A 144,179-nucleotide genomic window follows, 5' to 3' on the forward strand; every position below is an offset into this window, starting at 1 on the left:
CAACTGGTACAGGAGGAGAGAGGACCCTGCCCGCGACATATGCCAGTTCATACTCCGCTTTGGCGCTACTATTGCTGCATAGTGATAAGACACCAAGATTTTCATAGATTGCAATCTATAGTATGAAGTTAAAGAGGTAGAAAAAATCAAAAGTGACTATAGTAAGATTTTATTTGTATTATTTTTACACATTCTATATTTTTATAAGCATTTTTTTCTCCATACTCAACAGTGAGATGCAACTTAGAAAAATTATTTGAAGTTCTCATTTACTCTCTGTCATTCATCTTCCATTTTATATCCAACCTAATAAAAGAGCATTTGATATATCAGAATGTCATCCAATGATTTCATGTGAGAAAACACCAAGTACAACAATTATATTTAAGAAAAACAAAAATATTGTTCTGTTTAGCCACCCAACAGATGGATGCAAAAAGGTCTTACAAAGTATAAATCAGTACATTTATACCAAAATTGATGCATAGTAGGTAATCTCACAAAAACTTTAAGGGTTTTTCATCTCATTTATGAAAAATCCAAATCAGAGGGCCCATTTAATGAAAAATAGGAGATCCTTATGCCATATCTAAACAAAGACTGAATGGAGAGGTGACCCGCAAATTTTCAGGACAATACCAACATTGGTAACGGAAAGAGCTGAGCAAGTCAACCAGCTTGCTTGGCATATCTCATGCATAAAAATATTAAGGGCTGTTAAGGATCTACCAACTGTAGTGTACAGTTTTGGAACTGGGCATCATTTTAAGGTGTAAATGGCCTAAAACTTCAGAGCAGAAAAAAAAACTCAGCTCTGTCTCATACTTATATACTGTTTGGGGGAAATTAGTCTCTCTATCATACTTAGCAATTAAGGAGTTGTCTCTTAAAGACAACCCCTGTATATAGGCATTTCAAGGTATAAAAGCATTAAAAAAGGATGAGTCTTTTGCTCTGTACCTCCCTTTATAAGTTAAAACAGAAAGCAGCACACTAAAAGCCCTCATACACATGAAAGTTAGACGAATCCACCAATTTCAATAGGCACGGCTGATTTGTATGGATCTCTCTTACTCTCCCAGGCAGATGATGTGGGGGGAGAAGGATCCCACCAGTAGAACTTCAACAACTGATACAGCTCCTCCTCTTCCAGAGGAGTTCAGCTACAACGTTTTCCTTTCTGTGAGTGGAAAACACATGAATGCTCAACTGAGCAGAGCACTTATGTGTATAGGGTAGTCACGAGCATCATCTGCAGCCATTTGCCAGAGTGCTGTTAGCTAGACCTGTGACTCTAGACTCAGAAATCTGGGATGTCTTTTAAATAAGCTCATCATATTTTTGTGTAATAAAGATATGTTATATTGCTGTTATATTGCTAAAACTGTGTCAAAAGCTGGCCAATGATCCCAAACATACTTCAAGAAGCACCCAGAGTTCTGAAGTGACCAGCTTTGAGTTTGGATTTAAATCCCATTGAACACCTGTGACGAGATCTTAAAATTGCTGTTGAATGAAGACACCCTTAAACTATGGAGCAGATTGAAAAAGAACAGTGGTCCAAAATTCCATTTTAGAGGTGTAAAAAGCTAGTTGAATGGTTATAGGAAACAACTGATTGCAGTCATTTATGCCAAAGGGTATGTGTGACGCTTGTCACAACTCTCGAACAGGCCGTGACACAGAGAAGTAAAGGGGATGGGAGAACTACAATACCCAGATAGATTAGCGAAATTAGGATTATTTAGTCTAGAATAAAGACGACTGAGGGGCGATCTAATAACCATGTATAAGTATATAAGGGGACAATACAAATATCTCGCCGAGGATCTGTTTATACCAAGGAAGATGACGGGCACAAGGGGGCATTCTTTGCGTCTGGAGGAGAGAAGGTTTTTCCACCAACATAGAAGAGGATTCTTTACTGTTAGGGCAGTGAGAATCTGGAATTGCTTGCCTGAGGAGGTGGTGATGGCGAACTCAGTCGAGGGGTTCAAGAGAGGCCTGGATGTCTTCCTGGAGCAGAACAATATTGTATCATACAATTAGGTTCTGTAGAAGGACGTAGATCTGAGGATTTATTATGATGGAATATAGGCTGAACTGGATGGACAAATGTCTTTTTTCGGCCTTACTAACTATGTTACTATGTTACTATGTAGATGTTCCAGAGTCAGTACCAAGAGATCATGTAGTAAACTAAGGGAAAAGATGAAGGCATGTCAGGTCACAGTCCAGGGTCAGAATACCAGAGAGATAGCAGATATACAAAGGGACAATAACAAACTGGAAGTCAGAACACGGTCCAACGGTCAGGCAGCAGTAGATCTGAACTCACAGCACAGGAATAAGGCAAATACACAGTAGAGAACACAAGTGGAAGTGATCTGGACCAGATAGCTCACCTAAATAGCAGGGCAATCACTAAGAACAGGGAGCACCTAAAGATATCTCTGCACTTCCCAGTCTCAGATAGTTCAACTGAGCTGTCAATCAAAGCACTGACAGCTCAGCACACCCCAGCACAGGATAGGATAACAGAGTTGACACTCTGAATGGGGAAATTGTGATAGTGTGCAACCAAATATTAAGTTGAGGGTACCAACAATTTTGTCTGGCCCATATTTGGGGTTTTGTGTGAAATTACCGTATGTCCAAATTGCCTTTTTTTCTCTTTGTTCTTTTTTGTGTTGTTCCAATACATACTAAGTAAATAAGCATGTGTATAACAAAACAGGTGTAAATGCAATAATTTTCTGGGAGAAATACTTCATTTTCTGGAACAATTTCAAGAGTGCCAACACTTTATGCCATGATCTCATGTACATGGTCTAATACAGGATATCATATGAAAGCCGATATAATGGAAACAGATTATTCAAAATACATAGGGGCTATACAGAATTGTTTTAGTGTTAATTTATAATTTCTATAATTATGACAAAATTAAATTAGAATTATAAATAATTCTGAGAATTAGAAGAAAAAGGAATCATGTCTTTAAAGATGACTCTATAAATAGGTGGGTGAGATTAATGCAGGAAAACAGTTCACTGGGTAAAGAGGATATCCGGCATTGTAATTAATGAGACCAACTTCAGCAAAGGGTACTAAGTAGGGATAAGGTGAAATTTCCCTAAGGAGTACGAGGGAAGAATGGACATGCACAGTAAATGAATTGTAAACCAGCAGAGTGTTAAGTACGAGCGATAGAGAAAAGAGAACAATATAGAAAAGTGAAAATACACATGGGTGAAATACTAGCGAAAGACTAAATGGAATGAATAAATAATGAAAAGGCAGGATTGAAGAAATAAAGAATTACAGAAATAAATAAAGAGAGGTTGATATAGAATGGTTGCTCTAGAGCGGAATGGGAGAAAAACTGAGAAAGATGGGAAAAGAAAGAGAAAGAAATAGATGGAAGGATAGAAAAGAGGAAAAAAAGAATGAAGGACAGGGAAGGAATGGAAGAGGAAAAAGTGAAGAGAGGAAGAAAGGAGGAGAAAAAAAGGGGACAGAAGAAAGAGGGAAAGGTACGGTTTAAGGAGCATAATGAAGGGAAATGTATGAAAGTCAGCAAGGGCAGGGTTAAATCCTAGCACTAGAGTTACCATTTTAGGAGCACATGGCTAGCTAGGACTAGAACCAGGCCATGTGATTGTAAGCAGGTAGTCTGAATACAGCAGCGGATACACCAGGCAGGGATCAACAATTAACTGCTGCTTTATTTGCTTAACAGGGTTAATACAGGAAAGATTATTATAGCAAGTAAATCACATAAGCAAAGCATTCAAAATACTATTCTCATTCAATTATATACAAAGATGCATTAGTTAATGCACAACATGAACTATGTCTTCAATGTAAGTTCAGAATTTATGGTCAACTCCTGTCTGGTATGGAGGTGACAAGCACTGTATTGGCTGCAACAGTCACTAAGGCTCCTCTGCGACTATCCGGCCCCTGACAAGGGCCGCTGCTCCATGTCACTAACCGCACGTTTTCCTGACAAAGTCTATCAGCTTTCTCTGGGCATCTCTAGTGTCAGCCAGACTCCGCCTGGCCTGCAGTCCTCTCTCTGCCATGCCCAGTACAATAAGTCTCTGCTGAAAGTTATGGCTCATCTCACACATTGCCTCCGATCACAGCCCAGGCGTGGGTTTCTAGCTGGATGTCCTCAGGACCTCTTTGGTAATTTACCGCCGATGAATGTCTCCTTGGTCCCTATAAATGGGGGCTGGTCCTTGACTGTTGACCAGTGTTGTCTGAGTTGGGAGCCTAGACCTGCGTTGATGGGTGAAGTCTGGACCTTGAATGGCATAGCTCTGGTCTTCAGTGCTTGACCGTCGTGGTCTGAGTCTGAGCTTTGCTGGTACACACGGCTGAGCCAAATGCTGGCACTGCAGCAGGAGCAACTGTCCCTTTCCTTGGTGCCAAATCTTCTCTCCTTTTGGCACGCTGGTGTTTTGTGTTCAAGGCTTGCTTCATCACCATCACCTGGCTCATTCCATTGCTCCTGCAACTTTTCTCCTTTAGATTAGTTCTGCAGGTTATTGTTCAGGGCTGGAAGCCGCACGGCATGGCAGTGTTTTATCCCCTGTGCTCTGTTCTCCTTCGTGTTCACTGTAGGAAGTCAGCTGGGTAAGCTGAGCAGAGTGAATTGTGATGTAGCTGCAGAGAGAAGCCATAATCTCTCTGAGAGGAGTCTGCACAGGCCGTGTGCACCAAACTGCAAGTATGAAGGTAGAGAACCTCGAGTCTCTGACTTTACTATGAACTGTCTCCTCACCCACCCCATGAGGCATGGGACAGAAATGTAAGGTATACAAGACACAAAGACAAAATAGGGATCACAGAAAGCCCCTATCTTACAAAACTAACTAACAATAGGGAGGAAAATGGGAGGAATAAACTAAATGGGAACAGGAACCAGGAGATAAACTCCTCTCCAACCACTTAGCTTTAGCACATAGCACAGGAAGACGAATCTTTCACCAGCAGGGACAAGAAGGTCTAGCCAGTTTTTACTGGAAGAAGTAGGGTCATTAACCTCTTCAGCATACGAGGAAACTAAATGCATTTAATATGGGACACAAATCACACCATCACTAAAGAAGACCTGCGATTCATTACCCGATGTGACCGTGTAACTCCAGGTCTTACAGGGGGACATAACACTATTGTGGCAGACTGGTTGCTATGGACAATGCTGGGACTAGCACAGTCGTGTCTGAGTCACCAGTGAATGTGAGCCCATTGAGCCTTACTTGATGCCTGGGTAAGACCCCATTATTGCTTTGACTTCATTGAAAACGTACCGTGATTTTTCTTATTACGTATGTGCTAGAAAATGCTGTTTTCATTTAGCGAGCTGTGAAACTTTTATGGAGTTCAATAAACCTCACACTGCTTTGACACAAGAATCCTATGTGAACTCTAGTGCCTACCTGAGAACGTGCATCCTGACAGAAAATAACAGAAGAAAATTAAGACGGAGAGGAAAAGTAAGGACATGAGATAATTGGTGAAGTCTATGTAGGATACCACCAGGGTATTCTCTGAGGGGATCTGAAAAAAAGGGGGAAACAGAATTAGTGATGCAATAAACCATGAATCCCTGTTGATAAAGCATGCATTTCAATAGGTATATGTAAACTCAAAGTCATTGACACAGCTCAGGGCGCAAAAAACAAGCCCTCATACAGCACCTCCAATCAAAAATTGAAAACCTTACAGGTCTCATAAAATGGTGGCACAAGTAAAATTTATTTTATTTATACATTTCCCAAATTTTTTTCCGCTACTTAAATTAAACAAAATATGGATGTTTGGTATCAGTAATTGCACTGACTTGTAGACTCATATTGCCAGGTCATTTTTCCTGTATGTTGAATAGAGTAGATAAAAAAACAAAAACATTGTAGAATTGACTTTTTTTTTACAATTTTGTCGCATGTGGAAATTTTTGCCTGTTTCTGATATATTACATGATAAAATGAATGCATTCAAAAGTACAACTTGTTTGCCACAAAAAATCAAGTCTTCATATGGCTATATCAATGAAATAAATAAAAAAGTTATGGCTCTTGGAAGTAGTGGAAAAAATGAAAACACAAACATGGAAAATACATGTATGGAGCGTGCTCTGAAACTGTGCCTAATCCATAGAAAGCAGATGCTTGCTGTAAAACATAAGCAGCATTTGTCCGCTACAGCAATGATCAGCATTGGCTGTGATCGCTACTGTTTAACTATTTAAATGCTTGTGTAGAAAAACAGTAAAAGAAAAATCATCCCCTTTTTTCCCAGATTCAAAATAAAGATATAGAATAATTTGCTGACTTTAATACACACTTTTTCCCTAAAAATGTGGGAGAATAATCAGGGTGCATCTCATAGTCCGAATGTAGCTTACTGGGGAAGCAGCATTGGAGAATGGTCACAGGAGACAGGATGTCTGCAGCAGGTAGTCAGCGGCAGCAGGAGTGGGGGATGCTGCGAGCCCTGGGTTGGAAGGAGGGTGTATCCCGGAAGTGGACTTCATGAAAATGTCAGCAGCGCAGGCAGGTGCAGAATCCTCACTCTACTTATTGCTATCCCAGAGGCGGGTTTCAGGAAAAAATCTCAATGACGAGCCTCAATCTGCGCATTTGCGGCCTTTGGCGTCCATTTTCCTGAAGCCCACCAGCAGGAGAGCAATATGTAGAGTGGTGACTCCACTCCTGCCTGCACCACTGACATTTTCATGAAACCCACTGCTGGGAGATCCCCTCCTACCAGCCCAGGCTGCGCAACATCGCCCCACTCCTGCAGCAGCTGGCTATAGTCCAGTGCGTCTTATAGACTGCAAAATATGGTAAATAGATAATAATGACAAACATATATGGTATCACTGTTTTCATAAATGTCCATCCAAGCAAAATATATAACCATCGTATAAAGTAGCAATCTGTAGCATTATAGCATGCAAACATGAAGTATATGAAATATCAATTGCATTACTGTTCTGAAAAATTAGAAAAATTGAGGCTGAGGGCTAAAGTGCAGTCAGAGAGCCTAAGTATTCAAACATCAAAAGGCTGACCAGCACATCCAAACAAAAATCAGATGGGTACAGGTGTTTACTAAGAGTAGCCATCTCCATATATAACCAACAAATAAAGTAGCACTCTGTAGTGCAATAGCATGCAAACATTAAATATATGAAATTTTAATTGCATTACTGCTCTAGAAAATTAGACAAAATTGAGAATACTTAGCGCATAAATTGGCCAATTCAATGTTTACCTGGCAGCCACAATAAGGCGATTCTCGTTGCTGGGAACCTGCCTTTGTGAATCCTCTCTTCGGCTAAAGATTACATTTATATGGGAAGGTAGGATCCGTCTGTATTTATTCAAAATATATAGTTATTTAAACCTTATGTAGAATGCTGAAAATAAAGATAATTCAAATTGTTAGATATGTGATTGTTTTAGTCACCATAATTCCCCAAAAATGATATAAAAAGTGATTGGTATGCCATATGCACCTCAAAATGGTATGAAAACTACAGCTTTGCCCACAAAAAAAAACAATCCCTAACACAGCTACATTTATGAAAAAATGAAAAGTTCTGGGAATGAAAAAATGATGACACAAAAAAAATGTTTTTATATACATTTCAACACTTTTTCACAACTAAAACATAAGAATAAAGTATACAATCTTGATATCACCATAATTGTACTGAACTGGAGAATCATATTATCAGATCATTTTTAATGCAAAATGAATGCAGAAGAACCAAAAGTAAAGAAACCACGGTGGAATTGCAGTGTTACAATTTCACACATTTGGAATTTTTTCCCATTTTCAATAGATGATATAGTAAAATCGTTGATGTAGTTGAAATCTACAACTTATCCTACAAAAAAAAGCCCCCACATAGCTTTATCAACAGAAAAATAAAACAGTTGGAGAAGAAAAAGAAGAAAGCAGAAATACAGAAGATCATCATATCAGGAAGGGGTTCAGGTGACACTCATGAACTACTGGCTGAGTCCTTCACTAAGACTTAGGTCTAAAGGGGTAAGGTTTTTCCTTATGGAGAGTGACATACCAGCTCTGGCTTGTCAAGGTAAGGAGGCTTTTTCGCCATGCAATGCTCCTCGGGGAAATTTAATATGCAAATTGCCTCTTCAGAAAAAAAGAGGACTTGAACTCAGTCCAGAGCCTCTCACCTAGCCAAATCAGTTCTCCTGCTTCGCACTGATGAGGGCCAACAGCCCGAAAAATCGTGCCTGCGAATTGAGATACTGATTTGGCTTTTATCCTAAGTCATATTGCAAGATTCGTTAAAGGGTTGATTGTGACTTGTAGGATCGCTACTTCCAACAGGTGGCGCTATAGAGTTCAAGTCCTCTTTTTCTCTGAAGAGGCAATTTGCATCACTAAGACTTGTAAGTGATAGCAAGTCAAGCAGTATCAATCAGGGCAGTCTGGTGCTTGACAGAACAGTACAGAACGCAGGCAGAGCTCTGAATTGGACTGCTTACCTTGTATTGCATCTTCCTCATCACCTGAAAGTATTCAAGTGGTACAAACACTAGTTAGAAGCTTTAAGGAATACAATTATTAATGCTTCATTAATCAGTCCTAGAACTAAACTGAAACAACTTCTGAAAAAGGTTGAGAAATGTTTGACTGAAGTATTGTTACTAGTAATTGAACCCAATAATTAGTACATCAATGAGTAACTCATTGTATATTTTTGCTCTGCATTCAGCATTGTCCATGGTCATAAGATAAGGATAGTTTTGAGCCTATTCCAAGGCTTTCATCTTGCTTTTTCACAAAACAAACATATCCTTAGTTCATGTCCCCCATGAGCCAAAAGACTCTATCAACACTACAGTAGTTAAACTTTATCACAAATGTTCTTGTATACAAAACTCATCGTTATTTTCTTCTCACTTGAGCTAAACAGTTTGGATTTGAGGAGTATGGAATACTAGAACATTAAACATTAGTAAGGAATGTTAATTGAATGCAGGGCATATAACTGTAGGCTAATAATCCAGATACAGTGTCATTCTGAAGACTATAAAATATTGTGTAACATAAAACTTTTTTTAATCGCTTTTCAGGGTCAATATACTTCCAAGTAACCCACCTACAAAGTAATGGGAACAGAGAGAAATACTGGAACATTTGCCATTTTTCATTAAAACGATGGTGATAAAGTACAATACAAAGGCAAAAGCAGATCACATTACTAAATGAAATGGTTCTGCCAACTAAAGTTGAAGCCTACATTAGAAACAAATGTCCTATGTTTTCATAATATTCTCTACAAAAGGCCATAACTAACATTTTGTAAAATATTTTCTGCATCTCATTAAAAAGTCTTTTTATATACTGTATGCAACACTTAAAAAAGTATGTCGCAGGTATAAATTGTGTCTTCAGTGTAGCTTGAAAATATAAGTGATTTAGAGGCAAATTATTCTTAAATGGTGAAGATTTTCTGGTTGTATGTAAGTTAATCGTCATCACTTCATCAATTAAATATTATTGAACTTTCTAATGCAATCTTGATTGAGAAACTTAATGCAGTGGTGTACTGCTAACAGAGGCAGACTATGCATCCACTTTTGGTCCTGTGAGTGTTAAGCAGCATCTTCCCCTTATTCCCCTCCTGGCATTTCAATTTCAACAGTATCTTCATCCTCTGGATTCAGATTCAGTTGAATGCCATGGTGTAAAAGGGTGCTGTCAGCTGTCTGTTTCATCATTATGTGTGTGGGTGTGAGACTTAAGGTACCGTCACAGATAACGATATCGTTAACGATATCGTTGCTTTTTGTGACATAGCAACGATATCGTTAACGAAATCGTTATGTGTGACAGCGACCAACGATCAGGCCCCTGCTGGGAGATCGCTGGTCGCTGGGGAAAGTCCAGCACTTTATTTTGTCGCTGGATCTCCCGCTGACATCGCTGAATCGGCGTGTGTGACGCCGATTCAGCGATGTCTTCACTGGTAACCAGCGTAAATATCGGGTTACTAAGTGCAGGGCCGCGCTTAGTAACCCGATGTTTACCCTGGTTACCAGCGTAAACGTAAAAAAACAAACACTACATACTTACATTCCCGGTGTCTGGTCATGTCCCTCGCCGTCAGCTTCCCGCACTGACTGGTGAGTGCCGGCCAGCCGTAAAGCACAGCACAGCGGTGATGTCACCGCTGTACTTTACGGCCGGCGCTCAGTCAGTGCGGGAAGCTGAAAGCGAGGGACATGACCAGACACCGGGAATGTAAGTATGTAGTGTTTGTTTTTTTACATTTACAACGGTAACCAGGGTAAACATCGGGTTACTAAGCGCGGCCCTGCGATCGTTGGTCGCTGGAGAGCTGTGTGACAGCTCTCCAGCGACCAAACCGCAACGCTGCAGCGATCGACATCATTGTCGGTATCGCTGCAGCGTCGCTAAGTGTGACGGTACCTTTAGCACAATAGGGATGATGACGGCACTAGATTACACTTGCTAAACAAAGTCCCATGTACTACACATAGTGGAGCATTTCATCAGGAAAACAGAGACAGGTGAGTCATTTTTATGTTGTCAGTACTTATTGGGGGAACTGCTGGTGCACTATATTGTTTGTGGGGCTGTGGCAGCCATGATACTGTGTCGGAGAGTCATCATATTGTGTTTGGGGGACTGTGGAGAACTTTGGGGGATAAGGCTGTGGGAAACATCATTCTGTGGGTAGGATGACTAAGGGGAAATCATACTGCATGGGATCTCATAATGTGTGAAGGATCTACGAAGACCTCGTAATGTGTGTTGGGGTATGTGGAGCCATCATACTGTGTGTGAGTGCTGTGGGAGCCATACTAAGGTTTGGGGGGCATTATATTTTGTTGTAGCTCATTGTGGGGATATCTTACTGCATTTGGGGGTCATTGTGGCAGGATATTTTGTTTGGGGCACTATGGGAAAATCATACTTTGCTAAAGGCACTTTGTGGTCATCATACTGAGCATGTCACTTAATGTGTACTGTGAGGGTACCATACAGTGTGAGGAGAGGGAAATTTTGTGAACATCATAATACATGGGTTCAGATCTTAGTGGGTGAGTAGACATTATACCACAATATATGTCCCTCACTCTGTGATTGAATTTGTTCACCATAATTAAGTAATCTGCATTCTATCAGTGAATAAGAGCATTCTTGCTTATATTCTGATCCTTGAGCAGACCTGCTCTTGCTCTCATCTTTGCGCTTACAGTTAGGGCTCCTTCTCACTTGCGAGCAACTCGGATGAGTCTTGCATGATTTAAACCCGGCTCTGCACCCGGCACTCAGATCAGAGCGTGTGGCCGCATAGGAATACATGCAGCTGCACACTCCGCTCCTCTGTGCCGGCAGCCGGGGTATTGCCGTGCGAGACTCGGATGAGAAGGAGCCCTTAGTCTTAGAGACTTGTATTTAGTCTAGGCAACTATCTGCAATTTCCAAAATTCAAATATAATAAGCTATCAAGAGCTTAGTGTATCTACTGCTCATATTCAATTTCCCTAATCTCAAATATCAGACTTAAACAAAAGCCCCATGCAGTATGGTCTGACAAATTTGTTATAAGGACACCTTGGAAAATTTGGTACAACTTGGAGCGTCTGTGAATGACAAACAAAAATCTACACCAGCTATGAATTGTGTTTCTATTGTAATTTACTAGTGATGAGCGAATGTGCTCGTTACTAGGGTTTTTCAAGCATGCTCGGGTGGTCTCCGAGTATTTTGGGCGTGCTCGTAAATTATGTTTGAGTCCCCGCAGCTGCATGATTTTTGGCTACTAGACAGCCTGAATACATGTGGGGATTCCCTAACAAACAGGCAATCCCTGCATGTGTTCAGGATGCCTAACAACCGCAAATCATGCAGCTGCTGGGACAGAAACATAATTTACGAGCACGCCCAAAATACTCGGAGACCACCCGAGCATGCTCGGAAAACTCGAGTAACGAGCACACCCGCTCATCACTATAAGGCCGGGATCACACACAGCGAGATACAGCCGAGTCTTGCAGGTTAAAAATAAGCTCTGGCACCAGCACTCCAGAGCGGAGCGTGCAGCTGCACAGCAATACATGGAGCTTCACGCTCCGCTCCTGAGTGCCGATGCCAGAGCTTGTTTTTAACCTGCGAGACTCGGCTGTATCTCACTGTAGTGTGACTCCGGCCTAATTGACACAAATTTATGAAATAAATAATGACACATCTACCAGACCATGGTTCATCACATTGCTTTTACTAAATTTTTAATTTACATCTGTTAGCCAGCATAAGTACATGTGGGGGTTGCCTGGTTGCAAGGGAATCCTCAAATATAATCAAGCTGGCTAAAAGATGTAAATCATTCAGCTGCGGCGCTGAAAACTAAATCTCCGATCACTTACAAATACTCGGAGGACACCCGAGCATGCTTGGGAAATCTCGAGTACCGAGTATATTCGCTCATCACTAATAAAAATCTTTACTAGATTTGTATGAGTATACTGCTCCTGAATATGAAGAATGTGGGTATAAAAATGTAAGAAAAAAATAACAAAAAATTAATATTGAAAAACACCTTTATAAATAATTCCTTATACTGATGAATAGCAAGTTATAAAAATATGACCACACCTGAGCTAAAACAAATGTCCTGCAACAGGTTAAAAGTTGATTCACATTCTACTTTTTACACAAACTTGTAAAAATTAAATCAAACTTACAAAAGTCCAATTAAAGTATAAAATAAAACAATGAAACATGACAACATAGAAAAATAATTTAGGAAATCCACAAGTCATGTTGTTTTGTGATTTTCCAGAACAAAACTTTATTGTAGAACACAATATACAGGACCTTTGTAGAGGTCTAAAATCACAAAACCTGTTGAAGTGTAATTTATTAAACACTATAAAATCTAAAAAAAAACATCTGAACCATTCAAAAGCTGTTAATCGTGTCATAAGGTGTTCTGCTTGAGAGTAAATCATTATGTCATCCATAGTTACCACTTGGTATTTAAGTGAAATTGTCACGTTCTGAGGTATTAAATCCTTATATATTTTGAGAAAGAAATATAATTGTTTCTAGTAAATTTTGTAAAAACATTGAGGAATTTGAGGTTAAAACTGAAAATGTATTTAACAGTTAAAAATACATTATGTTTCATGCATAATGTTACAATTAGTTTATTCTTATGAAATGCTACGTAAAATAAAAGCTGAAAAATACCCAATAAATATCTAGAAGGAACATGTTAGGCACTTGCAATCTAAAAACTATTCTTCATGTGCAATGTTTTAGCTTCATGTGTAATAGCCTACCAGGCTATTGCATAACTTTTTTTCTTGCAGTATTCTAATGTACTATTGTCAGAATGACAGTCTCTTAACTTCCATTAGACCAATTGAGCCCTATGTACATGTTTGGCGTGTACAACAGGAATATTTGTGGTGTATACACTGAACAGAAACATATAATGGTGTGAACAAGCCCTTATGCTGGGTTCAGAGTACATTGTAATCTCTAAAGGTACCGTCACATTAAGCGACGCTGCAGCGATATAGGCAACGATGCCGATCGCTGCAGCGTCGCTGTTTCGTCGCTGTGTGGTCGCTGGAGAGCTGTCACACAGACAGCTCTCCAGCGACCAACGATGCCGAAGTCCCCGGGTAACCAGGGTAAACATCGGGTTGCTAAGCGCAGGGCCGCGCTTAGTAACCCGATGTTTACCCTGGTTACCATTGTAAATGTAAAAAAACAAACACTACATACTTACATTCTGGTGTCTGTCCCCCGGCGTCCACTTCCCTGCACTGTGTCAGCGCCGGCCGGCCGTAAAGCAGAGCGGTGACGTCACCGCTGTGCTTTACGGCCGGCCGGCGCTCACAGTCAGTGCGGGAAGCTGACGGCGAGGGGACAGACACCGGAATGTAAGTATGTAGTGTTTGGTTTTTTTTACATTTACAATGGTAACCAGGGTAAACATCCGGTTACTAAGCGCGGCCCTGCGCTTAGTAACCCGATGTTTACCCTGGTTACAAGTGAAGACATCGCTGAATCGGCATCACGCACGCCGATTCAGCGATGTCAGTGGTTGATCCAGCGACAAAATAAAGTTCTCGCCTTTCAGCTCCGACCAGCGATCTCACAGCAGAATCCTGATCGCTGCTGCGTGTCAAACACAACGAGATCGCTATCCAGGACGCTGCAACGTCACGGATCGCTAGCGATATCGTTCTAAAGTCGCTCAGTGTGAAGGCACCTTTATTCTTTATCTTTAACACATACTTTAAGGTATACAATGCTCTCCAGGTACCGAGAGACAATTTGTACTATACAGTTGTGGCCAAAAGTATTGACACCCCTGCAATTCTGTCAGATAATACTCAGTTTCTTCCTGAAAATGATTGCAAACACAAATTCTTTGTTATTATTATCTTCATTTAATTTGTCTTAAATGAAAAAACACAAAAAGAATTGTCCTAAAGCCAAATTGGATATAATTCCACACCAAACATAAAAAAGGGGGTGGACAAAAGTATTGGCACTGTTTGAAAAATCATGTGATGCTTCTCTAATTTGTGTAATTAACAGCACCTGTCACTTACCTGTGGCACCTAACAGGTGTTGGCAATAACTAAATCACACTTGCAGCCAGTTGACATGGATTAAAGTTGACTCAATCTCTGTCCTGTGTCCTTGTGTGTACCACATTGAGCATGGAGAAAAGAAAGAAGACCAAAGAACTGTCTGAGGACTTGAGAAACCAAATTGTGAGGAAGCATGACCAAATTGTGAGGAAGCATGAGCAATCTCAAGGCTACAAGTCCATCTCCAAAGACCTGAATGTTCCTGTGTTCTACTCTGTGAAGTTTAAAGCCCATGGCACTGTGGCTAACCTCCCTAGATGTGGACTGTGGACGGAAAAGAAAAATTGACAAAGATTTCAATGCAAGATTGTGCGGATGTTGGATAAAGAACCTCAACTAACATCCAAACAAGTTCAAGCTGCCCTGCAGTTTGAGGGTACAACAGTGTCAACCCGTACTCTCCGTTGTCGTCTGAATGAAAAGGGACTGCATGGTAGGAGACCCAGGAAGACCCCATTTCTTACCCCGAGAAATAAAAAAGCCAGGCTGGAGTTTGCCAAAACTTACCTGAAAAAGCCTAAAACGTTTTGGAAGAATGTTCTCTGGTCAGATGAGACAAAAGTAGAGCTTTTTGGGCAAAGGCATCAACATAGAGTTTACAGGAGAAAAAAAGAGGCTTTCAAAGAAAAGAGCACGGTCCCTACAGTCAAACATGGCGGAGGTTCCCTGATGTTTTGGGGTTGCTTTTCTGCCTATGGCACTGACTGCTTGACCGTGTGCATGGCATTATGAAGTCTGAAGACTACCAACAAATTTTGCAGCTTAATGTAGGGCCCAGTGTGAGAAAGCTGGGTGTCCCTCAGAGGTCATGGGTCTTCCAGCAGGACAATGACCCAAAATACTCTTCACAAAGCAATAGAAAATGGTTTGAGAGAAAGCACTGGAGACTTCTAAGGTGGCCAGCAATGAGTCCAGACCTGAATCCCATAGAACACCTGTTGAGATATCTAAAAATGGCAGTTTGGAGAAGGCATCCTTCAAATATCAGGGACCTGGAGCAGTTTGCCAAAGAAGAATGGTCTAAAATTCCAGCAGAGCATTGTAAGAAACTCATTGATGGTTACCGGAAGCGGTTGGTTGCAGTTATTTTGGCTAAAGGTTGTGCAACCAAGTATTAGGCTGAGGGTGCCAATACTTTTGTCTGGCCCATTTTTGGAGTTTTGTGTGAAATGATCAATGTTTTGCTTTTTGCTTCATTCTCTTTTGTGTTTTTCATTTAAGACAAATTAAATGAAGATAATAATACCAAAGAATTTGTGATTGCAATCATTTTCAGGAAGAAAGTGAGTATTATCTGACAGAATTGCAGGGGTGTAAATACTTTTGGCCACAACTGTAATTATCACATTCACCACAATACAGAGTCTAACAGTAAGCCGATGGGATCTTTCAGATGGAGATACCTACTAATCTCCATGGATTCCGGTTCAGCCATTCTGAGAGGATATTTTAAAGGTGTTTTGAGATGTGACGCTTGGTAATCAAGCATTTTTTACTTAGACCATTCTTTAAAACACACATTTACTTGAGTGGCAAGAGTAATCAAGTCACCAAGAGTGGAAAGCAAATTTTTACAAGGGAGTTTATCTTTGATCTGACTGGATAAGCCTGCAAAGAACACAGCCAGGAGAGCATCACTATTCCATGTCAATTCAACAGCCTGGGTGGGCATAATGTCCCACACAACTAGTCCCTTGTTTGAGAAGCAGAATGAAATCAGAGATGAAGTGGACGTGATATGGTTCATCTGATGCTTTTTCAGAAGGCAGACAGTAACGATGGCAGGGAATGAATCATAGGGTCATCCTACTCCCACAATGGTACAGCCCACGCCAAGGCATCCCCATACAACAAAGAAAACATGAAGTCCACTTTGGACCAGTCAGAAAAATTGCTCTGAGAGATAACTGAAAATGTACAGTAAATTGATTTACAAAGCCCCAGAAGGCCTTAACCTCTTTATCAAACTAGGCAGGAGTTTGCAGAAGTGGAGAAGTTCTTCAAGCAGAATGCCCCAGGTAAGTATTAGGCTGTGGCTGGCGTCGAGAAGCTGGTGGTGAATATGCAGGAGTCCGAGACAGTGCATCCAGAGGTGCTGAGAGATCCTGGTCAGACTGGAAAAGCTGCCGTTGACTTATAGAAAGTGGAATCCAGCAGGGAAGAATACAAGTGCAAACACAAAAACTACAGATGGTGAAGCACACCAAATATTGGACTAGAGTCTCAATCCCAAGACACAAGTGTGTGTCTAAAAGGGCCTTAAATAGGTCTAGGGACATGATGTAATTGATCCATGCCAGGCAACTTGCAAATACAATGTGGAGCACAACTGAAGGCAGCGGACCCAGAGGAAGAAAGCAATGTCCGGAATCTCCTGAGCAGGTGTGTAACACACACATTACGTCACACTTGGCTTACAATTCAGAAGAGGCGCCAAGGATGTCGACAGGTAGGAGTGGATCTGGAGGGCTCAGGACCTGGGTCCACAGTCTTCGAACAAGCTACTGGACCAGAGTCCTGGAAATTATTTTGGTCAACTCTACATATAGCCCTTTGGATCACTGGATTATCAGAAGGGGTTAAAAATAATAAAAGATTATACTCACCTGTCCTCAGCTCATCTATCACCCGTCTAGTCGTAGCTGCCTGCCCATTCCCCTGGTTACTCTAAATCAATCTTCAGATTGTTCTTCAGCCCAGGACCGGACTGGCCATCTGGCAATTCTGGCAAATGCCAGAAGGGCCTGTTTGGTCGTGGGCTGCCTTGCCTGCTATGTTGTTAACAGAATCGGTGTTCTCAAGACTCCCATACTGTTAAGAGTTGTGACGGAGCACAAGTAGCTGACTCTGTCACTTACCCCACCAGGCCGAGAGTATCATTAGAAATATTGGTCTTGTAGAAAATCTTCCTTTCCTCCATCCAAGATAATATTAGTAATATGTCCCATCTGGTTCATGGGGACGGGGAGAACATGGGCCTGTGTGATTTCAAATGCCAGGGCTGAATTTCATCCCCAGTCCGTACCTGCTTCAGCCTCTCACTGGTGTGGACTATGGTCCCTTGGGGTGTGAAGCATGTAGTTGGCATAAGTGATGTGCATTGTGCCCTACATGTGGCAATGAATGTAATTGAGTACATGAGGCCTAGTCCACACTATCACTGAACACATGAGCACTTTGAGATTGTGAATAAAGACCAATCCGAACTCTAATCTGAGATGTACGGAAGACCTTTGAGGATCAGGTGAAGGACATGCCAAGGACAGGTGAGTATATACTTGTGCTATTTTTAACTACTTTTGTGGCCCTCCTTTCATTTTGTTTGGTGGTCTGCACTGACCACAGAGCATAATAAATGTTTTGGACCAATTTTTCTTTGGACTGAAATTAATCTGCTAGTTGATTTGAGGAAATTTGCTAGAAAAGAGATTTGTCTTTCTCTAATTAGTAGCAAAACTAATTTATAGCTTTTTTCTCATTTACTTGAGAAGGCTACAGTCATCTTGATTCCTCTGTACTGAGCACCAAGAAAACAGTCTAGCTAAAGAAAGAAATATTGGCTTCCTGTTTGAAGTTGCCGTTATCCAATGATACATACTTGCCCCAAAATACCAGTGACTACTCATTTTACATATTAAAACCTACAAGAGAAAAAAGTAAACGAAAACCCTGATGTAACTAAGTAAAAAAGCAAAAGTGCATTTGAATAACACAGAGTTTTTAGTAATACTGTTTTTTGATTAAAAAAAATAGCACAAAAGCAATCCCACCTCGTCACGGTAACTCTGATCGGGACAGTCCTACACTGTCTAATATTAAAACCTTACATTGTGTCAATGTTGACCTCAGTGTGAATAAGGGCCCAGTCCTTTTGTCCGCCCTTATTCACAATATTAGACAGTGTAGGACTGTCCCGATCAGAGTTACCGTGACGAGGTGAGATGGCTTTTGTGCTATTTTTTTATCAAAAAACAGTATTACGAAAAACTCTGTGTTATTTAAATGCACTTTTGCTTTTTTACTTACCGTATATACTCGAGTATAAGCCGACCCGAGTATAAGCCGACCCCCCTAATTTTGCCACAAAAAACTGGGAAAACTTATTGACTTGAGTATAAGCCTAGGGTGGAAATGCAGCATTTACCGGTGAATTTCAAAAATAAAAATACCGTATATACTCGAGTATAAGCCGAGATTTTCAGCCCAAATTTTTGGGCTGAAAGTGCCCCTCTCGGCTTATACTCGAGTCAAGGTGGGTGGCAGGGTCGGCGGGGGAGGGGGTGAAGGCGCTGAGGCATACTTACCTGCTTCCAGCGATCCTGGCGCTCCCTCTGCCGTCCCACGGTCTTCGGTGCTGCAGCTCTTCCCCTGTTCAGCGGTCACGTGGGACCGCTCATTAGAGAAATGAATAAGCGGCTCCACCTCCCATAGGGGTGGAGCCACATATTAATTTCTCTAATCAGCGGTAACGGTGACCGCTGATAGAGGAAGAAGCTGCGGCACCGAAGACCAGCTGTGCGGGAGAAGGAGCCGGACACCGGGACCAGGTAAGCATCGCATATTTACCTGTCCCCATTCCAGCCGCCAGGCGTCGCTCCATCTTCCCGGCGTCGCTCCATCTTCCCGGCGTCGCTACATCTTCCCAGCGTCGCTCCATATTCCCGGCGTCGCTCCATCTTCCCGGCGTCTCTCTGCTCTGACTGTGCAGGTCAGAGGGCGCGATGACGCATATAGTGTGCGCGGCGCCCTCTGCCTGATTAGTCAGAGCGGAGAGACGCCGGGACCGGACGCTGGGAGCTGCAAGCAAGAAAGGTGAGTATGAATTTTTTTTTTTATTGCAGCAGCAGCAGCGGCACAGATTTATGTGGAGCATCTATGGGGAAATATGAACGGTGCAGAGCACTATATGGCACAGCTATGGGGAAAAATGAACGGTGCAGAGCACTATATGGCAGAGCTATGGGGCAATATGAATGGCGCAGAGCACTATATGGCACAGCTATGGGGCAATAATGAACGGGGCAGGCACTATATGGCACAGCTATGGGGAAATATGAACGGCGCAGAGCACTATGTGGCACAGCTATGGGGCAATATGAACGGTGCAGAGCACTATATGGCAGAGCTATGGGGCAATATGAACGGTGCAGAGCACTATATGGCACAGCTATGGGGAAATATGAACGGTGCAGAGCACTATATGGCAGAGCTATGGGGCAATATGAACGGTGCAGAGCACTATATGGCACAGCTATGGGGAAATATGAACGGCGCAGAGCACTATATGGCACAGCTATGGGGCAATATGAACGGTGCAGAGCACTATGTGCACAGCTATGGGGCAATATGAACGGTGCAGAGCACTATATGGCAGAGCTATGGGGAAATATAAACGGTGCAGAGCACTATATGGCAGAGCTATGGGGAAATATGAACGGTGCAGAGCACTATATGGCACAGCTATGGGGCAATAATGAACATGCAGAGCACTATATGGCACAGCTATGGGGCAAGAATGATCTATTTTTATTTTTGAAATTCTCCGGTAAATGCTGCATTTCCACCCTAGGCTTATACTCGAGTCAATAAGTTTTCCCAGTTTTTTGTGGCAAAATTAGGGGGGTAGGCTTATACTCGGGTCGGCTTATACTCGAGTATATACGGTAGATCATTCTTGCCCCATAGCTGTGCCATATAGTGCTCTGCATGTTCATTATTTCCCCATAACTGTGCCATATAGTGCTCTGCACCATTCATATTTCCCAATAGCTCTGCCATATAGTGCTCTGCACCGTTCATATTTCCCCATAGCTCTGCCATATAGTGCTCTGCACCGTTCATATTGCCCCATAGCTCTGCCATATAGTGCTGAGCACCGTTCATATTTCCCCATAGCTGTGCCATATAGTGCTCTGCACCGTTCATATTTCCCCATAGCTCTGCCACATAGTGCTCTGCACCGTTCATATTGCCCCATAGCTCTGCCATATAGTGCTCTGCACCGTTAATATTTCCCCATAGTTGTGCCATATAGTGCTCTGCACCATTCATATTTCCCCATAGCTCTGCCACATAGTGCTCTGCACCGTTCATATTTCCCCATAGCTGTGCCATATAGTGCTCTGCACCGTTCATATTTCCCCACAGCTCTGCCACATAGTGCTCTGCACCGTTCATATTTCCCCATAGCTCTGCCACATAGTGCTCTGCACCGTTCATATTGCCCCATAGCTGTGCCCCATATAGTGCTCTGCACCGTTCATATTTCCCCATAGCTGTGCCCCATATAGTGCTCTACACCGTTCATATTTCCCCATAGCTCTGCCCCATATAGTGCTCTGCACCGTTCATTATTGCCCCATAGCTGTGCCCCATATAGTGCTCTGCACCGTTCATATTTCCCCATAGCTCTGCCCCATATAGTGCTCTGCACCGTTCATATTTCCCCATAGATGCTCCACATAAATCTCTGCCATTGCTGCTGCTGCTGCTGCAATAAGAAAAAAATGCCATACTCACTTTTCTTGCTTGCAGCTCCCAGCGTCCGTTCCCGGCATCTCTCCGCTCTGACTGATCAGGTCAAAGGGCGCCGCGCACACTATATGCGTCATCGCGCCCTCTGACCTGCACAGTCAGTGCAGATAGACGCTGGGAAGATGGAGCGGCACCGGGAAGATGGAGCGGCGCCCGGCGGCTGGAACGGGGACAGGTAAATATGACATACTTACCTGCTCCCGGCGTCCGGCTCCTTCTCCCGGACAGCTGTCTTCGGTGCCGCAGCTTCTTCCTTTATCAGCGGTCACCGTTATCGCTGATTAGAGAAATGAATATGTGGCTCCACCCCTATGGGAGGTGGAGCCGCTTATTCATTTCTCTAATGAGCGGTCCCACGTGACGGCTGAACAGTGGAAGAGCTGCAGCACCGAAGACCGTGGGACGGCAGGGGGAGTGCCAGGATCGCTGGAAGCAGGTAAGTATACCTCAGCGCCCTCACCCCCTCACCCGCCGACCCTGCCACCCACCTTGACTCAAGTATAAACCGAGAGGGGCACTTTCAGCCCAAAAATTTGGGCTGAAAATCTCGGCTTATACTCGAGTATATACGGTAGTTACATCAGGGTTTTCATTTACTTTTTTCTCTTGTAGGTTTTAATGTTTTGTGGCCAATAAACATGCGTTTAACCTCTGCATGTGTACCAACTCAAGTTAAGCTTAGTTTTGTGCTTTTTTTTCTCTGTATTGTTGCATTCTGGGCAAGCCGGGGTGTGGCCTCCCTGTTTCTGAGCTCGAAACTATTTAAGGCTTCTCCAGTCTAGTGTTTCACTGGTTGGGCCCAGTCCTTTTGTCTGCCCTTATTCACACTGAGGTCTACATTGACACAATGTAAGGTTTTAAGATTAGACAGTGTAGGACTGTCCCAATCAGAGTTACCGTGACGAGGTGGGATGGCTTTTGTGCTATTTTTTTTTATCAAAAAACAGTATTACGAAAAACTCTGTGTTATTTAAATGCACTTTTGCTTTTTTACTTAGTTACATCAGGGTTTTCGTTTACTTTTTTCTCTTGTAGGTTTTAATGTTTTGCGGCCAATTAACATGCGTTTAACCTCTGCATGTGTACCAACTCAAGTTAAGCTCAGTTTTGTGCTTTTTTTTTCATTATACATATTGCCGCGTAATGTTACAAAAATAAAGTTATGGAAAGATCATTCATTTAAATGAATATTTTGGCCAACATCTTTGAAAATCATGGAGATGGATCTGTTCTACATTTCGTCAATCAGCTCTCTGTGTCAAAAGCTCTTTTTACTAATTGGTGAAAATATTAAATTCCAAACATAACTTTCACCTCAAGTCTTAGTTAAACCATTGTCCAAACTCAACTTATATAACCTTGCATCTGTACAATTTTCAATATCTGGGTTTTACAGAAAATGATTTATTCTGTAGTATGTGAAGAGAAATTCAAACTTTCTTCTGAAAGATGGTGTGGAAAGACAGGAGAGAGATGCAAGGTGAGTATAATTTTTGTTAACTCCTATTTTTAGCATTTTCTGTGGTCTGGATAGGTCCTATTGCAGTGTTCCCCAAATCCGGTCATCAAGAGAAACCAACAAGTAATATTTTCAGGATTTCCTTAGTGCAGGGTCCTCTTCCCTCTGTACCAGTCTGCCATTGCTAGTTTGTTTACTGTAAGTGATATTTGTATTTTGAAGTAACCCCGTCTCATGTACAGCACCATGGAATTAATGGTGCTATATAAATAAATAATAATATTGCCCAGTTGATGGAATTCTTGCCTGTCCAGGTGATGCAATTATCACCTGCGCAATACTAAAGAAATCTTAAAACATGACCTGTTGGTGACTCTTGAGGACTGGAGTTGGGGAACACTGCCCTATAGCATAAATCAAATTTTGTGACCAAACCCGAGTGAATTGCAGAATTTGAATTTCTGCAGATTCTTTTATTTATTTTATTACTTTGTATGACTCCATGTCAAATCACTAACATACAGAGATATGGTAGAAAGCTTATTCACCTTCACTACAGCCTCACAGCAGCATAGGACATAAAGCTCACTTACTGAAACTCCAACTTAAGAGCAATGCGGATATCCTGTAGAAGCAAAACATACCGGTATTCCTCCTAGAGCAGGGGATCAAACACTGCAGCACTTTAGTTGATGTGAAACTGTCATGCCGGGAGTTGTAGTTCCACAACATATGGACAGCAGCAAGTTACTGAGGCCTGCTCTATTGAAAGTATGTGAGCTACAGGTTAAAAACCTAGCCCTTAATTTATTTTCTGCAAATTATTGAAGTCACTTTTCTTTTTTTATCTTAAGGTTTTTACTAATTTTTTTGAGCCAAATTCTTCAAAATGACACACACGATTCATGAATTTGGCAGAAAACAAAAAATACTATTTACTTGTGTCTTGTAGTAGGGTTTCTGATTTTTTTTAATTTGAAACATTTTAAAACAAATATGTAACTTTTCAGATTTGCCACTATTGATGCCAAAAAGTTGCACAATCTTTAAAAAGTCACGTTTCTCTTAAAATGCGTCAAATTAAAAAAATACATTAGAAACCTTACTCCAAGCAAGGACTGGAATGAGATGCGCAAAAAATATGTGACATTTAGTAGAATTCGCCTGTCATGAAATATCAGGCTAACCAAACTTGTCATCGAAAAGTAAAAAAAAGGTTTAAAAAGAAAACCAGCTTAAAAAATGGTGCAATCATATAAAGCAAAAATACTAAAGTGACTAAGAAAAGGGCAAATTACTCTAGAAAACTGGATAAAGAACAATGATGAATCAAGACCCTAGACTTTAGTGTATAGGGTAATCACTATTTAGCCAAATAGTGAGATGACTTAGTAATCATTTTAGTGAAAATCATACAATTTGCTTCTGACATATATACAATTTAATACTACATTTAATTCTTGCATTCAATAAAGCAGGGAATAAATCAGAAAAGAAGGGCAAAGGACAAAAATTTGGCGCACCCTCCAATACACAGCTTAAGCTTAGGCTATTTGAGTAGCAGTGATGTGAAAGCTCATATGCAATTTGCATACAGCCACATGCCAACCAGCTGCTTTTCCTAATTTTCACAATGTTTAGAGAGAAACTACAGTCCCTGCTTCATTGAAAGATGAAGAAAAGCCAGTTGGCAAGTCACTATCAGTATGAAAATTGCATATGAGTGGTCATGTTATGACCACTGGAACCGGGCAAGCAGTTGAATCCTGGCAGTAAGTATTTTACATGCTGTTAGGATTTGGCATGCTATAGTACTTAATTTTATAATTAATGCTAAAGTGGAATTAATTTATGCCACGCACTTCGATCATGGACCCAATGCACCATGGTTCAGGCTTAACTTTGGAGGAGTGTTGCTGTATCAGAAGGCTGGGGAACAAGCAGTGTTTGGAAAGACGGATACAACAGTTTCCTCTCATGCGCCACTTCTCTGGACCTTTCATGAAACCTGAGGTCGATCCGGGTTGTCAGGGAAATCAAGTCATCTAGGGTATCAGGGATGTCTCAACTAGCCAGTTCATCCTTAATCCTTCTGGACAATCCCCAGAAGGCGACTACCAGAGCCTCATCATTCCAGCCTAATTCGGAAGACAGGGTGTGGCATACAGACAGACATTGGCCTACAGACAGACTACTCTGATGTTGTCTAAGATGGGAAGATGCAGCAGAATACACACAACCTAGCTTATCGAAGAACTTTCAGAAGGCCAGCAGGAAGGCCTGCAGATCCGAGGTCACAGGATCACCTCTCTCCCACAAGGGCTTGAGCCACACTAGAACCTCTCCTGCTAGGTGGGGCATCAGGAATCCAACGTGGCCGTGATCTAGACAGGACAGACTAAGAAAATGAGAAATAATAATAATTTTATTTCTATAGCGCCAACATATTCTGCAGCCCTTTTATTTTAGAGGGGACGTGTACAGACAATAAAATACATTACAGCATAACAATAATCACATAAATCAACAAATACCAAGAGGAATGAGAGCCCTGCTTGCAAGCTTACAATCTATGAGGAAATAGGGGAGACACGAAAGGTGAATGGTAACAATTGCTTTCATTGTTCTGACCAGCCATAATGTAAGAAATTGGGTGTTCATGTAATGCTATATGAACCGGTTATCAGCTAGAATATGTAACAGTACAGACACATAGGGCTATAAATGCATACAGCATGTGAGAACAGGAAACAATTAACCTGGCTATGGTGAAAATTTTGAATGGGCAACACAGGGATAGTTAAATAAATGTGTTGAGGCAGTAGGGCACACTTAAAACTGTGGTATTGGGGATTAATTGAATTATCCTGGGTAGTGCATTCCAAAGAATTGTCGCAGCATGTGAGACGTCTTGGAGACGGGAGTGGGAGGTTCTTATTATTAAGGATGTTAACCTCAGGTCATTAGCAGAATAGAGGGCGCGGGTAGGGTGGTAGACTGAGAGAAGGGAGGTGATGTAGGATGGGTAGCTATTCCCTGTATTGATTATACCATCTGAACATGCATAGTGTATATCAAAAGAACCCATAGACAGGTTGTATTAGACACTGGATTATTGCCCCCATATTTGATGACCTCTTTACTACCAATCTATATCAAGTAACATTTGAATGTAGCCGTACCAGTTTTATATTAATGTCTCTTTCGAACTTCTAAAATGGGATAAAATCCTTGTTTGTTTGCACTTTGCTATTATAGTCCTGACCTACACTCCGGCCTCTCTTTTCACCCATGTATTTAATCACATTTTACCCAGATCATATTTACTCATGTACATTTTTTGTAATTTTTGGATTGTTATTATTTTATGTACAGTATATCAATAAACTTTTATAGTTTTTGGCATATTTTGACTCATTTTTCGGCTTGTTTGGCATATTGGGGGGAGTCACCAATTGTATGGGTATATCAATAATACAGTACTAGTATCTTTGTATAAAAAGAAAATGAATCCAACTTTAGCCTGATCAGAGGGAAACTTATGCTAACATTTCATAGTGCAGAGTGCACTGATTTAGGAAACCACACCACTGCATGGGGTCCCCGTCGTAACATGTCGGAGTAGACAGACGAGGACCAGCTCCAGATGCATAAGTTGCAGGCTGAACACTCACTGCTGAGGTTGCTATAACTTGGGCTGGAACAGTTGAAGCATCTGTTGTCAGGGCATCCAATGGGTATTTACAGTCCAAGATAGGACAGCATTTTCTACTGATCTCTCTGATGGATCAACTCTTGGTACAACTCCGAGGGCAGAGGGGGTCTTGGGATCAGTGAAATCCATGTCCTGTACAAACTGTCACACACATGGATTGTGGACCCACTGCACCACAGTCCAGCCTTATCTTTGGATGGGTGTGGATAAGCAGTCTGTTCACCACTACAGGTGTCCTCTCTCAGGTAAAGTCTCTTCACAGGTGTTCTGGGCTTGATCGCCCCCTGCTGTCTCTTGGGCCCAAAAGGGTGAGGGTTGAGATCCAGTCCCTGACTGGCGTCGTCTTGGTCTTGACTAGTGCAGGACTGGAATTCAGGCATTGACTAGCATCGTCAATCCGGGTATTGTTTTTTCATCCAATCATTATTTTGTCAGCACTGACATCATGTACTTGGGGAGACTCATTCACTGAATTTTTATACCATGTATGCCCTGTAAGAAGTGGCACTCCATCCTGTTGGTGACAAGAACATTAATCCCTTCACAACATATATTTATGTTATATGTCGTGTTCCTGACTTTGATGCGGGCTCATTCACTTAGCCCACAGCTTTCCCCCAAATGATGCCTGACTTAATCAATCATCATGTGACTTTAATGGCCGTGGATGGAGTGGTGCTCTGCCTATTGCGGTTAACCAGTTAAATCCCACTGTCAATCACAGACAGCTGGATTCAACATGCACATCATTCATGGCCAGAGTCCATAGGAGATCGTGATTCCTGCTATTTATATAGCAGAGCTGAAGCACTGCTATGCATAGCACAAGTCATCAGACGATTGCAGCTTCATGTCTCCTAAGGGAACTATTAAATAAAATAAAGAGTAAAGATTTTTTTTAAAAATATGAAAAAAATAACAACACAAATGTTGAAATCACCCCCATTTTGCCCCATTGAAAATAAAACAATTAAAAAAATAAAAAATATGCGTATTTGGCAATGCTGCATTCAGAAATGTCCAATCTATCAAAATGTAAAATCAATTAATTCGATAGGGAAACAGTATAGTGAGAAACAAATTGCACAAATTCCACTGCAAAATTGCAATAAAACGCAATAAGAAGTGATCAAAACATTGTATCTACCACAAAATGGTATCAGTAAAGACGTAAGCTCAGGGCACAAAATATGAGCCTTCACCCAGCCCAATAGCTCAAAAAATGAAAAAGTTTCTGGTCTCGGAAAATGGCAACAAAAGCAAAATTATTTTTCATTAAAAAAAACTTATACATGCTTGGTATCTGCGTATTCGCTGACCTGGAGTATCATATTATCACTCTGGGTGCGAGAGGACTCCCAGATTGAAGTGCAACACGAGGGGAACACCAAGGAAAATGTACAAGGAAACCTTGGCGATAGGGTGAAGGGAGAGGGGTCACCTCCTAACATGAACCTGAGTCTGATCATTGCAGTCCCTATCATCCTTAGATGGGTCGTCCCCCTGTGCGCAATCACATGCCTAAGCCCTCACTGGCCATGAACTTACCCTATCTAGTGCGTAGTCCAGCGAGACACTAATCCCACTACTACAAAATGACAGCAAAAGGAAGGTAAGCCAAACAGTGCTAAAAGACACAATAAATATCACTCCCGAGCTTCCCCAACAGGAAACTTCACTGCTGCAACAGGAGAAAACAGCACAGCTTATCCAGAGACAGGACCCTTCAAAAAGATCAGTATAGATGATCTATAACCAGTAAGGAATAAAGCTAGCAGTGGGTTTGTATAGTGGATGGGAGTGGTCACTACGTTCTGCAGTTGAGTACTCAAGCTCCAAGTTCACAGCCAGAAGAGAAAGGGTCCTTTACCCTTTCAGCACCAAATAAAAGTAAATCCACTCCAATTCAAGGTAAATGACAACTGGATATAAAAGATGACCTGTGATCTATTAAACATTGTAACTTTCTGATCCAAGATACTTCAGTAGTCATATCAGGACATGACACACCCGTGAGAGTACACCCCCTTCTACGAGGGGCCACTGGCCTCTCAGGACTGTGTTTATCTGGATGAGCTGAATGGAAGGAACATACTTACCTACAGTGAATAACTTCCGATGCAGGTACACACAACCTTTCTAACCATAACTCCTCCAGTGCATCAAGTATTGGAGAGCTCCTCTCATCTTCATATCATGACGTCCTCTTCTTTGCTTCCTGTCGCGGCTCCTGTGCAGGCATTCTTAATTTGCCCTGTTGAGGGCAGAGCAAAGTACTGCTGTGTGCAGGCACCGGGCCTCTCTGACCTTTCCCGGCGCCTGCGCACTGCAGTACTTTGCTTTGCTCTGCCCTCAACAGTATGGCCTCAAAGTATGCCTGTGTAGGAGCCATGACAGGAAGCTTTTTTCCCCTACTTGTGCTGGGCTCCACTGCACAGTCAGATAAAACTCACTTAGCTTATCACAAACAAACATGATTTTTTTCTTTTTAGCTCATGACCAGATAATTACCTTGCACAGGCTATTTGTCGGGCGCAGCACCGGCTTAATGATTTACTGGCACACTAATCTCTTTGAACGGGGAAGAAATCACTAAGGCACAATGGTACTAGGGATCGTACAGGGTGATAGGATATATCTGCTTGTAGCTTCCTAGTTTCTCCTGATCTTTTACGGGAACTTCATTGAAATTTTAACCCACGAGAAGGACAGAAGGAATTCTCCTTGGTTTAGTCCAAGTGAGGATATAATGATTATTTCTCCATTGTTTTAAAAAATCACATCACAGTTTATATAAAAGAAAAAATAAATCCAAAAGGAGAATTTTATAGTTATATTTTTATCTTTATTAATTCTACATTTTAATACATTTTTTAATAAACATATGCAGGCATAGAAGGGTGTCAGCCGAATTTGTTCACCAGGAATAATTCCTCTGGTGGCGAAATTGGAAGTGAAGGGAGTAGAAAGGGGATAGTTGGATCCATCAAATCAGTTCGTGTCCCGGGATCTCGCACACATTTTTTTATTTTTTATTTTTTATACCTTCCACCTTGGAATCTGAAAAAGAGGTGCAATTTAAGTATATTGTTCATCGATTATAATTATAATAGTAATGATTTACATATATGTTAAAAACAACTTGTTTCTATGTAATACGGCTTTATTTGAACTTTGACATTGCCTGTCACATGCCAGAAGACTGCTTGGCGCCGTTATTTGAATTCAGAATGTATATAAGCGGGGCAATAGTAGCATGTGTCATATCTTTGTGTGGAAACTTCCTGAAGAAGAAGCCTTTGAGCTTCGAAACGCGTTGAATAAACCACCCGAACACCCTAACAGTATATCTGGATCTATTATTTGTCGCAGCAGCGCGGATGTAATCCACATTTCATTTATTATAAAGGAAGCAAAGAAGAGGATATCATCGTATGAAGATGGGAGGCGCTGGACCCGGACTGCGACGCCCATCGGACCGGATCGCACCAGACCGCCCCTGGGTGAGTATAATCTAACTTGTTTTGCTTCTCTTTACATCAGGGGCTTATATACAGCATTAGAGAATGCTGTAGATAAGCCCTTGATAGCGGTGGCCTTAGCTTATAGGCGAAAAATGGGGTGACAGATTCCCTTTAAACGTTGCAACCTTCTGATTCCAGGTCCTCCAGGAGTCACATCAGGACATGACACACCTGTGACACATATTGCCAGGTGAGTTTTACCATATTGTTAACAGGTAAATAAAAATAAATAAATAAATAAAATTCTGCAATTGCACTTTTTTTGCAATTTCATCACACTTGCAATTTGTTTCCTGGTTTCCAGTACACTATATTTTCTCATCCCGCAAAATACAAACCTTCATATGGTTATAGGGGAAATATCACACGCACTAGCCCCTGCAAGTTGTAGATGATGAGCGTGTGGGTAAAGAGCAAGCTGGAAGGTGAGCAATATGGGGAAAAAACAAGGCAAGCTAGATGTAAAAGTTATAATAGACATAGTTAGGGCTAATAGGCAAAGGAGATGTATTAAGTAACTCCTGAGCTTTTCTAGATTAACAAACACACTATGGTTTATATGACACTTACTGGAATTGTCATGCATCAACACCAAAGTGCTGAAACACAAATCACCTTCCTGAACAGGTCAAATTTACAAATTCTGACTAGTATAATTTTATGTGGTAATAATAACTCGGGAATGCATTAATGAATCCCAATAACTCTGAGATCGATTTTAGTGACACTTTGTACTTTATGCTAGTGGTAAATTTAGGTCAAAATTTTTTGCGTTTATTTGTGAAAATATCAGAATGTTGTTGCACATTTTGAAAATTAGATTTTTTTTTCTTGCTTTCCGGTCACAGTATATGGTAAATTGAATGGTATTGTTCAAAAGTACAACTTGTCCTACAAAAAAACAAACCCTCATATGGCTATATGGCCAGAAAAATAAAAAAGTTATGGCTCTTGGAGGGGAGGAGAAATAAAAGCGGAAAAATGAAAAAAAAAAAAAAAAGGCTGGTAGTGAAGGGGTTAAATAAAACATATTACTGTTGTAACTACTTTGAACACGTCCACTTTCTATTTAGAACAAATACTGTAAGTAACATTTTTTAGCAAGTATTGTTAGTTACTAAGTTTCTTATGTCCTTCAAATGCAAGTCCTTGAAATGAATGCACCATGCACTGTAGACAATGTACCGTGCTTTGTCATAAGCTTATATAAACTAGCTGAAAGTTGGTTGTAACAAATGTCAAACAAACTCAGAAGCAAAGCTTTTATAAAGATTGTTACATATTTCTGTAACAAAAAGGACTGCCATTGTTTTACATACACACTGTATGCCTTCCAGTAGCTTTTATGAACAGTATGCATTACGTTCTATTATTCAAATTACGGTATCTTTTCTGTACATCACAACATCAATATCTTTTATCGTGTGGCATTTATGAACAATAAGTGTCTGCTCCTAGTAATCTCATCAGAGCATTGATAATGAATTCTTAGTCTAGTGAAAATTAAAGTTTTATGTCTAAAGTCATGTCTAGAATTAGTAAAAGAGAAGCGGTCATCAGGATTTTGCTAAGTAAACTACAGGCATTGTCATGTTGGCGCTGTTACACTGATAAAATGATACCTGGGTTGAAGAAATCCGTCTACTGGTTCTTGTTTATTCTGTATTTGCAGTTTTGGGTTAATGAGATGCTCTTGCTCAGGAATCGGCCTGTGGACGCGTCTTTTTTTGGTGCTCTGGCTTCATCATCATCATCCTCCTGGGCTTAAATGAGAGGGCAATCAATCTTCAGTGACCTGTCTCCTATTTTAAATACTGCGGCTGCGCTTTTAATATTGTGGTGGTCAAAAAATATTAGCTTCAACAAAATGGCACCGGCGGCGGCACATGCACAGTAGCATCTGACAAGCGATGATCTCAATCTGCGCATGCGCGTGTGGGAGCGTTGCTATGTTCAGTTGTGACGATTTTTCTCTCCTAGTGTGCGCTCCCGCCCTGGTCCTCGGAACACAGTGGGCAACACCATTTCATTGAAGAAAATTTTTTTTAAGACCACAATATTAAATGCCTAGGAGGGCTTGGAAGGGAAGGAGTGATGTTTTGGCATGCAGACGTTGATAGAAGAATCATCTGCAGGCATAATGTTGCGTTTGGAGAGACCCTGACGTGACTAAACAATGGATATCCCCCCACAGGTGACCTCATTTTGGAAACTGAACCCGTCAAGGAAATTATCTAGATGTGTGGTGAGCATCTTGAACCCACATGTGCTTCCCAGAATCTTACAAGGTTGAACTGTAAAAATGAAAACACTTTTTTCCCCATAAAAATGTTTTTTTTTACCCAAATTATTTAATTTCCACATGGATAGAAAGACAAAATGGTCCCCAAAATGTATTTTTCAATTACACCTGAGTTTGCTGATACCCTATATGTGGGTGAAAAGTACTGATTGGGCACATGGCGGGGCTCAGAAAGGAAGAAGTGACGGTTTTGGAATGTAGTTTTTGATAGAAGGGTCTGCGGGTGTCGTGTCACGTTTAGAGAGCTCCTGGTGTGCCTACACAGTGGAAACACCCCATTATTGACTCTATATTGAAATTGATCTCGTGTTTTCCTGAAATGTGAATTTTCTAGTGCATCGGCATACATAAGTTGTGTGGAGTGTGTCACACTGGCATGTCTGAGTTCTGTAGAGTGCATCAGGTTGGCATATGTAAGTTGTGTAAGTCAGAAATAAATTTAGAGTAGTCAATAGATGGGTGGTACAGTTTAAAGCATTCTTTTATACACAGGCCAGGTTTGTCAGGGCAGGTTTTGCATTGATAACTGGTATCCTTTCTTATCCCATTTCGGTAGCACACTCGGCACTTTTTTGCGACCCTCCTTTTTTTGAGGGTTGAGTGACCTCACGTGGCAAATAAATTATATGGCCCACTGACACTTGACGCACTACTGAGTTTCGGGCTGCTAAGTTTGGATGACAGTAACCACCTCCTGTCAAAATAGTGTTGAAAAAGGACAAGTGTAAATTCCAAACAGCACTCAGAACTAAGAAATAGAAGAAAACATGTCCTCCTATAGGGTTTTGCGGAAGTATACTACAATACTGATGCTAGAAGAAAAACTCAATTGTGGGAGGGGGTCATTAATTTCACCAAAGTAGCAATGTACTTGTGAAATAGATAATCCAAAATGCCACCACACGTATAATAATACTGATGCATATGCGTGTAGTTGTACACAAAAGCTACAACTGCTACCTTGGGGATAGGTAGCTAAAAAAGCTGGGTTCACTGATCCTGCTGAGGTCAGAAAAGCTGAGTGCACTTTGTCCAAAGCCGCGGTGTACTCATACAATGCATGTACCAGACTGACACCACATGTGTGTTAATGCTGCTAATGCATATAGTAAAACATAGAGGTTCAAACTATTACCATGGATTTTGGAGCCGGGCAGTTAGAAAAGCTGGGTGCACTGATCTTGCTGTCGTTAGGAAAGCTGGGTGCGCTATATCCAGCCTGTGTCATGGAAGTACGGCGCTGTTTGTCTATGGTAGGCATGGAGGTGTGTGGATCGCCCCCAGACACAAGGCCACAGGTCACTCGGTACCGGTCCTTTCTGTCTCAGTTCTGGGGTTGTCACGGTGGCTGGACCCGGTCCGTGACCCTGCTAAGGGGCGTCCAATAAAAGGTGATAGGAGTCTGTCAAGGTTTCATGACGCCACCTGTGGTGTTCGGTCAGGATGACCGATGCTGCTTGGGGCCCGCTGGGGTGATGGAATGGCAGCTAGATGGTATACCTTCCCACAGGTGAAGTACTGTATGTCCCCAGGGCTTCCCAGTGATGTAGATGGCGATGGTGTGAGGTGCAGACAATAACGGGGACACAAGGTTGCAGTCTCTTTACCTCTTTACTGAAGACTTCAGGATCCGCAATCCAGAGCACAGTTAACAGGGCTGTCTGAGACCGGCCGGTCCGATGGCACATCCAGAGTTCCTTTTGCAGGTGGAAATCATCACCTACCAATAGCGCCTGTGTGTTGTAGTGCTACCCTGCTGAGCATTCGGTATAGTCCTCACAACTTCTGTTCTAGTTCATTCGTTCATTCTTTCTAGTTCTTTCTCTTTCTTTCTATTTCGTTCCAGATGTTACTAGTTTCTCGTCCCCCAGGTATGTTATGGCTAGGACGCACCCGTATGACGGGAAGGCTCGGAGCTCTTCCGGGACCCTAGAGACGCCCCTCTCCACGCGTTGTCCCCTATGTCTTCGTAGGAAATTTAAGGTAGACAGCCAACCTATAATTAACTGTCCTGCGGAGTTTGAAGTAAGGCATAGAGTCAGTTACTTCCTCAGTGTTCCGGCCACCGGCTACGCGCCTCAGTAGGTCGTTCTCGGGGCACGACTCCCACTGGTTCTCCTTTGTGCTTGATCTCGTTTCTCACTATTCCACAATATCCTTCGCTTCGTGTCTTCTTTCTTAGGATACCACCGCAAGGTAGTGCAAGCACAGTTCCGTAACGTTCTGTTCTGTTCGCTAGGTACCTGCCAGGTTCCCACGCCTGACAGGCACCCCCCTGAATCTTCTCCCTGCAACACCCCCTGCCACGAGATGTTGCCTGAATCCAACCCAGTCAGCTTCTGACTAACTTCCTATCCAACCCCTAGTTTTACCAGTGTGAGGAGTGGCCCAATAAATAAAGCCTTTTTCTCCCCCTAGTGGCCGGAGTGTGAAGTGTTATGTGTGCTGGTACCTGGTCAGTAGAATTCCTTCAGTGCCATCAGACGTACCATCACTCCCCTTAGCAACAGAGTGTCATACTGCAACGACCAGATCTCTGGGGCGCTGCGCTGCACTCCACCCCCCCGGTTAAATCCAGTACTCCTGGACTGGGAAGAAGAACAACAATACATGTCAGCAAAAGACATACAAAATTTTGGAATGCTTGAAACAAGTAAATATATCAAGGCTTCCCTTTATGGGAGGTGAGGACACTTGAACGTTACAAACAAAAAAAAAGTTAAATATTTTTAAATAACATTCTGACTATAAATAACTTCTGGTACCCTTCCGGGTATTCTACTAAGTGCAAATTCTGAACAATAATTTAACTTTTCCTTTAAGGGCGTATAAGCTGAACCCACTAAAGGCCTACTATAAAGTACTATAAGACAAACTCAACTTTTTCTTTTCTTTCTAGCTTCACCAATGCAGGACCGCCTAGCTCCTTGGCTGGGCCTACTGTCATTGTCTTTCTTTCAGCAACCAACTATCATTCTACGGTTCTCAGGAGGACTCTCTCTCTAACCCCTACGGGTTTAAGTAGAAAAAGGGGAAGGAAAGCAGAGAGTTAACTATGTACATTTGTCAGGTTTCCGAGGTTTATTTCTTTGATGTTGGTGGTTGTGACAACTCCACCGGCAGCAGTGGGCGAGGCCATCCTGCCGGGTACCCACGGACACTAGGTGTGGTCACAGGAGATCTCGGGCTCCAGTCAGGGGTCTGTGTGGCAATTGTTCTGAACCTCGCAGCGGCCGAGGTGCCAACCACTCCTGAGGTTGAGCTTTCTGCCACCATCGTAGTGGTAGTGTCCACGGTACAAGTAGTGAAGTAGTGGTTCTCACGATGGTGCATGTGGGGGTCACTACCGTAGTCTTAGTGATGGTCATGGTCCGGTCACAAGGGGGCACCCTCGCCACGGGGGACGGCTTCTCCGACGCTTTGTCTGTCGATGTCATGGGGACTGGCCGCTTGTGTACATTCAGGGCGAACCACCCCCTTTCCCCAAAGTGTCGTGTGTAGGTTACCTCGTCCCCCGGGTAGACATCCTGGTCCGGGTGGCCCTCTCTGAGATGGGACTCCACATCCCTCCGGTTAACGAAAACCTCGGAATACAGGTCCGGCTCCTTGATGAAGCCCCATCCCCCACGGAGCTTGAAATCCACAACGTGGCCCTGCCTGCGCGGGGCCTGGTGGGTGGTGCGGTCCTTGCGGGCCCGGTCCTTGACCGCGAGGTCCCGCCGGTAGTGGGCTTCTCGCCCGGCCTGGTATTTCTTCTCCTGTTCCTCCCACTGCCGTTCCAGCTGGGCCTGGTACGCTTCCCAGCTGAGGGCCTCCACCATCTCCCCTTCCTGTGCCTTCGCCCCGGGGAACCCCATGAAGTCAGATCCCGGGTTCACCCAGCGACACACTGTGCGCTCCACGTAGACCTCGCCTGGCATGGTGATCAGCAAGATCGGGGCCTTTAGGAAGTGTTCCATGCCCGTAGCCCGGTTCCAGAGCGGGAGGCGCTGGAGCCTATGGGTGCCAAGGAGAGGGGGCGCTGCGATGGGGCCTACTAACAGGTCCTCTGCCTGCGGAACGGGGTTGGCAGACTCACCGGTCGATGCGACTTCCTCCATTGCAGCTGGCTCCGGTGATGGCAAAGGATCCGGAGTCGAGAGTTCCTCCGCCGGTGCCTCCTGGCCCGAGGCCTTGGCCTCCAGCCGCCACTGGAGAAGCTGTTCCATGAGATCCTCCATCTCACCCTGCAGGAGACCGGTCCCAGTTGTGGAGGTTTGGTTGCTGTGCTCATCCGGGTAGCTGGGGGAGCCCTCTGCTTCAACCCCTCAGTCTGGGTCTGAGCGACTGGCCATGGCGTCCTCCACATGGGTCGCTTCCTGGTCTCTTTCCCGCTCTCTCCTTCGTGGGCGGTTCCATTTCCTTTGTCTCTGTCCTCCATTGAGAATCAGGAGGCGGATCTCAGCCGCTGACGGACACGTCCTCAAGGTGCAGAAATATTTAGATTGGGCGGTCATTGTCGTTTGCGCTCTGCAGTTTGTTCACACCCACTTTCACGCCCTTCTTCTTCTCCTGCGCTCTTCGTGGCGCTGTAATGGCGGCAGTTTTGGCGGGAATCTTGCGGCAATCAGCAATACACAGTCCTTGCAATAAATCACAGTTCATGCACAATTCAATCACAGTTCCAAGGCACACATGACCTGATTCTTCAGGCTTAAGTACAATCCTGTTCATGACGCCAAGTTGGATCGTCCCCAGACACAGGGCCACAGGTTACTCGGTACCGGTCCTTTCTGTCTCAGTTCTGGGGTTGTCACGGTGGCTGGACCCGGTCCGTGACCCTGCTAAGAGGCGTCCAATAAAAGGTGATAGGAGTCTGTCAAGGTTTCGTGATGCCACCTGTGGTGTTCGGTCAGGATGACCGATGCTGCTTGGGGCCCGCTGGGGTGATGGAATGGCAGCTAGATGGTATACCTTCCCACAGGTGAAGTATGTCCCCAGGGCTTCCCAGTGATATAGATGGCGATGGTGTGAGGTGCAGACAATAACGAGGACACAAGGTTGAGGTCTCTTTACCTCTTTACTGAAGACTTCAGGATCCGCAATCCAGAGCACAGTTAACAGGGCTGTCTGAGACCGGCCGGTCCGATGGCACATCCAGAGTTCCCTTTGCAGGTGTAAATCGTCGCCTACCAATAGCGCCTGTGTGTTGTAGTGCTACCCTGCTGAGCATACGGTATAGTCCTCACAACTTCTGTTCTAGTTCATTTGTTCGTTCTTTCTAGTTCTTTCTCTTTCTTTCTATTTCGTTCCAGATGTTACTAGTTTCTCGTCCCCCAGGTATGTTATGGCTAGGACGCACCCGTATGACGGGAAGGCTCGGAGCTCTTCCGGGACCCTAGAGACGCCCCTCTCCACGCGTTGCCCCCTATGTCTTCGTAGGAAATTTAAGGTAGACAGCCAACCTATAATTAACTGTCCTGCGGAGTTTGAAGTAAGGCATAGAGTCAGTTACTTCCTCGGTGTTCCGGCCACCAGCTACGCGCCTCAGTAGGATGTTGCCGTTCTCGGGGCACGACTCCTACTGGTTCTCCTTTGTGCTTGATCTTGTTTCTCACTATTCCACAATATCCTTCGCTTCGTGTCTCTTTCTTAGGATACCGCCGCAAGGTAGGGCAGGCGCGGTTCCGTAACGTTCTGTTATGTTCGCTAGGTACCTGCCAGGTTCCCACGCCTGACAGGCACCCCCCTGAATCTTCTCCCTGCAACACCCCCTGCCACGAGATGTTGCCTGAATCCAACCCAGTCAGCTTCTGACTAACTTCCTATCCAACCCCTAGTTTTACCAGTGTGAGGAGTGGCCCAATAAATAAAGCCTTTTTCTCCCCCTAGTGGCCGGAGTGTGAAGTGTAATGTGTGCTGGTGATACCTGGTCAGTAGAATTCCTTCAGTGCCATCAGACGTACCATCACTCCCCTTAGCGGCAGAGTGTCATACTGCAACGACCAGATCTCTGGGGCGCTCCATGTGCGTCCGTGTCGGCATTGAGACGCACACGGCGCCGATGAGAGGGTCAAACAAACCCCATGAACTTCCTCCAGGCCGCAAGGCTTCTACAGCATTGCCGCGTGTGCCTGGCGGCTTCTGGCGGCTGGTCTCCGCGCGCCGACACATCGGACTCCTCTCATCGGTGCCATGTGCGCAATGACATCATGGAAGACAAGCTGGCACTGCAGAGACCAGAGCAGCGGAGGAACGAGGAGGATAGGTGAGTATTGTATTTTATTGTTTTTTAGAATACTGTATGATGATAAAACTGTATTGAGGACCATGGGGGATATATTATACTGTATAGACCATGAGGGATGCTTTATACAGTATGGACCATGTGGAGATTCATTATACTGTATGAACCATGGGGGAATGCATTATGCTGTATGGACCATGTGGGCATGCATTACACTGTGAGGACCAGAGGGATGCATTATACTGTATGGACCATGTGGGGATGCATTATACTGTATGGACCATGTGGGGATGCATTATGCTGTATGGGCCTTGTGGGGAGGCATCATGCTGTGAGGATCAGGGAGATGCCTTATACTGTATGGATCATGGGGGATGCATTATGCTATATGGGACATGGGGTGCTTTACTTTATTCTATGGGACATGGGGTGCATTAAGCTGTATGGAGGACTATGTGGGGCTAATAATATATTTGGAGGCTTAAGTGTGAGCCTTTAAACTGTATGCAAGCTATTATACAGTGTGAAAGTTTGTGCATGGTCCATCATACTGTGTGGGGACAATATACAGTCTGGAGAGGTGTGGGGCCATTATACTACATGGAGGGCTGTTTGGGGGTCACAGTTGAGGGATCATACTGTGTTGCGGTCACCATACTTTTTGGGAAAGCTGCGAAGTGGGTTACAGTAGGGTCATCATACTGTGCGTGTAGAGGGTACTGTGGAGGAACTGACTATGGGGGTATCTTAGTGTTTGTAGGGCACTTTTGATGACATCATACTTTACAAGTGCAATGAAGGGGAAGTCTAGGGTTTCAGTAGGAGGAAAATTAGAAGGCACACAGTACCACAGTACCACACAGTAGGTGCAGTAATAGGGACACATACGGCAGCAGCAGCCATGGGCGTATCCAGGATCAAAACTAGGAAACTAGGGGGGGAAGCTATAGTCATTCAGATTGTAAAATTTTAGAATGAAAAAGGTGAATGAAACAAAAATTTTAAGAAAATTATATGTAATTATAGCAGTTCACTTTCTTTCTGTGCTTTTTACTCACCTTGCTCGCCGGGTTCCCACGGTGATTGCTCCTCATTCCGGCACCATAGGATCTGGCACAGGATCTTAAACAGCACCATGTGACTGGGTAACTTCACCAGTCACATGGTGCTTCCGGGTCCTAGAGCCCGTTCTCGCTGCAGCCTAGGCGGGGGATCAGAAGACATTGGTGATCACTGGGGAGCGCTGCGAGGTAAGTATAAAGCGCAGGAAGAGAAATAATAACTTTTTTTGCTTATAGGCAGGGGTGAACCTAGCCACACTGCTGCCTGAGGCAAACTTCAAAACGTCACCCCCCACAAACACATATACAGCCTCCCCATAGGGCTCACATCTCATGTACGGTCCCCCCATACATTACATGAGTGATAACTATTGTACATCCTACTATAGGTCATACATCAGACAGTATAGTCCTCCATACAGCATTCTGGGCACCGCATAGCACTTTATACAGAATAACATGTCTCATATATTGTTCCATACAGAATAATGAGCCCCATATATTGCTCCATACAATATAATGAGCCCCATATATTGTTCCATACAGTATTATGGGCACCACATAGTCCTCAATACAGTATTGTGGGCACTGCATAGCGCTCCATACAGAATAACATGCCCCATATATTGCTACATACAGTATAATGAGCCCCATATATTGCTCCACACAGTATTTTGGGTACCATATAGTGCTCCATACAGTATAATGAGCCCTATGTATTGCTGCATACAGAATAATAAGCCACATATATTGCTCCATACAGTATTATGGGCACCACATAGCGCTCCATACAGAATAACATGCCCCATATATTGCTCCATACAGAATAATGATTCCCATATATTGCTCCATGCAGTATAATGTGCCCAATATAATACTCCATAAAGTAGAATGAGTCCCAAACCAGTATTCACATCATCACCAGCCCCAGCCCACTGAGCCCAGCACCTGTATATACATCATCACCAGCCCCAGCCCACTGAACCCAGCACCACCTTTATATATCAATACACTTGGCCTGGGACAACTCATAAAGTCTCATGGTTTCAAGTACCACCTTAATGCTGATGACACTCAGATCTACCTTCTGGCCCAGACGTCATCTCGCTGCTGTCCAGAATCCCAGAGTGTTTATCAGCTATATCTTCCTTCTTCTCCTCTCACTTCCTCAAACTAAATGTGGACAAATCTGAACTCATCATCTTCCCTCCATCCCATAGATCTTCCTTACCTGACCTATCTATCGCAATTAAAGACATCATGCTTTCCCCCGTAACGGAAATCCGCTGCCTCGGAGTAACCTTTGACTCTGCCCTGTCCTTCAAACCGCACATCCAAGCTCTGTCCACCTCCTGTCACTTCCAGCTCAAAAATATCCCCAGAATCCATCCATTCCTCAACCATCAACCAACTAAAATGCTTGTGCATGCCCTCATCATCTCCCGCCTTGACTACTGCAACATTCTTTTCTGTGGCCTCCCTGGTAACACCCTTGCACCACTCCAGTCCATCCTTAACTCTGCTGCCAGACTAATTCATCTCTCTCCTCGTTATTTCTCAGCTTCCCCCCTCTGCAAATCTCTTCACTGGCTCCCATTCCCTCAGCGTATCCAGTTCAAATTACTAATACTGACCTAAAAAAATATTTAGCATTGAGAGTCCTCAGTGGTTGATACCTTTTAATGGCTAACTGAAAAGATGGTAACAAATTGCAAGCTTTCGAGACTACATACGTCTCTTCATCAGGCAAAGACTAAAACAAATTCTGAAGAATCACATATTTATGTGTGGCACCCCTAGGGGTATTTGCCACAAAAACAGTTACTGACACTAAATACAAATACTAAAATAGCAAGACTGCACTACCACCTCCGGCCAGAAGGGGGAGCTCCAGAGACTCCCCTTGATCCATTCTGGTCTGAGAGAAGAACTGGCAGTTGGGCTAAGGAGCTGAAAGTGAGAGGTCATACAGCTGAATTTCTAACAGCCCTATGACGGTTTCCAGGCCCAAATCACCGGCCTGAGGAGAAAAGGGACGGAGAAAAAGGACATTGTGAGAACCGGGTAGCATTAATCACTACCCAGAACAGGCGCAAAGACGGATACCGGATCCGTGGCTGTATTATAATACAGCAACCGGAAAAACGTGAGGTGATATCAGCTTCACTAGGGCCGGACGCAGCAACAGACACAGAGTTCAGCGGTACTCCTGGAGGGGGTAAGCCGATAAAAGGACTCGGGTTGCCCGTCGAACCAGGATCCGGAGGGGACAGATTGGGCCGGCAGCCAGTTCACATACAGCAGCAGGGCCACACAGAAACTGCGTACAATAAGAGGCGAAGACCCCGGCAGGGTCAAAGTAACTCAGAGTTCCCATACAGACTCCGGTGACAGGACTGGTTGTAAATCCCTTTATGTTGAAGTAAACTGGTTAAACGTTTCAGTGCCTCAGACTTTCATTTGGACAATAGCTATCTATCCAGGATCAGGATCATCACCGCTGAGAGAACCTGCTGCTGATCAAGTAAGTGCCTGTTCCCTCATGATACCCCTTACACTGTGCATTGCCTGAGGCCACAGCACCGGGTCAAGCCACCCGTGACATCTCCCTCAAGAGACAGACCCCATTGGTCCGGTGCTGGGTACCCCGGTCTCCTGGGCGTCACAATTGGCGTCACGAACAGGATTCAGCCAGCCCGTATACCGGGTATTGTGTGCCGTGATTGGAGCCCAAAACTGTGAAAACTTGGTTGAAAAATCTTGAAAATTGACTTTATTAAAGAAAATTCCATTTCCCATTAAAACTATTGAAAGTGACTTTTCCCCATTGGTTATGGCCGCCATCACCTCATAACCGTTAGGCACGAGACTGTTAATTGAGCTACGCCATTACCTGAGCCCCAGTCTGACTGAAAAACTTCAAAATCCGTCATTACAGAGCGCGTGGCGGGCGGGAGCAGCAGGGGGCGTGTCATTGTGGGCGGCACCAAGCTGAGCGCTCTGACGTCAGAGCAAGGGGAAAACCAATCCTGCTGCACAGCGGAACGAATCTACACTATCCCGACGGAAGCGGAGGCCCGGAAGGGTCCTGATTAACTAAGGGGGCACAGTATGTCGCAGCACGAAGACGCCGCAGCACCCGGCGACGCTAATGCAGCTGAAAGACAGAGTGTCGATAGAGAGTCCTGTAGCGCAGCGGTGCAAGGAGTGGCACCCATCATGCCGATGCTGATGCCATATACCCCGGGTGGCCCGTGGCTTCCAATGTATGAAGGTGAGCCTAATACCCTTGACGATTTCAGAGAAAAGATGCTGGCCCATTTTAACATGTTCCCCGTGGGTGAAGTTCAGCGTGGTAGTCTCCTGATGATGCAGTTAAGTGGCCATGCTAAGCGAGAAGTCACAGCATGGGCAGCTGATCTAAAAGGCACTGTTGAACGCATATTTGCTGGATTAAAAGCTACATTTGAAACCACTGCCGGCAGCAAAGCTAAAGTACGATTCTTTAATTGCAAACAAAAAGCTAATGAGGGCGTGAGAGACTTTGCCTTAAACCTGCAGGAAGCCCTTAAATCACTTACACTGGCTGAACCCATTTTTAACACCGGAGCGGATAAACTGCTAAGAGATCAATTTATTGAGGGACTCTACACCCCTTCTCACCGGGGGCATGTGAGTATGCTTGTTTTTAAGAACCCTGAATTGACATTTGCCCAATTAAAGGAGAGCGCTATACGTCTCCAGCTGGCAGAGGCACCTCGGGATCAGGATCCTTTGCAACCCATGGCAGAGGCACCTCAACAACAGGGAGTGCAAGTGACATCAGCTATGTCCGGGGCCATTGCTAAGCCCCTGGGGCCCAGTACTAATGAGGCTCTTCAACAAAAGCTTGACTCTTTAACTGATGTTGTTGCTTCAATGGCTAAAACCATGCAGGAGATGAGAGGACCCAAGATGGAGTTGGCAAACCGTAGAGAGGATGTTCCATGGATGAGAACCCGGAAATACATGGAGAGGACGACCCCGCGACCGCTACCAACCGGATGGACAGCCCATTTGCCGTCGTTGCCAGCAGCCAGGCCACTTTGCACGAGATTGTGATTCAAACGGGAATCCCCTGGGAATGCGGGCCGCTTCACAGGAATGAACACTCAAGGCCCAACACCCTGGCACGACAGGTACATCGGAGGATGACCCATTATCCCTATCGTGCTGGACGGAATTCCCCTCAACGCTTTGCTGGACACAGGTTCCCAGATTTCATCTATACCGTATATCCTTTATAAGAGGTACTGGGCTGATGCAGATATTGATAAAGGGCCCTCTGATGTTGAACTAGATATATGGGCCAGTAATGGTAAGTTGGTACCGAAACTAGGATTTAGGGAGATGACCATAAAGATTGGTAAAGTAGAATTGAAGAAACAGGGTATAATTGTTGTTGATGTTGACCGGCGGAACTGTGAACCAACTGTATTGATAGGAATGAATGTGTTAGAGAACTGCTTTGCCGAAGTTATTTCTGTCTTACAGCAAATTGCTGAAACTGCCCAATCCTACCAGCAGAGAGTTCTCCGGAGGGAAATAAAAGTATTGATGTTAAGGCAACAGGTAGAAGTTGCAGGTGGAGAAATCGGCAGTGTGAGGGTAAGTGATCCAACGTCTATTGTAATCCCACCAAAAACAGAAATGCTGGTATGGTGTAGAGCAGCCATTGGTACTAAGGGACGAGATTATCAAGCCTTAATAGAACCAGTGTACACCGACAGCAGGCCCACTATACTCACAGCACGAGGGGTAGTCGAGGTACACCGGGGACGAGTGCCGGTACGACTTTTGAACTGTGGAGAGGAAGAGGTCACTTTGCCAAGGTATGCTACAGTGGCAAAGCTATATACTGTTGACAACAATGCCATCACAACCATTGAGCCCTTAGAACCAACCTGTCAGGTGGAAGTCAACGGCTCAGATGGAGAATTGGAGGATTGGTGCCAACAGCTACACGTGGGCATAAATTCAACACCTACCCATCAAAAACAAGGGGTGTATAGGCTAGTGACAGAATATGAACAAGTCTTCAGTAAACACCCATTGGACTTCGGACGGATAGAAGGGGTAGAACACACAATCCCCACCGGTGACCATCCCCCAATAAAAGAAAGATATAGACCCATACCGCCCACTCACTATCAATGTGCAAAAGATATGCTGAGGGAGATGAAACAGGCCGGGGTAATAAGAGACAGCTGTAGCCCCTGGGCGGCCCCTCTAGTGATTGTCAAAAAAAAGGACGGAACCATGAGAATGTGCGTAGACTACCGGCGGATTAATAACATCACCCATAAAGACGCCTACCCCTTGCCTAGGATAGAAGAGTCCTTGACTGCTTTGAAATCTGCTAATTATTATTCCACCTTAGACTTAACAAGCGGGTATTGGCAAGTCTCTGTGGCTGAGAAAGATAAGGAAAAGACGGCATTCACCACACCAATGGGTCTATGTGAATTTAATCGCATGCCATTCGGACTCTGCAACGCATCCGGTACCTTCCAGTGGCTGATGGAATGCTGCCTCGGACACAAGAACTTCGAGACCGTCCTCCTGTACCTAGATGATGTGATTGTCTACTCAAAGACTTACGAACAACACTTAAAAGACCTGGCAGAAGTGTTCGAAGCCTTATCCAGGTATGGCATGAAAATCAAGCCATCCAAATGTCACCTTCTCAAGCCAAAGGTACAGTACCTGGGACACATCGTGAGTTCGGAGAGAGTAGCACCGGATCCCGAGAAAATAAGCGCCATAAGGGATTGGCCAAGACCTACCAATGCAAAAGAAGTGAGGCAATTCCTGGGATTGGTGGGTTACTATCGCAGATTTATAAAAGGATTTACCAAGTTGGCAGCACCCTTGCAAGACACCTTGGTAGGGCAGACGAAAAAACCTTCAAATCGAAACCCTCCTTTTCAGTGGAACAACGAAAGGGAAGACTCCTTTGAACAACTAAAGAAGGCACTAACCGGAGAAGAGGTTCTGGCATACCCAGATTACCATCAACCTTTCATCCTCTACACCGATGCCAGTAATGTGGGACTAGGAGCGGTGCTGTCACAAAAGCAAGAAGGTCGGGAGAAAGTCATCGCCTTTGCAAGTAGAAAGCTCCGGCCAACTGAAAGAAATTCAGAAAATTACAGCTCCTTCAAATTGGAACTACTGGCAGTAGTTTGGGCTGTGACTGAACGTTTCAAACACTATCTGGCCGCTGCAGAATTTATTGTCTATACTGACAACAATCCGTTGACCCATCTGGACACAGCCAAATTAGGTGCGTTAGAACAGCGATGGATAGCCCGGTTATCTAATTACAACTTCATAATCAAGTATCGAGCAGGTCGCAAGAATGGAAATGCCGATGCCCTATCCCGGATGCCACACTTGAGAGATGTAGAAGAAGAAACGGGGGAGCTTGAAGAAATTGAACTACCAGCCTTCCATCATCCCAAGGCAAAACATCATCAGTCAAGTACCTATCAGAAACAACAAGAGGTGAATTTTAATCCGTTAGCACACCATAGATGGGCTGACACCCAAGACAGCAATCCGGCTGTGAAGTTGGTGAAGGAACTGCTGACTGAGCAAAGTGCATATCCCAATGAAGATGCCCCAGAAGAGACGCATCAACTCTGGAAAGAGAGAGACAAAATGTTCCTGTATCAAGGGAAGCTCTGTAGAAGGTACACCAATCCGAAAACACATGAATTGGTTTGGCAGATTATCGTGCCTAAACAAGATGTGAAGATGGTCCTCGAAGCTTACCATAATGGTGCTGGTCACTTCGGTTGGAAAAAGTTAGAAGTACTTCTAAGAGAAAGATTTTATTGGGTCGGGATGAGAAAATCAATCGAACAGTGGTGCAGAAACTGTGGCCCGTGCAACCTCAGAAGAAACGATCAAAAGAACCAAAGAGCACCACTGCAGCCCATTATCACCAAACAACCACTTGAACTTGTAGCCATAGACCACGTGAAGTTGACACCAAGCCGGTCCGGCTATGTCTATGCCTTGACCATCGTGGACCATTATTCACGCTTCTTGGTAGTAGTATCCGTAAAAGATCTGACAGCAAAAACAGAAGCCAAAGCGTTCCAAACGTACTTTTGTAGACCCCATGGATATCCGGAACAGGTTCTCACCGACCAAGGTACAGCCTTTGAATCAGAGATCTTCAGAGAATTCTGTAATATGTATGGTTGCAAAAAGATCCGGACGACGGCCTATCATCCACAAACAAACGGCTTATGCGAGAAGATGAACCATATTGTAATAGACCTACTAAAGACTTTACCTGAGACCGAAAGGAATCAATGGCCAGAGAAATTGCCTGACTTGGTGGATCTGTATAATCATGTCCCGGTGAGCTCCACCAACTGCACCCCAGCTTACCTTATGCGTGCAAGACCCGGCCAATTACCAATCGATCTAGAAATGGGAATTCTGAAACCAGACGCAGAAGTTCAAGACTCCAAATGGGATATCATACGGCAAAAGCAGTATCGCCAAGTGCAAGAGAGTGTGGAAAGAAGCCTTCAGCAAACTAGAGAAAGCCAAGAGCGAACTTTCAACCAGAATGCTCTAGCGACCCCATTAAGACCGGGTGACCAAGTGCTCAAGAGAAATCGTCGAACCAATAAACTAGACAATCAGTGGGAAGCTGTACCCTACACAGTTTTACCAACAAGAATGGATAATCCTAAAATGTGTCTCATTAGCAAAAACGGAGGCTTAACATCTGTACTAGTGTCAAGAGACAATCTTAAATTATGTCCGGAAGCATTGAAAGAGCCAGAAGTTGTCCAGCCAGAACCAGAAGTTATTCAACCCATGCAGGTCCAACCAGTAAAGGAAAAAGAAGAGGAAATGTATCACACCTGTATAGGAGACTTTCCCAAAACCCTACTAACATACCATGGTGCAGTAGTGGTTCCCATGGTGGCCTTTTACCCAACACCGAACCCAATACCAGAAGTCCCAAGACAGGAAGAGGCTGACCCCGTACTACGGGAGGTTCCAGGCCAGGAAGAACAGATTCCTGATCAGAGTAATCCAATTCATGGTGGACTTGCCAACTCCATAGTCGTGGAATTATCTTTAGCAGAGCGGGCAGATACTACATCCGCAGCAGACAGTAGTACACCACATGAAGAGACACCGCTATTACGTAGATCACAGCGTAGTACCCAGGGTCAATTACCGGCCAGGTATGCGGATTACCAACTATAAAACTATAGTAATTGTTATCATTCTGCAACGTTTAAGCCCAGTACCTACAGAGACTTGTCTGTATGAACTTATTGCATATTCTTGAACTTTTTATCAGCCCGGAGGCAAATCAAAGCTCAGGAAAGACTGCTTTTTGAACTTTGCTTTTTGCTCTTTTTGAACTTTCTTTAGACTCTATATTGGTAACTCCGTTGGAAAAATGGAACTAAATTCTTGGACACAAAGTGCAGTGCCTTTCCTAGTACCTTCAAGGATAGAGCTGTATTAATGGACGCTATTTGAAGTGACTTTTTACAGAACTCTATTTTTGTTTCCTTGAGTGGTTTTTGTAACTTTTCATTTTTAAGACTCTGTACATATTAATTGTTATTTCAAAATGTTATCGTCCCACAGTCCCGGAGTACTGTTCTTAACTAAGGGGGAATGCGGCATCCCTAGGGGTATTTGCCACAAAAACAGTTACTGACACTAAATACAAATACTAAAATAGCAAGACTGCACTACCACCTCCGGCCAGAAGGGGGAGCTCCAGAGACTCCCCTTGATCCATTCTGGTCTGAGAGAAGAACTGGCAGTTGGGCTAAGGAGCTGAAAGTGAGAGGTCATACAGCTGAATTTCTAACAGCCCTATGACGGTTTCCAGGCCCAAATCACCGGCCTGAGGAGAAAAGGGACGGAGAAAAAGGACATTGTGAGAACCGGGTAGCATTAATCACTACCCAGAACAGGCGCAAAGACGGATACCGGATCCGTGGCTGTATTCATTATATATAATACAGCAACCGGAAAAACGTGAGGTGATATCAGCTTCACTAGGGCCGGACGCAGCAACAGACACAGAGTTCAGCGGTACTCCTGGAGGGGGTAAGCCGATAAAAAGACTCGGGTTGCCCGTCGAACCAGGACCCGGAGGGGACAGATTGGGCCGGCAGCCAGTTCACATACAGCAGCAGGGCCACACAGAAACTGCGTACAATAAGAGGCGAAGACCCCGGCAGGGTCAAAGTAACTCAGAGTTCCCATACAGACTCCGGTGACAGGACTGGTTGTAAATCCCTTTATGTTGAAGTAAACTGGTTAAACGTTTCAGTGCCTCAGACTTTCATTTGGACAATAGCTATCTATCCAGGATCAGGATCATCACCGCTGAGAGAACCTGCTGCTGATCAAGTAAGTGCCTGTTCCCTCATGATACCCCTTACACTGTGCATTGCCTGAGGCCACAGCACCGGGTCAAGCCACCCGTGACATCTCCCTCAAGAGACAGACCCCATTGGTCCGGTGCTGGGTACCCCGGTCTCCTGGGCGTCACATATGCACAACATAGTATAGAAAAAAAAAAGGGGGAAAAAAACCATGGATAAGCCAGGTGACATGAAGCAGAATTACCATGGGTGATAAACAGTTAAGTCCATAAATATTGGGCCAATTCCCCTTTTTTTTTCTATACTATGTTGTGCATAAATATGTGATTCTTCAGAATTTGTTTTAGTCTTTGCCTGATGAAGAAACGTATGTAGTCTCGAAAGCTTGCAATTTGTTACCATCTTTTCAGTTAACCATTAAAAGGTATCAACCACTGAGGACTCTCAATTCTAAATATGTTTCTATCCATTGGCTAACACGGTACCAAGATATATTTCTTTCCTGTATCATAATACTGACCTACAAAGCCATCCATAACCTGTCTCCTCCATATATCTCTGAACTAATCTCCCAATATCTTCCCTCACGTAATCTCCGCTCCTCCCAAGACCTCCTTCTCTCCTCCACACTTATTCGCTCCTCATCCAACCACCTCCTAGACTTCTCCTGAATATCCCCCATCCTCTGGAATTCTTTGCCCCAACACGTCCGACTATCAACCACATTCGGATCCTTCAGACGGAACCTGAAAACCCATCTCTTCAGGAAAGCCTACAGCCTGCACTGACCCCGCTGCCTTCTCATCACTACCAGAGATACTGCCTCACCAACACCGGAGCTCCTGCAACCCTCAACCTACTGTCTCCTTCCCCATAATCCTGTAGAATGTAAGCCCGCAAGGGCAGGGTCCTCGCCCCTCTGTATCAGTCCGTCATTGTTAGTTTTCTTACTGTAAGTGATATCTGTAACTTGTATGTAACCCCTTCTCATGTGCAGCACCATGGAATCAATGGTGCTATATACTGTAAATAAATAATAATATATCTTCACCAGCCCCAGCTCACTGAGCCCAGCACCACCTGTATATACATCAGCCCAGCCACAGCCAGCCCCCAGCCCCAGTATATACATCAGCCCAAGCCCCCAGCACCTGTATATACATCATACCATCCAGCCCCTGTATGTACATCAGCCCAGCCACATCCAGCCCCCAGCCACTGTATATACATACATCAGCCCAGCCACATCCAGCCCCCAGCCACTGTATATACATACATCAGCCCAGCCACAGCCAGTCCCCAGGCCCTGTATATACATCAGCCCAGCCAGCCCCCAGCCCCTGTATATACATGAGGCCAGCCACAGCCAGCCCCAGGCCCCTGTGTATACATCAGCCCAGCCACATCCAGCCCCCAGCCACTGTATATACATACATCAGCACAGCCACAGCCAACCCCCAGAACCTGTATATAAATCAACCCAGTCACAGCCAGCCCCAGCCCCTGTATATACATCAGCCCAGTCACAGCCAGCTCCAAGCCCCTGTGTATACATCAGCCCAAGCCCTCAGCCCCTGTATATACATCAGACCAGCCAGCCCCCAGCCACTGCATATACATCAGCCCAGCCAGCTCCTGTATATACATCAGCCCAGCCACAGCCAGCCCCAAGCCCCTGTGTATACATCAGCCCAAGCCCCCAGTACCTGTATATACATCAGACCAGCCAGCCCCCAGCCCCTGTGTATACATCAGCCAAGCCACAGCCAGCCCCAAGCCTTTGTGTATACATCAGCCCAAGCCCCCAGTACCTGTAAATACATCAGACCAGCCAGCCCTCAGCCCCTGTATATGCATCAGCCCAGCCACAGCCAGCCCCCAGCCCCTGTATATACATCAGCCCAGCCCCAGGCCCAAGCTCAGCACCTGTAGTGATTGCCTCAGGAGTACACGGGTACTAGGAGCTCCTCCAGATGCCTGAGACCTGCTCCTGAAAAGGCCCCCCAAAGCGCTTAGCTAGGGGGACACACGGGGGCACAGGCCCATTCATTACTGTCTATTTCTGGTACTCCGTCCCCCCCCCCCGTTTGTTCCTCCTTATTGGTCTCTCCCACTCCCCCCTCTTCTCTATTAGGGCTATGATGTGAATGGTACTTACCGAGCTTTGAAGTCCTTTACAGGTCACCAGCAACTGCCAGGAGAAAATGCGAGAAGAAGGGGCAGTTGGTTTGAGCGGGAAAAAACGCTGATTTGATTGGCTCAGGACTGAAAAGAGCGGGAAAATCTGAGGTATATAAGGCCCTTCTTCTGCGCAGTCCAGTCAGTCAGTGCGCAGCAAGAAAGAAAAGTGCCCCTCCCTCCCTCCCTAATAAATGTAAAAATTCCCGTCGCGATATTTGTTAGAAGGAATAGTCGCCCAGCTAATGCTGGGTGGACTTGGTTCTTTTTAAAGGTCATATAAATTATTTGATTATTATTTATTTATTTATGAATTCTTAATGGATTTAAGCATTTGATTTTAATTGGTTATTAAAGTAGTTGTTATTGGTAACCCTTAATAAATATCGCGGCCTATTTTATCCAATGAATTTGTCTGTGTCTTTTATTTTAGTTATTTAAGTTATATATTGGTTCTATAATGAATTGGACCTTGTGTCTCCGTGATATGTTCAGCAGTGTGCTGCAACCAGGGGCGGGAGACGGGGAGCAGAGCGCTCTCTCTCCGCCCACAAAGAACATCCTGACGTTCAATGTCAGGTGTTCTTAACCCCTATGTGCAGGGCACCCGGGCCAGTGACTCACTGATGTGCGCACCTGTAAAGACGCCGTGGCCGAAGATTTAAAGGGCCGGCGGCAGAAAGAACAGGTCGCCAGGCCTCGTTATGATAGGTACACTGTGCACCTCTGCTTCTTGCAGCTGCCCCCCCTGTCCGACGGTGCGTATGCTCATGGCAGCAGCTACTCAGTATAGGGGTATCAGCAGGACAAGGAGTTTTGCTGGTTGTGGATAGATGGAGACGGTGCAGGAAATGTGAGAAGTCAGATGTGTCTTTGTTGTAATCTTTGAGGCTGAGTCCTGGCTGGGGAAGTTGTCATGTCAGTCTGGGCCAGATGGAAAAAATGGGAAAAGTGACTCCACCAGAAAGATCATCAGCTGTAAGTCACCATAGCTGTGCTGCAGTCTTACATGTTCTGCAGGGCTGGTATCTACCATTGTCATCATATGGCAGTAATATCACTGTGGCAGTAATATCACTGTTTGTCTTTGTATGTTTTCAGTAACAGCACAGTGATCTGCTGAGGTTCCCCTACATCCACTATTAGGGTGCGCCACCCAGTTGTAAAAAGGGTAACACTCAGAAGTTTTGCCCTCCCGATAAAAATCCCTAGCTATGCCTCTGCTGCAATACATGGCTATGTAAACGAAAAAGTAGGTTATGAAGTGAACAAAACAAAAAAAAAATTGTTTTTACACTTAAAAATGTTCCTAGTTTTCAAAATCATAAGCAATCGTAATACTACTAAAGTTTTTTTTCAAGTCGTAAAAATAAAATATTATTTTACATTATAAAATATGAATATGCAAAATAAAATATGCAATTTTCTCAGATGAGTTGTAGTTTTAAATAACACCAATAATTTCACCATATAGCTCCGGCAAACCTTCATATGGTCCATAAAGTGCTTTATGCAGTGTGCAAACAAAGGGGAGGAGAGATAATGGAGATCAATACAATAAGGTGCCACTTGGTCCAAGAGATGCACACACCAAGTAGCACCTTAAGGTATTAATAATAATAATAATAATCTTTATTTATATAGCGCCAACATATTCCGCAGCGCTTTACAGTTTAACAGTTTCAAACACAAAAGTCATAAGTATCAACGTTAACAATACAATAATTAAAGCGAAATAAGACGACCCTGCTCGTGAGAGCTTACAATCTACAATGAGGAGGGGGAGATACAAAGTACAGGTGTGTATTTACAATGATGTATTTACAATGATGGTCCAGCCATCTTCAGGGGTTGGGGGATAGATGGAGGTAGTGAATGGGCTACACACACACAAACATAAAATGACTTTGATTAGTGAACGTGATAGGCCGCTCTGAACAAATGTGTTTTGAGCGAGCGCCTGAAACTATGCAAATTATGGATGGTCCTAATATAATAGAGGTATTGATCTCCATTACCTCTCCCCACCTTTGTTTGCGCACTGCATAAAGCACTTTATGGACCATATGGAGGTTTGAGCTTTTACTGTGACACGCTGCACGTTGGCACTTGCCAAAGTTAATATATAATTTATTTATTTCACTTTAACACTATTATTTTGGCATTCAATAATTGATTCACTGGTTTTATTTAGTGTTACCTGTGTTTGTTCCACTTAAAGAAATTTTGGAGATCCTTGATATCCTATTTAGGAGACTATTCACTTTTATAGGTCCACTATTCATTATTAATTGTTTTTATATCGCCTTTTATATCAATTTTCATGCTTGTATTAGATGTCCTGATAGGGCACACTTTTTATTTATATATATTTGCATTATTATTATTATTATTTTTCACTGCTGTTGCTATTAAATAAAGATATATATGAAAATCCAGACAAGTTAAGTATTACATTAACTTGTCTGGATTTTCATGGTTTATCTATAGTTCTGGTGGTTGGTTTTCCCAATGTTAAAGATAGGTACGCAGGGCACCGCAGGATGCAAGGAGGCGTAGGCGGAGCATAGGCGTGGTTTCAGGGAGGAAGAAGGGAGGAAGTACACTGCCATCTGTAGCACTCCCGCATGCAAGTCTGAAACCAGCCTTAGACATTTGATTTTTAGAGGACAAGGTCTATATAGCATATATAATAATAATCTTTATTTTTATATAGTGCAGCGCTTACAGTTTGCACACATTATCATCGCTGTTCTCGGTGGGGCTCACAATCTAAATTCCCTATCAGTATGTCTTTGGAATGTGGGAGGAAACCGGAGAACCCGGAGGAAACCCACGCAAACACGGAGAGAACATACAAACTCCTTGCAGATGTTGTCCTTTGAGGGATTTGAACGCAGGACTCCAGCACTGCAAGGCTGCAGTGCTAACCACTGAGCCACCGTGCTGCCCCGCCCTGCCATATATAGTACACTGGGTCAGTAGCTGATCTTTACAAAGCCACAGTCTAAACCTTTCATCAGTACCCATGTACTTGCCAATAGGTATTAATTTCACATACGCCCTGTACACATTCACTGCTTATACACAATAGACACTCCGACCAACATCCCACAAACCATTGTTATACATGCTGTCTAAAAATCTGGTTTTGTTTTAATAATACTAAACACATGGGAGCTCTTTTGTTGTAATACAGTCAAAGCAGTATTTTCAAAGGGCCATTTACATTTCAAGACAGAAACCAGAGCCGCAGTGGGATGATCAATGCAATATGGACTTTATGTGAAATAAAGATCTGCAATGTATTATATTCCACCATCTAACGTTAAAGTCCCCGGTTATCTTCAGAAGATGCATATTTCTAGTCGACCATGCCAAGTATAACTGTTTTGTTTAATATAGTCATTTCTTGGTAGGCAATCTAACAAATGCAATGTAGAACCTACATCTATGTATCAAATAGTCTATCTAAAAAAAGAACATTCAATCCATGTTGTCAAGATAAGTTACTTTGCAGAGAACATACACAGCCTGATTTCCACTTCTCATTCATGCAACATGAGGACTGATGTAATATGTGGGTCCATGTCACCTCATACACTCCATTCATTAAAGAAGAGTTCATCTCTGAAGAATCGGGCGTGTTTAAAGCAAACATGAACATTTTAATTGGATACTTAAAATTCTGAATGTCAACTTAAGAATTTCTAAGCTTGTGCCTATGAGTTATTTTCATTTTTAAATTGTTGTACTCGGTCCCAAACTATCCACGTGTAAAGCATGTCTCCAAAATTCAAGGACTGTGCTAATGCCATTCATAGTCCCTGAGATGTTCTTCTTGGGAGTCAATTGTCATTCCAATAACATTATAAAATGTTAGCACTGATTTATAGAAACCCCTTAGATTCTCACTTTAGACCACATCCACATTCTTCCAGCTTTGACTCAATTATCAGAGTTTACTGTAGACCCTTCTCTCTTTTACATCACCCCTAAAACAGACTCAGACTGCCCCATCAAAAGTCATTATGTCTCATTAGAGAAGCCTCAATGCCCCTATGACAAGTAAAGTGCAGTCAATGATCCATTTGCCAAACTCAATGACCTTCTTAAAAACAAATACATTAGGGTAAATCTCAATACAGAAAAGCTTGTAATTCCATGTCAAATACACATGGGGGAAAGGAGAGAGATGCTGAGAGAAAGAATCCCTCTGATCATAAGAGCTTACACATTACAAAAGAAGAAAAGTGGACCCCGCTGATCGTAAGAGCTGACACTCTATAGGAGAGAGAGAACTCCGCAAACCTTTTCTTTTTTTTTTATCGATCTGCTCATCTCTAGTCTCCATTGCAGAGGAGTGTAATCCTTTCTTCACCCTTTTGCCAGCATTGTTACTTTCAAATTACCCAGTACAATTGCATAGGAGGCATTACTCATACATTAAACAATTGCATATCATCATATAAGAAATCACAATAGGTGTCAGCAGTCTGCTCATTCCTTTACACCAGAAGGAGTACATCTAGGGGAACAGAACCATAACTAACCGCACAGACCATCAAACTCACAGACAGGTTCAGGGCAATAATATGACTGTGGGCAAACTTTCTGAATTTTGACCATAGGCACTCGTAAATAGATGTGTAGCTCAGAAATGATACAGTATATTTTGAAGTTGACTAATTTTTTAGAATATGACTATGTTCAGGGCATTTATGTTTACAGGAAAACTTATTTAAGGCTTTAAAGCCAATTGGTCTTCCAGAATAACCTCATAACAGCCACAAACCTTTTCAAAGGTTTTATGGAGTGATGAGATGAGAGTGACTCTTGTCAGACCAGATGGATGGGCCAGTGACTGGATCAGTAATGGGCACATACCTCTACTTTCACTCATACGGCAGCAAGGTGGAGGTGTGGGACTGTTAGCTGGACCTTTACAGGTTGAAGATTTTTTTAGAAGACACTTTCTTCAAGCAGTGGTACATTTATCTTTGTTTGAAGAAAATTATTTACCTCTGTCAAAATGGAACACGTAGCAACAAAAGATGTTAAGACTTAGAAACAGTCTTAAAATCCAGCAACAGCCAACAGTATATATGTGCGGTGTATGAAAACAGATATGTCAACAGTGAATCGTATGTGTAATATTTTCAATTTAAAAAAAAAAAATATATTTTCCCCCTGACAAAAAACCTTACCCAAAACGTGACATTCTTTGCTAAATGTGGTAAGTAGATTGCCGCAACAGCCTGCCGTATTGTTGTGGTGGGTATGGTGGCTAAATTTGACAGCTAAAACAGTTGTAAAACCTTAACCTTTTTTATTTCTTTGTTTTAATTTTTTACTTTTTAAAATGTTTCCCTCTTGCAACACATGCAACCCTAAAATATTATATTACTAGGGAGGTAGACACAAGAAAAATAATTTGCAGCAACAACCAACAATGTTATTCTGGACGGATGATTGATAAATTTGACTAAGTAAAAATGCAACATAGCCAAAAATGCCACATTTCTAAATAGGTACACGTAGACTGATACCAGGAAACAAAAATACGGCAACAGAATGAAGTATGCAGTATAGTTGCGGGGTGTATGGTTGATAAATTGGACTATTAAAACAAGTATTAAAAAATGAAAATGAATCTGTTAGAAAAAGAGATTAAAAAAGGACCCATTGTATTTACCAAGAATGAACGGGATAACAAAAGCTTGTTCGTTTTATGTTCTAAAAGCAAGCACCTGCAACAGATCTCTGTATCCAGTTGGTATGAACAGGGTATAATTTTGGATTACTACAAACTAGCAAAGTATGCAAATGAACAAAAGTGAACATTTTTAACAACAAGCACACTTTGATAGACAGAGGTAGAAATTTCAAGATTCTGAAGATTTGTGATTTGCATCTAACAAAAGTGATGCCTGTGACACGCAAGCCTAGGTTTCAGGATTTTTCTTTGCTAGCACAATTAGGACACAGGGTTTTAGACAGCTCTCTTGGTTTGACTTCATAGTGTGTGAAGAGGAAAATAAATAATGTTATTAAGATCCCAAGCTTTTTATTGTAGTATATCACAGATTAATTCACAGTCACACAGCAGCTACAGTGCTTCTCTATCTCACTTGAATCTTTTAATTATTATTTACAGACTCGGTACCATTGCCATTTTCAACACTAGTGCAGTAGTACATCATAGTCCAATTTTGGCCTTTTTCTGTCTCTATGTGAATGACCTGTGTGCTCTGACCTCCTGTAACTACACTGTTAAAGCATAAAATCGTACTTCTTGGGCGGCCCTCATCTTTCATACTGGCTGTGTAAGCCCCTTCTAGACCATGTGACGTGATGGAGTGCATTTTGAGGAAGCCCACCTGGCCACACTTAATATCATTAGCCCGATTTGTGACTCTTCAGCAGTGTGTGATATGGCGCCAGGTGTTTTCTTTCTGATAGATCTGCACAAATCGAGTCACAAAATATTCAAATTCAAAACGACATGCAAATTTCAGATTGATTGATTCATTCCTACTTCAATACCTCTCTGAATTTCAGTAAGTAATTTGAAATGTCAGAATATCTTTGAACTAAAAGGGTTAAATGCAAAAAAATTAATTAGCTTGAAAATAACTGAAGTTTTCTGCAGCAAATAGTTATTTTATAGTGTGTTTTCGGTTCTATTCACAATTATATTATTCTTCTAAACACGTAATAAAGTGCAACATGTTCTATGTGAGAAAAGTAAAGACAATTGCTGATCTGCTCTCCAAACTGTAGAAACATGTCCAGCAGATGTTTAACTGCTATTGTAAAAGGTAAGGATAAAGGACTAGCATACATTGATATCCTATCTTGGGAAAATATGGCTTGTATGGAAATATTTCTTTAAAAGTTATAATTTTGAGATACCTCTTCAAATTTAACCCCATTGTACTCGTTATAATATGATGCTTATAGTACTTTAGTATTAGACTCAGCTTTAGAATTTAGTTATTATGACTCTACAAAGAGTTAATGTCAGTGAGATCTCAGAGCTGTAAGGTAGTCTTTTCCCTTTTTTATCTGAGAGCAGCATAATTTTTGAAAAAAAAACTAATTCCAGAGATGTATCACTTAGTTTACTGAGTAGTGATGAGCGAGTGTACTCGTTGCTCAGGTTTTCCCAAGCGCGCTTGGGTGGTCTCCATGTATTTGTTAGTGCTCTGAGATTTAGTTTTCCTTGCTGCAGCTGCATGGTTTGCGGCTACTAGACAGCTTGATTACATGTGGGGATTCCCTAGCAACCAGGCAACCCCCACATGTACTCAGGCTGGCTAGCAGTTGTAAATCATGCAGCTGCGTCAACAAAAACTAAATCTCCGAGCAGTCACAAATACTAGGAGATCAGGAAAACCTGAGCAACGAGAATACTTGCTCATCACTATTAGGCTGGTTTCACATTTGTGTTTTTTGCCGCAGCGTTTGTACCGCATATAAACGCATGCGTTGTGTTTTTCTATATTTAACATTAAAAACACATGGGGTTTTTTTTGTTCGCGTTTTGCCGCGTTTGACAATGCATGTGTCTTTTTGTCGCTTGCGGCTTGGCGCGGAAATGCAACATGTAGTAATTTTAGAGGCGTCTATTTGCCGCCAGGAAACGCATGCGTTCGATTGCGCACGGTTTGCGTAAAAAAAAGCATTGCTGTCTATGTAAACGCATGCGTTTTTAAGCACATGCGTTTGGTTGTGTTTTTGAACGCATGCGTTTCAATAGAGAAAAACAAGTCTAGACACTGATAAGCCACCCCCACCATCAAGGTGATAAAGGGATCCAAACCCTAACCCTAAGCCACCATCAAGGTGATAAAGGGATCCAAACCCTAACCCTAGCCCTAACCCTAACCCTAACCCTAAGCCACCATCAAGGTGATAAAGCGATCCAAACCCTAACCCTAGCCCTAACCCTAACCCTAACCCTAAGCCACCATCAAGGTGGTAAAGGGATCCAAACCCTAACTCTAAACCTAACCCTAACCCTAGCCCTAACCCTAACTCTAGCCCAAACCCTAACCCTATCCCTAACCCTAGCCCTTACCCTAACCCTAACCCTAAGCCACCATCAAGGTGATAAAGGGATCCAAACCCTAACTCTAAACCTAACCCTAGCCCTAACCCTAACCCTAACTCTAGCCCAAACCCTAACCCTAGCCCTAACCCTAAGCCACCATCAAGGTGATAAAGGGATCCAAACCCTAACCCTAACCCTAGCCCTAACCCTAACCCTAGCCCTATCCCTAATGGGAAAATGGAAATAAATACATTTTTTTAATTTTTTAATTTTTCCCTAACTAAGGAGTTGATGAAGGGGGTTTGATTTCTATTTATAAGGGGTTTTCTAGTGGATTTTTATGATTGGCAGCTGTCACACACTGAAAGACGCTTTTTATTCCAGAAAATATTTTTTGCGTTACCACATTTTGAGAGCTACAATTTTTCCATATTTTGGTCCACAGAGTCATGTGAGGTCTTGTTATTTGCGGGACGAGTTGACATTTTTATTGGTAACATTTTCGGGCACGTGACATTTTTGATTGCTTTTTATTCCGATTTTTGTGAAGCAGAATGAACAAAAACCAGCTTGTGAAATTTCTCATCATGCGTACCAAAAGCACAAACGCAGGAAAAAACGTATGTAAACGTGTACGAACGCAGCGTTTTTTTTAACCGCATGCAACAACGCATGCGTCTAAAAAACGCAGCGTTTGTACGCGTTTACATGCGTTTTTTTCACCACTTGCGGATGCGTTTTAAACGCTGCGGATTTAAACGCAAATGTGAAACCAGCCTTACTGAGACACAATCAGAGTTTTTAGATGTAGCATGTAGCAGAACTCAAAAGCTGCCCCCAACCACACCACAGTTTTCTGTGTTCATTGTCTATTGACAGTGAGCCACTTATCAGAGGACGGGGTGTGATGGAACCACTGGGCATGATGGAGCTAGTCAGATATCCCTGGAATCAGTGTATCACCCCCTACCTCATACTGTCCTCAAATTACATAGCAAAAGCCTGCTGGCAGATGCCCTTAAACTAAACTTTTTTTATGTCAGCGCTGGAGTAGTGTTACTAAGAAGAATCAATAGCTTACCAATCAAAACATCATGTGTGAAAAAAGCAAGGTATACGTGTGAATAAAGTTTAACTTTTAATAAATTTAAAGATAAAATAATGGAGCCCTTTAGTCCACTGAGGAAAAACAGAACATACAGCACACAAAGAAGTCACATAGAGAGCATCACTTAGCTGTAGTGATGGAAATATATAGACATGGGTAAGGGAATGAAAATGCAGCAACATATAAACATTTCAAAACTGAAGCCCTAAACAGCCAGCAGGCAAGATCTTATTTAAAGAATTGTTCATAGCACTTAGATTAATGGCCTGGTGAGTAATAATAAATGACATATATTAAAAAAAAAGAAAACAATCTCACCCAGTGTTGCTCCTCGTTCAACCAGATTGTGTTTCCAAGACAATACTTGTAGGGTCCTGTTTGTCCAAAATAAGATGGGGGAGGCTCTCACGTGTGTCCGTACATTACCCCACACAGGAACTTATCATAGGACCTATCATAATGTGGCCCCAAAGTTTAACTCCCGACGCGTTTTATTAGTTAGATCATCAGGGGAGATATGGACTATTAAATATAATATGGGGAAAAAAATCACACCTTTCCCTTTCCCACTAGGTCTCCCATGTGCTCTCCTTCTGCAGGTTAATCAATGTGCCTTCAACCCTCTTGCTGAAAAATACTCTGCGTCCAGAATGCTAGTAATCCTGATCATGGGCTCTGTTATGACCTGGTGGTCAGGACAATAATGGACCTGGTGGTTTAAGAACACACGGAATGACCTGATAGTTACTGATAATAAAGGATGAGCTCTGGGACGTGGGAACTCTGCTGACCGCAATCCCTAATCCTATCAAACACACTAGAAATAGCCGTGGATTGCGCCTAACGCTCCCTATGCAACTCGGCACAGCCTAAGGAACTAGCTAGCCCTGAAGATAGAAAAATAAAGCCTACCTTGCCTCAGAGAAATTCCCCAAAGGAAAAGGCAGCCCCCCACATATAATGACTGTGAGTAAAGATGAAAATACAAACACAGAGATGAAATAGATTTAGCAAAGTGAGGCCCGACTTACTGAACAGACCGAGGATAGGAAAGGTTACTTTGCGGTCAGCACAAAAACCTACAAAAAGACCACGCAGAGGGCGCAATAAGACCCTCCGCACCAACTCACGGTGCGGAGGCGCTCCCTCTGCGTCCCAGAGCTTCCAGCAAGCAAGACAACAATAAAAATAGCAAGCTGGACAGAAAAATAGCAAACCAAAGAAATCCAACTGGAACTTAGCTTCTGCTGGGAAGACAGGTCACAAGAACGATCCAGGAGTGAACAAGACCAATACTGGAACATTGACAGGTGGCATGGAGCAAAGATCTAAGTGGAGTTAAATAGAGCAGCCAGCTAACGAATTAACCTCGTCACCTGTGAAAGGAAACTCAGAAACACCCACCAGAGGAAGTCCATGGACAGAACCAGCCGAAGTACCATTCATGACCACAGGAGGGAGCCCGACAACAGAATTCACAACAGTACCCCCCCCCTTGAGGAGGGGTCACCGAACCCTCACCAGAGCCCCCAGGCCGACCAGGATGAGTCAAATGAAAGGCATGAACCAGATCGGCAGCATGAACATCAGAGGCAAAAACCCAGGAATTATCTTCCTGACCATAACCCTTCATGTTGACCAGGTACTGGAGTTTCCATCTCGAAACACCAGAATCCAAAATCTTCTCCACCACATACTCCAACTCCCCCTCAACCAACACCGGGGCAGGAGGATCAACGGATGGAACCACAGGCGCCACGTATCTCCGCAATAACGACCTATGGAACACATTATGGATGGCAAAAGAAGCAGGAAGGGCCAAACGAAATGACACAGGATTGATAACCTCAGAAATCTTATACGGACCAATGAAACGAGGCTTAAACTTAGGAGAGGAAACCTTCATAGGAACATAACGAGACGACAACCAAACCAAATCCCCAACACGAAGTCGGGGACCCACACAGCGCCAGCGGTTAGCGAAACGTTGAGCCTTCTCCTGGGACAATGTCAAATTGTCCACCACATGAGTCCAAATCTGCTGCAACCTATCCACCACAGTATCTACACCAGGACAGTCCGAAGACTCAACCTGCCCTGAAGAGAAACGAGGATGGAAACCAGAATTGCAGAAAAACGGCGAAACCAAAGTAGCCGAGCTGGCCCGATTATTAAGGGCGAACTCAGCCAACGGCAAAAAGGACACCCAATCATCCTGATCAGCAGAAACAAAGCATCTCAGATATGTTTCCAAAGTTTGATTAGTTAGTTCGGTTTGGCCATTTGTCTGAGGATGGAAAGCCGAGGAAAAAGACAAATTAATGCCCATCCTTGCACAAAAGGATCGCCAAAACCTCGAAACAAACTGGGAACCTCTGTCAGAAACGATGTTCTCCGGGATACCATGTAAACGAACCACATGCTGGAAAAATAATGGCACCAAATCAGAGGAGGAAGGCAATTTAGACAAAGGTACCAAATGGACCATCTTAGAAAAGCGATCACAAACCACCCAAATGACCGACATCTTTTGAGAGATGGGGAGATCCAAAATAAAATCCATAGAAATATGCGTTTAGGGCCTCTTCGGGACCGGCAAGGGCAAAAGCAACCCACTGGCACGAGAACAGCAGGGCTTAGCCCGAGCACAAGTCCCACAGGACTGCACAAAAGAACGCACATCCCGTGACAAAGACGGCCACCAAAAGGATCTAGCCACCAAATCTCTGGTACCAAAGATTCCAGGATGCCCAGCCAACACTGAACAATGAATCTCAGAGATAACTCTACTAGTCCATCTATCAGGGACAAACAGTTTCTCTGCTGGGCAACGGTCAGGTCTATCAGCCTGAAATTTTTGCAGCACCCGCCGCAAATCAGGGGAGATGGCAGACAAAATTACCCCCTCTTTAAGAATACCCGCCTGCTCAGGAACACCCGGAGAGTCAGGCACAAAACTCCTTGACAGGGCATCAGCCTTCACATTCTTAGAGCCCGGAAGGTACGAAACCACAAAATCAAAACGGGAGAAAAATAACGACCATCGAGCCTGTCTCGGATTCAACCATTTGGCAGACTCAAGAAAAGTCAAATTCTTGTGATCTGTCAAGACCACCACGCGATGCTTGGCTCCTTCAAGCCAATGACGCCACTCCTCGAATGCCCACTTCATGGCCAACAGCTCACGATTACCAACATCATAATTACTCTCAGCAGGCGAAAACTTTCTAGAAAAGAAAGCACATGGCTTCATCACCGAGCCATCAGAACTTCTTTGCGACAAAACAGCCCCTGCTCCAATCTCAGAAGCATCAACCTCAACCTGAAACGGGAGCGAAACATCTGGCTGGCACAACACAGGGGCAGAAGATAAACGACGCATCAACTCCTGAAAAGCCTCTACAGCTGCAGAAGACCAATTGACCACATCAGCACCCTTCTTGGTCAAATCAGTCAACAGTTTAGCAACACTAGAAAAATTAGCGATATAGCGCCAATAACAATTAGCAAAGCCCAGGAACTTTTGCAGGCTCTTTACAGATGTCGGCTGAGTCCAATCGTAAATGGCCTGGACTTTAACAGGGTCCTTCTCGATAGTAGAAGGGGAAAAAATGAACCCCAAAAATGAAACCTTCTGAACTCCAAAGAGACACTTTGACCCCTTCACAAACAAAGAATTCGCACGAAGGACCTGGAACACCATTCTGACCTGCTTCACATGAGACTCCCAATCATCCGAAAAGACCAAAATATCATCCAAATACACAATCAGGAATTTATCCAGGTACTCTCGGAAGATGTCATGCATAAAGGACTGAAATACTGATGGAGCATTGGAAAGCCCGAATGGCATAACCAGGTACTCAAAATGGCCCTCGGGCGTATTAAATGCTGTTTTCCATTCATCGCCTTGTTTAATACGCACGCACAAGATTATACGCCCCTCGAAGATCTATCTTGGTGAACCAACTAGCCCCTTTAATACGAGCAAACAAATCAGACAGCAACGGCAAAGGATACTGAAATTTGACTGTAATTTTATTAAGAAGGCGGTAATCAATACAAGGTCTCAAAGAACCATCCTTCTTGGCCACAAAAAAGAACCCTGCTCCTAACGGTGATGACGACGGGCGAATATGGCCTTTCTCCAAGGATTCCTTTATATAACTCCGCATAGCGGCGTGCTCCGGCACAGACAAATTGAACAATCGGCCCCTAGGAAACTTACTACCAGGAATCAAATTAACTGCACAATCGCAATCCCTATGAGGAGGTAGGGCATTGGCCTTGGGCTCATCAAATACATCCCGATAATCCGACAAAAACTCTGGAACTTCAGAAGGAGTGGAAGACGAAATAGACAAAAATGGAACACCACCATGTACCCCCTGGCAACCCCAGCTGGACACAGACATAGATTTCCAGTCCAATACTGGATTATGAACCTGTAGCCATGGCAACCCCAAAACGACCACATCATGCAGATTATGCAACATCAGAAAGCGGATATCCTCCTGATGTGCAGGAGCCATGCACATGGTCAATTGAGTACAGTACTGAGGCTTATTCTTGGCCAAAGGCGTAGCATCAATTCCTCTCAATGGAATAGGATACTGCAAGGGCTCCAAGAAAAAACCACAGCGCCTAGCATACTCCAAGTCCATCAAATTCAGGACTGTACCGTACCAATGGTGGCAGACCTAGCGAACCACTTAGTGCGCTTAGGACAATCGGAGATAGCATGAGTGGAATCACCACAGTAAAAACATAGCCCATTCCGACGTCTGTGTTCTTGCCGTTCAGCTCTGGTCAAAGTCCTATCACATTGCATAGGCTCAGGCCCAAGCTCAGATAGTACCGCCAAATGGTGCACAGCTTTACACTCACGCAAGCGTCGATCGATCTGAATGGCCAAGGACATAGACTCATTCAGACCAGCAGGCATGGGAAATCCCACCATGACATCCTTAAGGGCTTCAGAGAGACCCTTTCTGAAGATTGCTGCCAGGGCACATTCATTCCACTGAGTGAGCACAGACCACTTTCTAAACTTCTGACAATATATCTCCGCTTCATCCTGACCCTGACACAGAGCCAGCAAGATTTTCTGTGCCTGATCCACTGAATTAGGTTCGTCATAAAGCAATCCAAGCGCCAGGAAAAACGTATCAACATCACGCAATGCCGAATCTCCTGGCGCAAGGGAAAATGCCCAGTCTTGAGGGTCACCACGTAACAAAGAAATAATGATCTTTACTTGTTGAACAGGGTCATCTGAGGAGCGAGGTTTCAAGGCAAGAAACAATTTACAATTATTTTTGAAATTCAAGAACTTAGATCTATCACCAAAAAACAAATCAGGAATTGGAATCCTAGGCTCTGACATCGGATTCTGAACCACAAAATCTTGAATGCTTTGTACCCTTGTAGTGAGATTATCCATCCAAGAGGACAGACCTTGAATGTCCATGTTTACACCTGTGTTCTGAACCACCCTGAGGTAAAGGGGAAAAGAGAGACAAAACACACTGCAAAGAAAAAAAAATGGTCTCAAAACTTCTCTTATCCCTCTATTGAGATGCATTAGTACTTTGGGCCACCTGTACTGTTATGACCTGGTGGTCAGGACAATAATGGACCTGGTGGTTTAAGAGCACACGGAATGACCTGATAGTTACTGATAATAAAGGACGAGCTCTGGGACGTGGGAACTCTGCTGACCGCAATCCCTAATCCTATCAAACACACTAGAAATAGCCGTGGATTGCGCCTAACGCTCCCTATGCAACTCGGCACAGCCTAAGGAACTAGCTAGCCCTGAAGATAGAAAAATAAAGCCTACCTTGCCTCAGAGAAATTCCCCAAAGGAAAAGGCAGCCCCCCACATATAATGACTGTGAGTAAAGATGAAAATACAAACACAGAGATGAAATAGATTTAGCAAAGTGAGGCTCGACTTACTGAACAGACCGAGGATAGGAAAGGTTACTTTGCGGTCAGCACAAAAACCTACAAAAAGACCACGCAGAGGGCGCAAAAAGACCCTCCGCACCAACTCACGGTGCGGAGGCGCTCCCTCTGCGTCCCAGAGCTTCCAGCAAGCAAGACAACAATAAAAATAGCAAGCTGGACAGAAAAATAGCAAACCAAAGAAATACAAGCTGGAATTTAGCTTCTGCTGGGAAGACAGGTCACAAGAACGATCCAGGAGTGAACAAGACCAATACTGGAACATTGACAGGTGGCATGGAGCAAAGATCTAAGTGGAGTTAAATAGAGCAGCCAGCTAACGAATTAACCTCGTCACCTGTGAAAGGAAACTCAGAAACACCCACCAGAGGAAGTCCATGGACAGAACCAGCCGAAGTACCATTCATGACCACAGGAGGGAGCCCGACAACAGAATTCACAACAGGGCTCGGAGTCTAAGACCCAATATTGCGATACTGCCCGCCAACTAAACTATTGACAGTAGTCGATATGGCTACGGCATTAGCGTGCAAGTTGGGTAAACCCTGCATGTTTATTGGCTGTCTAACAGCCGCGAAACATGCAGGGCGGGGACTTAAGCATGGCACTCCAACACTGGCGATACTCAATTGAGTAACAAATGTATCCAAGTACCCCAATGCTTGATCAAATATCAAACAATGGCTGACAAACAGCCACAAAACATGCCTGGCGGGGACTCAAGCATGGCGCTCCAGCACCCGGGCTCGCTCATCACCAATAATAAATTAATAATTTTGTCATGGAAAGACGTACATTTTTCTGATAAGATATATTACAAAGTTGCTTATTTTCATGTACTATTGATTTATGAAACAAAAATTAAAACAAAGGTTACGCTTTAAGACTTTAAAGGGAACCTGTCACCAGAAAAAGCACTATTAACCTGCAGATATGGTGTTACTCTGCAGGTTAATAGCATTATTCACCTGCCTGGGGCTTTAACTTAGCTAACGCTGCCAGGAGAAAATGAGCTTTATTCTCCCCTGCAGCATTCGGTTTCAGTCTTGGGGGTGGTAGTTCAGTCACCGGCGGCTGTATCCACACACCCCGACACTGACTGACACTGGCTCTGCTTTGGGGTTGGGTGACAGTCAGGTCTGGGGGGGCGAGGTTACAGCCGCCGCTCTGCACACTCAGAGCGGTGACTGAACAAGTGCCGGTGCCACCTCATGACTGAAACCCGAATGCTGCCAAGGGGAATAAAGTTCAATTTCTTCCCGCAGCATTTGGCTAAGTGCGGGCGCCGGGAGGATAGTAATGCTACTAACCTGCAGATTAACCCCATATCTGCAGGTTGACAGCGTTTTTTGGTTACAGGTTCCCTTTAATAGAGCTTTGATCAAAATTAAGCCTAGAAAATAGTGACATGTAAAAAGATATTTTGCTATTCTTACATGTGGTAAATCTATATTCACCTAAATCCATTGTAAGATGAATTTAGAAAACGGACATCACATGTTCATGGACTTTTTTCCTCAAATCTACAGTTGTGAACTGGGAAAATAATTAATCTTTACAAGAGCTGAGCATTTATCAATATGGTGTATTGCACATTGCTAGTTTCTTGGAGATTCCCATAGTTCCTACAGGGAGCAAGAGAAATGCAGGGGTGTGATGTCTGACCATCTCCATCTATTACATTTCCTGTTAAGTAGTGTCACGGTAAAAACAGGTCATTATAGTTGTATAAATCAGGAAAATGGCAGCGCTCCAAACTGACAAGCCGGAAAATATATATACCTATGACACTTACTTCACCCCGGCCCATATCCATAAAGTGATGAGAAAACAGTGAGAAAAGGATCGTCCTGCAGAAAATATTCTGTTATTACAAGTACACTCCTTGCTTTGTAAGTGGCGTCTCTATATATTACAGATTGGTTTTATGGATACCGTCAGACTCATGAAATAATAGGATCTAGAGAGCAGCTCTCTGGAGAGATCTAAAGAGGTTCTCTGCCCTCAATATATCATGGAAGTCTGTATTATTGCCATAAGAAATAATAAGTACTAAGGACTTACATTCATGGGGGTGTAGTACTGTATATATAACTACTGCCCTTGTGGCGCATCAATTAATTCTGGATACAAGATTTATTAATGGTGTTGGAAAGCTCCGTTGTGTGAAAATCAACACTGTTTCTTCATGTCTATTTATCAATATGCCTGTGTAATATTTTGCCTGTATAAATAATATTCAGATGAGAGTTTCTGCAACAGATAAAAAATGTTACCCATGGGACCTATACTTTCTGCTATAAAGTTAATGCCTTAAAAAGAATTTCCACTCTTTTAAACTTATTTTACTTCATATGTTCAAAATGTTGTGGTGAATAATTTCTTAATCCCAATTTACATGGTGGCTATAAATTGTCTATACACCTCTTTTAAACGGCCAATTTTTGTTATGTTACAAACCTAACGAGAAGAATCATTTTAGAACTTTTTCCACCATTAAAGGGGTTATCTGGGACTTTTCCAATTTTTTCTTATGGGGCGAAGAACTTACAAGCAGGTAGTGCTTAACTACCTGCCTGTTGTGTCCCGTGACAATGTCTGCCAACTCAGAGTATTCACGCACCTCTCTTGCCGGCGATTTTGACGTCATGTCAACAGAGCAGCTTCTTATTTTCTACTCTGCTCTGTTGACGGGGTGTCTCTGCTGATGTTATGCTGATTGACATGACTGCGATGAATTTTTCCATTTCGTCAGTCCATGAAAATCACACCGCACTCACATGTCATCTGATTGCAGTCAGATTTTTTTCACGGATCCATAGACACGATTGGGTGCAATCGAATTTTCAGATTCCGATCATGCATGTTGCAATTTTTTCCCTCAGAATACTTTGAATAGAATAACTAATTGGTAAGAATGCTATCCATCAAAACCTTGGATAGCACTCACCCAATTAAAATGGCCCTAAATGTGATTGGCTAATTGTGAACACAATAACATTCCAAGATATAATAAGTTATAAGTCACACTTATGCAACCACATTATTTTAGTTTTTTATTTTATTTCCTCCTCAAAATGATTTAAGTTTATTTTATCCATGAATTTGTTCAAATTACTGGTGACATTAAATATGGAAAATGTTCTGAAAGGATTCTTCTTGATATGATATTTTTACATGACAAAAACTTGGCATTTTGGGTGTTTAGGCTTTTTATATCCATTATAGACGTTAAAGCTCTATTTCTTTTTTGATACATTGCTCCGTATGCCATGCATGTATTTCAATGTAAATAATATGGTCACCACTAGGGTTGAGCGAAACGGGTCGTTCATTTTCAAAAGTCGCCGACTTTTGGCAAAGTCGGGTTTCATGAAACCCGATCCGACCCCTGTGCGGGGTCGGCCATGCGGTACGCGACTTTCGCGCCAAAGTCGCGTTTCAATGACGCGAAAAGCGCCATTTCTCAGCCAATGAAGGTAAACGCAGAGTGTGGGCAGCGTGATGACATAGGTCCTGGTCCCCACCATCTTAGAGAAGGGCATTGCAGTGATTGGCTTGCTGTCTGCGGCGTCACAGGGGCTATAAAGGGGAGTTCCCGCCGACCGCCATGTTACTGCTGCTGATCTGAGCTTAGGGAGAGGTTGCTGCCGCTTCGTCAGAAGCAGGGATAGCGTTAGGCAGGGTCCATTAACCACCAAACCGCTTGTGCTGTAGCGATTTCCACTGCCCAACACCACCTTCGGTGTGCAGGGACAGTGGAAGCTACATTTTTTTTTTTTCCCCTCAGCGCTGTAGCTCATTGGGCTGCCCTAGAAGGCTCCCTGATAGCTGCATTGCTGTGTGTACGCCGCTGTGCAAACCAACTGCTTTTTTCAAAGCACAAATCCTCTTGTTCCTTCCTTTCTGCACAGCTATCTTTTTTGCTTGTACACACTTTTTATTTAATTTGTGCATCAGTCCACTCCTTATTGCTGCCTGCCATACCTGGCTGAGATTACTGCAGGGAGATAGTAATTGAAGGACACTCCCTGTTTTTTTTTTTTTTTTTGTGGGAGATTAAGATTGACATTTCTGCTAGAGTGCCATCCCTGTCTGTGTCATCTCTCACTCAGTGGGCCATAGAAAGCCTATTTATTTTTTTGCTTGATTTGGGTTATAAAATCTACCTGAAAAAATCACTACATCAATCAGTGGGAGAAAAATATTGGCCTAAGGGCTTGTGTGCCACTCCTGACTCCAGTGTGCATCATCACTCACTCAGTGGGCCATAGAAAGCCCTTTTTTTTTTTTTTTTGCTTTATTTGGGTTCTAAATTCTACCTGAAAAAAACAATAAATCAATCCGTGGGAGATTAATATTGGCCTTTGGGCTTGTGTGCCAGTCCTAAGCGTGCCATGTCTCTCTCTCAGATAGTGAGCCATAGAAAGCCTATTTATTTATTTTTTTTTTTATTGGGTTTATAAATTTTCCCTGGAAAAAAAAAAAAAAGTGGGAGATTAATATTGGCCTCTGGGCTTGTGTGCCAGTCCTGAGCGTGCCATCTCTCTCACAAATAGTGGGCCATAGAAAGCCTATTTATTTATTTTTTTTGGGTTTTATAAATTCTCCCTTAAAAAAAAAAGGGAGATTAATATTGGCCTTTGGGCTTGTGTGCCAGTCCTAAGCGTGCCATCTCTCTCTGTCTCTCAGATAGTGGGCCATAGAAAGCCTATTTATTATTTTTTTTATTGGGTTTATAAATTTTCCCTGGAACAAAAAAAAAAAAGTGGGAGATAAATATTGGCCTCTGGGCTTGTGTGCCACTCCTGACTCCTGTGTGCGTCATCTCTCACTCATTGGGCCATAGAAAGCCTTTTTTTGTTTTATTTGTTTTCTAAATTCTCCCTGAAAAAATCATTTTATTTTATTTGGTTTCTAAATTCTTCCTGAAAAAATCATTTTATTGTATTTTTTTTTTTTCCTAAAGTCTCCCTGAAAAAAAAACAAAAAAAAACCAAATCAGTGGGAGATTAATATTGCCCTTTTTGCTTGTGTGCCAGTCTTGACTCCTGGGTGTGCCATCTCTCTCTCTCTCTCCAATTGTGGGCCATAGAAAGCCTATTATTTTTTTAGCTTGATTTGGGTTCCAAAATCTACCTGAAAAAATCACTACATCAATCAGTGGGAGATAAATATTGGCCTCTGGGCTTGTGTGCCACTCCTGACTCCTGTGTGCGTCCTCTCTCACTCAGTGGGCCATAGAAAGCCTTTTTTTGTTTTATTTGTTTTCTAAATTCTCCCTGAAAAAATCATTTTATTTTATTTGGTTTCTAAATTCTTCCTGAAAAAATCATTTTATTCTATTATTTTTTTTTCCTAAAGTCTCCCTGAAAAAACAAAAAAAACAAAACAAATCAGTGGGAGATTAATATTGCCCTTTCTGCTTGTGTACCAGTCTTGACTCCTGGGTGTGCCATCTCTCTCTCTCTCTCCAATTGTGGGCCATAGAAAGCCTATTATTTTTTTTAGCTTGATTTGGGTTCCAAAACCTACCTGAAAAAATCACTACATCAATCAGTGGGAGATAAATATTGGCCTCTGGGCTTGTGTGCCACTCCTGACTCCTGTGTGCGTCATCTCTCACTCAGTGGGCCATAGAAAGCCTTTTTTTGTTTTATTTGTTTTCTAAATTCTCCCTGAAAAAATCATTTTATTTTATTTGGTTTCTAAATTCTTCCTGAAAAAATCATTTTATTCTATTTTTTTTTTCCTAAAGTCTCCCTGAAAAAAAAAAAAAAAAAAAAAATCAGTGGGAGATTAATATTGCCCTTTCTGCTTGTGTGCCAGTCTTGACTCCTGGGTGTGCCATCTCTCTCTCTCTCTCCAATTGTGGGCCATAGAAAGCCTATTATTTTTTTTAGCTTGATTTGGGTTCCAAAATCTACCTGAAAAAATCACTACATCAATCAGTGGTAGATAAATATTGGCCTCTGGGCTTGTGTGCCACTCCTGACTCCTGTGTGCGTCATCTCTCACTCAGTGGGCCATAGAAAGCCTTTTTTTGTTTTATTTGTTTTCTAAATTCTCCCTGAAAAAATCATTTTATTTTATTTGGTTTCTAAATTCTTCCTGAAAAAATCATTTTATTCTATTTTTTTTTTCCTAAAGTCTCCCTGAAAAAAAAAAACAAATAAGTGGGAGATTAATATTGCCCTTTCTGCTTGTGTGCCAGTCTTGACTCCTGGGTGTGCCATCTCTCTCTCTCTCTCCAATTGTGGGCCATAGAAAGCCTATTATTTTTTTTAGCTTGATTTGGGTTCCAAAATCTACCTGAAAAAATCACTACATCAATCAGTGGGAGATAAATATTGGCCTCTGGGCTTGTGTGCCACTCCTGACTCCTGTGTGCGTCATCTCTCACTCAGTGGGCCATAGAAAGGCTTTTTTTGTTTTATTTGTTTTCTAAATTCTCCCTGAAAAAATCATTTTATTTTATTTGGTTTCTAAATTCTTCCTGAAAAAATCAATTTATTCTATTTTTTTTTTTTCCTAAAGTCTCCCTTAAAAAAAAAAAAAATCAAATCAGTGGGAGATTAATATTTACATTTGTGCTTCAGTGACAGTCCTGCGTGTGTGGCATCTCTCTCATTTGTTGCCACCAACAACAGAGTGTGTAACATTGTGCCTGATTTTCGTTGTGGTCTCACTCACCTGTAAAGGGGTAGCTAAATCATACTGAAGTTATAGCTCACCGTGTAATTTGTGTGACAGCAACAAATACCGTTAGTTTGTTTACGTTTTTAAAACAATGAGGAAGTATGGTGGAAGAGGTCGTGGCCGGGGGCGTTCATTGTCAGCTGGTAATGAGGGTAGTGGTAGTGGTGGAGCATCAGCTGGTCGTGGGAAAAAAAATATTGCACCTAAGTCTGGAGCTGTGGAGCCAGGTTCGTCGTCAGGCTACACAAGGCCTCGAACGCTCCCTTTTCTGGGAGTAGGAAAACCGCTTTTAAAGCCGGAGCAGCAAGAGCAAGTTTTGGCTTATCTTGCTGACTCAGCCTCTAGCTCTTTTGCCTCCTCTCGTGAAACTGGTAAATGTCAAAGCAGCGCGTCGTTAGTGGATGTTCACGGTCAGGGACAAGTCGCTTCCTTGTCCTCTTCAGCAAAAACAACAACAGAGAAGAATGCAGCAGGCGACACAACGGCTTACTCCATGGAGCTCTTTACACACACCGTCCCTGGCTTAGAAAGTGAAGCAGTTAACAGTCCATGCCCATTACAAGTTGAATCTGACATGGAGTGCACTGATGCACAGCCACAGCCAGACTACTATGCTGGTCCTTTGACTCAGACCACAACATTGCCCTCGCAGGGTGCTGATCAAGAATCAGACCCTGATGAGACTATGTTGCCCCATCACGAACGCTATACCACCGACCGACACGGTGACACAGACGAAGTTGCACACGAGCTACAAGAAGAGGTAATAGATGACCCAGTTCTTGACCCCGATTGGCAGCCATTGGGGGAACAGGGTGCAGGCGGCAGCAGTTCTGAAGCGGAGGAGGAGGGGCTGCAGCAGGCATCAACATCGCAACAGGTTCCATCTGCCGGGCCCGTATCTTGCCCAAAACGCGTGGCAAAGCCAAAACCTGTTGGAGGACAGCGTGGCCATCCGGTTAAAGCTCAGTCTGCAATGCCTGATAAGGTATCCGATGCTAGAAAGAGTGCAGTCTGGCATTTTTTTAAACAACATCCAATTGATCAGCGCAAAGTCATCTGTCAAAAATGTTCAACTACCTTAAGCAGAGGACAGAATCTGAAAAGTCTCAATACAAGTTGCATGCATAGACATTTAACCACCATGCATTTGCAAGCCTGGACTAACTACCAAACGTCCCTTAAGGTTGTAGCACCCTCGGCCAATGAAGCTAGTCAGCAACGCAACATCCCTTCCGGCAGTGTAGGGCCACCATTTTCCGCACCACCTGCAGTATCTGTGCAGGTTTCTTTGCCAGGCCAAAGCAGTCAGGGTCAGGGAATCACCAGTTTCGTAGTAGGAAACACTGCATCTAGGGCACCGGCGGCAACAATACCATCTCCCACCGTCTCTCAGTCTGCCATGTCCACCGGCACCCCCGCTAGTTCCACGATCTCCAGCTCTCCAGTCCAGCTCACCCTACATGAGACTATGGTTAGAAAAAGGAAGTACTTAGCCTCGCATCCGCGTACACAGGGTTTGAACGCACACATAGCTAGACTAATCTCGTTAGAGATGATGCCCTACCGGTTAGTTGAAAGCGAAGCTTTCAAAGCCCTGATGGACTACGCTGTACCACGCTACGAGCTACCCAGTCGACACTTTTTTTCCAGAAAAGCCATCCCAGCCCTCCACCAGCATGTTAAAGAGCGCATCGTCCATGCACTCAGGCAATCTGTGAGCACAAAGGTGCACCTGACAACAGATGCATGGACCAGTAGGCATGGCCAGGGACGTTACGTGTCCAACACGGCACACTGGGTAAATATGGTGGATGCAGGGTCCACAGGGGACAGCAAGTTTGGGACAGTTCTGCCTAGCCCACGGTCTAGGAAACAATTGGCTGTAGCCGTTCGCACCCCCTCCTCCTCCTCTTCGTCCTCCTGCAGAAGCGAGAGCTCGTCCACAGACCGCAGTCGCACAACCACTCCATCCGCAGCTGCCACTGTTGCACACCAGGTCTCCCATTATGGGGCAGCTACTGGCAAACATCAGCAGGCTGTATTGGCTATGAAGTGTTTGGGCGACAACAGACACACCGCGGAAGTTCTGTCCGAGTTCTTGCAGAAAGAAACGCAGTCGTGGCTGGGCACTGTAGATCTTGAGGCAGGCAAGGTAGTGAGTGATAACGGAAGAAATTTCATGGCTGCCATCTCCCTTTCCCAACTGAAACACATTCCTTGCCTGGCTCACACCTTAAACCTGGTGGTGCAGTGCTTCCTGAAAAGTTATCCGGGGTTATCCGACCTGCTCCTCAAAGTGCGTGGACTTTGCTCACATATCCGCCGTTCGCCCGTACACTCCAGCCGTATGCAGACCTATCAGCGTTCTTTGAACCTTCCCCAGCATCGCCTAATCATAGACGTTGCAACAAGGTGGAACTCAACACTGCACATGCTTCAGAGACTGTGTGAACAGAGGCGGGCTGTTATGTTTTTGTGGGAGGATACACATACACGGGCAGGCAGTAGGATGGCAGACATGGAGTTGTCAGGTGTGCAGTGGTCGAAGATTCAAGACATGTGTCAAGTCCTTCAGTGTTTTGAGGAATGCACACGGCTGGTTAGTGCAGACAACGCCATAATAAGCATGAGCATCCCCCTAATGCGTCTGCTGATGCAAAGTTTGACGCACATAAAGGATCAGGCGTCTGCAGCTGAGGAAGAGGAAAGCCTTGATGACAGTCAGCCATTGTCTGGCCAGGGCAGTGTACAGGACGAGGTAGCGGGCGAAGAGGAGGAGGAGGACGAGGAGGATGATGGGGATGATTATATTTTTAATGAGGAAGCTTTTCCGGGGCCACTGGAAATTGGTGGCGCGGCAAGGCCGGGTTCTGGTTTTTTGAGGGACACAAGTGACGTGGATTTGCCTGAAACTGCCCCTCAACCAAGCACAACCGCAGATTTGAGAACTGGAACTTTGGCCCACATGGCGGATTATGCCTTACGTATCCTCAAAAGGGACACACGCATAACTAAAATGATGAATGATGACGATTACTGGTTGGCCTGCCTCCTTGATCCTCGCTATAAAGGCAAATTGCAAAATATAATGCCACATGAGAACTTGGAACTAATATTAGCAACCAAACAATCAACTCTTGTTGACCGTTTGCTTCTGGCATTCCCTGCACACAGCGCCCGTGATCGTTCTCACACGAGCTGCAGGGGCCAGCAGACCAGAGGAGTTAGAGGGGCAGAAATCAGAAGTGGCGTTGGCCAGAGGGGTTTTCTGACCAGGTTGTGGAGTGATTTTGCTATGACCGCAGACAGGACAGGTACTGCAGCATCAATTCAAAGTGACAGGAGACAACATTTGTCCAGTATGGTTACAAACTATTTTTCATCCCTTATCGATGTTCTCCCTCAACCGTCATTCCCATTTGATTACTGGGCATCAAAATTAGACACCTGGCCAGAATTGGCAGAATATGCATTGCAGGAGCTTGCTTGCCCGGCAGCTAGTGTCCTATCAGAAAGAGTATTCAGTGCTGCAGGTTCAATACTAACAGAAAAAAGGACTCGTCTGGCTACCCAAAATGTAGATGATCTAACCTTCATTAAAATGAACCACAACTGGATTTCGAAATCTTTTGCCCCACCTTGCCCGGCTGACACCTAGCTTTCCTATGAAAAGGTCTTGCCTGTGGACTATTCTGAATGCCTTTTCCAATCTCGTAATTTTCTGCACCTGATTGTCCAGCATACGACATGTTTACACCTCACTAAATGGCCAAACTCCCCACACGGGGCCGTGGTATCGACACTTGGCGACAGCACCCGTGAGAGTGCAGTTTGTCTGAAGAGGTGGGTGAGCCCGCTTTTGGTCGACGGCACTGCCACTCGGTCCCTCCTAGTACAATAAAGTGTCTCTGGCGGTGGTGGTGCGCACCCAACGTCAGACACACCGTTGTAATATGAGGGGCCCTGGGCCTGTACCGCCGGCCACAAGACAGTTCCCCCCCCCAGCTCAAACAGTGCTCTACCACTTGCAAAATTATCTCACAGCTCCACCAATGTTTAGTCTATGCGCTGACATCCTTCAATGCCTGCCACTGACAATACCATTGTATTGACATTTTTGTTATGTTAGGCCTTCGATGCCTGTCTGTGGTCACTCCTTCCACTAGGCCTCCACTGACCACACCACTGCTGCCCGTGTACCCCTGGAACCAATTTAAAATTGCCTACAGCCATGTGTTATTATTTTAGGCCTTCGATGCCTGTCTGCGGTCACTCCTTCCACTAGGCCTCCACTGACCACACCACTGCTGCCCGTGTACCCCTGGAACCAATTTAAAATTGCCTACAGCCATGTGTTATTATTTTAGGCCTTCGATGCCTGTCTGCGGTCACTCCTTCCACTAGGCCTCCACTGACCACACCACTGCTGCCCGTGTACCCCTGGAACCAATTTAAAATTGCCTACAGCCATGTGTTATTATTTTAGGCCTTCGATGCCTGTCTGTGGTCACTCCTTCCACTAGGCCTCCACTGACCACACCACTGCTGCCCGTGTACCCCTGGAACCAATTTAAAATTGCCTACAGCCATGTGTTATTATTTTAGGCCTTCGATGCCTGTCTGCCGTCACTCCTTCCACTAGTCCTCCACTGACCACACCACTGCTGCCCGTGTACCCCTGGAACCAACATCAGAAAATATAAAAATAAGTATTTTGCTTATAAAAAAGAAAATACTGGAGAGATATCAAATGCAGACATTTTAACATTAAAAACAAACACATACAACAAAAATCTGGTACAGTACTAAAAATGGCCACCAGCTACAATAACTTTCTCCTGCAAGTAGTTAACTGAAAGGTTTTTTCAATTTTAAACACAGATATGGCATCCACCGAGTGTTGTCCTGTCGCGTCTTCTTTATATTATTGCCAAGAAGATGCAAAACAATGAAAATAATAAAATCATTATTTACCAAAAAAATAGAGTAAGTCAAAACCACATTGCAAATAAACATTCATTACAAATAAAGAAGCAGGGCGCGTCCGAGGGTGAGTATATACCTAATAAGAATATAATCACCCTCGGACGCGCCCTGCTTCTTTCCGACAGCCTTCCTTCCTAAGAATCAGCCCTTCCGTGGTGTAGAGAGAGGGTTTGTTACACTCCAAGGTGTTCCCCAGGTTGCCTTACCTGAGCTTCGATCTTCCGGCTCTCGTTTAGTAGTTGTTGGAAACTATGCTGCATTGGGCCTACAAATTGGGTATGGGGTGTAGAGAGATGGTGTGTTCCACTCCAAGGTGTTCCCCAGGTTGCCTTTCCTGAGCTTCGATCTTCCGGCTCTCGTTTAGTAGTTGTTGGAAACTACGCTGCATTAGGCCTACAAATTGGGTATGGGGTGTAGAGAGATGGTGTGTTCCACTGTAGAGAGATGGTGTGTTCCACTCCAAGGTGTTCCCCAGGTTTCCTCGCCAATGCTTCGATCATCATGCTCTCGTTTAGTAGTTGTTGGAAACTACGCTGCATTAGGCCTACAAATTGGGTATGGGGTGTAGAGAGATGGTGTGTTCCACTCCAAGGTGTTCCCCAGGTTTCCTCTCCATTGCTTCGATCTTCATGCTCTCGTTTAGTAGTTGTTGGAAACTACGCTGCATTAGGCCTACAAATTGGGTATGGGGTGTAGAGAGATGGTGTGTTACACTCCAAGGTGTTCCCCAGGTTTCCTCTCCATTGCTTCGATCTTCCGGCTCTCGTTTAGTAGTTGTTGGAAACTACGCTGCATTAGGCCTACAAATTGGGTATGGAATGTAGAGAGATGCTGTGTTACACTCCAAGGTGTTCCCCAGGTTTCCTCTCCATTGCTTCGATCTTCCGGCTCTCGTTTAGTAGTTGTTGGAAACTACGCTGCATTAGGCCTACAAATTGGGTATGGGGTGTAGAGAGATGGTGTGTTCCACTGTAGAGAGATGGTGTGTTCCACTCCAAGGTGTTCCCCAGGTTTCCTCACCAATGCTTCGATTATCATGCTCTCGTTTAGTAGTTGTTGGAAACTACGCTGCATTAGGCCTAAAAATTGGGTATGGGGTGTAGAGAGATGGTGTGTTCCACTCCAAGGTGTTCCCCAGGTTTCCTCTCCATTGCTTCGATCTTCATGCTCTCGTTTAGTAGTTGTTGGAAACTACGCTGCAATAGGCCTACAAATTGGGTATGGGGTGTAGAGAGATGGTGTGTTACACTCCAAGGTGTTCCCCAGGTTTCCTCTCCATTGCTTCGATCTTCCGGCTCTCGTTTAGTAGTTGTTGGAAACTACGCTGCATTAGGCCTACAAATTGGGTATGGGGTGTAGAGAGATGGTGTATTACACTCCAAGGTGTTCCCCAGGTTTCCTCTCCATTGCTTCGATCTTTCGGCTCTCGTTTAGTAGTTGTTGGAAACTACGCTGCATTAGGCCTACAAATTGGGTATGGGGTGTAGAGAGATGGTGTGTTCCACTGTAGAGAGATGGTGTGTTCCACTCCAAGGTGTTCCCCAGGTTTCCTCGCCAATGCTTCGATCATCATGCTCTCGTTTAGTAGTTGTTGGAAACTACGCTGCATTAGGCCTACAAATTGGGTATGGGGTGTAGAGAGATGGTGTGTTCCACTCCAAGGTGTTCCCCAGGTTTCCTCTCCATTGCTTCGATCTTCATGCTCTCGTTTAGTAGTTGTTGGAAACTACGCTGCATTAGGCCTACAAATTGGGTATGGGGTGTAGAGAGATGGTGTGTTCCACTGTAGAGAGATGGTGTGTTCCACTCCAAGGTGTTCCCCAGGTTTCCTCGCCAATGCTTCGATCATCATGCTCTCGTTTAGTAGTTGTTGGAAACTACGCTGCATTAGGCCTACAAATTGGGTATGGGGTGTAGAGAGATGGTGTGTTCCACTCCAAGGTGTTCCCCAGGTTTCCTCTCCATTGCTTCGATCTTCATGCTCTCGTTTAGTAGTTGTTGGAAACTACGCTGCATTAGGCCTACAAATTGGGTATCGGGTGTAGAGAGATGGTGTGTTACACTCCAAGGTGTTCCCCAGGTTTCCTCTCCATTGCTTCGATCTTCCGGCTCTCGTTTAGTAGTTGTTGGAAACTACGCTGCATTAGGCCTACAAATTGGGTATGGGGTGTAGAGAGATGGTGTGTTACACTCCAAGGTGTTCCCCAGGTTTCCTCTCCATTGCTTCGATCTTCCGGCTCTCGTTTAGTAGTTGTTGGAAACTACGCTGCATTAGGCCTACAAATTGGGTATGGGGTGTAGAGAGATGGTGTGTTCCACTGTAGAGAGATGGTGTGTTCCACTCCAAGGTGTTCCCCAGGTTTCCTCGCCAATGCTTCGATCATCATGCTCTCGTTTAGTAGTTGTTGGAAACTACGCTGCATTAGGCCTACAAATTGGGTATGGGGTGTAGAGAGATGGTGTGTTCCACTCCAAGGTGTTCCCCAGGTTTCCTCTCCATTGCTTCGATCTTCCGGCTCTCGTTTAGTAGTTGTTGGAAACTACGCTGCATTAGGCCTACAAATTGGGTATGGGGTGTAGAGAGATGGTGTATTACACTCCAAGGTGTTCCCCAGGTTTCCTCTCCATTGCTTCGATCTTTCGGCTCTCGTTTAGTAGTTGTTGGAAACTACGCTGCATTAGGCCTACAAATTGGGTATGGGGTGTAGAGAGATGGTGTGTTCCACTGTAGAGAGATGGTGTGTTCCACTCCAAGGTGTTCCCCAGGTTTCCTCGCCAATGCTTCGATCATCATGCTCTCGTTTAGTAGTTGTTGGAAACTACGCTGCATTAGGCCTACAAATTGGGTATGGGGTGTAGAGAGATGGTGTGTTCCACTCCAAGGTGTTCCCCAGGTTTCCTCTCCATTGCTTCGATCTTCATGCTCTCGTTTAGTAGTTGTTGGAAACTACGCTGCATTAGGCCTACAAATTGGGTATGGGGTGTAGAGAGATGGTGTGTTCCACTGTAGAGAGATGGTGTGTTCCACTCCAAGGTGTTCCCCAGGTTTCCTCGCCAATGCTTCGATCATCATGCTCTCGTTTAGTAGTTGTTGGAAACTACGCTGCATTAGGCCTACAAATTGGGTATGGGGTGTAGAGAGATGGTGTGTTCCACTCCAAGGTGTTCCCCAGGTTTCCTCTCCATTGCTTCGATCTTCATGCTCTCGTTTAGTAGTTGTTGGAAACTACGCTGCATTAGGCCTACAAATTGGGTATCGGGTGTAGAGAGATGGTGTGTTACACTCCAAGGTGTTCCCCAGGTTTCCTCTCCATTGCTTCGATCTTCCGGCTCTCGTTTAGTAGTTGTTGGAAACTACGCTGCATTAGGCCTACAAATTGGGTATGGGGTGTAGAGAGATGGTGTGTTACACTCCAAGGTGTTCCCCAGGTTTCCTCTCCATTGCTTCGATCTTCCGGCTCTCGTTTAGTAGTTGTTGGAAACTACGCTGCATTAGGCCTACAAATTGGGTATGGGGTGTAGAGAGATGGTGTGTTCCACTGTAGAGAGATGGTGTGTTCCACTCCAAGGTGTTCCCCAGGTTTCCTCGCCAATGCTTCGATCATCATGCTCTCGTTTAGTAGTTGTTGGAAACTACGCTGCATTAGGCCTACAAATTGGGTATGGGGTGTAGAGAGATGGTGTGTTCCACTCCAAGGTGTTCCCCAGGTTTCCTCTCCATTGCTTCGATCTTCATGCTCTCGTTTAGTAGTTGTTGGAAACTACAATGCATTAGGCCTACAAATTGGGTATGGGGTGTAGAGAGATGGTGTGTTACACTCCAAGGTGTTCCCCAGGTTTCCTCTCCATTGCTTCGATCTTCCGGCTCTCGTTTAGTAGTTGTTGGAAACTACGCTGCATTAGGCCTACAAATTGGGTATGGGGTGTAGAGAGATGGTGTGTTACACTCCAAGGTGTTCCCCAGGTTTCCTCTTCATTGCTTCGATCTTCCGGCTCTCGTTTAGTAGTTGTTGGAAACTACGCTGCATTAGGCCTACAAATTGGGTATGGGGTGTAGAGAGATGGTGTGTTCCACTGTAGAGAGATGGTGTGTTCCACTCCAAGGTGTTCCCCAGGTTTCCTCGCCAATGCTTCGATCATCATGCTCTCGTTTAGTAGTTGTTGGAAACTACGCTGCATTAGGCCTACAAATTGGGTATGGGGTGTAGAGAGATGGTGTGTTACACTCCAAGGTGTTCCCCAGGTTTCCTCTCCATTGCTTCGATCTTCCGGCTCTCGTTTAGTAGTTGTTGGAAACTACGCTGCATTAGGCCTACAAATTGGGTATGGGGTGTAGAGAGATGGTGTGTTACACTCCAAGGTGTTCCCCAGGTTTCCTCTCCATTGCTTCGATCTTCCGGCTCTCGTTTAGTAGTTGTTGGAAACTACGCTGCATTAGGCCTACAAATTGGGTATGGGGTGTAGAGAGATGGTGTGTTCCACTGTAGAGAGATGGTGTGTTCCACTCCAAGGTGTTCCCCAGGTTTCCTCGCCAATGCTTCGATCATCATGCTCTCATTTAGTAGTTGTTGGAAACTACGCTGCATTAGGCCTACAAATTGGGTATGGGGTGTAGAGAGATGGTGTGTTCCACTCCAAGGTGTTCCCCAGGTTTCCTCTCCATTGCTTCGATCTTCATGCTCTCGTTTAGTAGTTGTTGGAAACTACGCTGCATTAGGCCTACAAATTGGGTATGGGGTGTAGAGAGATGGTGTGTTCCACTGTAGAGAGATGGTGTGTTCCACTCCAAGGTGTTCCCCAGGTTTCCTCGCCAATGCTTCGATCATCATGCTCTCGTTTAGTAGTTGTTGGAAACTACGCTGCATTAGGCCTACAAATTGGGTATGGGGTGTAGAGAGATGGTGTGTTCCACTCCAAGGTGTTCCCCAGGTTTCCTCTCCATTGCTTCGATCTTCATGCTCTCGTTTAGTAGTTGTTGGAAACTACGCTGCATTAGGCCTACAAATTGGGTATCGGGTGTAGAGAGATGGTGTGTTACACTCCAAGGTGTTCCCCAGGTTTCCTCTCCATTGCTTCGATCTTCCGGCTCTCGTTTAGTAGTTGTTGGAAACTACGCTGCATTAGGCCTACAAATTGGGTATGGGGTGTAGAGAGATGGTGTGTTACACTCCAAGGTGTTCCCCAGGTTTCCTCTCCATTGCTTCGATCTTCCGGCTCTCGTTTAGTAGTTGTTGGAAACTACGCTGCATTAGGCCTACAAATTGGGTATGGGGTGTAGAGAGATGGTGTGTTCCACTGTAGAGAGATGGTGTGTTCCACTCCAAGGTGTTCCCCAGGTTTCCTCGCCAATGCTTCGATCATCATGCTCTCGTTTAGTAGTTGTTGGAAACTACGCTGCATTAGGCCTACAAATTGGGTATGGGGTGTAGAGAGATGGTGTGTTCCACTCCAAGGTGTTCCCCAGGTTTCCTCTCCATTGCTTCGATCTTCATGCTCTCGTTTAGTAGTTGTTGGAAACTACACTGCATTAGGCCTACAAATTGGGTATGGGGTGTAGAGAGATGGTGTGTTACACTCCAAGGTGTTCCCCAGGTTTCCTCTCCATTGCTTCGATCTTCCGGCTCTCGTTTAGTAGTTGTTGGAAACTACGCTGCATTAGGCCTACAAATTGGGTATGGGGTGTAGAGAGATGGTGTGTTACACTCCAAGGTGTTCCCCAGGTTTCCTCTTCATTGCTTCGATCTTCCGGCTCTCGTTTAGTAGTTGTTGGAAACTACGCTGCATTAGGCCTACAAATTGGGTATGGGGTGTAGAGAGATGGTGTGTTCCACTGTAGAGAGATGGTGTGTTCCACTCCAAGGTGTTCCCCAGGTTTCCTCGCCAATGCTTCGATCATCATGCTCTCGTTTAGTAGTTGTTGGAAACTACGCTGCATTAGGCCTACAAATTGGGTATGGGGTGTAGAGAGATGGTGTGTTACACTCCAAGGTGTTCCCCAGGTTTCCTCTCCATTGCTTCGATCTTCATGCTCTCGTTTAGTAGTTGTTGGAAACTACGCTGCATTAGGCCTACAAATTGGGTATGGGGTGTAGAGAGATGGTGTGTTACACTCCAAGGTGTTCCCCAGGTTTCCTCTCCATTGCTTCGATCTTCCGGCTCTCATTTAGTAGTTGTTGGAAACTACGCTGCATTAGGCCTACAAATTGGGTATGGGGTGTAGAGAGATGGTGTGTTCCACTGTAGAGAGATGGTGTGTTCCACTCCAAGGTGTTCCCCAGGTTTCCTCGCCAATGCTTCGATCATCATGCTCTCGTTTAGTAGTTGTTGGAAACTACGCTGCATTAGGCCTACAAATTGGGTATGGGGTGTAGAAAGATGGTGTGTTCCACTCCAAGGTGTTCCCCAGGTTTCCTCTCCATTGCTTCGATCTTCATGCTCTCGTTTAGTAGTTGTTGGAAACTACGCTGCATTAGGCCTACAAATTGGGTATGGGGTATAGAGATGGTGTGTTACACTCCAAGGTGTTCCCCAGGTTTCCTCTCCATTGCTTCGATCTTCCAGCTCTCGTTTAGTAGTTGTTGGAAACTACGCTGCATTGGGCCTACAAATTGGGTATGGGGTGTAGAGAGATGGTGTGTTCCACTCCAAGGTGTTCTCCAAGTTGCCTTTCCTGAGCTTCGATCTTCCGGCTCTCGTTTAGTAGTTGTTGGAAACTACGCTGCATTAGGCCTACAAATTGGGTATGGGGTGTAGAGAGATGGTGTGTTCCACTGTAGAGAGATGGTGTGTTCCACTCCAAGGTGTTCCCCAGGTTTCCTCGCCAATGCTTCGATCATCATGCTCTCGTTTAGTAGTTGTTAGAAACTACGCTGCATTAGGCCTACAAATTGGGTATGGGGTGTAGAGAGATGGTGTGTTCCACTCCAAGGTGTTCCCCAGGTTTCCTCGCCAATGCTTCGATCATCATGCTCTCGTTTAGTAGTTGTTGGAAACTACGCTGCATTAGACCTACAAAATGGGTATGGGGTGGAGAGAGATGGTGTGTTCCACTCCAAGGTGTTCTCCAGGTTGCCTTTCCTGAGCTTCTATCTTCAGGCTCTCGTTAAATTGTGGTTAAATGGAACAACTGCATTTGGCGTACTAGTTGGTTTGGGGCCTACTAACAGTGTCTGCCGCTCCTTGCTGTTCTCCTGGTTTCCTGTCCTGAAATTCCGTTTTCAGGCGCTCGTTAAGTAGTTGTTAATGTTAGACTGCATTTGGCCTACTAGTTGGGTTGGGGCCTACTATCGGTGTCTGCCACTCCTTGCTGTTCTCCTCCACTGAACAAAGCTGTGCCGCCTGTTTACTACTGTTGCCAATTTTGAACTGCATTTCGACTACTTACTGATTTGGGCCTACTCTCTGTGTCAGCCTCTCATTCCAGGTGTCCTCCACTGCAATGCCCCCTGATTAGTCCTGTGTTACCAATTTTGAACTGCATTTAGCCCACTTTATTCTTTGGGCCTATATCTGTGTTTCCTCCTCATCCTGCCCATTGCCCAGCCAGTGATAGATGAGTCTGCTGGTACATTGACCCATAACGCAACATTTCCCGTGCACGCTACACTGCAAGATTGTGACCCTGCTGAAAGTCAGGTCCCCCTTCCCGCATACCATACCACCTTACACGGGGACAAACAGGAAGGTGCAGATGAAAGTGCAGGTTCCTTCATCAGGTGGGGGGAGGAATACTAGTTGGCGACGTCACTGGCACAGGGCCTCTCATGGTACGCAAAAGTGTTGCTGCCGGTGGGAGGCGCCCCCGCCGTGCAAACACACCGCTGTACTTTGAGGGGCCCTGTGCCAGTGCCAATGCCAACGAGTGGGCCCCCCCTGCTTGCTCAGGTTCACAGCACTTGCAAAGTTGAAATACTTACCTCTCCCTGCTCCACTGCCGTGACGTGGTCCAGATTTCCTGGGCCCACTAATTACTTGAACCAGCCCTACCCACCACAACTTTAGCCAAATGACCCCCAATTTCAAATGCCTTCCAATTATTATAAGGTAAATTACGCTTGACAAGCTTCATTAAGAAGAATGGATGGTTTTGACATTAAAATGGGCACTCTAGGTGTTTTCCTGGCCCCCACTCACTGCCGACTATGCTGCCCCATTGACTTGCATTGGGTTTCGTGTTTCGGTCGATCCCGACTTTACGTCATAATCGGCCGATTTCACTCGACCCGACATTTGAGATAGTCGGGTTTCGCGAAACCCGGCTCGACTCTAAAAAGGTCAAGGTCGCTCAACTCTAGTCACCACAAAAGGATGTTCTACGGTACACTGATATATTGTACTGAATAATAACATAGTAATGTCGTAGACTACGAGAAAGTCAAAGATGATATGTCATGGACATCCTTAACTGTATGTGCTCCTTCCAACAGTCCCTAACCCATCATCCTTACTGTACATGCGCTTTGGCAAAGCTAATGTTTATTTGGTCCTGCCAATAAAGCTTCTTTGAATTGGAAAATTTAAATTTGTAATCAGAATGCTTCCATGCTCCCTAATGGTGGTTACAGGCAATCATGTTATCTTTTAAATCCATGTTGATGCATGAATTTGCTGTTCTGCTCAGAACAGAGATTTAACCATTTAATATGTATGTACAGTATGTATATACAGTATATATTTCAAATATTATTTTGCACATATTTTTGGAAAAAATAGCAAAGATGGTAAAGATGATGATAAAGATTGGAGAGTAATCAGCTTCCTCCTCCACTTATGAGAAACTTCTTCCCTTCCGCCATGCCTCCCGAATTTGTAATCCACTGTGACAAAACAGTTAAAGTCCCTCATGCTTAGAGGAAACAGACTGCAGGTGTCATGTGACACTTGGAGTGGGGAGGAAGCGGAGTGAGGACGAGGGAGATGGAACAGGGAAAGGAAGACTGTCATAGAGGAAAATTAAAATCCATAAAGATATCTCCAGAGAGGGTACATTTCGCCTTCACATTGAACATATGTGATTAATTATAACTGGGGAAGTGAGAAACTAATTATAACTGGGGAAGTAAGATTGAGCTATAGAGTTGGCACTTAAACGTCCATTAAAGTAGGGACCTCCTGCTGTGAACAGGTAATTACAACAATTACTCTTCTGAGAACCAGCCAAAAATGCCAGGATTCATGTAGATAGAGGCGGAGAAGTACAGGGGCCTCCTATGTTCAAAAGACTAAACTTTCCTCTGTCTGAAACACTTTGGAGCCAGTAGTCATGAATATTAGGGTTTGCATTGAAGCAATATTTATGGGAGATATATTTCTGACATCGTAGCAAGGAGACAAACATAATGCATTCACTGACATCACTGTAATACCCTTCTAACCCCTACAACATGATATCGGACCAATAGATGATGCTATCCATGCCATGTTTCACCTCTATAGAAAGGTAAAATTGCAATAGGAAACATGACAACAATATCTCCTGTCTGGGACCTCCAGGGGCACAGATATCCTGAAAGTCATAAAATACAGACCTAGCACATCCCACAACCAGCACTCACATGAGCTCACCAAGGGGAGGCATCTAATAAAATGAGTTTGGGTGTCTGTCATTGTTCATTCTGAAAGACATAGTTCACTGCGAGAGTGTTCCATTTTCCTAATCGGAGTTACATAGTTATTAAGGTTGAAGGAAGACTATAAGTCCATCTAGTTCAACCCATAGCCTAACCTAACATGCCCTAACATGTTGATCCAGAGGAAGGCAAAAAAAAAACGTGGCAAAGAGTAAGCTCCACATTGGGGAAAAAAATTCCTTCATGACTCCACATACGGCAATCAGACTAGTTCCCTGGATCAACGCCCTATCAAGGAATCTAGCATATATAACCTGTAACATTATACTTTTCCAGAAAGGTATCCTGTCCCCTCTTAAAATGCTTCCCTCCATAAAGATGGACCTTGCCTCACCAACACCGGAGCTACCGCCTCACCAACACCGGAGCTCCTGCAACCCTCAACCTACTGTCTCCTTCCCCATAATCCTGTAGAATGTAAGCCCTCAAGGGCAGGGTCCTCGCCCCTCTGTATCAGTCCGTCATTGTTAGTTTGTTTACTGTATGTGATATTTGTAACTTGTATTTAACCCCTTCTCATGTACAGCACCATGGAATCAATGGTGCTATATAAATAAATAAATAATAATAATAATAATAATAAAGATAAGAGCAATTCCTGCAACATCATGTTTAGTTATGTTCCCATTTTGTATCATCTTTTACATTTTTCACAAACCCTGCTATGTTTCTGGATTAAATATATAAAATTTGATAGCTCTGTTCCTCTTGCTCTGTAAACCGCACCCATGAAGCCATACGCTACCATAACTTGTGTCCAATCGGCCTCTGGAAACGATTGGTTGTGACTAGGGTTGAGCGAAACGGGTCGGCCACTTTCAGAAGTCGCCGACTTTTGGCAAAGTTGGGTTTCATGAAACCCGACCCCTGTGTGGGGTCGGCCATGAAGTCGGCGATCTTCTGAATCTGGAATCGGAATTCCGATACCGATTCCCGATATGTTTAAGATATCGGGAATTGGTATCGGAATTCAGATTTAAGTGTAAAATAAAGAATAAAAATAAAAAATATCGCTATACTTACCCTCTGACGCGCCCTGGTACTAACCGGGAACCTTCCTTCCTTCGAATCAGCGCTTTCAGGACCTTGCGATGACGTCGCGGTGACGTCGCGGCTTGTGATTGGTCACGCGACCGCCCATGTGACCGCCGCGCGACCAATCAGAAGCCGTGACGTCACCGCGACGTCACCGAAGGTCCTGGAAGCGCTGATTCTTAGGAAGGAAGGCTGCCGTAAAGAAGCAGGGCGCGTCCGATGGTGAGTATATACCTAATAGGATTCGAAGGAAGGAAGGTTCCCGGTTAGTACCAGGGCGCGTCAGAGGGTAAGTATAGCGATATTTTTTATTTTATTCTTTATTTTACCCTTAAATATGGATCGCAGGGCCTGAAGGAGAGTTTCCTCTCCTTCAGACCCTGGGAACCATTGGAAACCCAATGCACTGCATTGGGTTTCGAGTTTCGGCCGACGCCGACCCCTACTTTTTTATAGGATCGGCCGATTTCACTCGACCCGACTTTTGAATAAGTCGGGTTTCGTGAAACCCGACCCGATCCTATAAAAGTAAAGGTTGCTCAACCCTAGTTGTGACAGCTAGTAGTTCTTTTTGTTATTGTGGAGTTGGCAGCAGAATTGCATCCCCTGACAAGCTGTTGACGAGATTGGGATCTGTGTTAACCCATCGGGGTACTCCTCGACAACTGGTGGCAGCGGTGGGATCTACGTGATCTCCCTTATGCATTTCTGTGCCATATTGGAGGCAGAGGTGGGATCTGCATGACCTTCCCACCCGAGTGTTATCTTTGACCCACAATCAAAGCTCTGTGACAAGTGTTATAACCTCACATCAGCGTTTGATTCAGATCAGAATATCTCAGCTTTGCTGTACAAAGTCCTCTATGTCACTGCAGCTTTTCTCTGAGTTAAAAAGTAAATCAAAGGCAGGAATCCCCTTCTCCATGCTGTGCTGTGTTGTCTGTGGAAGGTATCACTATAGATTGTCTCCATTTCCAGCTCCCAATTGGTTGCAAATAATAGGTGTAGTGAGTAACAGTTAAAACTGGTGAGGATGCAGGATATAAGTTACATAATGGCCATAAATGGTGTTATTCCTCATCTACACACCCAGGACAGCTTATTCTGAAAAGTAACTTGAAAGCACAGTTATCCTTTAATACATTTGCCTCATGAACCACTATCAAACACTATGAGAAAACTAAGCCAAAAAAGGGGCTCATGTGTTTTAAGATTGTTTATGTACACCATGAAAGTTTAAAAAACTTTTAAGATGTGGGCTATCTTTTGATGCCAATCATATGTGTACCACTTATGACTTGAATGATAAATGAGTATTGAGAAACCCATAGAGAATCTAATGACTAGCCAATTACATTATGTCATTTTTATATATAATTTTAATGCAGCATTTTTTTCATCATATTCTTTTGATACATCTCTTGTGCTCTACTATGAAGATTTTCTTGCCTTGAAATCCAAAGGAAACACATATACACGTATAGAGCATATAGGGGAGGAGAGAGCAAGAAAGGGTTTGTGTCTATTTCTATACAAGTTGAGGGAATGTGACCAAAGGCAGTCTTCAATAACCTCCTAAAAATCTTTGCCTGCAAAGCAATTTCCCAGCTTTTTTTTTTTAGACAGAAACAATGATGATAAAGAAGATTCTTAAAGGGATTTTCCATGGCTTAGATATTGATCACCCATCTGTTCTTATGTCATCAATATCAGATTGATGAGGATCTGACACCTCGCCCTTGCCCTCATGATTAGCTGTTATTAGTGAAGAGCTGAGCTGCAGTACATGAGAATGGCCACTACATGGTGTATGGAGCTGTGATGATCCGGTTCTGGACATTGTGTAGAATCTGTCGCCATGGGAGCTGGAAACATCTGAATAATGACTTTTTGATGACAAAGTCAAAATCTAAAGCCTGGAAAATCTCATTAACTTTTAGAGAGCATTAGAAATAGTTATGTTGCAAAATGTGGTTGTCATAAGGGCCCAACTTGCAGCATGACATATATTACTTGAGCAGCAACCAAATAATAGATAGCAATGTCAAATGTCATAAATCAGAACTTCTTCACTATGAAGAATCAGAATCACATAGTGGTAAAATATGACTCTAAATTGTTATAGTATATAACATTTAAAAGAAATGTATCACTTTCCTCCTTTTAGAACAGGATATCACTTGCCAATTCATGTCTATGGGTCTGTGAAAAAAATCTGACCGCACTTAGATTTTCACGAACTGACTGCATGAAAAGGTTGAGAAACTTTTTGTTTTCCCTCCATCTAAGGGAAAATTAGATCCCACTCTGATCAAACTCTCATCAGAGTTTGACTGTCATGACCGATGGATTTTCTTGAATTTTCTGCCCTCAGGGTGTGTAAAGAAGGAGATGAGCTATGTCGATCTATCTCTATCAGCACTGCCCCCAAAACTCTAATATATGTATTACATTGTATTCCAATCTTGGAATTAAGATAGCTGCTGAGCCTGCCCTTTTATTGCCAGCACAATTTTCACTTATTTTACAAATAAAACCTGAATTATGCAAGAATAAATCATATTATAAAAGCAGGCTGCAAATGTGCGGCACAGCAGGCGCCAGTTACCTATTTATCTTTCATGACCAGCATAAAACTATTTGTGCTCTCATGAATACATGAAAGGAAAACTTTCTCACAGATTTACACAAAACAATTTGAAGAAATTTTTATATGATCGTTTTAGCCAGCTCCAGGGAGGAAAAGTAAAGGATTTATAAGTCTTCTCTTTTTGCATTAAATTCTTTGAATCAAATCTGTTCTGCGTGTACTTGTCGTTGTCATCACTGTACAGAGTTGCCAAACTGATTTTTTTCTGAACAACTCATCCAAAAATATTTTGATAGTCAATTATAAAATGGAAAACCATAATGAGTGATAGAGAAGAGTGAACTGATTTGAAGCAAATCAAATTCATAATGAATTTTGAGAACTCTGCCAAAGTCAGAGAATTCAAATACTTTGTGAATAGCTTTGTGTGAATCGTATAAGATGTGAGGGATTGGGGAAGATGGAAGAAAACATCACATGACCTCGGGCGAGGTCAGTCGGGCTTCCCTATAATGCCTTACAATTGTCATCACATGGTATTGTACAGCCAATCATCAGAGAGTAGAGCTGTTGGGCTAGTGTTTATAAGGCTAAAGGCTACACGGTGACTTTAGCCATGACACAAATCGAGCTGCCAAAATTTACTGTGGTGGTCTACGTGTGCAGCCCCATCAAGGGCAGCTGTTAAGTGCACATTAAAAATATACCAGAAATGTAATCTCATTATCTCATGCTATATATCTTTTAATGTTACTACTACCTTTGATATGACCATCCATCTGTCTCATTCACAGGTGTGTCTCCTGTTTCCTGATTGGAATACCTCTCAAATCTATTTTTTTTTGTATGTGCTTTCATCCCCTGCTGTGTAATTACTTAGTTCATCCCCAAGTTGATTCTCTTACCTGTTTACCTGCGACTCCTCCTGTTAGGACTGGCGGAACGCACCAAATAATAATTGGAGATGATATAAGGTGTGTTCGCAGTCCGGGGTTCACCGTGCAGCTAAGACACCTGCTGCTTGGTAATGACAGACTATATGGCAGTATAATGTAAGTACACACACGGGTTAGCTTCATCCGGTATGAAGGAAGCGAACCCTGTTGCGTCACAGGGCTGTGATACCGCACAGAGAGCGCAAGCAAGGCAGCACAGAACTCTGTCTCAAGACTCAGGGTAAGAGTCCCTCTAGATCTCTTGCGTTCGACACCGCTACTGTGGTGCCAGGGAAACTAAAGTAAATATTTTCCTCACAGGAGTGCATGCAGCGCCTCTCTGGCGGACGCCACTAACCATCCTAAGTAGGGCTAGGAAAGCGGACTATCTGCGCATGGCGCCGCTCTGGATCAGCAACTTGTGCAATTGTGCAGGATAGCACTGTCGGGCGCTAGGTAGCTATACTATTTGCAAGCAGGCAACAACACTAGGGATGGGAATGATTCGGAGCTTTCATCCATCAACAGGCATTCATCCACACACACACAAGTTAATAAGTTTGCATTAGCGCATGGCCGTGCGGCCATGCGAACCTTTATAGCAGGAGCGCTCCGGGACCTTCCTGATGGTCCAATAGGAGCCGCAACAGGACCTGAGCATGTGACCTCCGACCTCCAATGAGAGGTCATCCCGTGGGCATGCTCAGTGTGGGAAAAGCAGGACTTAGTCCCTGAAATGCCTACTCGCCGCTGAACAGTGCTGGCCACAAAGGCAGAGCCTGGAAAGGCAGCAGTACCCAAGCGCACAGTATCAGCTTGAGCCAGACGCAGGTATCCACGTCTTTGCTGAGCAGGCTCCACTGCGGCTGGAGGAGAATGGGTGACCGCAGTGGACATGGTTCAAGATTCCCCTTGTGCAGCGGCAGGAACTCGACACCTATCACCTGCTTTTTGATCACATCTGGTATCTTTCAAATGCAATTATAGGTTTACAAAATTGGAGTTCTATGTTGAACATTGTCTATGCATGTTTCCTAACTGTCCCAACGTTTTGCAGATTCTCATAATTACTCTTTCAGCATTCATACATATGACCTTAGCTATAATCATTACTCCAATCATTTTTATTCTCCTTTGCTATCCCCAAACACCAGCATTTCCAAACAAATAATTATTTTACCTTCCCTCTTATCTCATCTGCAGACCTAATCGTAAACCTCACATCCCTCCTACTAAAACACAAGACAATCTGGGCATTCTCCTTCTGCCATATGTTTGCTTTCTTTTTTCTTCTCCTTACTACTGATGATATATCTTCCATTCCTGGACCTCCACAGCTGATACGCTCCATTATTTCTCCATTCTATCACTCTTCACATGCTGGAAACTATGGCAACCTCTCCAAAATAAAACCAATTCAATTAACCCCAACTCAGCTGCTCCCTCTCTTTGGAGAACTTTGGAACACCTGATAGATCTGCAATAAGCTTCATATCATTCACGAGCTGTTTAAGTCTCAAAACCTATCCTCCCTGGGCCTCATCAAAACATTGCTAACATCCCTCTGACAGTCTCCTCTGCTGCACTGAGTTATGGTGGCCTTCACTCCACCCATACTCCTCTACACCTTCAACCCAATCCCACTTCTGCACTCTCTCATCCTCACTTCTTTTGAAATGCACTCTGTCCAACTTCCAAGTGGCCGTCATATACCGACCCCGATGTCCAACAACTATCACACCCCTCAAGAAATCTTGCATACCTCGACATTCACACACTCTCTGACTCTTTTCTACCACTGTCCTCCACATCTTCACTCCACAACACAGACAGTGCCACCATTTTTTTTACAATGCCACAATCAAATGAGCTATAGACTCTGTTGCTAATCTTGTGCATGGCAGAGTGCATAGCAGTAAATTTGTTTACTGTTAACGATACCTAGAGCCCTGTATGTAACACCTTTTCACATGTACATCACCATGGAATTAATGGTGCTATATAAATAAATAATAATAATAAATATTTAACACATGCGTATGTTGTGTGAAGACTAGTGTTGAGCATTCCGATACCGCAAGTATCGGGTATCGGCCGATACTTGCGGTATCGGAATTCCGATACCGAGATCCGATACTTTTGTGATATCGGGTATCGGTATCGGATCCATAGGGATGTGTAAAATAAAGAATTAAAATAAAAAATATTGATATGCTCACCTCTCCGGCGGCCCCTGGACATCATGCTGCTAACCGGGAGGCTTCTTTGTTTAAAATGCGCGCCTTTAGGACCTGGGAATGACGTCCCGGGTTCTGATTGGTCGCGTGCCGCCCATGTGACCGGCACGCGACCAATCAGAAGCCGTGACGTCATTCGCAGGTCCTCAATTCCTAGAATTAGGAGTTTTTGTGAATGAGAATGACGTCGCGGCTTCTGATTGGTCGCGTGCCGGTCACATGGGCGGCACGCGACCAATCAGAACTTGGGACGTCATTCCCAGGTCCTAAAGGCGCGCATTTTAAACAAAGAAGCCTCCCGGTTAGCAGCATGATGTCCAGGGGCCGCCGGAGAGGTGAGCATATCAATATTTTTTATTTTAATTCTTTATTTTACACATCCCTATGGATCCCAGGGCCTGAAGGAGAGTTTCCTCTCCTTCAGACCCTGGGAACCATCAGCATACCTTCCGATACTTGATGTCCCATTGACTTGTATTGGTATCGGATATCGGTATCGGCGATATCCGATATTTTTCGGGTATCGGCCGATACTATCCGATACCGATACTTTCAAGTATCGGACGGTATCGCTCAACACTAGTGAAGACATTTCATATGAATAGGATTAGTTGAAAACCTGTTTTCGCAAATTAGCATAGCTGAGCTTATATTCAAATAAAACACTCACCATATGCACAAAAAACAGCAAGATGTTAGCTGAGTACCACAAAGATATGGCAGAGCGATCTAATAAAAATATAGATTATTTTTATAATTAGGGCCTTCTGGAAAACGTGCGTTCAAAGCCAATATCCAATATGCCTTTTTTTTTCCAACATGTTTTGGGTTTTTTTTTATATAAGCTCAGCTATGCTAATTTGCGAAAACAGGTTTACAACTAATCCTATTTATATGAAATGTCTTCACAAAATGTATGCATGTGTTAAATATGTATATACCGTATACAGTATACTCAAGTATAAGCTGAGAATTTCAGCCCATTTTTTTAGGCTGAAGTTGCCCCTCTCGTCTTATGCTCGAGTCATTCCCAGGGGTTGGCAGGGGAGGGGGAGCGGCAGCTGTCTAATCATACTCACCTGCTCCTGGCGCGGTCCCTGCACGTCCCTGGTTCTCCGGGCGCCAGCAGCTTCTTCCTGTATTGAGTAGTCACATGGTACCGCTCATTACTGTCATGAATATGGACCCGACTCCACTCCCATAGCGGTGGAGCCGCATATTAATTACTGTAATGAGTGGTACCAAGACGGAGCGGTGCCCGATGATGGAATGAGGGACAGGTGAATATCGCGCACTGCCCCGTCATACTCACCTGGTCCCTGCACGTCCCTGGTTCTCCGGGAGCTGACAGCTTCTTCCTGTCATGAGCGGTCAATACAGGAAGAAGCTGTCAGCTCCCAGAGAACCAGGGACGTGCAGGGACCAGGTGAGTATGACGGGGCAGTGCGCGATATTCACCTGTCCCTCATTCCACCATCGGGCGCCGCTCCGTCTTACGTGTCCTCTTTAGTGACGCTCATGTCAGAGGGCGTGATGACGCGATTAGTGTGCACGTCGCCCTCTGCCTGAACAGTCAGTGCAGAGGACACTGAAGACGCAGCTGCGCCCAGCAGTGGAGCGCGGACAGGTGACGATAGCAAGTGTCGGGGGCCTGAGTGACGAGAGGTGAGTATGTGATTTTTTTTTAAATCACAGCAACAGCATATGGGGCAAATGTGTCTATGGAGCATCTTATGGGGCTATAATCAGCATTTGTGCAGCATTATACGGGGCAAATATTTCTATGGAGCATCTTATAGGGCCATAATCAGCATTTGTGCAGCATTATGTGCGGCAAATGTCTGTATGGAGCATCTTATGGGGCCATAATCAGCATTTGTGCAGCATTATATGTGGCAAATATCTCTATGGAGAATCTTATGGGGCCATAATCAGCATTTGTGAAGCATTATTCGAGGCAAATGTGCCAATGGAGCATCTTATGAGAGCCATAATCAGCATTTGTGGAGCATTATACGGGGCAAATGTGTCTATGGAGCATCTTATGGGGCCATAATCAGCATTTGTGCAGCATTATATGGGGCATATTTTGTATGGAGCATCTTATGGGGCCCATCATGAACTGTATGAAGCATTATATGGGGCTCCTGATTCAATATGGATATTCAAAAACACTTAACCTATTGATGTCTCAATTAATTTTACTTTTATTGGTATCTATATTTATTTTTGACATTTACGGGTAGCTGCTGCATTTTCCACCCTAGGCTTATACTCAAGTCATTAAGTTTTCCCTGTTTATTGTGGCAAAATTAGGGGTCTTGGCTTATACTCGGGTCAGCTTATACTCGAGTATACAGTTAGGGCCAGAAATATTTGGACAGTGACACAATTTTCGCAATTTGGGCTCTGCATGCCACCACATTGGATTTGAAATGAAACCTCTACAACAGAATTCAAGTGCAGATTGTAACGTTTAATTTGAAGGGTTGAACAAAAATATCTGATAGAAAATGTAGGAATTGTACACATTTCTTTACAAACACTCCACATTTTAGGAGGTCAAAAGTAATTGGACAAATAAACATAACCCAAACAAAATATTTTTATTTTCAATATTTTGTTGCAAATCCTTTGGAGGCAATCACTGCCTTAAGTCTGGAACCCATGGACATCACCAAACGCTGGGTTTCCTCCTTCTTAATGCTTTGCCAAGCCTTTACAGCCGCAGCCTTCAGGTCTTGCTTGTTTGTGGGTCTTTCCGTCTTAAGTCTGGATTTGAGCAAGTGAAATGCATGCTCAATTGGGTTTAGATCTGGAGATTGACTTGGCCATTGCAGAATGTTCCACTTTTTGGCACTCATGAACTCCTGGGTAGCTTTGGCTGTATGCTTGGGGTCATTGTCCATCTGTACTATGAAGCGCCGTCCAATCAACTTTGCAGCATTTGGCTGAATCTGGGCTGAAAGTATATCCCGGTAAACTTCAGAATTCATCCGGCTACTCTTGTCTGCTCTTATGTCATCAATAAACACAAGTGACCCAGTGCCATTGAATGCCATGCATGCCCATGCCATCACGTTGCCTCCACCATGTTTTACAGAGGATGTGGTGTGCCTTGGATCATGTGCCGTTCCCTTTCTTCTCCAAACTTTTTTCTTCCCATCATTCTGGTACAGGTTGATCTTTGTCTCATCTGTCCATAGAATACTTTTCCAGAACTGAGCTGGCTTCTTGAGGTGTTTTTCTGCAAATTTAACTCTGGCCTGTCTATTTTTGGTATTGATGAATGGTTTGCATCTAGATGTGAACCCTTTGTATTTACTGTCATGGAGTCTTCTCTTTACTGTTGACTTAGAGACAGATACACCTACTTCACTGAGAGTGTTCTGGACTTCAGTTGATGTTGTGAATGGGTTCTTCTTCACCAAATTAAGTATGCGGCGATCATCCACCACTGTTGTCATCCGTGGACGCCCAGGCCTTTTTGAGTTCCCAAGCTCACCAGTCAATTCCTTTTTTCTCAGAATGTACCTAACTGTTGATTTTGCTACTCCAAGCATGTCTGCTATCTCTCTGATGGATTTTTTCTTTTTTTTCAGCCTCAGGATGTTCTGCTTCACCTCAATTGAGAGTTCCTTTGACCGCATGTTGTCTGCTCACAGCAACAGCTTCCAAATGCAAAACCACACACCTGGAATCCACCCCTGACCTTTTAACTACTTCATTGATTACAGGTTAACGAGGGAGACGCCTTCAGAGTTAATTGCAGCCCTTAGAGTCCATTGTCCAATTACTTTTGGTCCCTTGAAAAAGAGGACGCTATACATTACAGAGCTATGATTCCTAAACCCTTTCTCCGATTTGGATGTGGAAACTATCATATTGCAGCTGGGAGTGTGCACTTTCAGCCCATATTATATATGTAATTGTATTTCTGAACATGTTTTTGTAAACAGCTAAAATAACAAAACTTGTGTCACTGTCCAAATATTTCTGGCCCTAACTGTATGGTACTTATTATAAAATGCATTTTTCATGATATTGATAAGAGCCAGGCAAAGTGCCAGAATTGGCGCATCTAATGAACGCGCAAATTCTGTGGTGGTTGTGGGCTCTTATTTTTAGGCTGGGATGGGACAAATATCCATAGACCTTCCCAGCCTGATAATATCAGCCCCCAGCTGTCTCCTTTACCTTGCCTGGTTATCAAAAATAGGGGGGAACCCCACGTCGCTTTTTTCACTTATTTATTTATTAACAAATAAATAGAAAACAGTTTTGCCAACAAAAACACTTTCTTTCCGAAAGCAATAATAAATAACAATGTGCAGAAAAACTCAAGCTATAAAACAATCATTCTACTTAATATTTACAGTGAAATACAGAAGAATAAATTAGTTATTGTTCTCAGAATATGGCAATGCTTAAACAAATTTTATTTTCTACAAGATTGTTCTGTGCAAAAGTAGTGAAACATTAAAAAAAAAAACATATATCATATTTTTTTCTTTATAAGGCCTGTTTCACACGTTCTGATTAGTGATGAGCGAATATACTTGTTACTCGAGATTTCCCGAGCACGCTCGGGTGTCCTCTGAGTATTTTTTAGTGCTCCTCAGCTGAATGATTTACAGCTAATAGCCAGGCTAGGTACATGTGGGGGTTGCCTGGTTGCTAGGGAATCCCCACATGTACTTATGCTGGCTAATAGCTGTAAATCATTCAGCTGCAGCGAAGAAAACTAAATCTCCGAGCACTAAAAAATACTCAGAGGACACGGTGTTCATGGGTCCTTGTGTGCAATACTTGTGAAACATGTGTGTCAACCGTGGGCCGCATCAGTACCACACTCATCAGCGCCAGAGAAGCAGAGGTACAGTTAGCGTTGTTCTCCGATGCCGGGTGCTGACCAAGGCTCGCATCATTTTCCCCTGTTCTGCTGGCGATCCACACGAGAAGGCGAGAATGATGAGAATTATATTCAAGTAATAAGAGTGATAGCAGGCAGTGGCTGATGGAACAATTGCTCCCATTAGCCTACACCTACTGCCATTAATAACAGTGATAGCAGGCAGCGGCCGATGGGAGTATTCATGAGCCGGCGCCTGTGCTATAAATAAATAAAAAAAGGCTCCCCTGTATTTTTGCTAACCAGACAGGCAAAACTGACATCTGCGGGCTTCAACCCACAGCTGTCAGCATTAGCAAGGCTGGTTATCAAGAATGGAGGGGTCCCCAGCTGTTTTTTTTTACAGTTTTTTACAGTACCAGAAATATCAGGATATGTCTTATAAAGTAAAGATGCTGGGCAGTGGGAAGTCATGGGATCGGGGATGCGGTCAGCACAAATCCGGAGATGCAGCCTGCTGCTTCCCCACTGCACTCCCATTTCCCTGCACTATCGCTTCACCTGGAGGAGCAGTGGTGAAGAAATCAGCCATAGCTCAGCCATGAAGCTGGGACAGGTGATCGGGGAAGTCTCATACTTACTCCCCCCTCGTCTTCTTTATTGTCTGTATGCAGAATGTGCACTGTCTCCTGACGCTGCGTGATGTCACATGACAGTCACGTGACAGTGTAAAGTGCCCAAGCAAGGTAGTTGTGGGCGAGTTGCAGATCCCACTCGCTCTGGCACTCTACAGTACAGACAATACAGTGGGGCAAAAAAGTATTTAGTCAGTCAGCAATAGTGCAAGTTCCACCACTTAAAAAGATGAGAGGCGTCTGTAATTTACATCATAGGTAGACCTCAACTATGGGAGACAAACTGAGAAAAAAAAATCCAGAAAATCACATTGTCTGTTTTTTTTATCATTTTATTTGTCCCTATCAGCCCAATGCATGAGACTGCTGCTGCCACTTCACAGTACTGTCCCTGCACTCAATTATCACTTACAGAACGTTGTAGTAACTCTCGGTTCTTCATCCCCAAACTGGGCCGGCCATTACAGTTAATTCTGCCTAAGCTATACTGCAGCCCCAGTGGTTGTTACTCTTGATAACATGCATTAATATAGAATACATTTAACCTTTTGGGATATCAAGGAGTGGAACATCACCTCCATCACTCCTACCACAGTGCAGTGTGGTGCCTGGCAAGAATAACAAGCTAGTCTGCTATTACAATAGAGGATGGAGTATTAGGTCTGCAAGGAGGATGTGGGATATTAACTGATATTAACTGAGGTCTGATATTACAAAGAAGGGGGATGTGGGGTATTAACTGAGGTCTGCTATTACAAGATAGGGGTGGGAATGGGTATGTTGTCTGAGGTCTGCAATTACAAAGAAGAGGTATCTGGGGGGTTGACTGAGGTCTGCCATTACAAGGGGGGAGTGGAAGGGGGTATCTGGACTTACAAGGAGGGAGAACTAGTGGGTGTGAGCTGATGTCTGGTATTATAAGTGGGGAGGGTATGTGGTCTGAGGTCTGCTATGGTTGTGTGCCAGATCAGATACCTCACTCCCTTATAATAGCAGCACTCAGATCAGAGGTCAGCAATTACAAAGGGATTTGGGGGGGGGTATCTGATATGAGATCTGCAATCAATTACACAAGTCCTCCATAAGTGCCTCATCAACATATTCTCTACCCCCACCCCATTAAAATAATATTTTTTTTATTTTATTAAATGATTTAGAGCATTATTTGGCAAAAATATTTTTTTTCTTATTTTTCTCCTCTAAAACCCAGGTATGTCTTCTAATAATGCAAAAAAATATGGCATATACTGACCTGAACAATAAAGTTTTCTTATAACTTTTAGTACATGGTGAATGGTGTTAAAAATAATTGCACCTGATTTGCTAATGTAATTTGTCTTAAGGTACCTTCACACATAACGATATTGTTAACGATATCGTTGCATTTTGTGACGTAGCAACGATATCGTTAATGAAATCGTTATGTGTGACAGCGACCAACGATCAGGCCCCTGCTGGGAGATCGTTGGTCGCTGAACAAAGTCCAGAACTTTATTTCGTCGCTGGATCTCCCGTGGACATCGCTGGATCGGCGTGTGTGACACCGATCCAGCGATGTCTTCACTGGTAACCAGGGTAAACATCGGGTAACTAAGCGCAGGGCCGCGCTTAGTAACCCGATGTTTACCCTGGTTACCATCCTAAAAGTAAAAAAACAAACAGTACATACTTACCTACAGCCGTCTGTCCTCCAGCGCTGTGCTCTGCACTCCTCCTGCACTGGCTGTGAGCGTCGGTCAGCCGGAAAGCAGAGCGGTGACGTCACCGCTCTGCTTTCCGGCCGCTGTGCTCACACAGACAGTACAGGAGAAGTGCAGAGAAGCAGAGCGCCGAGGACAGACAGCGGTAGGTAAGTATGTACTGTTTGTTTTTTTTACTTTTAGCATGGTAACCAGGGTAAACATCGGGTTACTAAGCGCGGCCCTGCGCTTAGTTACCCGATGTTTACCCTGGTTACCGGCATCGTTGGTCGCTGGAGAGCGGTCTGTGTGACAGCTCTCCAGAGACTAAACAGCGACGCTGCAGCGATCCGGATCGTTGTCGGTATCGCTGCAGCGTCGCTTAATGTGAAGGGGCCTTTATGCCACCCCAATATTTCTGAGCCTGTTGCAATAATCTTTGCGGCGTCTACCGAGCAGTTTATTTGTCTCTCTTGCAATAGTGTTAATAAAAATATCAAATAAGATTACAAAGAAGAAAAAAATTGTGTGTGAAGTGACAAACTGAGCGTGTCGCATATAGACAAGTCTGATTTTCACACCTATTTTCCTGTTATAATTTGCTGTTCACCAACTCAATATTTCTATGAGTTATTTTAATCTTTTTTTACATTTACCGAGCTTTGCTGTCACTTCTTTTTGAAAGGGGGCAATAGTATTAAGCAAAATAAAAAGAGTTAAATTAATATATATATATATATATATATATATTAGATACATAAAAAGTTTGATAGCACTTCATGTTATTTAACAGGCTGTTTGTTGCCACTAAAAAAACAGACAGACTGACAACTGTTGTATTAGTGCTTTGTCTAGGCAGTTCTTTTAATAAGACAGCTTCCATTATGATAGCTTTTGGATTACAATTTTACAATAATAATAATAATAATCTTTATTTTTACATAGCGCTAACATATTCCGCAGCGCTTTACAGTTAGCACACATTATCATCGCTGTCCCTGATGGGGCTCACAATCTACATTCCCTATCAGTATGTCTTTGGCGGTAGTTCACAACCCCTAATATATTTTTGACTGAATAAACAGCAGGATTTTCAGATTAGCCGAAACATAGTGTAAAACCAATAAAAAATTATATATATTCTAAAATACAACTAGCAAACTCACAAATGAGCATAGGATAGTCAGGATATCAATATAATGCAATTTCAGAAAATAACATCATGTACATAGTAACCTGCTCAACTTGGGGTTTTGTCCTTTCGGCTTCTTCGAGGATGCACGGTGCCCCTCAGAGAAGCCAAAAGTACAAATTGGGTCAGGTAGGACACTGAGTGTATGTTTTTATTTCCCAAAATTGGACTATATATATGAATGCTGTCTGATTAGCAGAACTGCCAGAAAAAAAAATTAAATGGGTGATATAAAGGCCAAAGTAATATTCATTCTAAATCCCTGTCTATTTAGTGCAATAATCTAAGCTATTTTCTAATATACTTGTATTAAAAATTCCCTATCCTTCCTTACCTACACTATCGAACCTGCTTTTCTATTCTATCCTTTCCTTTTTTATAAGTCTTCATTTGAGAATCCTGGTGCATGCTGGGATACTCAAGTGAAGCAGAGGCTGGGATCATTGCCACAGCCCCTACCCTCTCCCTGAAATGAAGCATCATCATTGACTTTTTTCAGGGGCTGGGCTAGTCCCTGCGCCATGTGCACTGTGCGATGACGTTACCGATTTCTACATGCCAGGTATTCTGAGCTGAACTGACAACAGAGCTTGTGCTGTCATTGTACACATTGTACAGTGCACAGCACACAGGGGCTAGCCCAGCCCCTGAAATTACTAATCACACTTAAAGGGGCAAGGGCTGTGGCAGTAACAGCAGGCCCTGTCCACTGATGACGCTTCATTAGAGTATCCCAGCAGGCACTGGGATATTTATCAAAAAGGAAGTAGGGAAAAATAGAAGGATAGGGAATTTTTGATGCAAGTATAAAAGAAAATAGTTTAGATTATGGCACTAAATAGTTAAAAAAAACTAAGATAAAAACAAAATGAGTATTCACCCGGCTGTAAGTAAATAGTAATAGTACATATAAAAAAAACCTAGGGTTCTTAGTAAGCAGTGTTTTTGATCAAAAACGTAAAAGCCATCCCACAGTAACAAAGTGTGCCACAATCGGTACGATCCTGTCCTCTAGTATTAAAACCTCACTTTGTGTGAGAAGGCCTCAATATAGATGGTGCCAGAGCAGAATCGGGGTTGGGCTGTTCAGACATCTGGCCATGGGAAGCTATATACAGTTACATCTATATATATTTGGAGAGAGACAAAATTTTTCTAATTTTGGTTATAAACATTACCACAATGAATTTTAAACAAAACAATTCAGATGCAGTTGAAGTTCAGACTTTCAGCTTTCATTTGAGGGTATCCACATTAGAATTGGATGAAGGGTTTAGGAGTTTCAGCTCCTTAAAATGTGCCACTTTGTTTTTAAGGGTATGTGCACACGTCCGGATTTTTAGCGTTTTTTTGGCGGAATTTCGCTATAAAAACGCTATAATTCTGCATCAAAAACGCTAAAAATATGCATCCTATCATTTAGAATGCATTCCGGATTTTTTGTTCAGATGGATGCGTTTTTTACCGCAAAAAAAAACGCATTCCGCAAAAAAAATGAACATGCTCATTCTTTTTGCGGATTTTTTGCAGATTTCGTAGCCAAAATGACTTTCAGGGAAAAAAAAAAAACGCAAAAATTCCGCAAAAAATCCGCGCAAAAAACGCGCAAAAACCGCAAAAAATCAGCGCGGAAAAAAACACGAATTTCTGCCAGAAATCTCCGGATTTTGTCAGGAAAAAAACCTGACGTGTGCACATACCCTGAAGGGACTAAAAGTAATTGGACAAATGACTCCAAGGCTATTTCATGGACAGGTGTGGGCAATTCCTTTGTTATGTCATTCTCAATTAAGCAGATAAAAGGCCTAGAGTTGATTTGAGGTGTGGTGCTTGCATTTGGAAGGTTTTGCTGTGAAGTAAACATGCGGTCAAAGGAGCTCTCCATGCAGGTGAATCAAGCCATCCTTAAGCTGCGAAAACAGAAAAACCCATCCGAGAAATTGCTACAATATTAGGAGTGGCAAAATCTACATCTTGAGAAAGAAAGGAAGGAAGGAAGGAAGGAAGGAATATCCAAATCTACCATAAAGAGAAGACTGCATGAAAGTAAATACAGAGGGTTCACTGCACGGTGCAAGCCACTCATAAGCATCAAGAATAAAAAGGCTGGACTTTGCTAAAAAAAACATCTAAAAAAGCCAGAAAGTTCTGGAAGAACATTCTTTGGACAGATGAAACCAAGATCAACCTCTACCACAATGATGGAAAGAAAAAAGTATGGCGAAGGCGTGGTACAGCTCATGATCCAAAGCATACCACATCATCTGTAAAACACGGCTGAGGCAGTGTGATGGCTTGGGCATGAATGGCTGCCAGTGGCACTGGGTCACTAGTGTTTATTGATGATGTAACACGGGACGGAAACAGACAAATGAATTCTGAGGTATTCAGAGACATACTGTGTGCTCAGATCCAACCAAATGCAGCCAAACTGATTGGTCGTTGTTTCATACTACAGATGGACAATGACCCAAAACATAAAGCCAAAGCAACTCAGGAGTTTATTAAAGCAAAGAAGTGGAATATTCTTGAATGGCCAAGTCAGTCACCTGATCTCAACCCAGTTGAGCATGCATTTCACTTGTTAAAGACTAAACTTCAGACAGAAAGGCCCACAAACAAACAGAAACTGAAAACCACCGCAGTGAAGGCCTGGCAGAGCATCATATAGGAGGAAGCACAGTGTCTGGCGATGTCCATGAGTTCAAGACTTCAGGCAGTTTTCAACCAAGTACTAAAAATGAACATTTTTTTTAAAATTATTTAATCTGTCCAATTACTTTTGGTCCCTTTAAAAACAGGGTGGCATATGTTAAGAAGCTGATATACCAAAACCCTTCATCCAATTTTAATGTGGATACCCTCAAATGAAAGCTGAAGGTCTGAACTTCAACTGCATCTGAATTGTTTTGTTTTAAATTCATTGTGGTAATGTCTTTAACCAAAATTACAAAAAATGTTGTCTCTGTCCAAATATATATGGACGTAACTGTAAATGACATGCCTAGTTAAAAAAGAAGCCACATCCCTACAGGAAAATGTAGCAATACCAAAGAAATTAGTCAGAGCAACATATAAGAGCATGTTCATACTGTGGCCAGTCACGGTTTCATAAGGACGTTGTGAGTGATAGCTCAGCCACCCTATCGAATCTGGAGTGTGCTAGACTGTTGGTTTTGTTAGTGACAGTCCAGTCATCCAATCTGATCCTGGAACATGCTGGGCTATCAACATTTTGATTGACAGCCCAGTTGGTCAATCTGGTCTGGTCAGGTATTTAGCTGGCTTGCTGTGAGCAGCAGATTGTCAGTTATAGCTTTAGGTGTGTGTGCTTCTGACCTTATTCATGAGCGTTTTCATGACCTTGGATCTGTTGTGACAATTCCTGTGGATTATTATTTATGCTTTTGATGCTCTCTGACTTCAAATATCTGTTCCCGGACTTGGCATCTGACTATCTGTTTGCTGCACTCCCTGGTTTTCCTGAACCCTTCTGGCATTTGACCCCAGAATGTTTCCTGATCACACCTTTGACCTACCCCTCTGTACTATGAATCCTCCTAGTATCTGATCTCGGACCTCCTGACTATCCTGTCTCATGACTTGCCCATGACTGTGACTCAACATCACATAGTCATTTAACAGGCAAAACCTAAAATAGAAACAAAATGCACATATCCTGCTGTAAGTAAGTAAATAGTAATTGTACATATAAATAGGGTATTTAGTAAACACTTTTTTTTATGCCTAGATAAAAAGGGGGACCATAGAAAGTATAAAGTACAATAAACTAGAGCAAAACCAAAGCAATGAGCCAGAGAATACAAAGGCGTAGGACTATCCCATCCCGATTGGATCCACAACGTCATATTGCACCACAGACTGTCCACAAGTTGGTGAATGCTTTAGTCCAGGTCTGGGAGGAGATCCCTCAGGAGATCATCCACTGCCTCATCAGGAGCATGCCTGAGTATTGTACGGAGGTCTTACAGAAAAACTTAAAAAACCAACGCAATACGACACAGATCAAAGTACCGAAAGATTATACTGAGGCATAGGATGAGTAAAATATCGCTTTATTGATAGAATGCCTATGATCACATAAGAATCAAAAGAGAATATTTTATATTTTTAAAAACATGTTCAAATAACAAATAATAACGCGCAGTAACAGGATATAAAAAGCTATGTATGTATCTCTTTATAGCAATAAAACCACCAAAAAATATATATACTAGGATTATATCTATATTAGGCTGTACCATAAAAAAATTGATTACAAAATTTTTGAATAAAAAAGTGAAAAAGAAAAAAACAATTATTAAAATATGCAAAAAACCACAGTGTGCAAAATTGCAAAATAAAGTGACCAAGTGCAAAAAAATAGCCAAAATGGCTACACACCTATAAAATTATTGCACAACTATATGCCAAAAAAATACACGTGACCAAAGTGCTAAACAAATAGCAGCTAGCACACCTTAGATGTCTTATATAGGACAAAAGACAAAAGAGATATGGATGTAGCAGTGCCAAACAACACTTAATATAAAGATAAAGTGCACCAATGCGGTTATATATCAGCCAAATGTGGCACCCAAAAAGAGGTTTGGATGTAGCAGTGCCAAACAACACTTAATATAAAAATAAAGTGCACCAGTGCGGTTATATATCAACTGAATGTGGCACCTAAAGTAATAAAACTTGCAACAGTACAGCCAGAGATATACTTAATATGTACCTGAAGTGGTTAATCCTGAATGTGCGCTCACCCGACGCGCGTTTCGGAACGTTATCTTTCCTTCGTCAGGACCCCTGGGAGCTGGGAGGGGCTGGGAGGCGTTTGTGTCCGAGGGGAAAAGACATGCCCCCCCAGACAGACTAAAGTTATGGTGGGTGTTATGACCTGGTGGTCAGGACAATAATGGACCTGGTGGTTAAGAGCACACGGAATGACCTGATAGTTACTGATAATAAAGGACAAGCTCTGGGTCGTGGGAACTCTGCTGACCGCAATCCCTAATCCTATCAAACACACTAGAAATAGCCGTGGATTGCGCCTAACGCTCCCTATGCAACTCGGCACAGCCTAAGGAACTAGCTAGCCCTGAAGAAAGAAAAATAAAGCCTACCTTGCCTCAGAGAAATTCCCCAAAGGAAAAGGCAGCCCCCCACATATAATGACTGTGAGTAAAGATGAAAATACAAACACAGAGATGAAATAGATTTAGCAAAGTGAGGCCCGACTTACTGAACAGACCGAGGATAGGAAAGGTAACTTTGTGGTCAGCACAAAAACCTACAAAAAGACCACGCAGAGGGCGCAAAAAGACCCTCCGCACCGACTCACGGTGCGGAGGCGCTCCCTCTGCGTCCCAGAGCTTCCAGCAAGCAAGACAACAATAAAAAATAGCAAGCTGGACAGAAAAATAGCAAACCAAAGAAATACAAGCTGGAACTTAGCTTCTGCTGGGAAGACAGGTCACAAGAACGATCCAGGAGTGAACTAGACCAATACTGGAACATTGACAGGTGGCATGGAGAAGAGATCTAAGTGCAGTTAAATAGAGCAGCCCCTGCTAACGAATTAACCTAGTCACCTGTGGAAGGAAACTCAGAAACACCCACCAGAGGAAGTCCATGGACAGAACCAGCCGAAGTACCATTCATGACCACAGGAGGGAGCCCGACAACAGAATTCACAACAGTACCCCCCCCCTTGAGGAGGGGTCACCGAACCCTCACCAGAGCCCCCTGGCCGACCAGGATGAGCCAAATGAAAGCCAAGAACCAGATCGGCAGCATGAACATCAGAGGCAAAAACCCAGGAATTATCTTCCTGACCATAACCCTTCACGTTGACCAGGTACTGGAGTTTCCGTCTCGAAACACCAGAATCCAAAATCTTCTCCACCACATACTCCAACTCCCCCTCAACCAACACCGGGGCAGGAGGATCAATGGATGGAACCACAGGCACCACGTATCTCCGCAATAACGACCTATGGAACACATTATGGATGGCAAAAGAAGCAGGAAGGGCCAAACGAAATGACACAGGATTGATAACCTCAGAAATCTTATACGGACCAATGAAACGAGGCTTAAACTTAGGAGAGGAAACCTTCATAGGAACATAACGAGACGACAACCAAACCAAATCCCCAACACGAAGTCGGGGACCCACACAGCGCCGGCGGTTAGCGAAACGTTGAGCCTTCTCCTGGGACAATGTCAAATTGTCCACCACATGAGTCCAAATCTGCTGCAACCTATCCACCACAGTATCTACAGGATGAGCCATATGAAAGGCACGAACAAGATCGGGAGCATGAACATCAGAGGCAAAAACCCAGGAATTATCTTCCTGACCATAACCCTTCACGTTGACCAGGCACTGGAGTTTCCGTCTCGAAACACCAGAATCCAAAATCTTCTCCACCACATACTCCAACTCCCCCTCAACCAACACCGGGGCAGGAAGATCAACGGATGGAACCACAGGCGCCACGTATCTCCGCAATAACGACCTATGGAACACATTATGGATGGCAAAAGAAGCAGGAAGGGCCAAACGAAATGACACAGGATTGATAACCTCAGAAATCTTATACGGACCAATGAAACAAGGCTTAAACTTAGGAGAGGAAACCTTCATAGGAACATAACGAGACGACAACCAAACCAAATCCCCAACACGAAGTCGGGGACCCACACAGCGCCGGCGGTTAGCGAAACGTTGAGCCTTCTCCTGGGACAATGTCAAATTGTCCACCACATGAGTCCAAATCTGCTGCAACCTATCCACCACAGTATCTACACCAGGACAGTCCGAAGACTCAACCTGCCCTGAAGAGAAACGCGGATGGAAACCAGAATTGCAGAAAAACGGCGAAACCAAAGTAGCCGAGCTGGCCCGATTATTAAGGGCGAACTCAGCCAACGGCAAAAAGGACACCCAATCATCCTGATCAGCAGAAACAAAGCATCTCAGATATGTTTCCAAAGTTTGATTAGTTCGTTCGGTTTGGCCATTTGTCTGAGGATGGAAAGCCGAGGAAAAAGACAAATCAATGCCCATCCTTGCACAAAAGGATCGCCAAAACCTCGAAACAAACTGGGAACCTCTGTCAGAAACGATGTTCTCCGGGATACCATGCAAACGAACCACATGCTGGAAAAATAATGGCACCAAATCAGAGGAGGAAGGCAATTTAGACAAAGGTACCAAATGGACCATCTTAGAAAAGCGATCACAAACAACCCAAATGACCGACATCTTTTGAGAGACGGGGAGATCCGAAATAAAATCCATAGAAATATGCATCCAGGGCCTCTTCGGGACCGGCAAGGGCAAAAGCAACCCACTGGCACGAGAACAGCAGGGCTTAGCCCGAGCACAAGTCCCACAGGACTGCACAAAAGAACGCACATCCTGTGACAAAGACGGCCACCAAAAGGATCTAGCCACCAAATCTCTGGTACCAAAGATTCCAGGATGCCCAGCCAACACTGAACAATGAATCTCAGAGATAACTCTACTAGTCCATCTATCAGGGACAAACAGTTTCTCCGCTGTGCAACGGTCAGGTCTATCTGCCTGAAATTTTTGCAGCACCCGCCGCAAATCAGGGGAGATGGCAGACAAAATTACCCCCTCTTTGAGAATACCCGCTGGCTCAGGAACACCCGGAGAGTCAGGCACAAAACTCCTTGACAGGGCATCAGCCTTCACATTCCTAGAGCCCGGAAGGTACGAAACCACAAAATCAAAACGGGAGAAAAATAACGACCATCGAGCCTGTCTCGGATTCAACCATTTGGCAGACTCAAGAAAAGTCAAATTCTTGTGATCTGTCAAGACCACCACGCGATGCTTGGCTCCTTCAAGCTAATGACGCCACTCCTCGAATGCCCACTTCATGGCCAACAACTCACGATTACCAACATCATAATTACGCTCAGCAGGCGAAAACTTTCTAGAAAAGAAAGCACATGGCTTCATCACAGAGCCATCAGAACTTCTTTGCGACAAAACAGCCCCTGCTCCAATCTCAGAAGCATCAACCTCAACCTGAAACGGGAGCGAAACATCTGGCTGGCACAACACAGGGGCAGAAGAAAAACGACGCTTCAACTCCTGAAAAGCCTCTACAGCTGCAGAAGACCAATTGACCACATCAGCACCCTTCTTGGTCAAATCAGTCAACGGTTTAGCAACAGTAGAAAAATTAGCGATGAAGCGCCGATAAAAATTAGCAAAGCCCAGGAACTTTTGCAGGCTCTTCACAGATGTCGGCTGAGTCCAATCGTAAATGGCCTGGACTTTAACAGGGTCCATCTCGATAGTAGAAGGGGAAAAAATGAACCCCAAAAATGAAACCTTCTGAACTCCATAGAGACACTTTGACCCCTTCACAAACAAGGAATTCGCACGAAGGACCTGGAACACCATTCTGACCTGCTTCACATGAGACTCCCAATCATCCGAAAAGACCAAAATATCATCCAAATACACAATCAGGAATTTATCCAGGTACTCTCAGAAGATGTCATGCATAAAGGACTGAAATACTGATGGAGCATTGGAAAGCCCGAATGGCATAACCAGGTACTCAAAATGGCCCTCGGGCGTATTAAATGCTGTTTTCCATTCATCGCCTTGTTTAATACGCACAAGATTACACGCCCCTCGAAGATCTATCTTGGTGAACCAACTAGCCCCTTTAATACAAGCAAACAAATCAGACAGCAACGGCAAAGGATACTGAAATTTGACTGCAATTTTATTAAGAAGGCGGTAATCAATACAAGGTCTCAAAGAACCATCCTTCTTGGCCACAAAAAAGAACCCTGCTCCTAACGGTGATGACGACGGGCGAATATGACCCTTCTCCAAGGATTCCTTTATATAACTCCGCACAGCGGCGTGTTCTGGCACAGATAAATTGAACAATCGGCCCTTAGGAAACTTACTACCAGGAATCAAATTAATTGCACAATCGCAATCCCTATGAGGAGGTAGGGCACTGGCTTTGGGCTCATCAAATACATCCCGATAATCCGACAAAAACTCTGGAACTTCAGAAGGAGTGGAAGACGAAATAGACAAAAATGGAACATCACCATGTACCCCCTGGCAACCCCAGCTGGACACAGACATAGATTTCCAGTCCAATACTGGATTATGAACCTGTAGCCATGGCAACCCCAAAACGACCACATCATGCAGATTATGCAACACCAGAAAGCGGATATCCTCCTGATGTGCAGGAGCCATGCACATGGTCAATTGGGTCCAGTACTGAGGCTTATTCTTGGCCAAAGGCGTAGCATCAATTCCTCTCAATGGAATAGGATACTGCAAGGGCTCCAAGAAAAAGCTACAGCGCCTAGCATACTCCAAGTCCATCAAATTCAGGGCAGCGCCTGAATCCACAAATGCCATAACAGAATAGGATGACAAAGATCAAATCAGAGTAACGGACAATAGAAATTTAGACTGTACCGTACCAATGGTGGCAGACCTAGCAAACCGCTTAGTGCGCTTAGGACAATCGGAGATAGCATGAGTGGAATCACCACAGTAAAAACATAGCCCATTCCGACGTCTGTGTTCTTGCCGTTCAGCTCTGGTCAAAGTCCTATCACATTGCATAGGCTCAGGCCCATGCTCAGATAGTACCGCCAAATGGTGCACAGCTTTACGCTCACGCAAGCGTCGATCGATCTGAATGGCCAAGGACATAGACTCATTCAGACCAGCAGGCATGGGAAATCCCACCATGACATCCTTAAGGGCTTCAGAGAGACCCTTTCTGAAGATTGCTGCCAGGGCACATTCATTCCACTGAGTGAGCACAGACCACTTTCTAAACTTCTGACAATATATCTCCGCTTCATCCTGACCCTGACACAGAGCCAGAAAGATTTTCTCTGCCTGATCCACTGAATTAGGTTCGTCATAAAGCAATCCAAGCGCCAGAAAAAACGCATCAACATCACGCAATGCCGGATCTCCTGGCGCAAGGGAAAATGCCCAGTCTTGAGGGTCACCACGTAACAAGGAAATAATGATCTTTACTTGTTGAACAGGGTCACCTGAGGAGCGAGGTTTCAAGGCAAGAAACAATTTACAATTATTTTTGAAATTCAAGAACTTAGATCTATCACCAAAAAACAAGTCAGGAATTGGAATCCTAGGCTCTGACATCGGATTCTGAACCTCTAAATCTTGAATGTTTTGTACCCTTGTAGTGAGATTATCCATCCAAGCTGACAGACCTTGAATGTCCATGTTTACACCTGTGTCCTGAACCACCCAGAGGTAAAGGGGAAAAGAGAGACAAAACACAGTGCAAAGAAAATCAAATGGTCTCAGAACTTCTCTTATCCCTCTATTGAGATGCATTAGTACTTTGGGCCACCTGTACTGTTATGACCTGGTGGTCAGGACAATAATGGACCTGGTGGTTAAGAGCACACGGAATGACCTGATAGTTACTGATAATAAAGGACGAGCTCTGGGACGTGGGAACTCTGCTGACCGCAATCCCTAATCCTATCAAACACACTAGAAATAGCCGTGGATTGCGCCTAACGCTCCCTATGCAACTCGGCACAGCCTAAGGAACTAGCTAGCCCTGAAGAAAGAAAAATAAAGCCTACCTTGCCTCAGAGAAATTCCCCAAAGGAAAAGGCAGCCCCCACATATAATGACTGTGAGTAAAGATGAAAATACAAACACAGAGATGAAATAGATTTAGCAAAGTGAGGCCCGACTTACTGAACAGACCGAGGATAGGAAAGGTAACTTTGCGGTCTGCACAAAAACCTATAAAAAGACCATGCAGAGGGCGCAAAAAGACCCTCCGCAAAGACTCACGGTGCGGAGGCGCTCCCTCTGCGTCCCAGAGCTTCCAGCAAGCAAGACAACAATAAAAAATAGCAAGCTGGACAGAAAAATAGCAAACCAAAGAAATACAAGCTGGAACTTAGCTTCTGCTGGGAAGACAGGTCACAAGAACGATCCAGGAGTGAACTAGACCAATACTGGAACATTGACAGGTGGCATGGAGCAAAGATCTAAGTGGAGTTAAATAGAGCAGCCTGCTAACGAATTAACCTCGTCACCTGTGGAAGGAAACTCAGAAACACCCACCAGAGGAAGTCCATGGACAGAACCAGCCGAAGTACCATTCATGACCACAGGAGGGAGCCCGACAACAGAATTCACAACAGGTGGGCAAATTTAAAAAACTAATATTGCAGCGTTGGAAGGGACCCCAAATAAAAGAGCCTCCTTCACAGAATGCAGCATTAGTGCTGCACAAGGTGGCTCTTTTAGTTAAAAATGCCAGGAGGGGGTGACAGGATCCCTTTAAGTCATTTCCACTGAAGTTGGATCAGCCTGTAACTTCATGTTCCACTTTGATTTTGAGCATCATTCCAACTCCAGAACTCCGTGGGATATTAGTTGTGATTTACATTGATAATTTTTAGGTTTTATTGTTCTCAACTCATTCCACTATGCAATGAATAAAGATTTACAACTGGAATATTTCATTCAGTGATATCTAGGATATGGGATTTTAGTGTTCCCTTTATTTTTTTGAGCAGTGTACAGTATATACTACTACTATTCATTACATTACAGTATGCTCATTTTGTTTCTATCTTAGGGTTGTCTGTTAAATGGCCACAATGTGAACATGCTCTTATACATTGCATGTATACTTACACTGGCAAGCAAAAGGGTATCAATGTTTTGAACTTTTGATTTTCAGACTCCACATCTCACCATCTACTATGGCTTGGAACAAGAGACTACCATCATTTTATATACAATCATCTTAGCTATCTCACACATAAATTTGATTTGCAACTATTTAGCATATAATTAGTTATGCAGATTCTTGTTACGTCACTGCATTTATTCCTGTATACTGCAAATTACAAACTGTGATTACATTCCCTAATAGCTTAGCGTGTTTTTAGGTTGATTTCCAAGCCATCTGTCGCTGGTTCGAGTCGAGGAGCAGCCATGAAGATTTCCCAAGAAAAGAGAAACAGTATAATCCAGCTCAACCATGGCAGTCTATTTGCCAAGAAAATTGCCAAACTGCATCATATGAGTGACATGATAGTTGGAAGAATACGAAAGGAAGTCTATCCATATATATAAAAGCCAAAAGGTGAACGTCAAGGCAAAGCATCAGAGTCAACAAGCCGACTCATCACAAGGTGTCACCACAGTTACAGTTCTGACGTGACAAACATGGCAGTGGAGATGGCTCAGGTGCTTCGCAATAGTGAGATCACAGATGTCCATGCCAGCACTTTATGATGCACATTACACAAGTCTGGAATAATGGCCCAAAAAAGGTGACAAGGCCTCAACTTCAATATCGGCATAATGAGCGTTGGCTCGAGTTTGCAAAAAAATTAAAAAGTAGACAGTAAAAGATTGAAAAAGAGTGATTTGGAGCAATGAGACAAAAGTCAATAGTCTAGGCTCTGATGGATGGAAATTGTTCTGGGAGAAACTAGGTAAAAAGCGGATAATGGATTGAGAAATTGAAGAAACTGTCATGTTCGGGGGAGGAAGCGTGATGATATGGGGTTGTTTCACAGCCAAAGGAGTTGAATACTTGACCAGGATCGATGGTGGTCTCAATGCTAAGCTATATGTGAGCATCCTACAAGATGAGTTACTTTGTACACTCGAGTATTATGGATATGAAAAGGATAATATAGTGTTGTAGCATAACAACGACTTGAAGCTGGCATTTTGCGAAGAAATGGTTCAATGACAATTAAGTAGAGTTGCTACATTAGCACAGACCCCAAACCTCAACCCAATCAAACACTTGTTTGTAGAATTGAAGAAAAAGCTGTATACATACCCAAGTGAGTCGATCAGTATGCACAAACAATGGAAAGGTGTAGAAGAGACTTGGGAAAAGATTTCTGTTTAGACATGCTCGAATCTGATCGAGAGCATGCCCGGAATGATTCAGGTAGTGTTGACAGCCAAAGGTGGATTTATAAATTACTAACAAAATAATGTATGCAAATTGCCTCTTCTGAGAAAAAGAGGACTTAAACTCTATAGCGCCACCTTTTTCTCAGAAGAGGCAATTTGCATATTTAATTTCCCAGAGGAGCATTGCACGGCGAATAAGCCTCCTTACCTTGACAAGCCAGCTGGTATGTCACTCATCATAAGGAGAAACGTTACCCCTTAGATAACAAAATAATGAAAATTTTGATTTTTAGGAGAAAAACCGTAACAATGCTGTGACACAACAAGAATCTGCATAACTAATCATATGCAAAATAATGCAAGATTCTTTCTCAGGTCCCTACACTTAACTTCAATATCGGTAAGCTGATTACATCATACAGAGACTGTGACTTTACGCTGTGCACCTAATTTGTAATCTTAAGGTACCGTCACACTCAGCGACGCTGCAGCGATATAGACAATGAGCCGATCGCTGGAGCGTCGCTGTTTAACATATTAACATAGTAACATAGTTAGTAAGGCCGAAAAAAGACATTTGTCCATCCAGTTCAGCCTATATTCCATCATAATAAATCCCCAGATCTACGTCCTTCTACAGAACCTAATTGTATGATACAATATTGTTCTGCTCCAGGAAGACATCCAGGCCTCTCTTGAGCCCCTCGACTGAGTTCGCCATCACCACCTCCTCAGGCAAGCAATTCCAGATTCTCACTGCCCTAACAGTAAAGAATCCTCTTCTATGTTGGTGGAAAAACCTTCTCTCCTCCAGACGCAAAGAATGCCCCCTTGTGCCCGTCACCTTCCTTGGTATAAACAGATCCTCAGCGAGATATTTGTATTGTCCCCTTATATACTTATACATGGTTATTAGATCGCCCCTCAGTCGTCTTTTTTCTAGACTAAATAATCCTAATTTCGCTAATCTATCTGGGTATTGTAGTTCTCCCATCCCCTTTATTAATTTTGTTGCCCTCCTTTGTACTCTCTCTAGTTCCATTATATCCTTCCTGAGCACCGGTGACCAAAACTGGACACAGTACTCCATGTGCGGTCTAACTAGGGATTTGTACAGAGGCAGTATAATGCTCTCATCATGTGTATCCAGACCTCTTTTAATGCACCCCATGATCCTGTTTGCCTTGGCAGCTGCTGCCTGGCACTGGCTGCTCCAGGTAAGTTTATCATTAACTAGGATCCCCAAGTCCTTCTCCCTGTCAGATAGGTGCTGGCGTGGCGCTTGTCCGGCCGCAGTCACATTATGGGTAAGCTAGGATAAGAGGAGGGAACGGGAGCCTTGTCTATTGTGTACACAATTGTTTCACCGCCGTTGCGGTGCTAGATGGTTTATGCCTTGCATTCTCTGATTCCCTTATTTACAATATGCACGTAGCACTTTATGTACTTGCCCATTTATGTTTTCTGTGTGTCCGGACATTAGTGGCCATCACTATTTGATCCCAGTCCATTACATTGTTTCTATATTTGTTAATAAAATTATTCTTTTCTATTTGGACGTTCTTTACTCCTATTTTTTGTTCTATTTGGGTTATAATATTATCTCGGGAGTGTCCTTGTGGTGCAGATTCCCACATGGGGATCAGTTGTTGTAGCACCCTATTGTATATTTGGCCCTTAGTGGTCTTGTTTTCATCCCTGTCAGATTTACCCAGTGGTGTGTAATGGTGATATTGATTCCTTCTTCCCATGTGTATAACCTTACATTTATCATTGTTAAACCTCATCTGCCACCTTTCAGCCCAAGTTTCCAACTTATCCAGATCCATCTGTAGCAGAATACTATCTTCTCTTGTATTAACTGCTTTACATAGTTTTGTATCATCTGCAAATATCAATATTTTACTGTGTAAACTTTCTACCAGATCATTAATGAATATGTTGAAGAGAACAGGTCCCAATACTGACCCCTGCGGTACCCCACTGGTCACAGCGACCCAGTTAGAGACTATACCATTTATAACCACCCTCTGCTTTCTATCACTAAGCCAGTTACTAACCCATTTACACACAATTTCCCCCAGACCAAGCATTCTCATTTTTTGTACCAACCTCTTGTGCGGCACGGTATCAAACGCTTTGAAAAAATCGAGATATACCACGTCCAATGACTCACCGTGGTCCAGCCTATAGCTTACCTCTTCATAAAAACTGATTAGATTGGTTTGACAGGAGCAATTTCTCATAAACCCATGCTGATATGGAGTTAAACAGTTATTCTCATTGAGATAATCCAGAATAACATCCCTCAGAAACCCTTCAAATATTTTACCAACAATAGAGGTTAGACTTACTGGCCTATAATTTCCAGGTTCACTTTTAGAGCCCTTTTTGAATATTGGCACCACATTTGCTATGCGCCAATCCTGCGGAACAGACCCTGTCGCTATAGGGTCCCAAAAAATAAGAAATAATGGTTTATCTATTACATTACTTAGTTCTCTTAGTACTCGTGGGTGTATGCCATCCGGACCCGGAGATTTATCTATTTTAATCTTATTTAGCCGGTTTCGCACCTTTTCTTGGGTTAGATTGGTGACCCTTAATATAGGGTTTTCATTGTTTCTTGGGATTTCACCTAGCATTTCATTTTCCACCGTGAATACCGTGGAGAAGAAGGTGTTTAATATGTTAGCTTTTTCCTCGTCATCTACAACCATTCTTTCCTCACTATTTTTTAAGGGGCCTACATTTTCAGTTTTTATTCTTTTACTATTGATATAGTTGAAGAACAGTTTGGGATTAGTTTTACTCTCCTTAGCAATGTGCTTCTCTGTTTCCTTTAGGTCACTGTAGAGACGTCAAACACAGCAGCTCCAGAACGATGCAGGAGCGATCCAGTGACGTAACGGCGACTCACTTATCGTTCTCGCTGGTTGTTAGCTCCATGTAAAACGTTGCTGGCATCATTGCTTTTGATGTCAAACATGACGATACACGCCGACCTGATGACGAAATAAAGTTCTGGACTTCTAGCTCCGACCAGCGATGGCACAGCGGGATCCAGATCGCTGCTGCGTGTCAAACACAACGAGATCGCTATCCAGGACGCTGCAATGTCACGGATCGTTGTCGTTCTCGTTGCAAAGTTGCTGAGTGTGACGGTACCTTTAATGTTAAGACTATAATAGGATTAATGCTGTTTTATATGCACCCTGTTTGCAGGATGTTTCACAACTGACACTGTTTTAGTGAGTCTCCTCAGATTGTCCAAAGAACCTATTCATATTCTATATAATAATCCAGTTATAAATACGGTGATACAAGCTCTGTTAAACAGTGCCTTACGAAAGTATTTGGCCCCCAGGAACTTTTCAACCTTTTCTCACATATCATGCTTTAAACATAAAGATACCAAATGTAAATTTTTGGTGAAGAATCAACAACAAGTGGAACACAATTGTAAAGTTGAACAAAATTTATTGGTTATTTTAAATTTTTGCGGAAATTCAAAAACTGAAAAATGGGGGGTGCAATATTATTCGGCCCCTTTGCTTTCATTACAGCAAACTCACTCCAGAAGTTCATTGTGGATCTCTGAATGATCCAATGTTGTCCTAAATGCCTAATGATGATAAATATAATCCACCTGTGTGTAATCAAGTCTCCGTATAAATGCACTGTCTGTGATAGTCTCAGGGTTCTGTTTGAAGCACAGAGAGACCAAGGAACACAACAGGCAGGTCCGTGATACTGTTGTGGAGAAGTTTAAAGCCAGATTCTCATACAAAATGATTTCCAAAACTTTAAACATCCCAAGGAGCACTGTGCAAGCAATCATATCATATTGAAATGGAAGGAGTATCATACTACTGCAAATCTACCAAGACCTGGCCGTCCCTCTAAACTTTCATCTCAAATAAGGAGAAGACTGATCAGAGATGCAGCCAAGAGGCCCATGATCACTCCTGATGAACTGCAGAGATCTACTGCTGAGGTGGGACAGTCTGTCCATAGTACAACAATCAGTCGTACATTCCACAAATCTGGCCTTTATGGAAGAGTGGCAAGAAGAAAGCCATTTCTCAAAGGTATCCATAAAAAGTGTAGTTTAAAGTTTGCAACAAGCCACCTGGGACACACTCCAAACATGTGGAAGAAGGTGCTCTAGTCAGATTAAACCAAAATTGAACTTTTTGGTGGCAACAATGCCAAATGATATGTTTTGGCGTAAAGGCAATCCAGCTCATCACCCTGAACACACCATCCCCACTGTCAAACATGGTGGTGGCAGCATCATGGTTTGGGCCTGCTTTTTTCAGCAGGGACAGGGAAGATTGTTAAAATTGATGGGAAGATGGATGGAGCCAAATACAGGACCATTCTTGAAGAAAACATGTTAGAGTCTTCAAAATACCTGAGACTAGGACGGAGATGTGTCTTCCAACAAGACAATGATCCCAAACATAAAGCAAAATCTACAATGGAATGGTTCACAAATAAACGTATCCAGGTGTTAGAATGGCCAAGTCAAAGTCCAGACCTCTCCAATCGAGAATCTGTGGAAAGAGCTGAAAACTGCTATTGCTGTAGTTTCCTGTACTTTGTACAAACAGGGGTGTGGTCCCCCTTTTGAGCCAGGCATTTCATTTACAGTACATAGCTTCCCATGGCCAGATGTCTGAACAGTCAGATTCCAGTCCTCCTCTGCCCACATCTACATTGAGGTCATCTCACACAAGGTGAGGTTTCAATATTAAAGGATAGAACCCTACCATTTGGGGTACATATTGTCGCGGTGGGATGACTTTTATGCCTTTGATTTAAACCAATGTTTACTAAGTACCATATGTTATTTATATGTACTATTACTATTAACTTACTTACAGCAGGGTACATGCTTATTTTGTTTCTATCTTAGGTTTTATTTGTTAAATGACCACAGTGTGAACATGCTTTTATGTGTTACGTGTATACCAACTTATGCTTCAGCTTATTTCTTTGGTTTTGCTGTGAAGAGATATGAATTTAGAATGAAAATTACTTTTCCTTCTTACCACCCCTTTAATACAAAAGCCGGTAGTCTAAGTATTTTATTACACTTTTCAGAATGTGATAGCGTTGAATGTCCCTAATTTTGCTTATTATTCTGCTCATTGAGGTGTTCCTTATATACTTTTTGCTCCTATATAGGACCAGCTTCAAATCAATTGGCTGTGAATCAAAGTTCCCTGACAAATTCAAGCAAAAGTGTCAAATTTTAATTTCTTAAAATTAATTTATCCTTGGCAATAAAGACTATACTAAATAAATAACTATTGCTCAAGGATTACCAACACCACATGAGGCTGATGTAGGAAAAAATATCCTTTATGAATTATTGATATATTCATTCAACTTCCAGTGCTTATTTTATATACTTTACAAACTGTATGTAGGAATCAATGTTCAGTTAAATGTATATTGCACTCTAGTTCAGTTTTAGTTGTAGTCCATAAATAAGTAGTATCTTAGTCAACTAAAGTAATTAATGCATATAAGACAACTACATGTGAAATACACTTCTTTGGCACCTTAATGGCTTATTTGTAGTATTTCCTACTTCTTTTTATCTTGGTGAGTAAACCTGGTTTGGCTCACATTCAAAAATTTATGGCTGGGTGCCATCGAGACAGTAAAGATTAATGTAATCTTCTCACTTAGATCCATAAGGTCTGGGGGGACTTTAAACTCTCATTTGTCTCATTCCAGGATGAAAATTCTCCGTGGTCACTAACATTCCGTAGCTCAAAAACAAGTGGAGTATCAGCTTTCATGATGATCACAGTGCAGTAAAATGTTGTTATTTGACAAAATATGCTTGACAGATCATGCTGGCACCAACTAACACTTTTCAACAAGTCATTCAAAAATCATAGAAATCAAGCAGCCCCTTGTTTAAAGCCAGAACCTTAAAATGATGGCAATGGTTAAAAAGCGAGTGAAAATGAAAAGGTTAAGTAACTCCATGACGCACAAAATGAAACCATCCACTTCCAACACTCAGAATGAAAGATAATAAGACACAGTGTTTTTTTCACACAGCATTTTAGCACCACTGCCATTCATTTTGTGAAGAAAAGTGGCAAAAATAGTGTGATCGTTGTTGTTGACCTACAACTGATAATCAGTTTTAGCCCACTTCTTGTGAACTTCAGAAGAAAGTAATTTCCAGACAACTGTGACGTACTTACTTTGTGGTGGTCCAGCCATGTTCTCCACTGATTACCACCACTACACTGGTATTCTTGGCAGCCCTGGCAGAGATATTGTCACGCTGTGACTGTACGTGATTAGGGAAAGGGGCCCTCCACTGTCCCTAGGGCTGGAGCCCTAACTATTCCTGCTCCCAAAGGTACCTCTAATGGTGAGGCAGTTTGGGCCACATGACTTACTGTTCTCCTGTTATACCTTAAGCTGTCTCCTTCCCCTCCCCAAGGAGGCCTGGGACAGAAATGCTAGTGTACAAACAGGGATAACAAAAAGCAACTAACACACAAAAGACTCACCAAATGTAGAGGGAAATATAGGGAAGGGAAGAAATGTACAAACCGAATGAGAATAGGATATTGAGCAAAGCATACACTCAAAAACAATATACAACAATCTCCAGCAGCAATAACAATCTCAAACTTCAGCACAGCAACTCCTGGGAACCAGGAAGTAAACTTACACTGGTGAGGAAGAGAAGGTCTGGACAGATTTGATAGGGAGAGGAAATTACCCGGTCAGGAGTAGCTGTGAGATGGAGCTGCATGTTTCCAACCAGCATAGAAAGGGTCCTTAACCTGTTCAGCACCAACGGAAATTAAATCCATTTAATATGGGACACGAAACACACAGGTTAAATGGAAGATCTATGATTCACAGTTCATAGTGATTTAGTAACCCATATCTCCTAGGAGGACAGATGATGGACAGCTCATGTACAGAGTATTCTGTATTACAGCTAATCAGAATTATGATCCACAGCCAATTAATTTTGTTGCCGACCAGGTATTTAGTGAGCTTGTGAAATTGTCCTACTTCTGACCATGGATTGTTTGACTCTTTGCCTTTCTTATTCTCTATGTCTGGATTCTTTTCTGGCATGACTCCAACACAACTTTTGGACTCTGATTTTGGATAAAGTTATAAATGTGGGATTTCCATTCACAACAAGTTAACATATATTCTCTGGTCTGACCACTAGGACCCAAAATGATTGGCAGAATGATTTTTTTCTCTTTGATTGGGCACTTTTTTCCCTGATACAAAAAGGAGAAGCATGTCAGATGCGAGACTGCAGCTCTATTCATTCTTTATGTGGCTGCAAGAAAAACCCAAGAGCAGTACTCAGAAGCCCCATAGTAAATGAAAGGAGCATGCATATTTCCGCTCATTCTAATATCCCTCGATTCAGCCAATTGGTGTTGGTCCCAGTGGTTTGACCACCATAATCAACAAGCTGTCACCTATCCTAAGAATAGGTGATAACTGTATTTTTACCGGACAACCCCATTAACCCCCAAGGGTGGTTTGCACGTTAATGACCGGGCCAATTTTTACAATTCTGACCACTGTTTCTTTATGAGGTTATAACTCTGGAATGCTTCAATGGATCCCGGTGATTATGACACTGTTTTCTCATGACATATTGGACTTCATGATAGTGGTAAAATTTCTATGATATTACCTGCGTTTATTTGTCAAAAAAACAGAAATTTGTCGAAAATTTTGAAATTTCGCAATTAAATCACAGAGATATAGCACACAAAATGCTTAATAAGTAACATTTCCCACATGTCTACTTTACATCAGCACAATTTTGGAACCAAAATTTTTTTTTGTTAGGGAGTTATAAGGGCTAAATTTGACCAGCAATTTCTCATTTTTACAACACCATTTTTTTAGGGACCACATCTCATTTGAAGTCATTTTGAGGGGTCTATATGATAGAAAATAACCAAGTGTGACACCATTCTAAAAACTGCACCCCTCAAGGTACTCAAAACCACATTAAAGAAGTTTATTAACCCTTCAGGTGTTTCACAGGAATTTTTGGAATGTTTAAATAAAAATGAACATTTAACTTTTTTTCACAAAAAATTTACTTCAGCTCCAATTTGTTTTATTTTACCAAGGGTAACAGGAGAAAATGGACTCCAAAAGTTGTTGTACAATTTGTCCTAAGTACGACGATACCCCATATGTGGGGGTAAACCATGGGAGAGCTCGGAAGGGAAGGAGCGCCGTTTGACTTTTCAATGCAAAATTGACAGGAATTGAAATGGGACGCCATGTTGCGTTTGGAGAGCCACTGATGTGCCTAAACATTGAAACCCCCCACAAGTGACACCATTTTAGAAAGTAGACCCCCTAAGGAACTCATCTAGATGTGATGTGAGAGCTTTGAACCCCCAAGTGCTTCACTACAGCTTATAACGCAGAGCCGTGAAAATAAAAATTCTTTTTTTCCCACAAAAATTATTTTTTAGACCCCAGTTTTGTATTTTTCCAAGGGTAACAGGAGAAATTGGACCCCAAAGTTGTTGACCAATTTGTCCTGAGTATGCTTATACCCCATATGTGGGGGGAACCACCGTTTGGGCGCATGGGAGAGCTCGGAAGGGAAGGAGCACCATTTGGAATGCAGACTTAGATGGAATGGTCTGCAGGCGTCACATTGTGTTTGCAGAGCCCGTAATGTACGTAAACCCGAGAAACCCCCCACAAGTGACCCCATATTGGAAACTAGACCCCCCAATGAACTGATCTAGATGTGATGTGAGAACTTTGAACCCCCAAGTGTTTCACTACAGTTTATAACGCAGAGCCATGAAAATAAAAAATCTTTTCTTTCCACAAAAATTATATTTTAGCCCCCAGTTTTGTATTTTTTCAAGGGTAACAGTTGAAATTGGACCCCAAAAGTTGTTGTCCAATTTTTCCTGAGTTCGCTGATACCCCATATGTGGGGGAACCACCGTTTGGGCACATGGGAGAGCACAGAAGGGAAGGAGCGCCATTTGGAATGCAGACTTAGATGGAATGGTCTGCAGGCATCACATTGCATTGCAGAGCACCTAATGTACCTAAACAGTAGAAACCCCCCACAAGTGAACACATATTGGAAACTAAACCCCCCAAGGAACTTATCTAGATATGTTGTGAGAACTTTGAACCCCAAAGTGTTTCACTACAGTTTATAACGCAGAGCCGTGAAAATAAAAAATAATTTTTGTGGAAAAAAAATATTTTTTAGCCCCCAGCTTTGTATTTTCCCAAGGGTAATAGGAGAAATTGGACTCCAAAAGTTGTTGTTAATGTGTCCTGAGTATGCTGATACCCCATATTTTGGGGTAAACCCCTGTTTGGGTACACGGGAGAGCTCGGAAGGGAAGTACACTGTTTTAGTTTTTCAATGCAGAATTGGCTGGAATTGAGATCGGACGCCATGTCGCGTTTGGAGAGCCCCTGATGTGCCTAAACAGTGGAAATCCCCCAATTATAACTGAAACCCTAATCCAAACACACCCCTAACCCTAATCCCAACAGTAACCCTAAACATACTCCTAACCCTAACACACCCCTAACCCTAATCCTAACCCTATTCTCAATCGTAAATGTAATCAAAACCCTAACCGTAACTTTAGCCCCAACACTAACCCTAACTTTAGCCCCAACCCTAACTGTAGCCCTAACCCTAGCCCCAACCCTAACCCTAGCCCTAACCCTAACCCTAACACTAACCCTAACCCTAGCCCTAACCCTAACCCTGATGGAAAAATGGAAATAAATACATTTTTTAAATTTTTTTATTTTTCCCTAACTAAGGGGGTGATGAAGGGGGGTTTGATTTACTTTTATAGCAGGTTTTCCAGCGGATTTTTATGATTGGCAGCCGTCACACACTAAAAGACTCTTTTTATTGCAAAGAATATTTTTTGCATTACCACATTTTGAGAGTTATAATTTTTCCATATTTTGGTCCACAGAGTCATGTAAGGTCTTGTTTTTTGCGGGACGAGTTGACGTTTTTATTGGTAACATTTTCGGGCACGTGACTTTTTTTGATCGCATTTTATTCTGATTTTTGTGAGGCAGAATGACCAAACACCAGCTATTCATGAATTTCTTTTTTTTTTGGGGGGGGGGGGCGTTTATACCGTTCCGCCTTTGGTAAAATGGATATAGCAGTATTATTCTTCGGGTCAGTACAATTACAGCGATACCTCATTTATTCATTTTTTTATGTTTTGGTGCTTTTATACGATAAAAACTTTTATAGAAAAAATAATTATTTTTGCATCGCTTTATTCTGAGGACTATAACTTTTTTATTTTTTCGCTGACGATGCTGTATGTGGCTCGTTTTTTGCAGGACAAGATGACATTTTCAGCGGTACCATGGTTATTTATATCAGTCATTTTGATCGCGTTATTCCATTTTTTGCTCGGCGGTATGATAATAAAGCGTTGTATTTTGCCTCTTTTTTTTGGTGTTCACTGAAGGGGTTAACTAGTGGGACAGTTTTATAGGTCGGGTCGTTTCGGACGCAGAAAATCTAAATATGTGTACTTTTATTGTTTTTTTTATTTAGATAAAGAAATGTATTTATGGGAACAATATATACAGTGGGGCAAAAAAGTATTTAGTCAGTCAGCAATAGTGCAAGTTCCACCACTTAAAAAGATGAGAGGCGTCTGTAATTTACATCATAGGTAGACCTCAACTATGGGAGACAAACTGAGAAAAAAAAATCCAGAAAATCACATTGTCTGTTTTTTTATCATTTTTTTTGCATATTATGGTGGAAAATAAGTATTTGGTCAGAAGCAAGCAATCAAGATTTCTGGCTCTCACAGACCTGTAACTTCTTCTTTAAGAGTCTCCTCTTTCCTCCACTCATTACCTGTAGTAATGGCACCTGTTTAAACTTGTTATCAGTATAAAAAGACACCTGTGCACACCCTCAAACAGTCTGACTCCAAACTCCACTATGGTGAAGACCAAAGAGCTGTCAAAGGACACCAGAAACAAAATTGTAGCCCTGCACCAGGCTGGGAAGACTGAATCTGCAATAGCCAACCAGCTTGGAGTGAAGAAATCAACAGTGGGAGCAATAATTAGAAAATGGAAGACATACAAGACCACTGATAATCTCCCTCGATCTGGGGCTCCACGCAAAATCCCACCCCGTGGGGTCAGAATGATCACAAGAACGGTGAGCAAATATCCCAGAACCACGCGGGGGGACCTAGTGAATGAACTGCAGAGAGCTGGGACCAATGTAACAAGGCCTACCATAAGTAATACACTACGCCATCATGGACTCAGATCCTGCAGTGCCAGACGTGTCCCACTGCTTAAGCCAGTACATGTCCGGGCCCATCTGAAGTTTGCAAGAGAGCATTTGGATGATCCAGAGGAGTTTTGGGAGAATGTCCTATGGTCTGATGAAACCAAACTGGAACTGTTTGGTAGAAACACAACTTGTCGTGTTTGGAGGAAAAAGAATACTGAGTTGCATCCATCAAACACCATACCTACTGTAAAGCATGGTGGTGGAAACATCATGCTTTGGGGCTGTTTCTCTGCAAAGGGGCCAGGACGACTGATCCGGGTACATGAAAGAATGAATGGGGCCATGTATCGTTAGATTTTGAGTGCAAACCTCCTTCCATCAGCAAGGGCATTGAAGATGAAACGTGGCTGGGTCTTTCAACATGACAATGATCCAAAGCACACCGCCAGGGCAACGAAGGAGTGGCTTTGTAAGAAGCATTTCAAGGTCTTTGAGTGGCCTAGCCAGTCTCCAGATCTCAACCCTATAGAAAACCTTTGGAGGGAGTTGAAAGTCCGTGTTGCCAAGCGAAAAGCCAAAAACATCACTGCTCTAGAGGAGATCTGCATGGAGGAATGGGCCAACATACCAACAACAGTGTGTGGCAACCTTGTGAAGACTTACAGAAAACGTTTGACCTCTGTCATTGCCAACAAAGGATATATTACAAAGTATTGAGATGAAATTTAGTTTCTGACCAAATACTTATTTTCCACCATAATATGCAAATAAATTGTTAAAAAAACAGACAATGTGATTTTCTGTATTTTTTTTTCTCAGTTTGTCTCCCATAGTTGAGGTCTACCTATGATGTAAATTACAGACGCCTCTCATCTTTTTAAGTGGTGGAACTTGCACTATTGCTGACTGACTAAATACTTTTTTGCCCCACTGTATATATTTTTCTGGATTTTTTTTTTAAATTTTTACACATCTGAATATTTTTTTTTTACACTATAACATTGCCCCGGGGGGGGGCATCATGTTATAGTGTAAGGTCACTGATCTGACACTTTGCTGTGCACTGTGTCAGATCAGCGATCACACAGGCACCGCACTGGCTTCCCGGAGCCTGCTCTGAGGAGGCGCTGTGAAGCCACCTCCCTGCAGGACCCGGATGCAGCCCCGTGGCCATTTTGGATCTGGGCCTGCTGCAGGGAGGAGGAGGTAAGGAACCTCGCAGCAACGCGATCACATCACGTTGCTCCGAGGGTCTCAGGGAAACACATAGGGAGCCCCCTCCTTGCGCGATGCTTCCCTATACCGCCGGAACACTGCGATCATGTTTGATCACGGTGTGCCGGGGGTTAATGTGTCGGGGGCAGTCCGTGACTGCTCCTGGCACATAGTGCCGGATGTCAGCTGCGATAGTCAGCTGACACCCGGCCGTGATCAGCCATGCTCCCCCCGTGAGTGCGGCCGATCGACTATGACGTACTATCCCGTCGGTGGTCATACGGGCCAACCCCACCTCGATGGGATAGTACGTCCAATGTCAGAAAGGGGTTAAAGTAAATCTTTGGTTATAAGAAATGGCCTCATTTGGATACTCTTTTCTGATCTCTACTTCAGTGTTTACTCTGATTATGCAACCTGGGAGTCCCTGCAGCAAAGTCCAGAACCCTACATGGGGATTAAAGGGTGTAAACCAGGGATTCTGCTAAATAGAGTGGCCTGCTCCAAGTCTGAATGTGGAAGCCTCTTTAGAGCTGATACCATTCTTACAATGTTGCATTCATTATTCAGGATTGCACATAGATACGAACACCAGTATAGGCTTTCCTCCACATATAAAACATAGATGTCAACCACGTTTGACATCTTTTGTTAGAAGGTTCCCATGACTATAAGCTTATCATATACTAGATGGCAGCCCGATTCTAAAGAATCGGGAGTCTAGAATCCATATATACTTTATTTATTCAAATGTAAGAATAATACAATTAATAAATAATAGTAAGAAAGAACAAAAAATGGCTGCACTCACCAGCTCTTGACAATTCTTGTTATTTAAGGTACAGTTACACAGGATCCATGAACATGCTTATGAGGGGAGGGATGAAAGACATCAGACGACAACTTTGCGTGTTGTGGCAAATGCCACAACAACGGTTCTTTGCTTAAGAACAATGTCAGGTAGTAGGAAAATACCCAGTTAATAATAGGCAATAGTTCTTTGCAGGAATGCAGATATTAATAAATAGGCAGTTTATAGTGCAGAGAAATTGCTGGGCAATAATGGACAATGTCCTTATGTGGCAAATAATAGAGCAATATACCCAATGTGGCAAAGAAGAGGTTAATAAACGGCAGTCTCTCAGTATAACAGTCAGTGAATAATAGGCAGTATATGGAGAAAACACCAAACAAAAGTTCAAAATCTGTGTGAAAATGTCACTGAACCACTTCACAACTAAACATATATAGTTTTGGTAAATGGTATTATCATTTTTTTGACGAAATTCGGCAGGAGCTTGAAGAGCAACGTCACTGGGCCCGCCTCCACGCAGTAGAAACTTGCTGTGAGGTAAAAATTCAAAAATCACACCAAAATGGCGGGCGGAGTGTGTCACAGTACGGCACGTTTCTGATTGGTCGCTCGCAGCAGGCGGCAACCAATCAGACACTGGACACTGTTGACGTCACTTATCTCCGGACATTAGCTCCGGACATTAGCTCCGGACAGGAAGTTGGCACAAATTGCAGGAAGTAGTATTCTAGGCAATTATATATTAGATGCTGCTGAGATCCCGGCTGCTTTCTTTGGGGGAATTCAGAAGCAAATCATCTGTTTCCTTTTAGTGCTACTGGAAGGCAATGTAAGTACAAGAATTGACATTTAAGTCAATGGCTTGTCAATGTCTATGTTATGTTCACTGGAGTCACTTTCCACTATAACTAATGTATGAGGTTTGCGAAGAGCACTTCTCATCAATTAATTCAGAATTCTCCAATAAAGTATCTAAAAAGGGGTTTTCTAAACCAGGAAACAAATCTGCATCAGTCATGCACCGAATATTATTGTTTTCTGAAATGGATGGTCATCAATAAATGGTTTTCTTTCTCCAGGCAAAATTCAAGCCACAATCTAATGATGCACTAAAATAACAAAATACACCCTACTCCCATGTGGAAGGACTTGTCACTCCAGTGTCACCTCACCTTTCACATATCAGTAATGGGATATTTATTTTAAAGCAGTAGTACTAACCTGTTGGTCAATTTGGCCTGAAGAAATCGCTCTAATTTTTTAAATTTATCATTTGTCCATTACAATATTTATTAATTTTGTATGTCATCTAATTTTCATATAAATGTAATTACCGTATATACTCGAGTATAAGCTGACCCGAGTATAAGCCGACCCCCCTAATTTTGCCACAAAAAACTGGGAAAACTTATTGACTCGAGTATAAGCCTAGGGTGGAAATGCAGCATTTACCGGTGAATTTCAAAAATAAAAATAGATCATTCTTGCCCCATAGCTGTGCCATATAGTACTCTGCATGTTCATTATTGCCCCATAGCTGTGCCATATAGTGCTCTGCATGTTCATTATTGCCCCATAGCTGTGCCATATAGTGTTCTGCACCGTTCATGATTGCCCCATAGCTGTGCCATATAGTGCTCTGCACCGTTCATATTTCCCCATAGCTGTGCCATATAGTGCTCTGCACCGTTCATATTTCCCCACAGCTCTGGCATATAGTGCTCTGCACCGTTCATATTTCCCCATAGCTGTGCCATATAGTGCTCTGCACCGTTCATATTTCCCCATAGCTCTGCCATATAGTGCTCTGCACCGTTCATATTTCCCCATAGCTGTGCCATATAGTGCTCTGCACCGTTCATATTTCCCCATAGCTCTGCCATGTAGTGCTCTGCACCGTTCATATTTCCCCATAGCTCTGCCATATAGTGCTCTGCACCATTCATATTTCCCCATAGCTCTACCATATAGTGCTCTGCACCTTTCATATTTCCCCATAGCTCTGCCATATAGTGCTCTGCACCGTTCATATTTCCCCATAGCTGTGCCATATAGTGCTCTGCACCGTTCATATTTCCCCATAGCTCTGCCATATAGTGCTCTGCACCGTTCATATTGCCCCATAGCTCTGCCATATAGTGCTCTGCACCGTTCATATTGTCCCATAGCTGTGCCCCATATAGTGCTCTGCACCATTCATTATTTCCCCATAGCTGTGCCATATAGTGCTCTGCACCGTTCATATTGTCCCATAGCTGTGCCCCATATAGTGCTCTGCACCGTTCATTATTTCCCCATAGCTGCTCCACATATATCTGTGCCATTGCTGCTGCTGCTGCTGCAATAAAAAAAAAACGCCATACTCACCTCTCTTGCTTGCAGCTCCCACCGTCCGGTCCCGGCGTCTCTCTGCTCTGACTGATCAGGCAGAGGGCGCCGCGCACACTATATGCGTCATCGCGCCCTCTGACCTACACATTCAGTGCAGATAGACGCCGGGAAGATGGAGCGGCGCCCGGATGCTGGAACCGGGACGCTGGAACGGGGACGCTGATTAGAGAAATGAATATGCGGCTCCACCCCTATGGGAGGTGGAGACGCTTATTCATTTCTCTAATGAGCGGTCCCACGTGACCGCTGAAGAGGGGAAGAACTGCAGCACCGAAGACCGTGAGACAGGCGGGGAGCGCCAGGATCGCTGGAAGCAGGTAAGTATGCCTCAGCGCCCTCACCCCCTCACCCGCTGACCCTGCCACCCACCTTGACTCGAGTATAAGCCGAGAGGGGCACTTTCAGCCCAAAGATTTGGGCTGAAAATCTCGGCTTATACTCGAGTATATACGGTACCTGATGACTACAGACAAAGGATTGAGAGCTATTCTCATCAACATCCCTCAATTGCAGCTGTTGTAAACTACAATGTCTGCTTGAAATGCTGTATGCCATCTGCTGCCTAAAAAGTTAGTATTACATGAAAAGTAGTCTTTCCTGGCAGTCTCTTTTGCGGTTCATGAAAGTAATATAGCTCAGAAAGTGTGTTTACAGTATATGCATTTCTTTGTACAGCTCTGGCAAAATTAAGAGACCACCACTAGAGTTGAGCGACCTTGACCTTTTTAGAGTCGAGCCGGGTTGCGCGAAACACGACTATCTCAAAAGTCGGGTCGAGTGAAATCGGCCAATTATGACGTAAAGTCGGGATCGACCGAAACACGAAACCCAATGCAAGTCAATGGGGCAGCATAGTCGGCAGTGAGTGGGGGCCAGGAAAACACCTAGAGTGCCCATTTTAATGTCAAAACCATCCATTCTTCTTAATGAAGCTTGTCAAGCGTAATTTACCTTATAACAATTGGAAGGCATTTGAAATTGGGGGTCATTTGGCTAAAGTTGTGGTGGGTAGGGCTGGTTCAAGTAATTAGTGGGCCCAGGAAATCTGGACCACGTCACGGCAGTGGAGCAGGGAGAGGTAAGTATTTCAACTTTGCAAGTGCTGTGAACCTGCGCAAGTAGGGGGGGCCCACTCGTTGGCATTGGCACTGGCACAGGGCCCCTCAAAGTACAGCTGTGTGTTTGCACGGCGGGGGCGCCTCCCACCGGCAGCAACACTTTTGCGTACTATGAGAGGCCCTGTGCCAGTGACGTCGCCAACTAGTATTCCTCCCCCCACCTGATGAAGGAACCTGCACTTTCATCTGCACCTTCCTCTTTGTCCCCGTGTAAGGTGGTATGGTATGCGGGAAGAGCAACCTGACTTTCAGCAGGGTCACAATGTTGTTGTGTAGCGTGCACGGGGAATGTTGCGTTATGGGTCAATGTACCAGCAGACTCATCTATCACTGGCTGGGCAATGGGCAGGATGAGGAGGAAACACAGATATAGGCCCAAATAATAAAGTGGGCTAAATGCAGTTCAAAATTGGTAACACAGGAATAACCAGGGGGCATTGCAGTGGAGGACAACTGGAATGAGAGGCTGACACAGAGAGTAGGCCCAAATCAGTAAGTAGTCGAAATGCAGTTCAAAATTGGCAACAGTAGTAAACAGGCGGCACAGCTTTGTTCAGTGGAGGAGAACAGCAAGGAGTGGCAGACACCGATAGTAGGCCCCAACCCAACTAGTAGGCCAAATGCAGTCTAACATTAACAACTACTTAACGAGCGCCTGAAAACGGAATTTCAGGACAGGAAACCAGGAGAACAGCAAGGAGCGGCAGACACTGTTAGTAGGCCCCAAACCAACTAGTACGCCAAATGCAGTTGTTCCATTTAACCACAATTTAACGAGAGCCTGAAGATAGAAGCTCAGGAAAGGCAACCTGGAGAACACCTTGGAGTGGAACACACCATCTCTCTCCACCCCATACCCATTTTGTAGGCCTAATGCTGTGTAGTTTTCTACAACTACTAAACGAGAGTCGGAAGACCGAAGCAATGGCAAGGCAACCTGGGGAACACCTTGGAGTGTAACACACCATCTCTCTCCACCCGATACCCATTTTGTAGGCCTAATGCAGTGTAGTTTTCTACAACTACTAAACGAGAGTCGGAAGACCGAAGCAATGGCAAGGCAACCTGGGGAACACCTTGGAGTGTAACACACCATCTCTCTCCACCCGATACCCATTTTGTAGGCCTAATGCAGTGTAGTTTTCTACAACTACTAAACGAGAGTCGGAAGATCGAAGCAATGGCGAGGAAACCTGGAGAACACCTTGGAGTGTAACACACCATCTCTCTCCACCCCATACCCATTTTGTAGGCCTAATGCTGTGTAGTTTTCTACAACTACTAAACGAGAGTCGGAAGACCGAAGCAATGGCAAGGCAACCTGGGGAACACCTTGGAGTGTAACACACCATCTCTCTCCACCCGATACCCATTTTGTAGGCCTAATGCAGTGTAGTTTTCTACAACTACTAAACGAGAGTCGGAAGACCGAAGCAATGGCAAGGCAACCTGGGGAACACCTTGGAGTGTAACACACCATCTCTCTCCACCCGATACCCATTTTGTAGGCCTAATGCAGTGTAGTTTTCTACAACTACTAAACGAGAGTCGGAAGATCGAAGCAATGGCGAGGAAACCTGGAGAACACCTTGAAGTGTAACACACCATCTCTCTCCACCCGATACCCATTTTGTAGGCCTAATGCAGTGTAGTTTTCTACAACTACTAAACGAGAGTCGGAAGATCGAAGCAATGGCGAGGAAACCTGGAGAACACCTTGGAGTGTAACACACCATCTCTCTCCACCCGATACACATTTTGTAGGCCTAATGCTGTATAGTTTTCTACAACTACTAAACGAGAGTCGGAAGACCGAAGCAATGGCAAGGCAACCTGGGGAACACCTTGGAGTGTAACACACCATCTCTCTCCACCCGATACCCATGTTGTAGGCCTAATGCAGTGTAGTTTTCTACAACTACTAAACGAGAGTCGGAAGACCGAAGCAATGGCAAGGCAACCTGGGGAACACCTTGGAGTGTAACACACCATCTCTCTCCACCCGATACCCATGTTGTAGGCCTAATGCAGTGTAGTTTTCTACAACTACTAAACGAGAGTCGGAAGACCGAAGCAATGGCAAGGCAACCTGGGGAACACCTTGGAGTGTAACACACCATCTCTCTCCACCCGATACCCATTTTGTAGGCCTAATGCAGTGTAGTTTTCTACAACTACTAAACGAGAGTCGGAAGACCGAAGCAATGGCAAGGCAACCTGGGGAACACCTTGGAGTGTAACACACCATCTCTCTCCACCCGATACCCATTTTGTAGGCCTAATGCAGTGTAGTTTTCTACAACTACTAAACGAGAGTCGGAAGACCGAAGCAATGGCAAGGCAACCTGGGGAACAGCTTGGAGTGTAACACACCATCTCTCTCCACCCGATACCCATTTTGTAGGCCTAATGCAGTGTAGTTTTCTACAACTACTAAACGAGAGTCGGAAGATCGAAGCAATGGCGAGGAAACCTGGAGAACACCTTGGAGTGTAACACACCATCTCTCTCCACCCCATACCCATTTTGTAGGCCTAATGCTGTGTAGTTTTCTACAACTACTAAACGAGAGTCGGAAGACCGAAGCAATGGCAAGGCAACCTGGGGAACACCTTGGAGTGTAACACACCATCTCTCTCCACCCGATACCCATTTTGTAGGTCTAATGCAGTGTAGTTTTCTACAACTACTAAACGAGAGTCGGAAGATCGAAGCAATGGCGAGGAAACCTGGAGAACACCTTGGAGTGTAACACACCATCTCTCTCCACCCCATACACATTTTGTAGGCCTAATGCTGTATAGTTTTCTACAACTACTAAACGAGAGTCGGAAGACCGAAGCAATGGCAAGGCAACCTGGGGAACACCTTGGAGTGTAACACACCATCTCTCTCCACCCGATACCCATGTTGTAGGCCTAATGCAGTGTAGTTTTCTACAACTACTAAACGAGAGTCGGAAGACCGAAGCAATGGCAAGGCAACCTGGGGAACACCTTGGAGTGTAACACACCATCTCTCTCCACCCGATACCCATTTTGTAGGCCTAATGCAGTGTAGTTTTCTACAACTACTAAACGAGAGTCGGAAGACCGAAGCAATGACAAGGCAACCTGGGGAACACCTTGGAGTGTAACACACCATCTCTCTCCACCCGATACCCATTTTGTAGGCCTAATGCAGTGTAGTTTTCTACAACTACTAAACGAGAGTCGGAAGACCGAAGCAATGGCAAGGCAACCTGGGGAACACCTTGGAGTGTAACACACCATCTCTCTCCACCCGATACCCATTTTGTAGGCCTAATGCAGTGTAGTTTTCTACAACTACTAAACGAGAGTCGGAAGATCGAAGCAATGGCGAGGAAACCTGGAGAACACCTTGGAGTGTAACACACCATCTCTCTCCACCCCATACCCATTTTGTAGGCCTAATGCTGTGTAGTTTTCTACAACTACTAAACGAGAGTCGGAAGACCGAAGCAATGGCAAGGCAACCTGGGGAACACCTTGGAGTGTAACACACCATCTCTCTCCACCCGATACCCATTATGTAGGCCTAATGCAGTGTAGTTTTCTACAACTACTAAACGAGAGTCGGAAGATCGAAGCAATGGCGAGGAAACCTGGAGAACACCTTGGAGTGTAACACACCATCTCTCTCCACCCCATACCCATTTTGTAGGCCTAATGCTGTGTAGTTTTCTACAACTACTAAACGAGAGTCGGAAGACCGAAGCAATGGCAAGGCAACCTGGGGAACACCTTGGAGTGTAACACACCATCTCTCTCCACCCGATACCCATTTTGTAGGCCTAATGCAGTGTAGTTTTCTACAACTACTAAACGAGAGTCGGAAGACCGAAGCAATGGCAAGGCAACCTGGGGAACACCTTGGAGTGTAACACACCATCTCTCTCCACCCGATACCCATTTTGTAGGCCTAATGCAGTGTAGTTTTCTACAACTACTAAACGAGAGTCGGAAGATCGAAGCAATGGCGAGGAAACCTGGAGAACACCTTGGAGTGTAACACACCATCTCTCTCCACCCCATACACATTTTGTAGGCCTAATGCTGTATAGTTTTCTACAACTACTAAACGAGAGTCGGAAGACCGAAGCAATGGCAAGGCAACCTGGGGAACACCTTGGAGTGTAACACACCATCTCTCTCCACCCGATACCCATGTTGTAGGCCTAATGCAGTGTAGTTTTCTACAACTACTAAACGAGAGTCGGAAGACCGAAGCAATGGCAAGGCAACCTGGGGAACACCTTGGAGTGTAACACACCATCTCTCTCCACCCGATACCCATTTTGTAGGCCTAATGCAGTGTAGTTTTCTACAACTACTAAACGAGAGTCGGAAGACCGAAGCAATGGCAAGGCAACCTGGGGAACACCTTGGAGTGTAACACACCATCTCTCTCCACCCGATACCCATTTTGTAGGCCTAATGCAGTGTAGTTTTCTACAACTACTAAACGAGAGTCGGAAGACCGAAGCAATGGCAAGGCAACCTGGGGAACACCTTGGAGTGTAACACACCATCTCTCTCCACCCGATACCCATTTTGTAGGCCTAATGCAGTGTAGTTTTCTACAACTACTAAATGAGAGTCGGAAGATCGAAGCAATGGCGAGGAAACCTGGAGAACACCTTGGAGTGTAACACACCATCTCTCTCCACCCCATACCCATTTTGTAGGCCTAATGCTGTGTAGTTTTCTACAACTACTAAACGAGAGTCGGAAGACCGAAGCAATGGCAAGGCAACCTGGGGAACACCTTGGAGTGTAACACACCATCTCTCTCCACCCGATACCCATTTTGTAGGCCTAATGCAGTGTAGTTTTCTACAACTACTAAACGAGAGTCGGAAGATCGAAGCAATGGCGAGGAAACCTGGAGAACACCTTGGAGTGTAACACACCATCTCTCTCCACCCCATACCCATTTTGTAGGCCTAATGCTGTGTAGTTTTCTACAACTACTAAACGAGAGTCGGAAGACCGAAGCAATGGCAAGGCAACCTGGGGAACACCTTGGAGTGTAACACACCATCTCTCTCCACCCGATACCCATTTTGTAGGCCTAATGCAGTGTAGTTTTCTACAACTACTAAACGAGAGTCGGAAGACCGAAGCAATGGCAAGGCAACCTGGGGAACACCTTGGAGTGTAACACACCATCTCTCTCCACCCGATACCCATTTTGTAGGCCTAATGCAGTGTAGTTTTCTACAACTACTAAACGAGAGTCGGAAGATCGAAGCAATGGCGAGGAAACCTGGAGAACACCTTGAAGTGTAACACACCATCTCTCTCCACCCGATACCCATTTTGTAGGCCTAATGCAGTGTAGTTTTCTACAACTACTAAACGAGAGTCGGAAGACCGAAGCAATGGCAAGGCAACCTGGGGAACACCTTGGAGTGTAACACACCATCTCTCTCCACCCGATACCCATTTTGTAGGTCTAATGCAGTGTAGTTTTCTACAACTACTAAACGAGAGTCGGAAGATCGAAGCAATGGCGAGGAAACCTGGAGAACACCTTGGAGTGTAACACACCATCTCTCTCCACCCCATACCCATTTTGTAGGCCTAATGCTGTGTAGTTTTCTACAACTACTAAACGAGAGTCGGAAGACCGAAGCAATGGCAAGGCAACCTGGGGAACACCTTGGAGTGTAACACACCATCTCTCTCCACCCGATACCCATTTTGTAGGCCTAATGCAGTGTAGTTTTCTACAACTACTAAACGAGAGTCGGAAGATCGAAGCAATGGCGAGGAAACCTGGAGAACACCTTGGAGTGTAACACACCATCTCTCTCCACCCCATACCCATTTTGTAGGCCTAATGCTGTGTAGTTTTCTACAACTACTAAACGAGAGTCGGAAGACCGAAGCAATGGCAAGGCAACCTGGGGAACACCTTGGAGTGTAACACACCATCTCTCTCCACCCGATACCCATTTTGTAGGTCTAATGCAGTGTAGTTTTCTACAACTACTAAACGAGAGTCGGAAGATCGAAGCAATGGCGAGGAAACCTGGAGAACACCTTGGAGTGTAACACACCATCTCTCTCCACCCCATACACATTTTGTAGGCCTAATGCTGTATAGTTTTCTACAACTACTAAACGAGAGTCGGAAGACCGAAGCAATGGCAAGGCAACCTGGGGAACACCTTGGAGTGTAACACACCATCTCTCTCCACCCGATACCCATGTTGTAGGCCTAATGCAGTGTAGTTTTCTACAACTACTAAACGAGAGTCGGAAGACCGAAGCAATGGCAAGGCAACCTGGGGAACACCTTGGAGTGTAACACACCATCTCTCTCCACCCGATACCCATTTTGTAGGCCTAATGCAGTGTAGTTTTCTACAACTACTAAACGAGAGTCGGAAGACCGAAGCAATGGCAAGGCAACCTGGGGAACACCTTGGAGTGTAACACACCATCTCTCTCCACCCGATACCCATTTTGTAGGCCTAATGCAGTGTAGTTTTCTACAACTACTAAACGAGAGTCGGAAGACCGAAGCAATGGCAAGGCAACCTGGGGAACACCTTGGAGTGTAACACACCATCTCTCTCCACCCGATACCCATTTTGTAGGCCTAATGCAGTGTAGTTTTCTACAACTACTAAACGAGAGTCGGAAGATCGAAGCAATGGCGAGGAAACCTGGAGAACACCTTGGAGTGTAACACACCATCTCTCTCCACCCCATACCCATTTTGTAGGCCTAATGCTGTGTAGTTTTCTACAACTACTAAACGAGAGTCGGAAGACCGAAGCAATGGCAAGGCAACCTGGGGAACACCTTGGAGTGTAACACACCATCTCTCTCCACCCGATACCCATTTTGTAGGCCTAATGCAGTGTAGTTTTCTACAGCTACTAAACGAGAGTCGGAAGATCGAAGCAATGGCGAGGAAACCTGGAGAACACCTTGGAGTGTAACACACCATCTCTCTCCACCCCATACCCATTTTGTAGGCCTAATGCTGTGTAGTTTTCTACAACTACTAAACGAGAGTCGGAAGACCGAAGCAATGGCAAGGCAACCTGGGGAACACCTTGGAGTGTAACACACCATCTCTCTCCACCCGATACCCATTTTGTAGGCCTAATGCAGTGTAGTTTTCTACAACTACTAAACGAGAGTCGGAAGATCGAAGCAATGGCGAGGAAACCTGGAGAACACCTTGGAGTGTAACACACCATCTCTCTCCACCCCATACCCATTTTGTAGGCCTAATGCAGTGTAGTTTTCTACAACTACTAAACGAGAGTCGGAAGACCGAAGCAATGGCAAGGCAACCTGGGGAACACCTTGGAGTGTAACACACCATCTCTCTCCACCCGATACCCATTTTGTAGGCCTAATGCAGTGTAGTTTTCTACAACTACTAAACGAGAGTCGGAAGACCGAAGCAATGGCAAGGCAACCTGGGGAACACCTTGGAGTGTAACACACCATCTCTCTCCACCCGATACCCATTTTGTAGGCCTAATGCAGTGTAGTTTTCTACAACTACTAAACGAGAGTCGGAAGACCGAAGCAATGGCAAGGCAACCTGGGGAACACCTTGGAGTGTAACACACCATCTCTCTCCACCCGATACCCATTTTGTAGGCCTAATGCAGTGTAGTTTTCTACAACTACTAAACGAGAGTCGGAAGATCGAAGCAATGGCGAGGAAACCTGGAGAACACCTTGGAGTGTAACACACCATCTCTCTCCAACCCATACCCATTTTGTAGGCCTAATGCTGTGTAGTTTTCTACAACTACTAAACGAGAGTCGGAAGACCGAAGCAATGGCAAGGCAACCTGGGGAACACCTTGGAGTGTAACACACCATCTCTCTCCACCCGATACCCATTTTGTAGGCCTAATGCAGTGTAGTTTTCTACAACTACTAAACGAGAGTCGGAAGATTGAAGCAATGGCGAGGAAACCTGGAGAACACCTTGGAGTGTAACACACCATCTCTCTCCACCCCATACCCATTTTGTAGGCCTAATGCTGTGTAGTTTTCTACAACTACTAAATGAGAGTCGGAAGACCGAAGCAATGGCAAGGCAACCTGGGGAACACCTTGGAGTGTAACACACCATCTCTCTCCACCCGATACCCATTTTGTAGGCCTAATGCAGTGTAGTTTTCTACAACTACTAAACGAGAGTCGGAAGACCGAAGCAATGGCAAGGCAACCTGGGGAACACCTTGGAGTGTAACACACCATCTCTCTCCACCCGATACCCATTTTGTAGGCCTAATGCAGTGTAGTTTTCTACAACTACTAAACGAGAGTCGGAAGATCGAAGCAATGGCGAGGAAACCTGGAGAACACCTTGGAGTGTAACACACCATCTCTCTCCACCCCATACCCATTTTGTAGGCCTAATGCAGCCTACTTTCCGACAACTACTAAACGAGAGCATGAAGATCGAAGCTCAGGAAAGGCAACCTGGGGAACACCTTGGAGTGTAACACACCCTCTCTCTACACCACGGAAGGGCTGATTCTTAGGAAGGAAGGCTGTCGGAAAGAAGCAGGGCGCGTCCGAGGGTGATTATATTCTTATTAGGTATATACTCACCCTCGGACGCGCCCTGCTTCTTTATTTGTAATGTATGTTTATTTGCAATGTGGTTTTGACTTACTCTATTTTTTTGGTAAATAATGATTTTATTATTTTCATTGTTTTGCATCTTCTTGGCAATAATATAAAGAAGACGCGACAGGACAACACTCGGTGGATGCCATATCTGTGTTTTAAATTGAAAAAAACTTTCAGTTAACTACTTGCAGGAGAAAGTTATTGTAGCTGGTGGCCATTTTTAGTACTGTACCAGATTTTTGTTGTATGTGTTTGTTTTTAATGTTAAAATGTCTGCATTTGATATCTCTCCAGTATTTTCTTTTTTATAAGCAAAATACTTATTTTTATATTTTCTGATGTTGGTTCAAGGGGTACACGGGCAGCAGTAGACAGGTCAGTGGAGGCCTAGTGGAAGGAGGGTCCGCAGACAGGCTTCGAAGCCCTAACATAATAAATTGGGCTGGCTGTAGGCAATTTAAAATTGGTTCCAGGGGAACCCGGGCAGCAGTAGACAGGTCAGTGGAGGCCTAGTGGAAGGAGGGACCGCAGACAGGCTTCGAAGCCCTAACATAATAAATTGGGCTGGCTGTAGGCAATTTAAAATTGGTTCCAGGGGAACCCGGGCAGCAGTAGACAGGTCAGTGGAGGCCTAGTGGAAGGAGGGACCGCAGACAGGCTTCGAAGCCCTAACATAATAAATTGGGCTGGCTGTAGGCAATTTAAAATTGGTTCCAGGGGAACCCGGGCAGCAGTAGACAGGTCAGTGGAGGCCTAGTGGAAGGAGGGACCGCAGACAGGCTTCAAAGCCCTATAATAATAAATTGGGGTGACTGTAGGCAATTTAAAATTGGTTCCAGGGGAACCCGGGCAGCAGTAGACAGGTCAGTGGAGGCCTAGTGGAAGGAGGGACCGCAGACAGGCTTCGAAGCCCTAACATAATAAATTGGCCTGGCTGTAGGCAATTTACAATTGGTTCCAGGGGAACACGGGCGGCAGTAGACAGGTCAGTGGAGGCCTAGTGGAAGGAGGGACCGCAGACAGGCTTTGAAGCCCTAACATAATAAATTGGGCTGGCTGTAGGCAATTTAAAATTGGTTCCAGGGGAACCCGGGCAGCAGTAGACAGGTCAGTGGAGGCCTAGTGGAAGGAGGGACCGCAGACAGGCTTCGAAGCCCTAACATAATAAATTGGGCTGGCTGTAGGCAATTTAAAATTGGTTCCAGGGGAACCCGGGCAGCAGTAGACAGGTCAGTGGAGGCCTAGTGGAAGGAGGGACCGCAGACAGGCTTCGAAGCCCTAACATAATAAATTGGGCTGGCTGTAAGCAATTTAAAATTGGTTCCAGGGGAACCCGGGCAGCAGTAGACAGGTCAGTGGAGGCCTAGTGAAAGGAGGGACCGCAGACAGGCTTCGAAGCCCTAACATAATAAATTGGCCTGGCTGTAGGCAATTTACAATTGGTTCCAGGGGAACCCGGGCAGCAGTAGACAGGTCAGTGGAGGCCTAGTGGAAGGAGGGACCGCAGACAGGCTTCGAAGCCCTAACATAATAAATTGGCCTGGCTGTAGGCAATTTACAATTGGTTCCAGGGGAACACGGGCGGCAGTAGACAGGTCAGTGGAGGCCTAGTGGAAGGAGGGACCGCAGACAGGCTTCGAAGCCCTAACATAATAAATTGGCCTGGCTGTAGGCAATTTACAATTGGTTCCAGGGGAACACGGGCGGCAGTAGACAGGTCAGTGGAGGCCTAGTGGAAGGAGGGACCGCAGACAGGCTTCGAAGCCCTAACATAATAAATTGGGCTGGCTGTAGGCAATTTAAAATTGGTTCCAGGGGAACCCGGGCAGCAGTAGACAGGTCAGTGGAGGCCTAGTGGAAGGAGGGACCGCAGACAGGCTTCGAAGCCCTAACATAATAAATTGGGCTGGCTGTAGGCAATTTAAAATTGGTTCCAGGGGAACCCGGGCAGCAGTAGACAGGTCAGTGGAGGCCTAGTGGAAGGAGGGACCGCAGACAGGCTTCGAAGCCCTAACATAATAAATTGGCCTGGCTGTAGGCAATTTAAAATTGGTTCCAGGGGAACCCGGGCAGCAGTAGACAGGTCAGTGGAGGCCTAGTGGAAGGAGGGACCGCAGACAGGCTTCGAAGCCCTAACATAATAAATTGGGCTGGCTGTAGGCAATTTAAAATTGGTTCCAGGGGAACCCGGGCAGCAGTAGACAGGTCAGTGGAGGCCTAGTGGAAGGAGGGACCGCAGACAGGCTTCAAAGCCCTAACATAATAAATTGGCCTGGCTGTAGGCAATTTAAAATTGGTTCCAGGGGAACCCGGGCAGCAGTAGACAGGTCAGTGGAGGCCTAGTGGAAGGAGGGACCGCAGACAGGCTTCGAAGCCCTAACATAATAAATTGGGCTGGCTGTAGGCAATTTAAAATTGGTTCCAGGGGAACCCGGGCAGCAGTAGACAGGTCAGTGGAGGCCTAGTGGAAGGAGGGACCGCAGACAGGCTTCGAAGCCCTAACATAATAAATTGGCCTGGCTGTAGGCAATTTACAATTGGTTCCAGGGGAACACGGGTGGCAGTAGACAGGTCAGTGGAGGCCTAGTGGAAGGAGGGACCGCAGACAGGCTTCGAAGCCCTAACATAATAAATTGGCCTGGCTGTAGGCAATTTACAATTGGTTCCAGGGGAACACGGGCGGCAGTAGACAGGTCAGTGGAGGCCTAGTGGAAGGAGGGACCGCAGACAGGCTTCGAAGCCCTAACATAATAAATTGGGCTGGCTGTAGGCAATTTAAAATTGGTTCCAGGGGAACCCGGGCAGCAGTAGACAGGTTAGTGGAGGCCTAGTGGAAGGAGGGACCGCAGACAGGCTTCGAAGCCCTAACATAATAAATTGGGCTGGCTGTAGGCAATTTAAAATTGGTTCCAGGGGAACCCGGGCAGCAGTAGACAGGTCAGTGGAGGCCTAGTGG

The sequence above is a fragment of the Ranitomeya imitator genome, chromosome 3, assembly GCF_032444005.1.
Source record: "Ranitomeya imitator isolate aRanImi1 chromosome 3, aRanImi1.pri, whole genome shotgun sequence".
Taxonomy (NCBI): domain Eukaryota; kingdom Metazoa; phylum Chordata; class Amphibia; order Anura; family Dendrobatidae; genus Ranitomeya; species Ranitomeya imitator.